The 143488-nt window shown below is 46.0% G+C and overlaps 1 protein-coding gene across 1 annotated transcript; it reads left to right on the top strand.

Annotated features, from left to right (window-relative positions):
- The first annotated feature begins 30120 nt into the window (after nt 1-30120).
- Nucleotides 30121-139227, top strand: GPC4 (glypican 4). The gene is made up of 9 exons (XM_019426960.2): nt 30121-30789; nt 102095-102253; nt 117375-117766; nt 129920-130085; nt 135025-135155; nt 135256-135402; nt 136179-136315; nt 136949-137124; nt 137225-139227. The coding sequence occupies exons 1-9, from the start codon at nt 30630-30632 to the stop codon at nt 137425-137427; spliced, it is 1671 nt and encodes a 556-aa protein (XP_019282505.1). The 5' UTR covers nt 30121-30629; the 3' UTR covers nt 137428-139227.
- Nucleotides 139228-143488: the final 4261 nt, after the last annotated feature.

Here is a 143488-nt window from a genome sequence, read left to right as displayed (position 1 = left end):
CCCTCCCCCGTTCATGCTCTGTCTCTGTCCCAAAAATAAATAAAAAACGTTGAAAAAAAAATTAAAAAAAAAAATACCTACCCCAAACGGTGGCTGACTTGCCTCCTTCGCTAGGATTATTGATAGTCTGGAGTCTTCAGTTTTGGGGTTTTGTTTTGTTTTCTACCTGGAGCTAGGAAGTGGCCATGCCGGCAGAACCCCTCAGATTTCCATGGGGCAACACTAGTTTCGTGGGTGGATTGGTGGCCCCACAAAAATTTATGCCCATGTCCTAACCTCCAAAAACTGTGATTATGACCTGATTGGGGGAAAAGGGTCTTTGCAGATGTAATTAAGCTAAGAATCTTGAAATGAGATCATCCTAGATTTAGGATGGGCCCTAAATCCAGTAACAGGTGGCCTTACAAGGGAAAGGCAGAGGAAGACTTGGGACAGGACACATAAGAAGAAAGCCGTGTGAAGACAGACTCAGAGACTGGAGTACTGCAGCCCCAAGATGAGGAATCCCGAAAGCCGCCAGGAGCCGGAAGTGGCAAGGAAGATACCACTTGATTAATTGTAAGTGTCGACTTGGCTGGACCACAGGACACCCAGATATTTGGCCAAACGTTATTCTCCCGGGTGTTTCTGTGAGGGTGTTTTAGATGACATTAACATTAAATCAGAGGGCTTTGGGTAAAGCAGATTGCCCTCCATAATGGAGGCAGGCTTCATTCCACGAGTTGAAAGCCAGAACAGAGCAAAAAAGATGACCCCACCCCCGCCCCCAGCAAAAGAGAAGTCTTCAGCAGATTGACTTCCAACTTGATCTGAGACGTTGGCTCTTCCTGGTCCTATAGCAGCCTGCCTTCAGCCTCAAACTGGAACGTTGGTTCTCCTGGGTCTCCAGCCTGCCAGACCACCCTGCAGATTTCAGACTTGCCAGTCTTCATGTTCCTTATGATAAATCTGTCTCTGTCTCTGTCTCTCTCTTCTATTGGTTCTGTTTCTCTGGAGAAACCTAACACCCAAGGGTACTCCTCTAGAGGCTTCAGAGAAAGATAGCTCTGCTGACACCTTGATTTCAGACTCCTGGCTTCCAGCACTGAGAGAACACATTAAAACACTTTTGAGCCTTCCACTTCGTAGTCGTTTCTCACGGTAGCCCTAAGAAACTACGACAGTCACCATGGCCTCTGACTTTTCCAGGATCTGGGCCAGGTGGCCTTTGGAACATTTTCAGAAACACGGACTTCCATGGGTATTTCGAAGCCCAATATAGGAGTCAGGGACACGTGCAGGATTAAGAAGTCGCAATGTCATGGAAACACCCACACGCCCCTGGATTCAAATTCTGATTCTAGCACTTACCACCTCGGGGGTACTTAAGAGCCTCACTTAACCTCTGTGAAGCTATTTCCTCATCTAAGCAATGAGGGGTCCTATGGCGAACAGAGAGAATGTAGGTAACATGCCTGGCCCATAGTAGTCATGATAAAATTGTGCCTCTTCTCCTCCCTAACCCCCTCCTTCTCTCATATGTGAGCTCCCTAGGCAACGTTTCTTCCCATCCCATCTGGCCTGACAGCCCTTGACTCCAGTCAGGATGCCGTAATCCATTTCTCCCAGCCTGTGTAGTCAGCACCCTGTTCCTGCCTTGGGGCTTTGCACCCCTTTACCCTGCCTACCAAAATCCTAGTCCTCCTGAGAGGCACAGCTCACGGTCCCCCCGTCCCAGGAGGTCTTGCAGTGGCCAGGCGAGGACCTCCCTCCCGCCTCTGCACTCCTGCAACACATTGTCTAAACAGTTCCTCTGGCTCTTAGTGAATACTACCTCACTTCTCTTCTCCTCCTGTCTGTGCAGCCGGTTCCCAGCATGCAATCAGGCAGTTTGGGAACTGGAAACCATTTCCCATAGAAACAATGTTATGGATGACTGTCAGACCAGCAAAAAGAGTACTCAATATTCTATTGGGCTTTGAGCTTCTGGAAAGCAGGCCTCACGTACATTCCAAGTATTATAATTATGATCTATTATGCATAAGGAGAAGCAGTATAGACGGTGTCCCTCTGTTCTGGCTGCATCATCTTGTGTAGCTGCCTCCTGGGCTAATAGCCATCCAGCCTCGGCTTCCCATTTGGTCCCAGCAAGGCGGCCTGCCTGTGGCCCTGGGCCACGGGGTCTCTGGCAGTCTGACTCACTGTGCTAGCAGGGGCTTCAGAGAGTCACCGGGGCCAGTCCTCCGCCGTCAGGCAGGTCCGGGACCAGACCACCCAGACGGGTGGCTGAAGATGTCAAGACAAAGGCCGCCAGCCCAGCTGGGCACCTGGCACAGAGCTGAGCCCGCCGGGCAGGCAGGAAGGGCTTCCCCAGGTCTGGGGAGGAGTGGGCCTCCTTGCCCTGGTTGGTGGCCCGGCGGTAGTGGCAGCAGGCTGCGGAGGGACCGGAGAGAGCAGGCCCGGCCCACGCGAAGGCCAACGCGAGCCTGGGCATCTTTCCTGGCCCAGGGCCGCCTTGTCAGCCCCAGCTTGAAGCTGGACAGCCACTTGCCCTTTTACTGGGAAGGGGCTCTGACAAGGGAAATCGTCCCTCTGCAGTCCGGGGCTGGGGGGGTGGGGTGTGCTCTTCCTCTGGCCCCCGGGGAGATAAAGACCAGCTCAGCACTCTGCCTGGGGCTCACAGATGGCATTGAGGTCTGGGTCTGGGGTAGTTCATTTAACTCCTTAGTGTCTGCTACCCAACCCTCCACTAGCGTATCAGCACCACCTGGGAGCTTATTAGAAATGCAGACTCCCAGGGGCACCTGACTGGTTCAGTTGGTAGAGCAAGTGACTCTTGATCTCGGGGTCTAGACTTCAAGCCCCAAATTGGGCATAGAGCTTACTTTTAAAAATAAGTAAGTTAAAACGAAAATGAAAAAGTCTTGCGAAAAAGAAATACAAAATCCCAGTCCCCGCTCCCACCCCCACACCTATTCTTCCAGAATCTGCATTTTAATAAGATCCCCAGGTGACTGGTATGTGCATTAAAGCTGGCGAGGCCCCGCCTTAATTGTTAAAGGCAGGCCAGAATAAAACCTAGATTTGCAATCTGATGACCTGGGACAGCAATGGCGGTTCCTGCCAGGGTCAAAACAAAAACCCGTCAGAGGCAAGGCTGGGGTGAATAGAAGGCAAGATCATCGCCGCCCAGCCCCGTCCAGCCTCCCCAAAACACTCAAGAGTGTCCCTAACCAGGGGACTGCTAGTATTGGTATTTGTATTTATCTTCTCAACTAGACTGTGAGGTTTGAAAGGCCAGGGATCGAATTGCATGAGTGTATATTATGGGAGAAAAATAGTCTATAATTAACGAGCACAAGCTTTGAAATAGGCGGACCTGCCTTCCAGGCCCGGAATTTCCACCAGCTTCCTGCATGGCCTTAGCCATTGGCACACGGTATTCGGTAGCCTCGGAATCCTCATCTGTATCACTAATAGTTGCGAAAATCTGCCTCCCAGGATGGGGGGAAGATGAAATGAGCAAATATCAGAAATGTACCTAGTAGGGGTACCTGGCTGGCTCAGTCACACGGCTCAGTAGAGCATGTGACTCGTTATCGGGTCGTAAATTCGAGCAGAGATTGCTTTACAAATGTACCTGGTGAATAACAGGTACTCAGTGAAGCAGTTCTCCCTTCCCCTATGATTCTCCCTGTCTCCAGTGCCTAGCTCCAGGCCGGCACGTTTTAAATGCTAAATAAAAATCTGCTAGGTGATGGATCCCTTAGATGGTCCTTAATAAACTGCATTTTTCAAACGTGCTGAAAATCTGAAGAAACACGACTTGCTGCTTTCTTAACTGTCTTTCCAAATATCAAAGCAAAATCATCCTTGTTACGGGAATGTTTGGAGAACACAGTACTGCACGATAAAAATCTAGCCGCAGCTCGGAGGCAGGGGTGCATCCGAGATTCAGCCCCAGCGCTTCGCCTTGGCGGAGGAAGGTGTCGCTGCTGGAGGTGTATGGGACAGTAATACTGCTTTACAAGAGGCGCTGAAGACCGCCCTCACCCACCGTGGCCAAGCACCGGGAACCCGGGAAGCCGCCAGAGCCTTCGACAATCGCCACCCCACCTTTGTATGCTTGCGCCCAACTGTGATGAGCCTGTGTATGTCAAGTTGGTGGAGGCCCTTTGTGCCCAACACCAAATGCACCTAATCGAGCTTGACGACAACAAGAAACTAGGGTAGGGAGGAGGTAGACCCACACAGAAGGAGAACCCCGCAAAGTGGTCGGCTGCGGCTGTGTAGTAGTTAAGGACTGTGGCAGAGTCTCAGACCAAGGATGCCATCGAGGAGTGCTGCAAATGCAAGAAAAAACAAGTTAAAGAGTTGGCTCTTGTTTCTCAAAAAAAAAAAAAAAAATCTAAAATTTGCTATAAGACCACCATCTGGCAACATACTACGTTGATGCGAATGTTTTGGAATATTTCCTTCCATTGCTTCTCTCTCTTTCTCTCTCTCTCTCTCTCTCTCTATTTATGTTATATAAACTCTCTCTATATATATATTTGTTTATATTATATAAATCGAAGAGAAGGAGAGAGATGGGGCGCCCAGCTGGCTTGGTCAGTGGAGCATGTGACTCTCCATCTCAGGGTTGTGGGTTTGTGCCCCATGTTGGGTAGAGAAGACTTAAAAAAATAAAATCTCCGGGGCGCCTGGGTGGCTCAGTCGGTTAAGCCTCCAACTTCGGCTCAGGTCATGATCTCAGGATTCGCAGGTTCGAGCCCCGTGTCGGGCTCTGTGCTGACAGCTCGGATGGAGCCTGGAGTCTGATTGGGATTCTGTCTCTCTCTCCAGACGATGTGTGCTACCTAACCACATTTTCGAAGACTGTGCCGAGTAGAAAAGTGGTTGAATAAGAACACATCGGTATTGGTGACCAAACATAATCCATGTTCCAAACCAGCGACGTTTTTTAGTGAAATAACGAGGAGTTGAAATAAGGGACTAGGAGACAAATGCCTTTGAAAATTTAACTGGGTGGGGGGCACCTGGCTGGCCCAGCCAATAGAGCGTGTGACTCTTGATCTCAGGATCGTGAGTTCAAGCCCCACGATGGGTGTAGAGCCTACGAAGGAGGAGAAGGAGAAGGAGAAGGAGAAGGAGAAGGAGAAGGAGAAGAAGAAAATACAATTTCTAAAAAGAAAAAAAAAGAAAACTTAACTCTGGCTTTGAATACCACAAACCCGCTAAGCCCACATAGTTTCTACTTTCATCGGCAGAGAAAGAGGAGGTACTTGAAACTGAGCAGGAGGCACATTCTTTCATTGATCGAGGGGAGAGTAAAGCATGTTTGGGTAAACAGAGATCCTTGCCGTCTCACAGTCACCACACGGGGCCTGAGAGGAGACGACACCCTCAATGAGGCAGCGGTAAAGCTCTGGGACACTGGGTCTTCAGAGAGCTGAGCAGTTAGGAGTCAGAATCCTTGCCAGGTCTTACCCAGCAGCCTTCAGGGACAACCTATTCGATTCAGGCTGGGATTCTGGCAGCCCTCAGTGCCCACTCCTAAAACAATTTGGGGATGCGGGCCATTATTCTCTCACCATTGGTCTTTCTCCACCCAGGCCTGACCTCAGCTTTCACGATCTGATCTGGATAAATGCTGTTTCTCTTGGGTTTGTTGTCCAAACCTCGTTCTTGATCCCGAAGGCCCTAGGTCTGAGGTAGAAAGGCATGGCTTCAAATCCTCAGTTCTGCTACTTGTGACATATGAGCAGCCTTGACTGTGACACTGAACTCCTCAGGCCCTCAGTTTCTACATCTGCAAAATGAGGATAATGATGTTACCTCTTTCCTTGGGTTATGGTGAAGATTCATCGAGATGGCCTCCAAAAAGCGGGCACGGAGAAAGCGTTCGATAAATGAGAGAGGGCAGGATTCCTTCCCCATTGTACCTGAGAGACTCTGGCATTTCTGTAGTCCAAAATTCACTTATCTTCCATCCCTTCAGAAAATCCTTGATGCTGAGTTCATGCCTGGAGCCCAGGTACTTTTGCTTTCCACCGGTCCAAACTGCTGCTTCTAAATCCATCTTCCTCACACCTGCGACTTGGGCCACATAGAGGGAGGTGGCCCCCCCATTGTCCCCTCTCAAACGCATCCCCCACTGGCCCGCCTCTCCCGCCCCACGAAGCACTTTCACCCATTTCTTCCACTCACCATGTCTCCCAGGAACATCACACCGACCGGGACAACTTCCCAGGTTCTACTCACCAAGCCATCTTTCTTCATTCAAATCCCACTCGCTTCAAAAGGCTTGCTTTAAAAACAAGTAATCAAACTCAAGGGAGATAAATGTGCGCCTCTCAAGGTAAATCACAGCACAGTTGCCCTGGGAGAAACAAACAAACAAACAAACAACCACCATTTTACAGAGGTGAGGGTGTATGTTGGCTCAACCGCTTGGAAAAGCATCTGGGCAAGACTGACGGAACCATGAACGTGTTCATACTCATTAACCTTATATTTTCATTTCTAGGAGATGACTTTAAGGAAATGGTAAGAAATTTGGGCGACAAGGCATTATGCTAATATATAGTCCAGGCAGTGTTAGTTACAATACAAGAGCATTGGAGCCCACCCAAAGGGCCAACAAGAAAGTTGTAAAATACATTCGTGGAGTCTGCAGCTACTAAAATAATGACTATGAAGGATCTACCTAGAAAAGTTCACAGCGCGAAAAGCGAGGTACGAAAAGTGTGTGTGTGTGTGTGTGTGTGTGTGTGTGTGTGTGTAAATAAATATAGAACTAACTAAATGAAAGCTTTGGGAAAGGACTCAAAGAACACGACTAAACTAACGCACAGCAAAATACTACCAGCCTCTGCGTTTGGGAGTTGTAATTATAAAGGGGGAGGGGCTTTTCTTTTGCTCTGCTTTTCAAAGGTTCTCTAATGTGGTTATATTACTGTTATAAATATATGTAAATTATATATGTTACTTTTATAAATATGTATCTGAAGCCTCGCTGGAATTAAGGAATTCCGAACAAGGAGTTCCCTTCCCAAAGAAGGACCACCACGCAGCAGCCCTCTACCCAGGCCACGTCAGTCAAACCACCAACAGACCAACCCCCCAAGGGACCCTATTTTGGGATCTGCGAATCCCAAGGCCAGCGGCCCGGAAGATGGGCCGGGTCGGGGCCCTTCCTTCGTGGGAAACACTTGCTGAATCTTGGGCCTGCAACGAAACACCTGGAGGGGCGGAAATGGGTGGCCGAGCTCTGTCCCCGGGCTGTCCCAGTCGCCCTCAGCTGCGCTCCGCCACCGCCTGGGGGAAGAGAAGTTGAAGCCGAGTCGAGGAAGCAGAAAGTGTGGCTAAGCGCTTTAAGAGATGCTGAAACGGGGCAAATACTTCGCGAGAAGCAAGTTTCAGTGGCAATTCGGAAAACTGAAAGAAGCAATTCAGGTGTGCGTGCCCCCGTAGCGACTGGGAACTAGGGCTCTTGGTAAACCGTGAACTGGATTTTGGAGACAAAGGAACCGGATCGGGGCCAGAGTGTTTTAGCGCTGAGAGGGACTTCCAGAGGAAGCCAGGAGGGAACTCGAGTTGCCAGAGTGCTGCCTACTATGTGCCAGATACTTTAAACACCCTATCCCTTTAATTCCCAGCGTAGCTCAGTCAGGGAAGTACTATGGTCCTTGATTTTACAGGGGAGGGAACTGAGGCTCGGAGACAGACCAACCGTCCAGGGCTCCACACAGGCCAGTGGTAGAGCCAGGGGGCAGGCCTCCAGCTGTCGGGCTCCAGAGCCCTTTCCTCCAGGTCCAGGCCAACCCCTTTCTTTTGAAGATGAGAAAACTGAAGGCCTTGGAGGGTAAGTGATTATACCTTGTTGCAGAGCTAGCTCCACAGGAAGAGGCCGGGACTTGAAGTCTGGTCCCTTCCCCTGATCCCTGGCCCAGCTCTCTTTCCACTACCCCCAGGGCTATCGTCCACCTTTGCGGGGAGGCCTCTGCCCCACCTGCTTCTCTCCAGCTCCCTTTTCCGGAGCGATTCATGGTTGACTGGGAAGCCCGGTTTGATCTCTCTCTGGGTTCTTTGCAATTTGGGATTCCTCGTTATTAACATCACTATTATTATTATTTCATTGGATTGTTCACTTCTGTATTTCCTCCCAGGCTGGGAGTCTTTGTGGAAAAACATTATCTGTAAAGTAAAGAACATGTAACTGAATACATAAAAGCTGTTTGCCCTGGGGCTTTATGTTTGAAACTGAAGTCGGCGCGACCATTGAGTGTATTATCTGGATGCTATCTAATACCACCACTTTAGAGTGTGAGAATGAACTCTTTTCTTAAAAGAAAAAAAATCAGAAAAGAATATTGACCTTCCTAATGTTTCCCAGCACAAAGAAATCCATCTACTGTAGATTCCAAGACAGACCAGACCAATATGTTGACATGCGGGGCTCAGATTTCATTCCTGAAAATCTGGAACCTTATGCTGTATAAATAACATGATCTTTTCGTTCGTTCGCATCGAGAGAGAAAACAATTGCTGGCAAATCTCAGAGTTTGCCCTCCCCCTAACTGTCCCACACGTCCTAACTTGCTACCCGCAAGTCATGACTCGCATATTTTCATTTGAGGAGTTTTGAAATGTTATGGAAATCATAGGGGGAGAGAGAACCAAATCCTCCCGAGAAATAGAGTAAGGCGGATTTTTTTTTTTTTTTTTTAAGAAAAAAGGAGCCTATGGGGCGCCTGGGTGGCTCAATTGGTTGAGCCTCCCACCTCGGCTCAGGTATTGATCTCACAGCTCATGGGTTTGAGCCCCGCATCGGGTTCTGTGCTGATGGCTCAGAGCCTGGAGCCTGCTTCGGATTCTGTGTCTGCCTCTCTCTCTCTGCCCCTAACCCACTTGCATTCTGTCTCTGTCTCTCTCGAAAATAAATAAACATTAAAAAAAATTTAAAAAAAGAAAAAAGGAGCATAAAAGGGAAATGTTCTGCATATATGAATGTATATGAAAATAGTTAATGGGACTTGACAGTAAACTTTCTAGCATAGCCTTGTCAGATAGAGAAGTGCTGTTAGATCCGTCCTCAATTTCAGAAGAACAAGCTCATGTGCAGAGATGAGATGTGCCCGAGGCCATAGAAGGGACTGGCTAACTTGGATTTCTGGTCATGTGCTCACTTCTCTGGGCCAGTCAGAAGATCTAAATACCACAGTTTAGTCCCAGTGGAACAAATTTCTACCTAAACTCATATCATTTCCTGCTAAAGGTGTTGGTATTACCAAAGCTATTATTAGAAGTCGTTATAATTCTAAACATGTTTGGATGTCTTAGAGTACTGTTACATTCACTGCTGTTTAAATTACAGCCAACCCCTCTGATACATATCTAGGTTATTTAAAAAGCAGGGGAGTTGAGGGCAGTGGCCATGCCTTATTCTTCTTTATATTTCTGTGCCTTGCACCGTGTGTCATTTTGTATAAACCAGTTAAATCAATGGAAATTAGTCTGTTGGCTAATTCCTAGGCTGTTACCTGTGGTATGTCCTCAGAGACAATGGAATGTAGTGCAGAGACAGAGAGAACTGGGTTGGAAGCTGAGTGACCTTGAGTGAATGATTCCAGTGTCTTGGGAGTAGAAGCAGGGCTTGACACACTCCACTGACTTTTTCTGTCCAGACTTAATCCCCTCTAGTCCATTCTTGCCAATATGCCTTCTAGGACTTTCCCATTGTCATCAAGGTCAAGTCCAGACTCCACATAGGGTCCTCCGTGGCCTGCCATGCCAACCCCATCGACCAGGCGTCCCCCTGCTCCTACCCACCTTCTCCCTGTGCCGGAGCCTTAGGTTTTTCAGTCTTTGCTCCCCGCCTCCCAAGGCCAGATGTTCCATGGCTCCATGCTTTTGCCTTGAAAACCCACCTCTCATCCCTTCTGGCCTAGGGAATTTATACTCATCCTTCTCTTGTGTCTGCACGCAGAGTGCAACATCCCCTCTCCTCTGCTCCTACAGCACCCTGTACGTGTCTGTAGGTAGCACCTAGCACCCTGGGTTGAGATACACTGCTTAGATGTCTGTGTCCCCTGCTCAAGCGTGATCTCCATGAGGTCAAGGACTGGGTTTTGCTCATTTCTGAGTCCCTGGTGCCCGGCACAGCACTTGGCCAGAATAGCCTTGCCCAGGTAATGATAGTTAAGCTACCACGAGGGGTTTTTATGGGTGAGACCACAGCAAGAGCCCATCCAGTAAGGGTGTTTTTTCTTAGTTGGGGGAGGAGTCAGAGGGAAAGACTAGGATATCCGGGGGCTCCCGAACTCTGTAGGAGGATTTTTTTCATTTTCTAGAAACATTAGGATAATAGTTAAAGGCCACTGTTACCTGGGCTTCTCCCCACATCCCACCCCTCCACTCTACCTCCCCTCTGCCCCCCACTCCCACACCCATGATAAGGCCTAGTTTTCTGTGAGTAAGATATGGGGGCAACAATTAGCTTTGGAATCCTATCAGGCATTACAAGATCTCTCAGGAGATCTCACCCATCCCACAAAATAGCAGCCTCTCAAATGGACTGATTGTCTTCTAGAAGGAGGACCAAAGCTGGGATCCAGAAGGAGGATGAGAGCTGGGATCCAGAAGGATGTGCCAAGGGCAGCTACTATCTTAAAAGCAGTAAGATCATGCTTTCAGGAATTATAGTTCTATTACTTTTAATCGTGCAATAACAGTAGCAACTAACAAAGCATTGCCCAAAGAGGTTGAGTTCACCTCTTTGAATAAATACAAGAAAATAAAGTGGAACAATCCATTACCATAAGCAAAGGGTTCCAAGTAGGTGCTTTATTTTTTTTAAGATTTTATTTTTAAGTAATCTCTATACCCAACGTGGGGCTCAGACTCACAATGCTGAGATCAAGTCGCATACTCCACCAACTGAGCCAGCCAGGCGCCCCTTAAGTAGATGCTTTAAAGATGTTTGGTCTCGGGGCACCTCGGTGGCTCAGTCGGTTGAGCGTCCGACTTCGGCTCAGGTCATGATCTCATGGTCTGAGTTCGAGCCCCGCGTCGGGCTCTGTGCTGACAGCTCAGAGCCTGGGGCCTGCTTCGGATTCTGTATCTCCCTGTCTCTCTCTCTCTGCTTTTTCCCCACTCACACTCTGTCTCTCAGTCTCTTAAAAATAAATAAATATTAAAAAAAATTTTTTTAAATGTTTGGTCTCTGTAGTAAGGCCAGTGCGTCATTAGCAGACATTTGATATGACCTTGACTTTCAAACCCATTTCCATGGATGTTCCAAAACAGCACTATGCAGAACTTTCTGAGATGCTGGAATATTCTATATTTGTGCTGTCCAATATGGTAGCCAGTAACACATATGGCTGCTAAGCACTTGAAATGTGGCTAGTGCAATGAAGGAGCTGAATTTTAAATTGCTCTTAATTTAAATTAATTGACATTTAAATAGCTGAATGTGGCTAGTGGTCAGCCTATTGGACAGTACAATTCCAAAGTAAATGGTCAGCCCAGTCAAGGCTCCAGTCACCTTGCCGCGTAGATCATGGCCTCTGACAAGCTTTCTTTTAGCAAAGCAAGTTTTAGAAAAATTAATACAGCTGCCTTCCTGAAACGTTGGAAAATAAGGAAAAGGGGAGAGCTTCATTATCCCCAGTCTCAAGATTGTCACAACCACTGATGCATTTTGGTGCATTTTTCCCCACTCTGCCCACCTTGCTCGTTAGGATCTGCCCCCACCCCCACCTTTTTAGTAATCTCTACACTCAACGTGGGGCTTGAACCCACTACCCCAGGCTCAAACCCACGACCTCAAGATCAAGAGTCCAGCGCTCTACCCACTGAGCCAGCCAGGTGCCCTGGGCCCTTTTGCTAGTCAGAAGGTCCTCACCATAGGCTCGTGTTCTTCAGTGGGCCCAGGGGCCGGTTATCTGCGACCTAACTTGAGTGCTTCGGTGGGGGTGGGGCTGCTCACCATGGCGGTTGCAACCACCATGGCATCCCGGGTTTGCCTTACTTGGGGGAAGAGTCCTCTGTGGGTTCTAGTGTCATGTCCTGTCCTGTTTTTTTAACTTCTAAAAACTCTCCTCGGGAGGTAAATTCTGGAATACTGGAGCTGCAGAGTTCCCTAGTAGAGGGCTAGGGAATGAAGGAGATGGGATCCCTGCCTCTTGACTCCCAGTCCAGTGCTCCTTCCCCTCAATCACTGGCTCTTTCGGCAGCTTTCTAGGTCCAGTGACCAGGGCTGCCTCCTCCTCCTCCGGTCCCCACTGCCAGAGGACAGCAGCTGAGGAGAAGCAGGAGAGGGGCAGAATGCCATACACTTTTCCTCTCCTGAATACTCTCCTCTGTTTCATCTGTTTGGCAAAGCGGGAGCAAGTGCCCGTAACTATGCCGGCTCTGAAGCCCCAGCCAGACAGTGAGGGAGGTCGCCATTGCCTCTCCTCAGTGCCCGCCATCACTAGGGAAGGCCTGGTTGCCTGTTCCCACCATTCCCTTCTTTCTAGGCCTTCTCAGAATGGTCTGGTTGAAACATGAGCCCAGTTCTTTCCCACACAGGAAAGAAAGGTTCCCACAACGGAGGCAACCTTTTTAAAGGCTCCCATGGCACACCAGGGGGAGGACCACATTCCTCCAGGAGGCCAGGCCAGTCCCGGTCCCAGCTAGGGGGTAGGGTAATTTGCCCACACCCTCCTGCCCCTTAAGGGGATCTTTCTGGCTAGGCCACACATGCACTATACTCTTCTGTGTCCTCTTAGTTTCCCTAAGAGCCTTGGCCATCTCGTGGCCTCCAGTAACTTAGCGGTCGGGACCCTATTGCCACCTTCCAAACCCCCTAGCCCTATTGGCTCCCGGTAAATTTAAACAACTGCATGAGTGGGTCTAAACTCCGCTTTGTGCTATAATTAGGCTGGAACAAGCCTCACCCCGGGACAGAAATACTGTATGGGGCGGGTTATAGACTGCTGCTGGTCCCCACAGTAGGGAAGTAGCAACCTTTTGAATAGGAGGATTAACACATTAGCACATAGATTCCTGCTTCCGGGGAGGGTTGAATTCTAGGATAAGAGCTCCAGCTTGTCCGACGTGGGGGAGGGGAGGGGGAGCCATGCCCACTGCAGACTGTGTGCTCCTGGGGTACCTGGGGGGGCGTCAACACAGGAAGAGGCCGACAGGCACCAGAGGAGCAGAGCAGCTCCAGACCCTCCCTGGCCCAGTGTTGTGTTTGGAAACTGCAGAAACTCAGCGGGGAGAAGCATCTCCTGTCATCTGCCTCCTCCTTCCTCCCTGTCAGGTAGTGTTGGGGCAGCTGGCGTGCTGCAGCCAAGCCCAGAGAACACCAGCACTCGAGTTAGATGCACTTGAGTTAGATGCACGGGAGTGTCCGGAAACCTGCCGTGTGACCTCGGGCAGATGCCTGCACCTCTCAGGCCTGGCCTGTTTCGTCCTTGTCCCATATAATAGGGGAGAGTGACGTCAATCTCAGGGAGTTGTTGGGACGATGAAAGATAACATAAGAAAGCACCTAGAAGCAAGTAACACCTAACAGGCCCTCCACAAATGGGAGTGCCTCACGCTCAAACACCCTGTCTGCCACCCACGTTGGCAAGAATTTCCTCATTAGATTCTTCCCGGATTCTCATCTTTGACTCTGTCTCCAGGTATGCTCTGAGACGCTTGTCCCACTTCTTTTTTAAGTTAAATTTCAGTTAGTTAACATCCAGCGCCATATTGGTTTCGGGGGCAGAATTCAGTGATTCATCACTTACATCCAACACCCGGGCCTCATCCCAACAAATGCCCTTGAATATCCGGGGCAGAGTAGGGGCGGTTGCGGCCCCTCCCAGCTCTCTGGCAAAGGGCTCCGTTGCCTTTGGCCCAGGTTGGCCAGCTTCACCCCACTACTCTCAGACGATCTCATGGAGAGGAAGCTCTTGGTGACCTCAAGGGCCAAAGGGGAGGTTGGTGGTGGCTGGGAGGGGACCCACAGGGTCTTTGTACCCATTCATGGGAGTGCTGGTCCCGAGCCAGCAAGAGAGGATGTAAACAATCAAGGGGCCTTGGTGAGTTTTCGGTTGAGGTCTTCACATTCATGGGGCACATATGTTTCAGTGGTGTCCTGGGCCTTTGCTCCTTTAATCTGGTAAGTCCAGGTTCTTGAAAATTCTCTGTAAATTGCAGATGGATACCCACCCCCCTCCCAAGAGTGAAGTATTATTACTGAAAGTACCACTCAAAAGTCTCTAATGCTCTCTTTAAAATGAGTATTCATTTAAGGGCTGAATACACTTAAAACTGAGACGTGACTCAAGACGTAGCCCCAAATCTGCCTCACAAAACACACGTCTCCAGGTTGAGTCTATCTGGCCCGAGTGACCGAATTCTGCTTTGTGAATAGCCACCCTTTCAGGGAATGATGATTTGTGTAGGGTCAAAGGTCAAGAATGCTAATTTCATGTCCTTTTCTCTCAGAGTACCTTTAGGGGACTGGCAAGCTAGTGAAAAATGGTTTGGAGTTTGTAAATGTCTTGTATTTACTTGCCAAGCTTGCTTGGTGGCAGCTCTTCCTGGGGACAGAAGAATGGACTTGCCTCCGAGAGGGGCCAAACAGGTGGGATGCTAGGGCTGTGCCTGGCCCAGCTGGCCCAGCCCCGGAGGGCCTGCCTGGTACCCGGAAAGTCCAACAACGGAAGGAAGGCCCAACACCTGGAGTGCCCAACTCCCCCAGGGTCAAAGCAGGAACATCCTAACTCACCCCAGGAAGTGCTGGGGCTGAGCCACGCCTCCTCCCAGAGAGAGACCCAACTTCAGTTTCCAGGGGAAGGAATCCCCATCTCATCGGCCAGGGCTGTTGGCAGTGGACCCAACAGCCACTGAGGTTAGGGTGCCAGGGTCTCATATTTAGTCACTTTGAATCATGGGTGGTTAGGGCTTCGGTTTTGCAAATTTGAGCAAAGAAGCAGGATATGTGGTCAGGAAGACGAAATCAGAAACTTCAACACTCACCCACATGAAGAACTCATTACCTTCGCAGGCAACCCATTTAGATTTTAACAGTTCTAGCGGGTTAGAAAGCTCTTCCTTATATAGAGTGGAAATCTGCTTCCTTGTAACATCTACCCTTGGTTCCTGTCCCTCCTTCAGGAACCACAGGGATTAAATCTGTTGTCTTCCTCCAACAGGCCTCCAGAACATTGTCCTCCGGCTCCGAAGAGAAGACAGGACAGTCCCTAAGTCACTAAGTGATAGCTCACTGCTTCCACTAGGAATCCTTCCTGACTCCTGGTGGGCTTTCCTGTACCCCAAGACAAAAAAGGCTGCCCTGAATTTCCATTATCAACCAGAATGTTGCGCTTTGGCTAATATGGTCAATGAAGCAGATGTCACACAAAGCCCCGCAGAGCCAGTGCCTTTGCTGTGGTGGTGATAGTGGCACTCCAAAGACCTCAGATGTTTACAGTATTAAACATATCTTAAAAGGTCAGGCTTTTAAAGTACCCACACACGTACGCCGCCCTCTCCTCCTTCCTGCTCCCTGTGGCTTCTGAGACTTTCAACAGGCAGTCTGCTGTCAAAGACTCAATTCCACAGAAGGTGATCTGGGCACATGTTGTAGAGGTAATTCTATCCAATCTACTGCGGGAGATGACGGAGCCACCCCCTTTACCACCTCCCCCACCCCCATCTGCTCACAGCCTGGCTTTCTCGACCGAACTGCCCTTGGCATGTTTGCACTTTGCGGTGCATTTTCCTCTGTCTGAGCCAGCCAGCCAACCAGCCAGCCAGTCACAGTCACCAGTGAATGCCACTTGACACAACTTAAGCTGAGGCTTCTAACTGGCCTGTTGACCAAGTCCCCAAGGTCAGACAGTCAGCAACTTCTATTGAGGCTATGCCCCGTGTGGAGTACCGTTCTAGTCTCTGTGAGAGGGACAGGAAACAAAAGAAATAAAAGCCAGGGGCCCTTGTCCCCAATGGGTTTACAGGCCTAATTAGTGATCTCCCAGTGACTCTCTTGAGAAAAGATTTAAGGACACTTACAAAACAACATACAAGTGGGTATAATAGGGAGAGAAGTGAGCCAAGGGGAGAGTCTAAGCTCCTTGAGGGGAGGGCCCTGCCTTTGTGTCCCTCCAGGAAGGGCCTCTCCACTTCCTTATTAACCTTTTGTTTGCAGCATTTAAAAAGAACTTTAGGCTGGCCAGCCTCTTCTTTCTCTCTGGTCTCAGGCTCAAGGATCAAGTTGACAACTATGGGGACTTCATTGACTTAAGATGGGGGTATTTCAATATCTTGCTGAGATGGCTGAATGGGCCTTTGATGTAATGTATATCCATTGGGAACTCAGCATTCCGGGCCAGGATAGGAATGATAAAGCTTTCCTCTTGAGTGTCTTCCCCTATCACTTCCTGCTTTATAATAATAATAATAATAAGTAATAATAATAACAGCAGCTGCTAATTACTGAGTACCTAGTCTATGCTGGACACTTTACATAGGTTATTTCATTTAATACAATGGAAAGGATTATTTAAAAAAATTTTTTTAATGTTTATTTATTTTTGAGAGAGAAAGAGACAGTGTGAGCCAGGGAGGGTCACAGAGAGAGGGAGGCCAGAATCTGAAGCAGGCTCCAGGCTCTGAGCTGTCAGCACAGAGCCAATGCAGGACTCAAACCACAAACTGGGAGATCATGACCTGAGCTGAAGTCAGCCGCCCAACCGACTGAGCCACTCAGGCTACCCTGGAAAGGATTATTATTAAGTTAAATGAAGACAGTTAGTACTATCAGTCTTTTATTTGTTCAGAAACCTCAATCTGCAAAAACAAGAAGGCATTCTTCCACTCCACTTGGCAGTGATGAAAACTTACCCAGAGGCCTGGATCCAGCTTGGAGTTCTGCAGGAATAGTGAAAAACAAATCTGAAGAGATCACAGGAAAAACAAACAAACAAACAAACAAACAAAAAAACACCATAGGAACAAGAAGTTCTGAATATACAGATGAGACCCTAATATAAATCATGGCTTCACAGGCGCATCTCCCTATAGCAAAATACTGGCTAAAATTCTAGGCAGTGGTACATTTATTGAAAGCAGTATTTAGATCAACAGAAATTGAGATCAATCCTTCATATTTTTTGAAATGCATTTTTTCAAGTCAGTATAGCACATCAAGGTAAAGAAGGAAGGGAGCTGGGGGCACCTGGCTGTCTCAGTCGGTAGAATATGCGACCCTTGATCACCCTGGGGTTGTGAGTTCGAGCTCCACATTGAGGGTAGAGTTTACTTTAAAAAAGTAAATAAATCCCCCCCCCCCCAAAATTGAAGGGAGCTAATATCTGTCATCTGTATTTTGTGTTCCAGATACTTTGAATCTGCAAAACCACCCACTGAGGAAGACACTATTTTTATTCCCATTTTCCAGGTGAGGAAACTGAAGATCACATATGAGCCAAGGGGCAGAGAAAAGATTCAAACACAAGTTTACCCAATTCCAAAATCTAGGATTCTTGCCGCTTCATCGTATTGCCCTCTAGCAATGAATGAGTTAAGCCACACCTTGGGCCAATAGATGACAACGCCCGGTTGTGTCCATCTAATTTTGGGCAGAGTGCTGAGCTGGTCTTTATCTCCCCGGGGGCCAGAGGAAGAGCCCCCCCCCCCCCCGGCCCCGGACTGCAGAGGGACGATTTCCCTTGTCAGAGCCCCTTCCCAGTAAAAGGGCAAGTGGCTGTCCAGCTTCAAGCTGGGGCTGACAAGGCAGCCCTGGGCCAGGAAAGATGCCCGGGCTCACGTTGGCCTTCGCGTGGGCCGGGCCTGCTCTCTCCGGTCCCTCCGCAGCCTGCTGCCACTACCGCCGGGCCACCAACCAGGGCAAGGAGGCCCACTCCTCCCCGTCAGACCTGGGGAAGCCCTTCCTGCCTGCCCGGCGGGCTCAGCTCTGTGCCAGGTGCCCAGCTGGGCTGGCGGCCTTTGTCTTGACATCTTCAGCCACCTGTCTGGGTGGTCTGGTCCCGGACCTGCCTGACGGCGGGGGACTGGCCCCGGTGACTCTCTGAAGCCCCTGCTAGCACAGTGAGTCAGACTGCCAGAGACCCCGTGGCCCAGGGCCACAGGCAGGCCGCCTTGCTGGGACCAAATGGGAAGTCGAGGCTGGATGGCTATTAGCCCAGGAGGCAGCTACACAAGATGATGCAGCCAGAACAGAGGGACACCGTCTATACTGCTTCTCCTTATGCATAACAGATCATAATTATAATACTTGGAATGTACGTGAGGCCTGCTTTCCAGAAGCTCAAAGCCCAATAAGAGTACTTTAGCTTCTCAGTCAGTCTCTCACACACAGAGGCACGCACACACACTTTAAAGAGCAGGCCAAAAAGTGTTATAAATAAAATTCTAGAACATGAGTGGGAGGAATAAACAGGAAAATTTCACTGTAAAAGATGAAAATGCACTAACTTCTTGCAGGATGGCTTCACTCAGACAACCCACAATTGTGCTATTAGGCAGAACCCAGGCCAGATATATTGTTGCTTTGCTCAGGCTTTCTCCATTCCCTGTCAATACATGACCCGCCCCCTAGGCTTGGCTCACTTGCCCTTCCCCCCTCTGCTTCCACTCTTCCCCAAGCTGACTGTCCCCCACTCTCCTCCCTCTGCCCATCTCCAAATGCTCCTCATCCCCTTGACCTCTGTTCAAGGCATCCTGTTTATCTCACATGCCCTCCTAGCCCTTGGAGGTCTTTGGTGTGGATATCTCCCCTTGCCTGGACCCAACCCCAGAAGGCCCAGGGACCTCACCCCTCCTCTGATGGTGAGGACCACTGGCTATCTGCCGCTAACACGCGCTGCCTGCCTTGTGAGTTAATGTCTCGGTGCCTGCTGACCGTGGATGCTTCTGCATTACAGGAGCAGGTCTGTGGCTCGTCCCCTGGTGTGCTTGACGCGTGACCTCTTCCAAAACTTTACAGGCCGGGGCGCCCGGGTGGCTCTGTCGGTTGAGCGTCCGACTCTTGATTTCGGCTGGGGTCACGATCTCATGGTTCATGAGTTTGAGCCATGCTTCGGGGTCTGTGCTGACAGTGTGGAGCCTACTTGAGATTCTCCGTCTCTGTCTCTGTCTCTCTCTCAAAAATAAATAAATAAACCTTAAAAAAAAGAATCGATTCCTTTTTTGAAAAAAGAAATGCACAGACAGAGGTTGCTAGGAAGTAGACTTTTCTTTTGGCCTCCACAAATCAGAAATAAAAGAGCCCATGGGAAAAGATTGGTTCTGGAAAGCTCAGAAGAACTCTTAGAGAATCTGCTAAATAATATTTTTGTCTGCTGTTTGTAAATGTGACTCGCTTTGAAACCATCTGTCATGCAGTCTTTTGGAGAGAGCTGAGAAGTATTTAAATCTGTGAAAATGAGTATATTTTTGTATATACCAAAGCAGTATTTTAATGGGTCCCTGCTGCATGCTGTCCAGTGCATTCTTTGAAACATGATTTTGTCCAATTGTCAAGTCACATTTAAAATGGAATTCAACAAAGCGATGTGGCAATGAATGGAGAGGCCGTGGGGCTCTTTGTAGCTGTGTTTCTTCCCAGAAGGCGTGGCGGGGGCTTCAATGCAGGTGGGAGAGCTGGGGTCCTTCCTGGATCCGGGGTGGGTTGGAGTTCTGGCCGCCTTTTCTTCCGCTTAGGGAAGCAGCTCCCCCCCCCCCCGGGTTGGGGGGCCCGCGGCCAGCTGCTCCTCATTTCTTAGTGAAGGACTAGCTCTGTGCAGCGAGAATCGGGCACTGCTGACTGTTCAGCGCTTCCACCTTTATAATATCGCTGTTTTCACTGCCACCCTCGGTCCCTATGGCTAGTAGCCCAGCCTCGCAGAACCCAAGACTTAGAAATTACTGGCGGCGGCAGCAGCTGTTGCAGCAAGAAATTGGAACGTCGTCGTTGAAAAGGCTTCCTCGTGTTGAACAGAGAAAATAGACTCAAAGAAAAACTTTCTCCAAACACCTGTGAGACTAATTATTGGTATTTCACACCTGCAGTTGTGGGTCATCGTTTGTCTCTTGGGGGACATGTCTCGTCTGCCCACCAAAATTGTAAGTTTCAGGGCACCTGGCTGGCTCAGGCAGTAGAGCACGTGACTCTTGATCTCGGGGTCGTGAGTTCAAACCCCGCATTGGCAGGTAGAGTTTACTTAATAAAAAAAATTTTTTTTTTTTAAATGGTAAGTTTCCTGAGGACCAGGATCTTGTCTAGGGCAGAGATGAGAAAATTGGAGTCGAGAATAGTGGCAAAGTTAGGACTCAGTTGGAGGCCTCTGATTCACAACCCAATGACTTCTCACCACACCATTCTCCAAGCTCTGCCAAAGACCGACTACTCAACCACTGCCCCACAGAGGGCAACAGGAAAGAACCTTCTCTTACAACACCCAGCCACAATCCATGATGAAAATTAATATGCTGGGGCACCTGGGTGGCTCAGTCTGTTAAGCGTCTGACTTTGGCTCAGGTCATGATCTCACGGTTCATGAGTTCAAAGCCCCTCATTGGGCTCTCTGCTGTCAGCACAGAGCCAGCTTCGGATCCTCTGTCCCTGCACTGGGCTCTGTGCGGATGGTGTGGTGCAGAGTTTGCTTGGGATCCTCTCTCCCTCTCTCCCTCTCTCTCTCTCTCAAAAATAAACTTAAAAAAAAATCACATTCAATTATTTAAAATCAGAAAATTGACTTAGGAAAACAAGTTTTTCTTTCTTTCTTTCTTTTTTTTGCTTTTCTAAAATGTAAGCTCTGCACCCAACATGGGGCTTGAACTCAAAACGACCCCAAGATTGAGAGTCTCATGCTCTACCAACTGATCCAGCCAGGCACCCCTACAAGTTTTTCTTGATACATCTTTTTTTTTTTAGCCACCTCCTTCTCTTGACCCTGAGAAGTCAAGGGAAGAAAGGCAGGGTTCTCTTGGAGGGGGTGGCAAGTGAGAAGGTATAAGCCCCTTCCTGGGTTCTGCCCAATTTTATGCATCCGCTCTCTTTCCCCCAAGCCTCCTGCATGCTGGAACAGGGCACTGGGTACTCTGAGAATGAAGAAAATGTCGGTTAGAATTATCCACAGTCAGTCTGGGTAAGAGAAGCTTGTCTACATGAGCAGGGAGGGACATGGGAAAGGCCATCCCCCTGTGCTGTGTGCACAGCCTAGATTCAGCTAGATGCTCGGAATGTCTGCAGGTTTATGGTTTCCTTGCTCATTTGAATTCGTTATTGTTACAGCAACAGCTCTGTAGACATCACCCATCAGTGGTTAGAAAATGACAAATGTCAAACTATGTCTGACCCTGACTCTCTTCAACTCTTTTTATCTGTGGTATCTCTTTGGAATAAAAATGCCTACTCCCCGCTGGGTCTTCTTAAAAATGCACATTGTCTCTTCACATAAAGGCAGGGATGATGGTGCTATGGAAAAAGAAGAAGAAAAAGAAGAGAAGAGGAGGAGGAGGAGGAGGGGAAAACAGAAAAGGAATTCAATCTGGCTTTTCAGGTTTAAAGTGCAAGTCTCACCACCTGTAGGGCTAAACTGGCACCGTACGGAGGACTTTCTTTCTTTCTTTTTTTAAAATTTTTTAAATGTTTGTTTATTTTTTTAGAGAGAGAAAGAGTGTGAGCGGGGGAGGGGTGCAGAGAGAGGGAGACCCAGAATCCGAAGCAGGCTCCAGGCTCTGAGCCGTCAGCACAGAGCCCGATGCGGGGCTCGAACTCACGAACTATGAGATAGATCATGACCTGAGCCGAAGTCGGACGCTTAACCGACTAAACCACCGAGGCGCCCCCCGAAGGACTTTCTTATGTCGTTTAAGACATTATGTGGCTTTCTCACTGGGCCTTGGCTTTGTAGCTGGGTTTCCTGATCCTCACAGTGTGGGGAGTCCGAGGTTTCATGATGTTCAGGGCCGGAGTTGGGGAGGGCGCCCTTCAGATCCTCGGAGCCCTGGGAGAGAGGCGGAGGCTGCCACCAGAGAGCTTATCTGTTTTTCCAAACAAGGTAGAGAATGGGTAGAAAATGCAGCACGCAGTACCACACGTCACTAGGTGTCCTTTGCAATCTTGAGCCACGGTGTGCCTGAAACCCAGGAACCTTTGTTCCCTCTGAAATCCTGAATAGAAGCTGCGAGGTGGGAAAACACCATTACCACTGCCACCGTCCTAGTCAGAACCTATGCGTTGCCTCTGACAGTCTTTCACAGGCTTGAAATTTCAAAAGCAAAAGGAAAGGTCAAGTTTGAGGTGGATTGACTAGACAAATGCCAAGGTCCCTTCCAGATCTCACAGTCTAGTAGCCTCTGCTTAGACAACGCTGGGCTGCCTGCCTCCGCCCTGTCTTTTTGCCTGTGCAGCGTTCTCAGAGGCTGGGCGAGTGGTGGAAGAGACAGACAATTTTGGAAAATGATCGTTTCAGAAGTACCTTCGCAATCTAATTGCCAAACACAAAGTATCAGTGTTTTTATTGAATCAAAAGGATATGAAGAGGGGCGCCTGGGTGGCTCAGTCGGTTGAGCGTCTGACTTCGGCTCAGGTCATGATCTCCCCATCTGTGGGTTCGAGCCCCGCGTCGGGCTCTGTGCTGACAGCTCAGAGCCTGGAGCCTGCCTCGGATCCTGTGTCTCCCCCTCTCTCTGCCCCTCCCCCACTCTCACTCTGTCTCACTCTGTCTCTCAAAAATAAATGAATATAAACAAAAATTTTTAAAAAAGGATGTGAAGAAATAATTTTCTTTCCATGAATGCGCCGTTTATGTCCAGTGGGCAAATTAGAGAAGGAACTCTCTCCCGATTATCTTGAAATGCGTGTTTTACATCTAAAGCTGTAGGTCAAATCATAGGCCACAAGCTGGGGGAATGAATTTCTAGGGCAACTGTTTTGCCATCACACGAAAATGCATCTACTGAAAAGTGGGTTCTTTTTTTTCCAGTAATTATAAATTTATAAATTATAAATATAAATTTTGAAAAAAAAAAAAGAAATGCCCTTATTTTATCATACTATAAATGAAAGCTTAGGTATAAAGAAGACTAACCAGCTTTCCATATAGATATTGGTCTTTGTTCTCTGATGAGCATGAGATGTGGGATACATCTTCATACATCGTGAAACCTTTGCCCCAGTAGTAAAGTACGAGAAAACACCAAAACCAGTGACATGTGATTATTACATAAGAATGTCTATTGTTACTCTTTGAGCCTCAGTTATCTTATTGGGAAAATGGGCATATGAAACACCTTTCCTATAGTGAGAGAACCATATTGGATAAAAATAACTCCGATGTCTCTGTGTTCTACAACTTGCATAATTCAATGCTAATTAGAGACCAATACAGATATAATTCATGTGTTTCAATACAAAATTATTAGACCAGGGGCACCTGAGTGGCTCAGTCGGTTGGGCATTGGACTCTTGGTTTTGGCTCAGGTCATGATCTCCCAGTTCATGGGTTTGACCCTGCATCGGGCTCTGTGCTGACAGCATGGAGCCTGCTTGAGATTCTCTCTCTCCCTCTCTCTCTCTCTGCACTGCTCTCCCCAACCCTCTCCTTAAATAAATAAATGAATTAAAAAAAAACAAAATTATTAGACCAATATTCTATCATATTAAATAGCATTTCAATGCTGGCAGAGCAGAGTTTGAGCAAATTATAAAGTGCATGGAATGTATAATAGCCATAACAAGAGTCTTAGCTAATATTTACTATATCGAGTCCCAACTTTTAGCCCCATGAGAGAAGGGATATTATTTTATACAGAACTATGTTCCCAAAGCCTTACAAAGTGTTGATCCCAATAAATGCTTGTTGAATGAAGGAATGAGTGAATGGATAGCAAATGAGCCCTTTGTACCAGGCAGTGTGATAAGTGCTTTCTGATTACTTCCATGTATATGTATTTTCTACTCTATCACTTGGGCTGAGGGTACCAAAAGGAATTCTATGTGCTCTGGGCCAAGAGGACTGCTTTTCATAGGTTTTCTCTTGTAAACCTCTAGGGGCAGGTGTGACACCCGAAAAAACCAAAACCAAAACAAACAAACAAAAAAAACCAAACAAAAAGAAATGCAGCTCTGGGAGGGTAAGTTACTTATCTAAGGACACACAGTTAGTGGGAGAGCCAGGACTCAACTCTCAGTCTGTCTGGCCCCACAGCTTAGCCTTTCCCTTTCTTTTTTAAAATCATTAAAAAAAAAATGTTCATTTATTTATTTTGAGAGAGAGACAGCGTAAGCGTGTGAGCAGGGGAGGGGCAGAGAGAGAGGGAGAGAGAGATTCCCAAGCAGGTCCGGGTGCTGTCTGCACAGAGCCCAAAGAGGGGCTGGATCATGAGATCATGACCCGAGCCGAAATCCAGAGCTGGACCCTTACCCGACTGAGCCACCCAGGTGTCCCTCCCTTTCTGTCATTTATGTATTTGTTTTCTACTCTTCATACAGAATCCCTGGATGAAGAAATGCTGGGCCCTCACTACTTTGTTGAGGAGATGGCCATGGCCTCACTTGCCTCTTTCAGTCCATCCCATGCCTCCTGGTCCCTCTCCCCACCAGATCATTCTAAGGCACCGCTTGTCTTTTCACTCTCTGCTTGGACATCGTCCCCATTATCCGGTACCTGATTTCATGACAGTCCCCCAGATGAGCCTGGACTCAGTCAAAATAGTGTCTTCACTGGCCTCCACTGGTCTCACACACCCCCAGCCCTCTGTGCCTGGCAATTCCTCCCTGTCCTTCACGGTCCGAAGGAAGTCCTACCTTCTCCAGTCTCTTCCCTATTAGCCTTGCACGGTGTTCGAAGTTTTCCCGGGGATGTTTTGGGCTTGGAGCATAGTGAGAAGTGACTGTAATTGAACTTGGACTCAGAGGGCCTCAATTTAAGACTCTGAACCAGCTTCCTCACCCATAAATTATGGAAAATAACACGTACTTCACAGATAGTACATGTGGAAGCAATTCCTAAACTCTGCAGTACTAAACAAATATCAGTTATTATTGTGAGATTGCCTTCCCATGGAAGAATTTTCAAGCAAGGAGTGGGAAGCTTGTAAATGATGCTACCCGAAGACTGACTCCGTGACAGTCCCTGGGTGGCTGGATGGAGAGGAAGAGTTTGGAGGCCGGAAGGCCTGTTAGGAGGCTGGCTCTACGGTTTAGACAAGAGGAAATGGAACGTGGACAAGGAACAGTTGACGGCCACAGCGTCGAAAGGAAGACCCAACCAGTCCAGGTGATTACGGAAGGGAAAGGGGGGCCAGTGGGGCAACACCGGTGCAAACGGGAAAGTACGGCGGCCAGGCATCTGCTGCTGGTGGTTAAGGTTGGAAACACAGATGAGCTCGCCGAGGGACAAGGAAAAGTGAGGCGAACTTCAGGCGTTACAGGAAGAGTACTGAAAGGGAGTAGGAAATTGGGAGACAGGAAAAGACTACACACGCCGGCTCCTGCCGGCCGACTGACCCTTCAGTTACTGGCACTTCTGTAAATCTCCAAAGGGACCAAGAGGAGACCGGCGGCCATGAAACAAAGAACAAATTGGGACGACTGTCCCAGGGGACAGGTGTTGCCTTATGGCATCCTCACCGGTGTCTTTCTCCATGCAGATATGGACCCCACCTCCCCCAAGCAGATCGTCAGCTCTCCAGATGCCTCCGGCCTTCCAAGTTTCTAGAGCCCCCCACAGAGCCAACCGTTGGTGAGAAGATGTTACTTGCTTGGTTGCTTGAACAGGAGAGGCACGGGGTGAGAGAGAACCGTCACTTGGTGAAAATGTCTGCTGAAGGCCGGGCCGAGTTTGGCTGGTAAGCTCTTAGGAGTTCTTAAGTAGTCACAAACGTTTACAAATCAGGAGATTTCAGATATAATTCTAGGTCTTTTATTCCAGTGGGAAACTGCCCCAGCAGGTGAACCTGTACTCTGGCAGGCAACAGGCATTCAAATAAAAATAAAGCCTGAAAGAGCTCTCGCAGGCTGGGGGTGGAGGACCCCTCAGAGAAAACATGACTAGTGCGTGGTCATGCCAGCGCAGGGGCAGGTGGAGTAGTTATTTTGTGCAGACGGTGCTTTGGAGGTCTCAGAGTGGGAGCCGTCAGTTCTGCTTGGGGAAATCCAGAAAGGTTTTCCAGACCAAGTGATATCTCAGCTGAGTCTCAATGGATGAGTGTGAAGGAGTTGTCCAATGAGTGGAGGGGAATGAAAAGGTATTCCCAGCAGGGGCAGGGGATGGGTGCAAGAAAGTCCACGGCAGGATGGAGAATGAAGACATGCTCTTGTGGGGCTAAGCCCAGGATACAGGGTGGGAAAGGGCCAGTGAAAAAGCTGGTAATATCCACAGTGGCCCGGTAGCAACGATCCAGATCTGCCGCACTACTTGGGAATTGATCTAGAAAGGGATGGAGTCGCGTAGCGGGGAGGAGCAGGGTTAAGCAGGGGAGGGACATTGTTCGGGTGGTGTTGTCGGAGGCTCACTCTGGTGGCTGTGGGAAGAATGGGCTGGGCAAGGGGAGAGGCTGGAGGGCTGTAGGACAACACCTACCCCAGGAAGGGAAGTCACATTCTACTCGCCAGCCATCCCCGCCTCTGGCAACCAAGCTAGCTCCCCGGCAGGCCAGGACAAGTGCCCCCCAGGGCTGAGAGAGTGGACGTGACTCAACTAGTTCTTGGCTTGGAGGACAGCAGCAGTGAGCGCATACCTTGTTCTCTCTGCCCACCATCGAAAGCCGGTCCACCGCACATTCAATCTAAGCAAGCCTTTGCATGTGTGTCGTACCCGGCGCATTCAACTCTAAACTTTTGGCTTCTGTCTTCCCTCCCTCTAGGGACGAGCAGCATCTGACGCACAGTAGGTGCTCAGTGAGCATTTAGTGATCTGAATCAGGGATGCTTCTACAGAATCTGGGCAGTGGCACATTCACAGCTGATCCTAAATGAGACCCAGAGTACTGTGTTTCCTTTTTTTTAAAAACATTTTTAAAATGTTTACTCTCTTATATTGAGAGATTGAGAGAGAGAGGGAACGGGGGAGGGGCAGAGAGAGAGGGAGACACAAAATCCGAAGCAGGCTCCAGGCTCTGAGCTGTCAGCACAGGGCCCGATGCCATGAACCTCAAGATCATGACCTGAGCCGAAGTCGGATGCTTAACCGACTGAGCCACCCAGGCACCCCAAGTACTGGGTTTTCTAACCAAAAAATCACATGGGATTTGGTCAGAGGCCTTACAATTTTCAGTCTTGGTTCAGCTACTCAGGAGCTCTGTGTCTGGGAACAAGCCACATAACCTCGCTGAGACCCAGTCTGCTCACCTATTTAAAAAAAAAACAAAAACACTGAAATTTTCCAGGAGTAGAAGAGCGCACCCGGAAGAACTTTGCAAACTGTAAAGTACGATATGACCCAACGTGGCATTTCCATAAAATGAAATAGTATTCAGCCATAGTAAGAAGTCCTAATATGTGCTCCCATATGGATGAATCTTGAAGACCTGATGTGAAAGACGCCAGACGCGGGTCACATGTGGCAGGATTCCCTCCATACCAAGAGGCCATAATAGGCAAATCTATAGATACATAGAGCAGATTAGTGGTTTCCAGGGGGCTAGGCGGGGAGAAGGGAATAGACTTTGCTTAATGGGTATGGGGTTTCCTTTTGGGATGATGAAAATATTCTGGAGCTAGATGTGTGATGGTTGCACACCTTTGTGGATGTACTGAAATGCCACTGGATCGTATACTTTAACACGGTGAAAACGGTAAATTTTATGTTGGTGTATCTTACCACAATTAAAAAAAAAAAAAGCTCTCCCCCGAAGTGCTACAGGGTTAATCGTCTTGAGAAGCTGTTGATTCTTACGTTCCACATGCAGTACCCAATCCACCTTTTGGCCCTTGGAGAACTTACAGAGTACGTGCATCTCCACTAAGGAGTGTCTTTCTAAGAGAAGAGCTGGAGTGGGGGTAGGGGAGGAAAGGAGGAGCCAAGGGGCATCTGAAAAGGGAAGCTGGATGGTATTTGTTCCGTAGATTGCCAGTTGTTCACCCTGTTTGTATTTAAATGAAAGGAGGCTTTGAAGTGGGAACCGCCTCTGAGCAGGGCTTGGGGTTCCTGTCTTGTGTGGTAAAAGTTCAGACTTGTCCAGATCCGTTTCTAGCCAGAGGTTACTATTTCTGGTGGAAAAGGCTCAAGTTTTGGTTAATAATACATGAAGTGGAAAAGCAGGAGTAAAGAGGGGGGCAAGGAATGAGTTCCCCCTGGCTTGTGAAATGAAGCTTTCGGATTTGGGCTCCATGGTTTGGGAGTATCTTCTTTTCACTAACGGTCACTGGATTTTATTTTAGTATTAATGTTGGTTGCATCTCACATCGTATTGTCTTTGGTAAAGAACCTCTTTAAGTAAATGCATCGATCAATGAAAGTTAAAAGTGCTTGGCTAAGCCCTAGCGATAACTTGAAGACCTGATGGTATCAGTTTGAGAAAAACCTGGACTATTTGACAGGCTGTTGAAAATGGCAGGAAATTCACTTGGAGTAGAGTTTGCATATTTAGAAAAACTTCTCTGCTAGTTGCAGGGTTAAGCGTTCTGCCAACCCACAGAAATTTTGTTAAGTTCCACCAATACACGGGTCACAATCTGTTTACCTTGATGATCTCCAAGAATAAAATGTCAGCGTCTGCAGTGGGCATTCAAGACAACAGCTAACCTAAGTTTCCACAACTCCACAGAGCCAACATGTCAACGTGGTTTACAAACAGCAGTGGACGGAGTCTCAACAAACCCTATGAGGGTGATAATTGTAATGATGGTTCATATCTTCACCCTATGTAATTTTATGGGAATTGAGAGTCTAGCCAAATAATAAGTTCCAGCCCCTTTTATCTGCCCAGTTCCCAGCACACTCCCGAGGTGTCTGAGGCACTTCTCACCCTAACCTCTTAAAGCAGATTGTAACAATAACAAGGGTAATGACAAGTTCCCAATCTGCACAGTTCCCTTCATTAAAGGAGCCCTGGGAGCTTCAAAAACACTCATTAATGGAATCTGACAAAGCTGGGAAGGTGGGAGACTCACCCATTTCCAGTTTTCTGGTGGCTGAGACTGGGTCCCAGAGAGGTGTGAGTCTGTCTCAAGAGGCTTGAGGGCAGAGGGGAATTGGGGGTCTTGGGCGACCTTTATTCCACGTGACCTGGGACCGTAGCCCAGGGTTTTGAACTCACAACCTGGCTGCACGCTATTAGCAAGTCGCTTCCCTTCTCTGGGCCTCAGTTTCCCTACTTGCACAAGGAGGGTTTGGGCCGGGTTTCCAAAGTCTCCGAGGTCATTCCTGACTGTCCCATCGCCTCACGCTGGCGGATTGAGGGGGGGTGGTTTCTCCCACTTCAGGGGGTAGCAGAACCAGGCGCGTCTGGGGGAAGGCGGGGGAGGAGAATGCCTGCTGGGTTCGGCTCCCGGAGCACCGTTGAATGGGAAGCAGGTCGGAAAGGGCCAGGTGAGGGTCTAGGGCCAGCTCTGAGTCCGAAGTCCCCTGGTGCCTTCAGCGAAACAATTCGAGTGACGCCAGCGCCTTCCCCTCCAGGCCCAGGAGCAGGGCGGTTAGGGGCGTCCTCGGGGCTACGGGGCGGCTGGCGGGGGGCGGGGGCAGGTATCGAGGTGGGAGGGCTCTGCCCGACTTTGGCCCACGGTCGGCGAGTCAGGTGGCCGAGCTCAGGAGGCCTGTGAGTCGGACGGGGGCTTCGTGACGAGTGCCCAGGGGCGCGGTCCCCTAGGACTCGGGTCCTGTACCCCCCCGAAGTTAGCCCTCCCTCTTTGGGTGGGGGGCGGCCGGCATTTCCCCGCCTCCCCGGAGGAGGGGGAGGAAGGGAGGAGGGCAGGAGGGAGGAGCCCCGCGGGGCGTGTCGCGCGAGGGAGCGCCGCACGCCCGGTGCGGCCCCCTAGGAAGTGGATTTGGCCGCTCCGGATCCCAGCCCGCTTCCAGGTTTTCTCCCGTCCCGGCCCTGCGTGCTCCCGCCCGTCTCCGGCCCCCCCCCCCCCCCCGTCGCCCGCCCCCTCCCCCTGAGTGCCGCCCGCTGGGCCAAGTTTGCCGAGCGTCGCCGCGCACGCCGGCCAGTCAATCAGCGGCGGAGCTGAGGAGGGCACAGCCGCGCGGCCGAGGGCAGAGCGAGCCGAGCCGAGCCGGGAGAGCGGACCGGCGCCGGGCAGCCCGAGCAGCGCGCAGCGAGCGCCCGCCGCCGCCCACGCCCTCCGCGGCCCCCGCGGCGCCTGCCACCTTCTCCTCCTTCCCCGCGCCCCTGTCCCGCCGCCGGCCAGCGCAACCCCGTCCGCCGCCCCGCGGAGCCCGGAGCCCACCGGCCCGCGCCTCCTCTCCCAAGCGCCGCGCCTCCTCTCCTCCACGCCCTCCGCCTCCTCCTCCTCCCCCGGCCGGGCGCCTGGCACCGGGGACCGTTGCCTGACGCGCGAGGCCCAGCTCCACTTTTCGCCCCGCGTCTCCTCCTCCCGCCGCTCTCCTCCAACTCCCTCGCCCTCTCGCTCCACTCGCGAGCCCCCGGCCCCGCGCCCGCCACTCTCCCCCGGTCCCAGAGGTGGGAGCGCGTCGGCCCCGGCCCGCGCCATGGCCCGGTTCGGCTTGCCCGCGCTTCTCTGCACCCTGGCCGTGCTCTGCGCCGCGCCGCTGGCTGCCGAGCCCAAGCCGAAAAGTTGCTCGGAAGTGCGACGGCTCTACGTGTCCAAAGGCTTCAACAAGAACGATGCCCCCACGCACGAGATCAACGGTAGGTGGGAGCCCCCGGGAGGCGAGCGCGGCGGCAGGCACCCAGGGGAAGGGGCCGCGGAGTGCCCCCCGCCCCCGCGCGGCCGCAGGTAGCCCGGGGCGAGCAACGGGCAGGCGGGAGAGGGCGTGAGAGCGAGTCGCCGCGCAGCGCGGCCCCCCGGGACTGCGAGTGGAGGGGCGCCGCGGACCGGCCGGTGCCACCCCGCGTCTCTTCCCGCCCCGCCGCGTCTTCCCGGTCCCAGGGAGCCCCGAGGACTCTGGCCCGCAGAGTGCGTGTCACCGGCTCCCTCGCCTTTTCCGGGTTGAACTCCTTGCTGGGCTCCCCGCTTTGTTGTGTGGGTGACGAGAGGCGGGGCGTGGGGTGAGGGTCGCTAGTGGGGTGCGTGGGGGCAACCTAGAGCTTGCCAGATTCCGGGGGACGCCAAACGTGGAACTTGACTGGAGGTTTCATTGATGTTCTTTAAAAACCCTCTCCCCGCCTCTCTTCCACGGCTGACGCGGATTAGGAGTTTTAGTAGGTCCAGCGGCTTTAGAAGTCGCCTTTAAAAAGCAAACGACTTTCCAACCCACCAAACCCTGACTTTTGGAAACTCTCCTGCTTTCCGGAAGGTATTGGACGGGAAGGGTACTTCCCCCACCCCCTTTCTTTTTTCTCACCTCATTTTCAGGGTTAATTGCACATTCAATTACAAACCTTTGAAAGGACTGACTACGGGAAACCTGAATCTCAGTTTGGAGATGGTTATGCAAATGGAGAAGCCTTAGCCTGTGAAAGAGTTCACCGGATTTCGGCGCTGGGGGGTGCGTGGGGTGTTGGTGGAAGCCCTTCTCGGGGCGCCGGGGAGGCAGCTTTTCGGCGGGTGCCCTTCGCCCCTCCTCGCGAGGCTGGCGGCGGCCGGCCGGCCGGTGCCCTCCGGGTCGCAGTCTCATTCGCGGAGGGCAACTGTTGCGCGCAGCCCCGCGGGCCGCGCCGGGGCCAGCGGCGGCGCAGGTAGCCGGTTCGCCCTGAGGCTTCAGAAAGAACCACGAATCTAGCTGGCTGCTGGCCAGCGTCACCTAACGGGGAAGGGAGCGATTCGAGCCCCCCGGGGGCCAAGCCTCCATTCCGAACCTTTCATGGAAGTGAGCGGAGCGCGCCTTTGCCTCGCGGTGCTGGTCACCCGGGTGGGGCGGGCAGGGGGCCGGCAGCCAGCAAAGGAAATACTGTAATTTCAACCAGGCGCTTCTAGAGGCTTAGGAAGACGTGGGGGTCATTTTTTGGAAGGGCTATTAATAACCTTGGAGATTAAGTGCAGTCATCAATTACATATAAATTACAAAGGTAATTGAGGGAAGTCGCCGGGCACTTTCCGAGTGTATTCGGCATCTGTCTAGAAATAGAACTCAAGAAATTGTTGGAGCAGCCTAGGAGCTCACTGCACCTTGGCAGTTACCAAATAATTCGCACGCCACTGATTAGAGACTGTTTGCCCTTGAGCTGCCTGTCTTTTTGGGAACTCAAGTATGTCCTCAGAGCGGCACGATTTTATTGGTTGTAGAGCCCTGAAAAGCCCTCTTTCTTTCCCCTCTCCCTCCCGCGCCGCCAGAAAAAGTGAAGTGAACCAGCAGCCACTGAAGCTTGGGGGCTCCACAGGTCAGACCTGGGGTCTTTGTGCCCTGCTCGGTTTGGGCCTGGGCCCAGCAGAGATGATTGGCGTGAAGGTTACAGTTGTCATTCCCACATTTTGCAGGGATAGATGCGGCGATGCACTTAATGGGAATGTGACAAGTTTTCATCTTCTGCTCCTGCAAACAATATGTGCCTTTGAGACGGACCGGAGGCATTCAGGGAGTGGGTTGTGAAATTGCCCTCCCCACTTTCTCCCACTTGGCTCCGTGTAGGCGCCTAATGGCAGGACATCTTCCCCAGGCAGCATCTCAGGAAGACGGAAGTTTGAAGGGTCCTCAAGGACTGTGCTAGGTGTTCCCTTTGATTGTCCTGGTCCCGGGCAAACACCTGAGCGATGTTTTTGCATAAATGTCTATCTGGACACCCCCCCCCCCCCCAAACATAGGAGAGTTATTAGCGACCAGCAGCAGGAAATGGAAGCTAATGTGCTCACACCCAAAACATTTTATTCTTTTTGTCTTGTCCTTCATCTCCCTCCCAGGGCTGCTGCTTTTATTTCCCCTTTTGAATGACCTACTGGACTGCATTCTCCTGAGGAACAAAGGAAGTGCCTTTTTAGCTGGAATCCTTGGAAGACCACCAAGGACTTTAGCTCATGCAGTGCAATTTCGCACCACTTTCAACAATAACAAAAATGCATGACTGAATGGCTCAAAAATGTGGAGTGTTAGAGGCATTCATTTGAGCCTAGGACACTGTCACAACACAGACAGACCCAAGTAAATACCTTTAGACGGCCAGTATAGAAACAGGGGGTAATCTTTACCATCACCCTGGCCTGTCCAGATGCATACATTAGCCTTGTCTTCCCCTGGGCTACACTCGGATAGTTTTGGTCATTTTGGGGAGCATAGTCAATATAGTGACTTGTATTCAGATTCAGCCCATGTCTGAATGAATGGCCAGGCACTTTCTCTGGCCAGAGGTGTGTGTGTGTGGGGGGGGGGGGGGGTAGGGGTGGAGATGATCTATTTTTTTTAGGTGCAAAAAGCCCAGGATTGTTTTCCAGGCAAAGGGTCACAATGTCTGGGTGCCTAGCTCCAGGCTTAGCCCAAGTTTAAGGTTTTATTCCTGATGGCCTTGTACTTGCTTTCTAGAGGTTTGAACAAGCTTTAGAATACTGTGTTCTTAAGGAGTCTCAGTCTTTTTAGATCATAATTAAGATAATCTGATGTGCTCTCAAGGGTATCCGGGAGTACATCATGCTGACAGGGCTTCCTCCTGCATTGTCTATCCTCTTGACCCCCGTTCTTATCAAATAATGGGTAGATCAAAAGGGATCTTTAACAGAAAGGATAGGTTTTTGTTCAGCTTTCAATGGGCATATCTTTTTGGAGCACCCTACTATGTGCAGTATTCTGTACTCGGTCATCGAGGCAGCGAGAAGGGTCAGAGGGTCCTCTGTCACCAGGACCTTTCCAGGTAGCAGGGAGATAAGCCACGCACACGTAATCGGAATGCAGTGTGGTGTGAGAGAAGTGCCATCTCAGTGGTGCAGGTGAGCAAGGGGTGCCCCCAGAGTTCCAAGGGAGAAGGGATTTGGGACCAGATTATTAACTAGGTAATGCTAGTTTGCTAGTAAAAAATGATAATAGGAAGTTTAACAATCTGTTTTCATTGTGCCTCCCCTCCAAAAGACAGGGTTACAGAGATGCAATGATCGGCATTTGATTTTATTTTTTTATTTCTTTAAAGTTTTTATTTTCAGGAATTTCTGCACCTGACATGGGGCTCGAACTCATGACCATGAGATCAAGAGTCACACGTCCACCCCCTGAGCCAGCCAGGTGCCTCAACATTTGGCACTTTATTCCCTAATCTAATTTTTGCTGAAATTGCCTTTAAGAGTGAGGCAGTTGGTTAGAGATCTTTATTTTTACTCTTCGTTTATTTTTGAGAGAGAGAGAGAGAGAGAGAGCACGAGTGGGGTTGGGGCAGAGAGAGAGCATTGGAAACGGGCTCCACACTGTCAGCACAGAGCCCTATGCAGGGCTCGAACTCACAAGCCGTGGTATCACAACCTGAGCTGAAGTCAGATGTTTGACTGAACCTGAGCCACCCAGGTGCTCCTAGAGATATTCTTAAGCTTGCCATAGGTCTCTTTCATAGGGACATTGAAGGATAAAGAAGTGTGTCATAGTTGTGATTTTGGAGTTTTTGTTTCCAGTTCCCATTTATGTTTATGAGCAATGCACTTGCAGGCACATACACATGCATATGCACATGTATGCCTCAAAGGATTCTGGGAACGACATAAGCTAGGTTAGGATTACGTGGCAAAAGCTGTACATGTGCATTGGAGAGGTAGGCATACTTTTTTAAAAAAATTTTATTTTAGAGCATGCATGAGTGGGGGAAAGGGACAGAGAGAGAGAGAGAGAGAGAGAGAGAGAGAGAGAGAATTCCAAGCAGCCTCCATGCTCAGCGCGAGGGCTCGACCTCACGATCCTGGGATCATGACTCGAGTCAGATGCTCAACCAGCTGAGCCACCCAGGCACCCTGGTTGGTAGGCATATTTTCTGATACTGAGGTGATTATCGTATGTAAGACAGCATATGTCCTCAAGATTTACATTTCCTCTTTCCCACTTAAGTAGGTGGGTTGGATTTTGCAGAGAACTTGTGATCTTCTATTCTGTTGGAATCCTCAGTTTGGCTCCCTGCGTTTCCCTTAAGAAAGAGGGTCTAATTGAGCCACAGGGCCTGTCAGTATAGAGATCGTCCCAGGTAGTATAGGAACTATTTCCTGGACGTGCTCAAAAAAACAAAACAAAACAATAAAAGTTCTGGCTTATGCAGCTCAATCTCTAGTTAGAACATACAAATATAAGATGTTTGATTCAGTATAATTACTATTTTCCTTTTTGATTGGACTCACACTGGGTTCCATGCAATTTCAGGATTAGCTGGAGACTAGACTGAGGAATGAAAAGGAAGTTTCTTGTTGTCTCTACCAGGGAAACAACATCAGTGTTAAGTCTGAATCAGTTGGAAAGGAATCTGGCTCCCCAGTAACATTGACTGTTTTAGTACTGAGGTGGTTCCCACATGCGTTCACAAAAAATGCATTTTGGCCTCATGAAAAGAGCTTGAAGCTATTGACTGCTTTCTCTGGACCTGGTCCCCAGCTAAGGGCTTTACATAGTATCTCATTTGAAATCCACAACAACCATATGAAGGCAGAAGTATTATGATCTTCATCATCCTCCCCGTTTTATAAGACAAGAAAACAGATTCAGAGCGGTCTGGAAATAGATTCACAGTCTCCCAGCTAGTGAATGGTAGAGGTGGAATCTGAACCCAGGTCTTCCCTGGCCCAAAATAACAGTCTGTGCTGTGTGGTACAGATCGAAAGACAAAGTACCTTCCCGGCTCCCATGGAGGGCTGGTTTCAGAAATGGAACCTATAAGACGGCCATCAACTAGCAAAAGACCATCACAGCACTGTTTTGATGCTATAGTAGGTAGAGGATCCAGTCATGTCCCTTGTGGGCCAAGTGTTCATACCCGGACACAGACAACCTAGTGTTAACAGCTGAAGGAATATAAATTGTATTCCTTGGGCCACGGGGAGCTGGTGATGGTTACTGAGTTGGGGAATGTTATTAGTCGACGGTTTTAGGAAGCTAACTAGTGCCACTGGGAGTTAAGGGTCGGTGAGGCAAGGGAAATAACAGCAGTGAGAGCTGTCAGGAGGCTGTTTTAAGTATGCAGTTCTCTTGAAAAAATTTTTTTTTATTTTCAGGGCACCTGGGTGGCTCGGTTAAGCGTTCAACTTCGGCTCAGGGCATGATCTTGCAGTTCATGAGTTTGAGCCCCGCGTCGGGCTCTCCGCTGTCGGCGCATAGCTGCTTGGGATTCTCTCTCCCTCTTGGGAGCACACTTTCAAAAATAAAAACGCTAAAAAAAAAAAGACAAAAACAAAAATTCATTCCAGTATAGCTAACATACAGTGTTACGTGAGTTTCAGGTGCATGAGACAGTGACTCCACATACATGCAGTTCTTTGAACCAGTCTGCCTTCCTCTTGTCTGTTACCTTCTCATTCCATGCTGAACATCACCAGCTTCGTTTCCTTGCTGCAGTGCTTTGAATGGAGTCATTCCTCCACTTTGAGCTTCCGTGGCATCAAGTATCACAAATGATACTTTCATTAAGTCATTTATGAACTCCCCAGGGGTGCATGCCGTCTTCCTCCTAATTCTTTGCTTGAGTCAGATCGATGGTCTTTGCACATAACTGTCTCATGGGGTTTATACTGCTTTGATGATAGATTGTCATCCCATGGTCTCTTACTCTCCTCGGAATCTTTTGGAGCTAAACATTGTGAAGTAAAATAAATTTAAATCTCCATATGTTGGTATAACATATAATAAATATTTTTATTATTTTTTTTTTGGGGGGAGTACCTAACCACTTTATTAATAACTGAGTGGCATAGGATTTTTCAGAAAGATTCAAAATTATTTTTCTTTTCGCTCTGAGATCATCTTTAAGGGATAAATAATGGAGGCTTTCGTGTTAGGCAATTTGGAGTAAATTTAGATGAGTGATTTAGCACATCAGATTCAGTATGTAAAGCTGTTCAGGGCACATTGGTTACCTTTCACAAAGTAAAATCTGAAGTTTATTGTCTTTACCAAGCAGAAGAACACAGGCTTCTTAAAGATATTAGGATATTTATATAAGCAGACCCGCTAAAACACGCACAGGTAAGAATTAGCATTTTCAATTCCACTTGGCCAAGCATCTGTTGCTTACTACAGAGAACATGAAAGTGCAGAAAATTCATGAAGCAATTCCATCCTGGAGGTAATTTGAAATGTTATATTTAAGTTCTGATGCATTTAATTCAGCAATCTGGTGGGGGAGAGAAATCAAAGAGATCCATCAGCCAGGTATTCAACTTTTGAAAAAGAAACTCTAACAAATGTTAGAAATTAGGAAAAAAATTGAATGGAAGAGTTACCCCCCCCCCCCCCCCAAAAAAGTCAATAACCTCCAGGAAGCCTGGAAACTATGTAAAAACATCTTATTGGAAGCCCAGATAAATGTGTGCCAGACATCAAAAAGACCAGCTGCTTGGGGGAAGAAAAAAAGAACCCGGCATGACTAACTGGCAGAGTAAAAGAGGCTGCTTCAGGGGAAAAGGAATCTTTCACCAAATGGAAAGAGCTTAGGCCAGGAGAAGAGGGAAGGCCGCGAGGTGCGGCGGGGCAGGTACAAACTAGAAAGGGAGTGAGCTCAAAGAATCGGAGGTGCACCTTGCAAAGGATTCAAAACACGAGGCCCGCGTGAGGATAATGGGGAAAAGGCTGGGCCCAGTGAGTCCAGCCTATCAGAGCAAAAGCGGTCTGGCTTCTTTAAGGGGAAACCATGCCTGATTAACCTCCCAGAGTTCATCACAAGTTAAAATGAAGCAAGTGCATGGAGGAAAACAGACGCACATAGTTTAGGTTTTTAAGAATTATGCAATGGGATTCCAAGGCAAAGAACATTCAGAAAATGCATTTGCTGTGGGATAGGTGGGGGGATGTTGGTTTACTGAGGAGGGAAAAGGGGACCAACTCCACTGTCCTAGATGGAGTAGTTTTTCCACGGGGAGGACGTGGTTTCTTGGAAGGAGCAGTTCCAGCTGAGCTCTGACCGATTAGTTGTCTGGTACCTTTGGTCAGCTTCTTTCTCTTTTGTCTGAAAAATGGGAGTGGGGACGTTAGAATGCTGAATGAAATCAGGAATTGTCAAGCCTGGCCACACATTAGAATCACCTGGAGAGCCTTTAAAACCTACTAATGCCTGGGCACCACCCCAGACCAGTTAAATCGCACTTTCGGGCAGTGGGGCTAGGTCATGATGATTTTTTAAAGGCTCCGCAGTGGTCCCAGTGAGCAGCCATGGTTGACAACCACGGCCCTGGATGATCTCCGAGTCCCTTTCATCTCTGAGACTCCATGATTCTAAGTTTTCTAATGAAATTCCTCATGAGGTATTGTCTCAGAAGAGGGCTTTAATTTCGACTCCATGCATGCTCATTTTAATTTTGGCTGACTTGGATTTAAGAGGAAGGTGTGCTGAACGCGGAAAAAAATTTTTTGTTTCATCAAGAGGCAATTGCTGCATAGCCTGTGATGCTTTGCTGAGGGGAGAGAAGTAAGCCTAGGCCATTGAGAGTACTTTGGAGAGAATTAGAAAGGCATCCAGTCTTGCTTGTCATTTATTAAGTGTCCGCGTGCTAGGTGATATTTCTTCCCTTTCTCTTTATTGGTAAAATAAAAAAGATCTCTTTATCCCTTACTTTAATGTCCTCTTTGCCATGTGTTTATTCTCTTCAAGTATCTTATCAAGAAATAGAAGTACAGTAAATCCCTAGGCTTCTGGCCGGCACAGCCATCCAGAACACAGCTGGGAATGTGGAAGTAAGCAGAAAAGCCACATGATGGAAACAGCTGTCATAAAGCCCATGCATTCTACTTGGAGACGAGGCCTTCGGAAATTTATCATCAGCCATCACTGATTGAATGGCTCTTCTATCAAGAGCAAAATGCTAGGTGCTGGGGATTCAAAGAGGTCTCAGACAGGAGTTCAAGCTTTTGAGGTGCTTGGATTCAAATTGGGTAAACAGAAGGCTTGGGTCGTCTGGCTTCCTAGTCCATGGCTGAATAGAAGTCAAGTAGTGCTGGCCTGGGGGAGTGGAGAGGTCAGAGGAGGGATGGTTTTAGAGGCGGGCAAAACTTGACATCTGGGAGAAGTGCGAGAGAGAAACAGGGTGGGGAGGCCAGAAGCTAAGCAGCAGACCCAGAGCTTGGCTGATCTTGGCAGATCCGTTTAGTTCCTTGAGCCCCTTTATGATGGGCCGAAAGCTCAGAGGTGGCTCCCTAACCCTTGAGGGCACTACGATGTTTCAGGGCACTATTAAGTAATGGTGTTTGGTATAATTCAAATATATAGAGAGTATACTTTAGAAAGAATAGGACCTTTTTGAAATTCAGAATTGCTCTTGAAAGAAAGGAAAGTTAGTTCACTCACACATTCCCCTTTTTATGGCACCTGGTTTCCCAGTGATGAAACGTTAGACTTCAGCTCAGGTCATGATCTCACGGTTCGTGAGTTCGACTCCCGCGTTGGGCTCTGTGCTGACAGCTTGGAACCTGGAGCCTGCTTCGGACTCTGGGTCTCCCTCTACTCTCTCTGCCCCTCCCTCACTCATGTGCACATGCTCGCTCGCTCTCTCAAAATAAAAAAAAACAAAACTTAAAAAAATGAGTTAAAGGCTGTATAGTATTAATTCAGTGGTTTAGTCACTTCAGAGCTTTTGGTTGGTGATTTTGTCCTTCCACACCTTCTCTAAGCCCTCTAGAACATTCAAGTTCATTTAGTTCCTTACTAATGTTACTGCCTACTATGCTCTGCTTGGGAAACTGACATTCTGACCTGAAGTAACAAGAGGCAAGAGTTGGTTTTTAGAGGGGACAGGTTTAAATATTTGAATATTGATTTCCTTTTTAAACATTTACCAAACTGAGTAAACGTATAATCATAATTAAAGAAGCGCTAGAAGTTAAGGATAGGAGTACACACATTTGATGGTCCTTGTCTTTGACCATGTGCCTCATTTGAACCTTACAAAAAAGAAAGCCCTTCTTTGCCCAGTCATGTCTGATCTGAGACCATGTATCTCCAGTTTCTGTCACATTGCATGGCACATGGCTGGTGTTTGAGCAATGTCTATGGTTCAAAAATAAGTTCAAGCATGATTTTTGATTTTTGTATTCTAGGAATGGATATTTCTATTTATCCCTTTTAAATGAATTCATATGAAGCTATTTATCAAAATTTTTAACATTTATTCATTTCTGAGGCTCTAAGTTGTCAGCACAGAAGCCCGATGCGGGCTCGAACTCATGGACCGCGGGATCATGACCTGAGCTGAAGTCAGACGCTTAACCAACTGAGCCCCCCAGGAGTCCCTGAAGCTATTTATTTTTTAAAGTTAATTAAAACATTTTTTTCAAATATTTATTTATTTTTGAGAGAGAGAGGGAGAGACAGAGTGTGATCAGGGGAGGGGCAGAGAGAGAGGGAGACACAGAATCTGAAGCAGGCTCCAGTCTCTGAGCTGTCAGCACAGAGCCTGGTGTGGGACTCGAACTCATGAGCTATGAGATCATGACCTGAGCTGAAGTCAATGCTTAACCAACTGAGCCACTCAGGAGCCCCTTAAAGTTTATTTGTTTAGAGAGAGAAAGAGAGAGAGAACACACACGAGAGGGCATGTAGCCAAGAGGCAGAGAGAGAATCCCAAGCAGGTTCCACACTGTCAGCGCAGAACCCGATTCAGGGCTGGAACTCATGAACTGTGAGATCATGACCTGAGCCGAAATCAAGAGTCAGATACTTAACCGACTGAGCCACCCAGGCGCCCCCCATGTGAAACTATTTATTTGAAATTTCTGCATTCAGCGGCACCTGGGTGGCTTAGTCGATTAAGCGTCCAACTTCGGCTCAGGTCATGATTTCACGGTTCATGGGTTCGAACCGCACGATGGGCTCTGTGCTGACAGCTCAGAGCCTGGAGCCTGCTTCAGATTCTTTGTCTCCCTCTCTCTCTGTCCCTTCTCAGCTCACACTCTGTCTTTCTCTCTCTCTGTCTCTCAGAAATAAACATTAAAAAATTAAAAAAAAAAGCTTTAAACATTTCTGCATTCAGTCCTAGATGCCTAAATAAGAAAGGGCAAGAGAATCCTCTTTTTTTTTTTTTTTTAATTTTAGAGTGATTGCAAGTCGGGTGAAGGGGCAGCCAGAGAGGGAAAGAGTCCACCACCCAGGTGCCCCAGAATCCTCTTTTCAAACCTAGATCGTAGTGTTATTTATCGACTTGCTTGGGAGCTGAGTGTTTCACATGGTTTGTTTGAAGCTTGGTGGACAAATGGTTGCCTCTTACGTTGTCCATTCCAGACACAGGAAGTCAGCTGTACCTGCAGAGGTGCTTTTAGAAGAGAGAGGCCAGGCCGCCTTTGCCCCTGTTCCTTGCTTCCACCTTTCTACCAGGTGCTCACTTCCCTTTTCTTCCCCAGGAGGCTGGGGGGCAGGCCCCAGGCAGGATTGCTGCCTTTGTCTGGTCTACTTCAAGGTCACCTGGTCCTGCTTCATCCCAGCCATTCCTTTCATTCTAGTCCTTTCTTCTCACAGCTACTTTGTCAGTTGGCTTTCAGAAGCCTCTTTAAGCCTGGCTCCTCTCCTATAGGCCGGGCTTCTGGTCTACAGGAGCGGACTGGAAAGTGGTTTCTTTTTAAAAAAGAAATTTTTTTTTTTTATGTTTTTATTTGAGAGAGAGCGAGGGGAGGGGAGGGGCAGACAGAAGGGGAGACAGAATCCGAAGCAGGCTCCAGGCTCCAAGCTGTCAGCACAGAGCCTATTGCGGGGCTCGAACTGACAAACCGTGAGATCATGGCCTGAGCCGAAGTTGGACGCCTAAGCAACTGAGCCACCCAGGCGCCCTGGAAAGTGGTTTCTTTTGGACCGCCAAGCTTTCCTTCATTCTGCAAAGCCCTGACGTCGGTGTCCCAGCAAGCATTAAGCCACAGAACTTTTTCTTCCCTTCAGTTATTGTTTCTCTTCCTCCACGGAGTTTGTCTCCATTTGCGTTTTCAGCCTGGTGTTTGGTTAGAGATGAAAACAAAGCACTATGCCTTTGCAAACAGCATGTGGTTAACAGTTACTACTTGCAATGGTCCGGTCTGAGTGGGAGTATCCTTTTTCTTGGCAGTCACTTCACAGAAAGTCCTGTTTCTTTGGTGCCAGAATAAGCAGTCATTACATTCCTTCCAATTTATAGTCAAATTATTATCTGCTATTGTTAAAATTGCCTTAATTATGGAATATTTCCCCATGCTAAGATTCGAAATTGCAAAACAAGACAACTTTTCACTGGTGTACTTTTAGAAGCAGTCCTTGAACAATCCCTCCCCGACCACGATGTTGGAGGCTCTGCGGAGGAATCGTGTTTTGTGTTCGCGGGGAGAATTTTTTTAAGGGGGGGGCATGCAGTGGGTCCGCTTTGGCCTGGATTTGAAGTGAATGCCCCTGGCTGGCTGCTTGGTTAATGTTCTGCCTTGTTTTCCCCCAGTTTGGAACTCACTTGTTCTTTTTCCTGCCCCTTCGGGTCTGATGGGCCTAGACAGTCTGGGAAGAAGGCTCTGTTGGCAGGAGGCTGATTGATCATTAAGCAGTGTGGCAGTCTTACAGGAGGGCCTGGTATCTCACGAGGGGGAGGGCAGATGAGGAAATCACGGCCTTCCAAAATAAGGGACTGTCAGTTTTCTTGTGATCTGAACACAGATTCCGGACACCGGGTGGCAGGTGGCTTCTGTGGAGATGCTCTTTCGTAAGCTCTGCCTTTAGGCTCTGCTTTCAAGGTGTATCCAGAATCTGTCGACCTCTTCCCACCTGGGCAGCTCCTGTGCTGGTCTCCTCTCCCATCCCCTCTTACTCTGGATTATTGTACTTTCCCCTAACTGGTCACTTGGCTCTGGCTATCATCCTTCTCACCAGCCCCCGCCACCCGGGTGTCTCCGCACATCAGCCATTGCGATCCTTTTCTGTGAACTCTGACTGAGACTATATCATTTCTCTGCTCAGAATGCTCCAGTCCCCCCCCCCTTGCCCCCCCCCGCCACTCAGAGTGAAAGCCAAAGCTTATGAGGCCTTATGGGGTCTGCCCATTGCCCTCTCCCATGCCAGCCCACACCTTCTCCTCTGTTATTCCTCTCCTCCCCCCACCCCCAGTCTACCCCACGCCGTCGGTCTCTCTGTTCCTCAGGGCACAGTCAAGGGCGGGTCCCTTTGCCCTTATCCTCAGCACCTAGAACACTGCTAGCTCCCTCAAATGTTTTGAGGCGTCGCTTACCTAGTCCCTTCACGAGAAGCCACGCGTTGTCCCTCTCCCTCTCTGCTTTATTCTTCTGCCGCGACAGTTGTGGTTACTATTTCCAAGGAGAAGCCCTTGCTCTTGGGTGAATGATGATCAGGGCAAAGCAGAGTTTTCTTCAGCGTGTAGACTGTGCACTTAGGAGTGCTTAGGAGACTCTCCCTGAGGAGTGCTTTTTCACACCATCACGGGGTCCCCCCTAGATACTTGAATGGCCAGGGTCTGTTTGTGTCATTGGGTCCTGAGGTGAATTCTGGAGTACTTGGTGGAGCAGTGCGGGCGAGACGGGCTGAGTTAGTGAGGCTCTCACATAGAGTGCCCTTCTCTGGTAATAGACTTTAGCCGTCATGTTGGGGATTGGGATCACGTGGGACCCCAGAATGCAGACTGAACTCTTGTGTCTGCAGAGGAGCCAGCCCAGTGCTGGGAATACTAAAGCCGTCAGGTTTCTGGGAAAGTTTGGTGTCCACTTTTATTCCCATAGAGACCACAGAAATAACTCGTTGTTTTTGAACGATGAGTGGCTCAAAACAAAACCCTCTGGCCCAGCAGTGATTGTTACAGTAGAACTCAGCTTCTGCAAAATATGGACCAGATGGACTTGTCACTGGGTAGCAAAATGCCTGTCCTCCCCAAGACTGTATTAATGGTGACGGAGTATGCGGAGGTAACCCAGGGGAGAGGAAGGGGCTGGCCTGTGGAGCGAGTGTCCCTGGAGATAGGAGGCAAATTTGGGAAGGAGCTTCCCTGCCATGTGCCCCGGCTCTGAGAACAGGGATTGTTTTTCAGATTACTTCCTTAAAGTTTGTCGTTTAGAGATAGACAGGGAGGGGCAGGGAGAGGGTCCCAAGCAGGCTCCACACTGTCCGCGGAGCCTGATGCGGGGCTCGAGCTCACAAACCATGAGATCGTGACCTGAGCCGAAAGCAAGAGTCAGATGCTTAACCGACTGAGCCACCCAGGCGTCCCAGATTACTTATTTTTAAAATCGAAATATAATTGATATTCTTGAGAATTCTATATCAAAAAAATTTTTTTTCATGTTTGTTTTTGAGACAGAGTGTAAGCGGGGGAGGGGCAGAGAGAGAGGGAGACCCAGAATCTGAAGTGGTTTCCAGGCTCGGAGCTGTCAGCACAGAGCCCGACGAGGGGCTGGAACCCACGAACCGTGAGATCATGACCTGAGCTGAAGTCGGATGCTTAACCAACCGAGCCACCCAGGTGTCCCGAGAATTGTATTTTTTAAGTCATCTCTATGCCCAGCGTGGGGCTTGAACTCATGAGTCCGAGATGCTCTCCTGAGAGAGTCTCATGCTCTCCTGACTGGCTCTCCTGAGCCAGCCTGGTGCCCCTGAAAGGTTTTACTTTTAAAAGTAATTAATTACTGGAAAGCATACAAGCTGAACAGTGAAGAGAGAAAAGAATTTTTAAAATGAGGATAGGGTTGTGAGTTCGAGCCCCATGTTGGGTGTAGAGTTTAAAAAAAAAAAAGTAAAAAAATAAATTAAGTTGCCCTATTTTAAATGTGAATTTAAATATAACAATTATGCAAGTGCCCTAGTTTGAATACTGTGGCTTGCTATTATTATAAGGATAAGTTGCCTGATGAACAATAGAAATAAACAGGGGCGCCTGGGTGATTCAGTCAGTTAAGTGTCCAACTTCGGCTCAGGTCATGATCTCAGGGTTCGTGGGTTCGAGCCTCGTGTCGGGCTCTGTGCTGACAAGCTTGGAGCCTGGAGTCTGCTTCCGATTCTGTGTCTGTCTGTCTGTCTGTCTCTCTCTCTGCCCCTCCCCCACTCATTCTCTCTCTCTCTCTCTCTCTCTCTCTCTCTCTGTCAAAAATAAACATTAAAAAAATTTAAAAAATAGAATAGAAATAAGCAGTTCCTTTCTTGTGAAAGCGATCAAATCGTCTATATGCTATGAAGTACCTGGTATGGGCTAAGAGTTTATGATAGGGCAAACCAATCCTTAGCCATCTAAACCATAGCTTTAAGTTTAGGGAGGAGTGATCGTCGCTGCTTTTATTTTGAAAGCAGACACAACATGTACTGTTTTCACCAATAACCTCTTAGCATTTCTCTTGGAGCCCTGAGATTTTCTCGGTTGCTTCTAAGCTCAAGAATGAAGTAAACACACCATGAGGTTCTGGGATTCTTGTTTGTCTCAGCTGGGTCTGTAATAAAAGGGTTGGCTAGAAGCAAATGAATGGCCTAAATACAGTATTAGGAGATGTTTAACACCTATAGAGGGGAAGAGCAGGTTTCCAGTTGAAACCATTGTGTTATTTATAACTGTCTATTAAAGTAGTCTCTAAGTTGCTTCGGTTGCCTGTACTTCTGGGGAGGGGTCACTTTGTGCTTGAAAGTGACAAGGGTGTATTTCTTTGTAGAGAGATTGTAAAATATGGTATAATTCAGCCCATATTCCCTTTAATTAGTCACATTTATAGAAGGCATTGCTGTAATTGACCATATTAACATGAGAGACTCGTGGCGCCTCCGCTGTTAGGACAGAGTATTTGTTTTCTTTCTCAAAGCTCCAGCAGCTGTTCCATCCCCATATTTTGCAGAAAGGAAAAACAGCCCCCAGAATTGAGAAGTGTTTTTCATGTGAGAGGGATGCAGGCTGGACACCAACAATAAGGGGAAATGATTGCATTTGGCGCAGTTTTAATTTCAGAACTGTCTTTGAATCTGCACTATAAGCTTGAGTGGTATGCCAATGCTTTGTGGCTTCCTGGGGTGACATTTAAGAAATGTAGATTCAGAGCCTACGTTTTGCCAAAGATAAATTGCCTTGAGTATTAAGTATTTTTCCTAACGAAAATTGGCCGTAAAGGGGTTTTTCACCTTTTGCAACAGTTACTTGATGTGTGATCAGAGAGTTGTGTCAGACCTTAAATTTGTATAATACTGTGTATTTAGTAGCGTTATGCTCTTGTGGAAGAAAGCCCGGCCCCCAACTGCAGACAGTTTCCAAGGGACCATTAAAATGTACTTCAAGTATTTCAATTGTGATTATAATTCTTTGAAATGAAGGCAGATTTTGATCAATTTAAATAAGGAAGCAGAGCAAAAGGCATTTTATTCCAGGTAGATGTAAAGTGTCGGAAATTTCTTCAAGTACCACGTCACATAAGTGTGTTTTTCAGCTGTATTGAATTTTGTCCACTGAATCATTTGACTTTGTGCTCATGTTCCTTTTTAAACAATTTATTGTAACCTCGACCGGGCCTTTCTCCTCTGCCTCTTCTCTTCCTTTTCCTCATATTTGTTTTGTTTAATCAGTCAGTATTGGTCATTTTTTTTCCCCACTTAACAAAAACAACCAGGAAGAGATTGACATGATTTCATCAGCCCTTCTAATTGCTTTACTAATGGAAATCTGTTGGTCCTTAAACATCAAGGGTGCAGTTTTAAAAGGAACTAGTGACCCATCCTTCAACCATATGTCTTTAATTTTTAAAAATCTGGCAGGGCCTGAAACTTTAAGAAGTCATATCATCTTCTTCCAAGGTTTTAAAATTTTAATTGTAATATAAACCCTACCTACTTAAAATTATTTAATCCATATTCAACAAGATTCCTACAATCATAGTGGTAATTGTCGTTAATTATTAGCCTAGTTAACAGTAGATAGCGTTTGCCGGAGCACTCACTATGGGCCTTTTCTGAATGCATTATGTAGATGAACCTATTTTATGTAAACAGAAAATAAAAAGACACGCATGGAAAGGATGGAAGAGAGCAAGGCTATTTATTATAGCGAATGAGCCCTCCACACGTGACCGGTAGTAGGCTTTGCAGTTGGCTGGGGTAAAACAGGACGCCAAACTGGTTATATGCATTTTTTGCTTATCTGATCAAAAGAAACCTAACATTTCCTTAGGTGAGACATTTTCTTCTTTTTGCTAAATCTGGAAAGTATTTGTTACATAGATTCTTAGGTGAAACAGTGAACAGTGTAGTAATCAGTGTTGTCAGGGATTTCATTTCTTGTACTTATCTGCCATAAAATCCGAAGAAACCACACTTGAGAAATCTGGTCAGACTTTTGGGCCCGTGGTGTTGTGTTCAGTCTAATGAATCAGATTTCTTTTCTTTTCTTTTCTTTTCTTTTCTTTTCTTTTCTTTTCTTTTCTTTCTTTTTCTTAGAATCAAGCTCTTCTTATCTTTATTGGTAACTGCTTCCTTTTTTGTGCCTGAATTCATATCTCTTGGTCTCGGAGTCTGAGCTGCCTGCTAACAACACCACGATAACAGCGAACACAGACAGCCGCCTGCGATGGCCAGAACCACCAGACGGTTGCACACCAGGGGAAATGGGAACCTGTGGGCTGAAGCCACTTCAGATCTAGGAATTCACATGGTCTTGGGGATCTGGAAAGCACCTTCTCTGCTTTTTCAGCCATTTTTCTTCTCCCTGCCCTCACTCTGCTCTCAGGACTTTGTACCTGGCACTGACTTGTCACAGTGTCATTTGGCCTCCAGAGATTATGGTTTATGGTAGGTTAAATTTTTTCCAATTGAATAGATGGTATGACAACAATTGTAAGGAAGAACTTCTATATCCTTCGCATACTGCGGTCCCTTCCCTACTCACGTATATACAATTGTACTTCATTTAAATTGTACATACTACTTGGTATGTCTCTAATTTTTTTAAATCCATTACCTTTATTTTTATTTTTTATTTATTTAAAAAAATTTTTTTTAATATTCTTGAGAGAGAGCGTGAGTGAGAGAGCACAAGTGGGGGAGGGGCAGAGAGAGAGGGAGACACAGAATCCGAAGCAGGCTCCAGGCTCTGAGCTGTCAGCACGGAGCCCGACGCTGGGCTCAAACTCATGAACCGAGAGATCATGACCTGAGCCGAAGTCAGACGCTCAACCGACTGAGCCACCCAGGCGCCCCCCTTTCTTTTTTAAAAATATTTATTTGTTTTTGCGAGAGAGCGTGAGCGGTGAAGAATCGAGTGAGAGGCCGACAGAGGATCCAAAGCAGGCTCTGTGCTGACAGCAGAGAGCCCGATGTGGGGCTCGAACTCAAAAACCGTGAGATCATGACCTGAGCCAAAAAGTCAGATGCTTCACTGACTGAGCCACTCAGGCGCCCCAGGTTGTCTTATTTTTAAGATAACGCTGAAAATGCTTCTGTAGGTACACACAGTTCTGTACAGTTACAGTTGAAATGGCTGTAGAATATTCCCCAGGGTAAATGCGACCATAATGGATTTCTGGTACCCCGTATGGACATTGAGATGATTTCTGGTGGTTTGTAGGTGTGCATGTTTGTGTGTGTTTGCTTTTATATTGAGCACAACGGTGATCATCTCTCCATTCCTATGTGTTTGGCTTCTGTTGAATGACTGCCTTAAGTTCAATTTCATGAGGAGTTCTTGGGCTTTTTTTTTTTTTTTAAACTTTTAGAAGGTGTAAAAGCCTGAAACTTCCACTCGTGTCTAAGGCCTAGCGGAACCGCAGGCCACGCTTCTCTGCTCCAGGTGTGCAGGGGAGGCCTAGGCGAGGAAATCTGAGGTTAAACTCAGGTGGTTGGTCAGCTGTAAGTGTTCACTTTTTCCCTAGCATGTCTCGGATGCACCCTCTCGCGGCACTTGCAAGGAACCTGCATCACCTTTGGTTCCTAAAAACTTGGTTCAGCAGTATTCCCAGAAACAGCTAAAATGTTGTCCTGTGGGAGGGGATTAAACCCAAAGGTGAGTACAAGTTAGTTGCTTGAAGGGCAGGGCCTTTTTCTGTGGTTCTTCTGCCCTTTGATTGGAGCAGTTTCCCACATGTCTGTGTGTCTGACTTCAAAAAACAAAACAAAACAAAGGGAGAAAAAAACCCCAAACAAAACCCTTCCTAAAACATTTGTCATCTAAACAGGACTTCCTAGAAAGCGGTGTCATTGTTTCTAAAAGGAGGAGCTCGTAATAACCCTCCATTCTCCCTCCTCTCCCACTTTTTTACAATGAAGAGATTTTATGACTATTAGTTGTGAAATGGCTTAATTCAGCTTCTTATTCTTTATGGAAAATAACTTTGCTATGCCTAATGTCTGTCTCTGGTCAAAGGGCGTTTCCTGTGTCATTGGCTTCCACGGTTTGTCTGCTTTCAGCTTTCAGCTTTGTGATCGGGAGGGTACAGTCTCGCCTTTTAAATTGTCTGCTTCATCTTTTATCTTTCAACAGGTCCTGGAAAGAAATCGTCCAACGGCTTCTTTCCAGTGTCAGTTTTTGAAAGATCCGCGGCTTGCTTTATTTTGACAGGTGGCTGGTGAAAGAGGTGCTTTTAAAGGGCGGGGTGGGTGGGGGGATGCAGGGGGAGAGGAGAGAGGTTAGCTGCTGCTTTGGGGGCTGTCTGACAAATGGCTGGTGATTATTATGCTCTTTTTTCCTCAATGGAGCCTTGAAAGAGGAGTTTGCCCATAAGGCCTGAAGTTGGAAGACAGATGTACCCTCTTTAGGACCATTTCTGCCTTTTTTTTGCCTTTTACTGGGGCACCCTCTATGGGAACAGAATGAGGATCCAGAAAATGCAACTGGGTAGATTAATTTCTTATAAGGAACAGGAGTGATAAATCATTCACAAGCTAGGTATCCTTAGCAGGAGAAGCTGTCCCTTTGAGAGTCCAGGCCAGCGTGGTGTCCCACATGGCCCCCAGGGACCCTGGTGTTCGTGGCTGTCTCCCAGTAGCCCTGAAGTGCTTCAGCCATTCTTTCTTTAGTTCATACCAGCTACCGGGCATAGCAGGTTGACTGGTGAATGGCTCCTGGGTGAGTTACTGCTTCTCTGTTGTAAGTGAAAGAACTCCACACCTCTTGTAACCTTTGGTCGGTGATAGCCTCCTGAGATCGTCACTTCTAGGGTTCATGGGACTTGACGATGTAGGAATTAGATCTGTGTGGGTATCCCTTTAAATCTTTTCTCCTGTACCAGACTACCGCCCCCCCGCCCCCAGCCTTTATGTCTTGTTTCATGTGCACAGCGCAGAATGATACAATAATATTCCAGGTGGTTTGATGGAAGGTAGCATTTTTCTGATTCCCATGTCCTCCCTCTCTGTACATGAACAATTTTTTTTTTCTTGGTATTGTTGACTACAGTACATTTAACCGATTAAAACCTGGTAATAATTCAGAACAAGATGTAAGGTTTGAACCGATGTAAAGAGCTAACCAGTAGAAACCACCCAAGCTGTGCTGGTGTGTAATAGCTAAAAGGATCTGGGATCCGGGCAGTTCTTTTCCAGGCCCCCTTTTCTTGCTCTCTCCCAAGCCTGGCTTACAAGTGGCCTCTTGGGAAGAAGCTGAATGATCAGGAGGGTGAATGCGGGGACCAAAAGCAGTCCACGTTGCCTTTTTGTGCTAGAACTCTGTTGTAACAATGAGTGGAAAGGGGGCCATCTGCTGAGGCCGAGAAAGCTTTCTGTCCTTGAAGGGAGGCTTGCTGCATGGTGTTTTAGGAACTCACTGTAACTTCTAGAGCCCTGATGCTGCAGATGTCTCGTAAGTGAAGGCTGCTGATAGCAATAACAACGATAAAAATGTAATTAGAAAGGAATTTCTAGGAATTTCATATCTCTATGTCTATATCTTTGAATTTCTTTTACTGACCTTTTCAGAAGTTCTAAGCTACTGTTCTTTCCAGTTTGATGTTACATTTCAGTATTCAGTACACTCTAAGCAAGTTGAGTTTTGTTTTGTTTTACTATAACGTAAGCATGTAAGTGTATCCCAAAGTGTATCCCTGCCAGGCAGGAGAAAGCCTCGGGCGGGGAGCCAGAGACCCGGGTGCTGTGCCCTGCTCTGCCACTGACCGGCTGGGTGATGGACGTTCAGGAAGTGAGCGTGTCAGGGCCTCATTCCAGGAGTTCAGAAAATGAGGGCTTTGAACTTAGCTGGTCACTAAGATCCTGGCCGGCTCTGATATTCTGTGTTTCACTGCAAATGCGCTGAGAGCTGATGAGATGATCTGGAAAGCTAAGAGGAATAGGAGGAAAGCCCTTTCCTCATTGCATATGTATTCTCGAATACAATAAAACCTTGAAATGAGCAGTTCTGGGTAACTGAGCTTTCTGAATGGTTTTTGTCTCCTTCCTTGCCGTCAGCTGTCATTCTGTACTGCTGTCAGCATGCCTGCTTTTAGCCACTTCTGTCCCTCCTTCTTGGCTGCTTCCCTTGTGGTCTTAGAAACCGTAGCATTAAGCTCATCAGAGCTCTATGCCAAGTAAGTGCACAGAAGTTGGGAAGAAGGGCCTCTCCTGTGACTCCAGTCCTTGGACTTGGGCTGATCGGAGGCTTTGGGAGGGGCTTGTATTTAGGCTCCTCCCCAGCCCTCCCCCCCGCCCCCCCCCCCCCCCCCCCGCCCGTCCCCTCCCCAGGCCTAGCCACATGGCTAGACGTGCATCAGAGGAGACCTCCTTAAAGGTAAAAAAGTTTGAGGTAAAAAGCTAGGCTGAAGGGCCGTTTGAGAAAGCCGGAGGCACACTTTTGAAGCTTGGATTCTAAAGAGAAAGCTGGCTTGAGTGTGCCTGTCTGCTTAAAGTAGGGTGCTGGGCGGTACAACGTTGTACCCAAACTTCTGAAAGGCCACAGAGACCCCACTCCTTGTCTCGGGGCACGGTCCAGAGTGGGAATTTGAACCAAGCTCCTCTTCCTTCAGCAAGTTATAAACAGCAAGGCGTTAACATCCAGATATGCATCCTTATTCCAGATTTTCTTTAAAGTGCTCCTGCATGAAACAGAAGTCAAATGGTCAGTCATTATGTTCAGAATAGTCTCTCTGGCCATCAGACCAAGAGTGGTACGAACCCACGATCTGTGGTGCTGGCCACATGTGTGTTTTGTGGTCAGAACAGTTAATCTGGGGGTAGAGGCCCTTTACGCCGCCCCATCTTTCTACCTCCCCAGTTTTACGCTCCCCTTCCTACACCCTGTACTCTGTCTACACACGGCCCAATCGGAGTCCTCGTTCCCCAGGAATAGCTGCGACTGTCGCGTCTTCCTGCTTCTGTCAGTGAAGCATTCTGCTCATCTCGCCTAGATCTTTGTATCCATTTTCTCTGATACTCATGGTTGGGCATCCCCCTTTCTTCCCCATAGCATTTTGCTATGAATGAATGAGTGGAGAAATGAATGGACACCAGGATGGTGAGTTGTTCATCTATTCTGTAAACATTTATTAAACCTCTCCTGTGTGCCCAACCAAGCGTCAGGTACTAGGGATATAAAAATGAATAAGACACAGTCTCGGTCCTCAAGGAAATAATACTTCACATTAAAATCAGCTATTGGTTTTATTGCCGCTATGGGGTCGTAAGCCTTCCCAAAGCCCGGCATTGTGTTTTGCTCAGCTTTGTAATCCCATCGTGCCTTGCATGCCGTACAGAGGGGCTCAGTAAATGTATATTAGCTTGATTGGAAGAATACCCCACTCCTTTCCCATGAAGAAAGGGGCATACGTTCCCAGAAGCCCTTTCCAAGGCAGCATCTTTGGCTGAGTGCTTCGATCTAACAGTGGCGATGTTAGGTTTTGAGGCACATTTCTTCCCTCGACGTCAAGTGGGCCAAAAACACCAAGGGTTAAGACGGGTCCCTGCCGGGTACAGGCAAGGTCTTCTTTCCAGTGTGAAGCCTCGAAAATAAGGACTTTTGCCCGTATGTGCTCCTGGATGAGTACACGTTCCAGCCTGCCACCTGACTTGTTAGGTCCAGAGTTGCTACAGTGCCTTTAGCTGCAAACCTGTGTATCTTGTTGAAAGGATTTGATGCCACCTCCTCAGCTAGAGGAGGGCCCAGCAGGATTGTCCCAGGAAGAAAATGGCTTGTAGACCACACATGGGTGTTGGGGGGGGGGAAGCTTCTGATCATCTGGTTTTTGAGCTTTTGAGGCTAACGCGAAGACAGGATCGGGGATCATTTATACTGAGTGTAAATGGATGTTCAGAGTTGCAAACTGGCGAGCTTATGGGGCGGGGAGGGGGGAAGCCGAGTTCACGCATTTGAGCCCTCACGTATCAGGAAAATGAAGGGTTGCAGCCTCAGAAGTCCGACATACCGTGTGATTAATAACCAATAAACATTTTAAAGTACAAATGATAAAATTAAATCCAGCTCGCCTGTACAGGAAACCCTGCTTCTAGTACAAATTATAGACTTAATAGATTTATCTGGCCATGCCTGTCCTTTAAGTGGTGTATAATTATTCCTAAATGCTTCGGGAAAGAATTTGAGAATAACATATTAAATTCGTGAGCCCTAATTCACTAACAAGGTGGAAATCTCATTTAGTCTTCTGTGCACTTTTATTTTATCTATCTATCTATCTATCTATCTATTTGCTTGATGTTCAGATATTAACCTTTATTCACCAGAATTGCTTCCAATGCTCTGCTCTTTCCACTCTGGCAGTGATAAACAACAAGGAATTAATATCACTACAGAATGCTTCAGGGAAATTATTTGCCGCATATAATTGAAACCTACTGCTGTCCTTCATGCAGCATTACTACAATAACAGGAAGTACTGGGAGACCAAAGGAGAGACTTTCGGCGCACCCCCGGGATAACTGTAGGCCTTCGTCCATGAAGCCACTTTGCTCTTGTGAACTGAGGCTGATGCGTTATGGCCAAGTAAGATTTAGCAGACCCATGTGAAACCAGGGTCATGTCAGGATCCGGCTGATCAGAAGCGCGTGCGGAGTTAAGCGGCCTGTTCACCAGAGGCGCGGGGACCCCTTTATGTACTGCAGATTCCAACTTCTGCCACCACTACCATGGCGGGTTGCATGAGGATTCCCTGATTAAAGGGACTGGGGGCTTCTGGCTGCTGCCCCCCCCCCCCAACCCACCTCAAGTATTAAGATAGAATCTGGTCTCTAATAGCCATGAGAATTAGCTTGGGGTCCCGAAGCACTGGGTGGATTAACATGGGAGTTATTTTTTTTTTTGTCTAAAATCTAATTCTGCATAAAATTAGCTCTGGTCTCAAAAACAAACTAAACAGACTAGAAATTGGAGGAGGGGGGGAGTCCTTTGTACTCACAGAATAGGTACTTTTCCTTCAAGTGTGTCAGAGCGAATTAGGACTATTAATGCTTTAACAACTCTGCTAGTTATTGAGCTGGTCCTTAAAACAAGGGAGGCAAGGGGGGGGGGATCTGAATAGACAGATCTCTGACTTAATAGCCACTTCTCAGGTTGTTCTTTAGTCTCTGAGTATATGCACCTGCCTCCCATTTCCATTAATGGCATTAAGAGCTGCATATCGTGTGTAATACAGGATCATCAGGGTCTTTATTGCTGCTCTTTGAAAGGGAATAAAATCATGTCCCTTTCATTCTCTCTGAAACACTACGTGTTAAAATTAAGAGCCCTTGTGCTTTGCCCAATTACTTTCCAGATAAAGTTTCTCGATAATGTGCCTAGAAGTAATTTTAATTTGAACAAGCAAATATGTATTCTTTGTTTAAACATTTTTCAATTCCATTTGTGTCCCTGCTAGAATCCTCTGAAAGAACTGCTTAGATTAAAAAAAGAAAGAAAGAAAGAAAACAACAAAAAACCCCAAGTAAAATGGACTCCAGTGTCCTCACTGCTATTTAACAGCGTCCCCTCCTCCTGCAAGGCCCTCCCTCCCATAGGAGAGCTGCTGTACAAAGAACTCGTATCCGAGCCCTCCAAGAAGTCGAAATCCCAGTCCTAACCCTCTGCCAAACTGGTATTATTTTAGGAATGTTCTTTAATTTTAGCATTAGCTTAATTATACATACACATCTATAATCCATCCACAAATCAAACGTTAGTTTTGGCCGGGATGTAGACGTGTAGGGCAGGAGCGCTTGCATTTTAGCTAGTCCTCGAGTGCCTGTCTTGGTTAAGCTGGGGGCCAGGCACTTCCCAGCATTTAGGTCAGTGCATCTTCTCTCAATTTCACAAGCCTCTCAGAAGAGGATTTGTATCTTTATTTTTCTGCTCGGAAACTGAGCCTCAGTTTCTGTAACTGTAAAATAGGATCACAGCTTCAGAGCTGATGGTGAGGACGAAATAACATATATGTGAAGATGATTTCAGCACCATGTGAGTGTGAGGCATTGCCATTATTTAAAACAGTTACTTCTGGGGGCGCCTGGCTGGCTCAGTTGGTAGAGCATGCGACTCTTTGATCTCAGGTTCCTGAGTTCTAGCCTCACATTGGGGGTAGAGCCTACTTAAAAAAAAAAAAAAAACAACACCACAAAACTAGTTACTTCTGTTCTGATTATAAATACTTTTAAGTAAAATTCAGAACCAAATAAGCCCACTGATTTGGAATGTCCCTGATGTTTAACAACTGAATTCTTTAGTGTTTCCTAAGACCATCGCAGTTACATTTTTATGCTCTCTACCCCTGCCACCTGCCACCCCATAAAAATTGATTCACAAACATTACTGCAGGCCCCCCAGTTTGCAAGCAGTACTGAGTCCTTGAACTAGATGCTGTACTACAAAGTCAAAAAGGACATGTTCCTGTGAGATAGAGGCTGTGTTGCCCATAAATCCATTTACTTTATTCACCCACAAGTTGGAAGGGTGCAGGATATCGGTAGGGGAAGTAATACTAGGCTCTTGGAGGTATCGATTACCTGCATCAAGATATGTTTTAATATTTTTATGCAAGCACATGCACATTCATTATGAGTCCTGGCATAGGGTTCTAGGTCCTGAGGTGAGGCCTCTGTCTTCAAAAGGGCTTTGGGGGGAGCCTGAAGGTCAGTGCTTCCCAGCGGGATTGGGGACTGTAGTGGGTGGTGGTTGGACAGGGGAATGCTGGCCAGTGACAGGTTTGCAGGAGGGACCGGGGATGGGGGTGCTTGAGATCTGACATCTGTGCTGGTAGATTCTTAAGGCCCTTGGTTCCTCTCAAGGTCTTTGATGACCTGGGATGTTTCAGGGTCCCTGCTTGTACACGTAGTTCAACAGCCCAAGGTCTGAAGCCTTCTGAACGCTTCCAGAAACGTTTTACATGTGCCAAAGATAATGCCCAGGGTCTGCTTTTGGCTTGGGCTCTCCCTCCTACTTAGGTAATTGTGCATCCTTACATAACCTTTCAAACCGAAGACGGAGACATTTATAGCAACCCTAAAGTTCTTCTCATCTCTCTTTCCTCTTTCAAAGTTTGGACTTTGAGATACTCAGGAAAAAAACAACTTTTATTTGAAAAGAAGTGACTTTAACTCACTGCAGATTTAACAACAGGGTATGGCCCTTCTCCTGTCTTCAGCTGAAGGACATGACTTTGTGTGACGGGGATCCCTGAGACCGAACTAACTTTTAAAAACTGGATAGCACTGTTCTTTTCACGAAAAAGAAAAAAAAAAAAAAAAGATTGCCTGGCTCCTTTTTATACGGGAGTCAAAATTGTCACAGTTTGTTAGGCCTTTTACATTGTATTGTGTGCACGGCCCTTTCTCTGGAGAGTGGGTTCATTTGGACACATTACAGTGCATTGTCACAATAATAAGCGTACATGTTTTTGAAAGGGCTTTAAACTTTGATTTAAGAGCTACTCTTAATATTTTTAATGGACTTTATTTTTTAGAGCAATCTTAGGTTCATAGCAAATTTGAGCAGAAAGGACAGAGTCTCCCCCTGGACCCCCTGCCTCCCCCCACGCACAGCCTCCCCCTTACCAACATCATGCGCCAGAGTGGTACATTTGTTACAAGTTGATGAACCTACGGGAAGCTGTCATCATCACCCAAAGTCCATCCTTTTTGCATTAGGGACCACTCTTGGCGATGTACGTTCTGTGGGTTTGGACAGATGTATAATGACATGTATGTATCATTATAGTGTCATCCGGCAGAGTTTCACTGCCCTAACCATCACCTGTGCTCGGCCTGTTCATTCCTCCCTCTCTACAACCTCTGGTAACCACTCATCTTTTTTACTGTCTTTGTAGTTTTGCCTTCTCCAGAGTGCCATATCATGGGAATCATCCAGTAGGTAACCTTTTCAGCTTGGCTTGTTTCATTTAGCAATATGCATGTAAGCTTCCTCCGTGTCTTTTCACGGCTTGATAGCTCACTTCTGTTTAGCACTGAATAAGACTTCATTGTCAGGATTGTCACAGTTTATTTCTCCGTTTACCCACCGAAGGCTATGTTGGCTGCTTCCGGGTTTTGGTAATTATGTTCACAGCTTCTGTAAACATCTGTGTGCAGGTTTTTGCGCGGACGTAAGTTTTCAGCTCATTTGGATAAGTACCAAGGCGCACGGGTGTCTTCAGTTTTGTGGGAAACTTCTACACCGTCTTCCAAGGTGGCTGTGGCATTTTCCACCCCACCCCCCAAGGGATGAACGAGTTCCTGTTGCCCCGCGTCCTCAGCAGCATTTGGTGTTGTCAGTGTTTTGGATTCTGGCCATCCTAATAGGTGTGCATTAGAATAGCTATCTAATAGGTATCTCTTTAATTTGCAATTCCCCAGTGACGTATGATATGTGGAGCATTTTTTCATATCATTATTTGCCGTCTGTAGATCTTTGGTAAGATATCTGCTCAGGTCGTTGCCCCATTTTCTAAATCGGGTTGTTTGTGTTCTTCTCACTCTTAATATCGTTCCATCCTGTGACAGATGTTAATTTGGTCCCTTCTCACTGGCAGCTGGAAAGTTTGACTTGGGTTATGTCTCCCACTTAGATATGTGGGGTCTCAGGCAGACCGTGCCTGGTACAGAGATCCCTGGGCTTGCCGAAGGAGTCACTGTAATTAACGTGCTTCCCGCGAAAGGGCAGGTAAAAAGTTAGCGATCCACTGTGTAGCTTCCGCTTAACCTGTCGACGCTACAAACTTGGCAGTCTTGTCCTGCCGTCGCACAACATGTTCATCCCTAAAGATCACTGTGCTCTGCAAAATCGTGCAGTAAAACCACAGGCCTTATGGGAAGATTGGGGTTAGGGCACGGCACTAAAAAAACTTAACTAGCGGCACATTTAAAAAGTAATAACCTAATAAAAACAATAGTATAGTTTTGCACATGCTGAATGATTAAGAAGTGCATAACTACTATGGCAAATATGGCACGAGAAAGCCAATGTGAAATTCACATGCTCAAATGGTCGCCTCGGATATCACATTGGAACAAATTCTCATGTTCGAAATCAGTGTTCTAGCATAGCAGATTCTAGTGAATACCCTTCGTTGCATTCTTTTTTTTAAAGTTTACCTATTAGAGAGCCAACGAGCATGTATATGTGTGTGTGTGTGTGTGCGCGCGCTCAAGCGGGGAGGGGCAGAGAGAGGGGGAGAGAATCCCAAGCAGGCTCCACACTGTCAGCACAGAGCCCAAAGTGGGGCTCAAACTCACAAACAGATCACGACCTGAACCAGAATCAAGAGTCGGTCGTTTATCCACACTGAACCGACTGAGCCACCCCGGCAGCCCTCTTTGTTGTAGTCTTAAGCGTAGAAAGTTCCTTTCCTTCTCTTAATAGCTGCTCACATAGGACCTCCTTTGTATGTGCTGCCCAGAAGTGCTGCCATTGAGGGCCCGCTAGTCAGGACTCATCACCAGTCTGTCCTTTCCCCAGGGGGCCTCTTGTGCTGCTTGGGAGGGCCAGGTAGCATGCAGAGAGCTGACCTCTGGTTTTATGTAGAGGGGGACGCTATGTTGTTTGACCTCCTGCTTACTCAGAATCACTGGTGTCGATGAAGCACTGGTCAGCGCTCCATGGCGAGGAGGCTTTAACTAGGGCTGGCTGCATATTTGAGCCCTCTGATGAACTGTCTTCATAGAGTCATTGAAAGCATATCAGAACCAGGTCTTTCCAGAGTCTGGCATGGATCGTAACAGGACCGTATTGAGCGGTGTCTGCGTCTCTTTTCTGTGCAGTTTTCCCCTTATGGATTATAGAAACCATTTCTTCCTAGGGAAGCTCTCGATCATGTTAAAGACTCATTTTCAAAGGGAAAACAACGCCTTAGAGAGGAATTTGTTTTCAAAAATAGACATTCACATCGCATATAAATATACAGACAAGTGCTTCAGCAACAACAACAACAAAACGCTGCCCTTCTGTTCTAGGAAAGAAATACTTTATTTTCTCTTTGCAGGGAAGGATTCTTCACAAAATACAAATGCTCTACTCTGTGTGTATCATCTCCTATAATCCCCCTCACTCGAGATGCTTTGGACTCAGAGTGTCTCTATTATTTTTGAAAAGCTTTGGGTTTTTCTGTGGATTGGCTGAGATAGATTCTTAGCCTTAAAACTTCTTGCCATCCAGGAGCTACATCAAATTTGTAAGGCTGCTCTGCTTGGTTGGGAATGGGTCCCTGGGAGTCGAGAAGTGACATTTTAAAAAGGTTTTGTAAAGAGAATTCTGGATTCTCCTATCGTCGGGTCAAAGCAGTCCAGTTTCCATGGAGCCTCTGATTTCTCTGTTATTATTTGCTATTGAGGACCACTCTGTTGTCTCCAGAAATGTTGATAGAAATGTCAGTGTTTCAGATGGAGAATGGAAATCGGTATCTTTGCCCAGAGAGTGAGGGCAGTGGTTTTGATCCTTGGCTCACCAATTGATTCTTTTACTCGAGACCTTCGTGTATATCAGCACTAATTTCCATGTGTTCCCTCCTTTAAAAACATTGTAAAATGTATTTTGCCCTACAGGGAACTGTGACTTCTTCCACTTGCAAAGTATCTGAATACAGGATTTAAAAAAAAGATTTTTTTTATGTAATGTCTATATCCAACACGGGGTGTGAACTTCCAACCCCGGGATGGAGTTGCACGCTCTTCTGACTGAGCCAGCCAGGCACCCCAGGATTTCCTTTCTTAACTCTTATTTTTTTTTTTTTATTGAAGTAAGTTTCACATAACAGAAAATTTGCCATTTCAACTATTTTAAAGTGTACAATCCAATGGCATTCAGTATATTCACATTATTGTGCAACCATCAACCATCACTAATTGTAGAACATTTTCATCCTCTCAGAAGTAATATTCTGGGGGCTCCTGAGTGGCTCAGTTGGTTGAGTGTCCAACTTCGGCTCAGGTCATGATCTTATGGTTTGTAAGTTTGAGCCCCGCGTCGGGCTCGCTGCTGTCAGTGCAGAGCCCGCTTCCGATCCTCTGTCCCTTCCTCTCTCTGCCCCTCCCGGGCTTGCGTGCTCTCTCACACACAAAAAAAAAGCATTTAAAAAAAGTAAAATTCGAGGCGCCTGGGTGGCTCAGTCGGTTAAGCGGCCGACTTCGGCTCAGGTCATGATCTCGCGGTCCGTGAGTTCGAGCCCCGCGTCGGGCTCTGTGCTGACAGCTCAGAGCCTGGAGCCTGTTTCAGATTCTGTGTCTCCCTCTCTCTGACCCTCCCCCGTTCGTGCTCTCTCTGTCTCAAAAATGAATAAACGTTAAAAAAAAAAAAAGTAAAAAAAAAAAAAAAGTAAAATCCTGCACCCAATTAAGTCACCACTCCTTACCGCCCCCCCCCCACCACTGGCAGTTATTAAACTCTTCTCTGTCTGTATGGATTTTTGCCTATTGTGGACATTTCATGTAAATGGAATCATGCAATATCTGACCTTTTGTGCCTGGCTTCTTTCACTTAGCATCCTGTCTTCAGGGTTTATCCCCAGTTGTATCTTTTGGCACTTGCTTTATTTTTATGGGTGTATAATATTCCATTGTTTTCTTGTACCTCATTTTTTTATGTACTTGGTGGACATTGGGTTTCCACTTTTTGACTATTGCGAATAGTGCTGCTATGGACATTCATGCCCAAATTTTTGTCTGAACCCCTGTTTTCAATTTTCTTGAATACAGTTGATCCCTTTACAACACCGGTTTGAACTGTGGGGGCTCACTTTTATGTAGATTTTTTAAGTACATTACTGCAAATGTGTCTGCTCTTCCTTATGATTTTCTTTTCTTTTTAAAGATTTTCTTTTATTTTTTAAGTACACTGTACACCCAGTGTGGGGCTTGAACTCACGATCCCGAGATCAAGAGTCACATGCTCTTCTGGCTGAGCCAGCCAGGTGCCCCGTCTTCCTTATGATTTTCTTAATAACACTTTCTTTTCTCTAGCCGACTTTATTGTCAGAATACAGTATATAATACACACGACATGCAAAATACAGGCAAACGACTGTTTATGCCATTAGCGAGGTTTCCGGTCAGTAGTAGGCTATTTAGTAATTAAGTTTTCAGGGTAAGCAGTTTTAAGCAGATTTTTGACTGTGCCGGGGGGAGGGTCGGTGTCCCTGACCCCTAGTTGTTCAAGGGTCCACTGTATAATTGTAGGAGTGGAGTTGCCAGGTCATATGGTAATTCTACGTTTAACTTTTTGAGGGACTGCCCAACCATTTTCCATGGTGGCTGTGCTCCGTTTTACATAACTGTCAGCAGCATGTGACGTGAACACAGGTCTTTCTGACTCCAGAGGCTGTGCCCATTTTCTTGGGCCATGCTGTCTCCTAATAACTCCCCAAGGGATCCAACCCGCCCCCGCCCCCCGACCGAATCTCGCCTCCAGCCAACAACAGAAGCACGTTGCGTGGGGTTTCATGTTGTCAGAGGAAGTTGTTGGTAATGTGGATTTGGCTTGGGGGAAGGAACAAGGGTTTGAGATTGGTCAGTGGACATCCTCCTCTTCCTCAGTGTCAGGTAATGGTTAAGAGTGTACGTTCTGGGACCCGCGTATCGTATGATTCCAATTCTAAGAAACGTCCACAGCGGGCAAATCTGTAGAGTATAGGATCGGTGGCTGCTGGCTGCTTAGGGCTTGGGAACTGATGTGAGGACTATGGTATGGGATTTCTTTTTGGGGGGTAATGAAAACGTTCTCGTATTGACTGTGGTGATGGTCGCATGAGCCTGAATACACTAAGGGCCATTGTGTAGCACAGTTTAAGTGGTGAATTTTATGGCATGTGAGTTATATCTCACGCAAACATTAAAAAACAGCATAGGCTCTGGAGCTCGTTAGTGACTCTGCTCCAGTGTTCATACGTGTAGAAGGAGGTAAAATAATAGTTATGTACCTACCTCCTAGAATTGTGATGATCCAAGGAGCTACCATGGATGATATAGTGCCTGGCATGGTGCCTGACACATAACAAGTGCTCAATGTACGTTGCTAACTATTGGTATTAGCATCATAAAGCATTTTTTGAAGATCCAACTGATAGATGTTGTTCATGAGAAGGCAACAAAGACAGGAAATAGGTAGAATTCCACTCAGAATTTAAGTTCTTAGTTCAACCCTGCTGCCCAGGGAAATGAACAGTACAGGACAACGTAATGAGGCAATAATTCGGATAGTAATGAGAGATGAGGTCATGTGGCAGGGGGTGCTGGGTAGACCTAGGGGCTAGAAAAAAACATTGGTGGTGATGTGGGAGAGGAAATTGTATTAAAAAGGCTGTTCTGCCCTCACTGGCAACAGATGTTGGGAGGTCCTGGGCCCTGGGCTCCAGGGCCTCTGACCTCCTTGAAATTCTCTCCGGTTCCTTTGGAGGTCATGATCCCCCAGTTGGAGGAGTCCTGGTGTAGATTAGCTTCCTTCGGTATGTTTTCCTCTCTCTTTCCCTGATGCCTCCCTTCCCCAGGCTTTTGAGGAACTTGGAGGTAGGAGCTCCTGCTAGTAAAGAAACCCGCGGCCTCTCAAGGGAAGCAGAGGAAAAATCCGGGATGGGACGCACAGCAGGAGTCGAAGCCACACGGATCTGTGAGTGAAAGAAAGGGAAGCAGAACAAAGCTGCCGCTTGCCCAGTCACTCTCAGGTTGAAGGCCCTCCAGAAAAAGCGTGCCCACCGTTGTCTGTGCTCACGCTTGCAGGCTCCAGGCATTGAGCCTCTGCCCGGCACCTCCCAGGCAGGGTCCCCTGTGAGGGGCAGACAAAGGCAGAGAGATAGTCAGCCTCCCTCCCCCCAGCCCCTCGAGGAGACAGGCCCAGAGCAAACACGCGGAGGGCCTGGGGAACACTTGCAGAGAACAGGCTGCAAGTGCAAGCCGACAGCCGCCCGCCCCCCCCCCCCCGGCCCCCCGGGTGTGGGCAGCGTAGGTCGTGGCTTCCTTTCACCGAGGGCATTTCGGCCGTCTCTGGGTCTCCTTTCTGCAGCCCAGGGCGGCCTGCAGACCGATTCTGTTACCGCCGGGAGAGCCCCGAGCTCCCAGCGTGTTCGGGAATCTGTCACCGAGCGAGCAGTCAGCACGGCTGGCTGCTCCTGCAAGGGTATCTGTGTTGGATTCCATCATGGAGGCAGGAATGCTCTGTCAGCTGGGGCCGCACACGCGCACACCGTGCCCAGACACATGCCTGGGCCGTCATGTCAGATACGGGGATTTCGTTGCCAGAAGTCGGCGAGTGTGAAATGCCGTTGGCAAGGCCCGGGGCGGGGGGCAGCCCTGTTACCCTGGGGAGGTTTTTCTGGGCGGCAGGAGGGGGCCCCCGGGGTCAGATGGGTGGCTTCTCCCTGTCTGCCCGGCCCTCCCCGGCCTGCTGTCTGTCCATCAGCTGCAGGGCCACTGGCCCTGAGCACGCGGGCTGCTCCTTGGCTTTGAGCCAGTGGCGAGCTGGGAGCCTGTGACTTTGAGACTTGGCCCTTTTCAGTTCTCTTTGTTCAGAAAAAAGTTTCATCCTGGCTCTCTTCAGTGGCTGCCGAGGATTAGGAGAACCCCGGGGAGACTTGGCTATAGGACAGCTCTCAAAGCTGTACTGGGAAATTTGAAGAGGGGCCATTTCTGTCTGTCTTATTCCAAGTTACATTCTTCTCTCCCTTCCTAAACGAGTTTTTACTGTTGCAAACCCTACGGTGTAATCCCCTGCAGCTATGGAGCGGATTAGACCAGTATCTGGACCGGTAAAATATTTTAAGGACCATCGCGGTGGACAATATGAAGCAAAGTTCACATCCAGGCACTTGTGTTTAATAGTCGCAGCGGTTAGAGCCACTACTTGCTTTCCCTGGGTTAGCATTTCTCATCCTTTTGGAGTGTGTGGGGGGAGGAAGTGTGCTTTTCAGCGACTGGAAAGGAAGAGAAAGAAGGGAGGCTTTGCTCTCCCTAACAGCGAGAATCGGATTGCTAAATGGCCAAGGGCTGTGATATTCCCAAGTACAAGTGGGCCATTTTCAAGAATGTGTAACTACTTGTAGTTTCTCCAGTTAATATTCTTAAGAAATGGAAATTGCCTCAGCTGTAAAGTGGTTTCCTATTAAGCTTTCTTTTTTTAGTGTCAGTGGCTTTTACCTTTAAAGAATGCTATTTATTCTATGATTATGAAGAAATTGTTTTTGAGAATCTGGTTACCGCAATAGGTGGACAGATTTTTGCATTTTCCAGAAGCTGCCCTTTGTTGTAAATCTGCAAAAATGCCTCTATCCATCTTATTAGCGTGTTTCTTTCAGTACTTGGGGAGAACTTTACTGTGAATTGCTTCCATTAGAATTATTTCCTTGAGGACACATTAACAAATCAGAAAGCTGTGGACTACTACATACACATGCCAGGGGTGGGTAGTTCAGTTTCTGTAATCCCACAATACACAAATGTTGGCAGGATTTCAATGATCGTATTAATCCTGTGAGATACTTTGTCATGCATGATAGATGATATTTACAAATTGAGGTCTGAAATGGTCAGACGCTTTGAAGATACTTTATTATGCAGTATGTGCAAGTGTTTATATTACTTGTTTTAGACTATATTGGCCAACCAGGCAGCAAAAAATATACAGTGTCCTAATAGGCTGCCACAGCTTCCTAACAAACCTGCAGGTTCCTGGGGAGTTTTGACAGCCTAAACCAACAAGGTTTGTCAAAGGTTTTGCCAAGGTCTTAAAACCCTATGGATACTCGGAAGGTTTTGATCTCTCATGTGAAAGCTAGTCCGTTTAGATGCCGTCCATATACCTCTTGAATGACTTGCTTAGTAAATTTCTGTGTTGTGAACTCAGAGTGCAATACGATAGTCCTGTTCTGAAGAGCTCCTGGTTCTTTAAGGGCTCTGCTTGATTAATGAGAGAGGATTTGAGCATAATTAGGAATCACAGTGCTTTTGAAGACTGGAAGTGGAAGCCCAAGAAGGGTCACTGATTTGTTCTCAAGGTTCTAGAAGCAGATTGACTCACTGGGCCTTGTTTCCTCTCAACATGTGTAACCAACTGTAGGTTGCTTTCGTTCCCCCTCCCCCTCCCCCCCCCCTCCCAATTTTGGAGACTTTTAAGCTTTTAAAGGTTTCTGTGATCAAAGAAGCTCGGTTCACCCTGGCCGTATTCCACGTGACTTTGCACATTTTATTTCCTTTTTCTTTTCCCAGCTACCTTCCCACCTTTAGGCTTGTTTCTCCCACTGAGCGTCTCTCTTCCTGTGACGTTCTTCTCCTTTTTCTTTTAGTTGTCTCCCCCCCCCCCCCCCCCGCCACCGCCCTACTCCAGAAAGTCTATTCCCTAGTGTTCCCGAGTTTTACAATAGCATGGTACTCGAGGCACAACCGAATTACTATTTTGTACAAAGAGTAAGGCTTTTCGCCCTAGATGGCTGCGGAGGGCTTTGATTTCAGCCCTTTCCCATGGTGCCGGGCACCTCCAGGCACAAAAGTGTGCTGGGTTGGTGTCTTCTTTCCCTCCAGCTTTATTGAAGTAGAAGTCCTCTACTGTAAAACTCACTCAAAGCGTACAGTTCAGTGATGTTAGTATGTTCCCAGAGTCACGTGGCCACCACCACAGTCTGTTCACAACATTTTTGTCACCCCTGGAAGAAACCCTGTACCTTTTTAGCGATCAGTCTCCTTTCATACCACCTGTCTCAGGCCTAGGCAGCCACTAACCTGCTTTCTGTGCACAGACTCCTGTCTTGAGGGCCCTGTCTACAGTCATGTCCCTGTGATAAGAGGCATCGTCGGGTTGCCCACCCACCCACCCACCCTGACGGCGGCCTTCCTGATTTTTGTCCATTCTCCCTCATTAGCTGGACCTATCACTGAGTACTTTAGAGGCAGGTCAACTTGAAGATGAGTGTATTCTGCACTGCCATTCCCATGCAAGAGCCTCCAGAATGGGGCCTTGGAGAACCTTTATGTGAACTTTGTCTCTGATGTCTGACTTCCTTCCTGACTTCGTTTTTGTCAGATGACTGCTTACTCTTTGCCCCTAAGCCCTGGTGATGGCAAACCCTAAGAGTGGAAGCTTCCTCAAGGCAGGGACTTTGTAACCCGAGTCTAATGCCTGCCTGCCACATAATACACACTCCTTGTTCTCTGAATGAGGGAGCTTACGCACTGATATTAACGAAGAGTAAATTACCCTAGCTTTTTGACACCTACACATCACTGTTAGCTAATTGAGCCCATTTGTGCTGTTGTGCTTTTCTTTTACTAACCCACCTGTAAAATCATTAAAGAAAAAAAAAGCATGTAGGGTGCCTGGGTGGCTCAGTCAATTAAGCATCTGACGTCAGCTCAGTCATGATCTCACAGTTCGTGAGTTCGAGCCCCACATTGGGCTCCATGCTGACAGATCAGAGCCTGGAGCCTGCTTCGGATTCTGTGTCTCTCTCTCTGCCACTCCCCCGCTCACAGGCTTTCTCTCTCTCTCTCTCTCTCTCAAAAATAAATAAACATTAAAAAAATGAAATAGCATATAAAACGGAGATCAATACATTCTGGTGCTATCCCCTTTGGGGTACTGATCAGACGCGTGCTCTTTTCTCAGCACCGCTTGTTCCTGGTGAGTCTGGTTCCTATCCAGGAGCAAACAACGTGATGCTCCATGAAGTCTTAAGGGGAAAAAAAAAAGTAGAAGGTGTAGGGGACCAGTTATGTCTGCTCTTTCCTACTAATGCTGTAGAAATCCAGGCAGCTGCCTGGATTCTTTGTAGCTCTTCTTTATCTGAGGATGAGCATCTGGTAAGGAATGCTTTTGCTTGCAATCCACTACATGCCCGTGGAGCAGTCAGAAAAGAAGTGGGAGTGACGAGATCCTATCGCAGATTCCTCGGATTGCCGGAACCATGGACCTGGTGGCGAAGTTGAGAAAGTGTCGGTGAAACGTTAATGGGGCTGCCCCAGGGAGCACGGCACACGCAGCCCTCAGGCATCGGCAAAAATTCAAAAGTGAAACCTGTAGGGTCATTTGGGTTTAAGGTTGTCCACCAATAGGATGTTAAAAGCCACACACTGAGGAGCAGAATGTTGGAAATTAGCTTTGAACTTTCAAAGCTTGCTATCCAAAATATCCCGGCAACTCTCAAAAAGCCACAAGCAGGCAGTGCAGCGCTCCCGAAGACATGTGCTTGCTCTTAAGCAAACGCCTAAAATGTTCCTAATTTGTACCAGAGACCTTATCGAAGGGCTTTGCAAAACTTCCAGTTCAGCAATTACGAGTATTAGTTGAGCTTAACCTCTGAGTCATGGGGTGGGGAGGAGGGAATTATCATTTTATTCTACTTTTCAGCTCTCAAGGCAGGTGGACCTTTCTAAGAGTAGACAGTGGCCTAGCGGAAAGGGATTTGATGAGAAAAGTGAAGGAATTTGAGCACGTTCTGTTTTAGAACTCGGCACTGCTTTCCTTCGAGAACGCTGTCCCTACCGTGCGCTGTAGACATGAAAACGCCGAACAGAAGTGTTAAAACCCCATCCGTGCAGACTGCTTCATGTTAAGCTTTGGAGTTTCACCGCTCCCACCCTCCGGCCCCATTTTAGCTATGATACGACTAGGAAGCGAGCCTTTCTGAAAGTGGCTTTCACTGTTACTTCCTAGCAAAGCATTTTTGACAGTCCAGAAGACAAAGCTGCATGTTAGGAAAACAAGTGACACATATCTTGGGGTCGGTGACCTTTAAGTAATCATAAACTCATTGGCCTGGAATTAGGATCTGGGTTTCTTCAGGGGAGAGCTTTATAAGTAGATTGTAAAAGAGAGGGTCAGAGAAGTACATTCCCCATTACGTCCTGTGTCTTGATTTCTAATTTTCAGAAAATGTTAGAAACGGGGAGAATTCTGATCCAGCGAGTAAGGAGATGTTCTTACTGAGCCAGAAACTGCATTTTTCTGGTGTTTTCTCTGTGAACGTGTCAGACTTGTGCTTGCCAGGAGCTGCCCTGAAGCTGATTGTCTGCAGGGGGTGGGCTTGGTCACAAGTAGGTGTAGATGATTGGAGAGAGGACTCTAAGTGTTACACTTTAGACTGGAAAGGAGAGGTCTTTCTAGAAAATGAACACCAGCATTTTATGACTACCCTTAACATATATACCCTTGGGTATATATTACAACACAAAAAGACTTTCTGAAATTTAAAAGCAAAATTCGGGTTCCATGTAACCTCTTTCAAGCTGTGGAGCCTGGGTCTGGGCGGGGAAGTTTGGTGTTTGGGCTCAGCGATGAAGGACTGAATGTGCTCATTTAGGGTAGGAGCAGCAGTCATTTCTATGAAATCACCTGCAGCCCCCTTGGCTCAATTTTAGAATGACTTTCAGACTGTCCAGGAAAGCAAATTGCTTGTCTTGGGGCCTCAGTTTCTGTTGGCTAAGTTAATTGCCTCCCTCTGTGAGAAACATTGCAACTGGTCTAGTGGCCAAAGGTGCCTTATGTTAACCAATTTGGAAAAAGAGAAATCAACTCAAGCATATTTTTTTTTCTCTCCAAGAATTGATACACCCATTAAGGACAAGCTTTGTGTATAAAGATGGCTTTATTTATATTTAGAAGTCACGGCCGCAGGCTTTTATTTGATAAGTTTGAGATGATAAAATCTGAGCGTATCTCAGCATTGGGACAGGGCAGGCTGCTGACTTTTCCCCAGAGAGAACTGTGATTTGGGTAAAGCAAAAGAAATGGTAGGGATGTGGGGGGGGGTGGGGGTGGGCGGGGGGCATCTTGGCAATTTGCACTTATGTCAAGACCCTGAGAAGAAGAGCTAGTGAGGCTAGTCTAGGCCTAAAAATCAAGAATTAAAGTAGGCTTTTAATTAACAGTTTTTAAATTTGCCATAGTTTCCAATTATGTTTGTATTTGAACAAGAAGGCAGCTTAGGACTTCTCTTCATTTCCTAACGTGCTCACGAAACACTGAATGGGAACTTGCTTTTAAAGACCAATTTCCACACACATCCAGACACGGCAACTACATTGGGATGCCGGAGCGTGATGAATTTTTCAAACATTCCAGCAAAGGTTTCAGAGAACTCATGAAACAAAAGCATTAAGGATTGCGTGTCATAGCTAATAAAGTTTGCTTGGATCTCACTTAATTTTTCTGCTTCACTTCACAAAGTAATTGAAACTTCCTTTTTGCTTCGAGTCTCTCCTCCCCACTCCCCCCCACCCCCCAAGAGCTACAGTCTTAAAAGAACATCTCTTTTGGTTAGCAGTTCTGTGGAATTTCTCTGAATGTAGACCTAGGTCCTCAAATAGTTATTGAGCTAGTGGTCATTCAGTCCTTGGAAGGGAAATTAGTTAAGTCTGCAAGTGGCTTCTGGAGGCCAAAGAACATCCAAGGAGAAAGGGGGCTTATCACAACCGGAGCATTTGAGAGCATCTCTCGGATAAGCCCGGAAACATGGTCCAGGATAGAAAGCAGAGATGATGGAACTGTCCCCCTGGAACAATGAAGGTATGAAGAAATAAGCGCCAACTGACAACAAAACTGAGGAACTTTCCAGGAGCTATCAATTGATGCAGGTTAGCTAAGATAATGAACTTCCCAATGCCCCACGTCTAGCTGTTTGCTGCTTTATTTCAAGTGGTTCTCCAGAAAGTTGCGTTTTCCGACAAATAAAAACAACCCCGGAAGTCTTAACCACCTCTTGCAAAACAGCTCACTCCTCCCTCCCTTCCAACCATGTTTTGTTTTGGGTTAACAGTAAAAGACAAAACAGAATGACTTTACCAGAAAATTTGGGGGACAGATTTTGCTGCTGTGGCTGGGGAGGTGAACAAAAACCTCAGATTACATAGCCTCTGTTCTCAGGGCAAAAGCTTATTTCTGGAGCGATGTGGGTGGGTTTTGAGGAGCTCTTCTGTTTTTGTTTTAAAGCATTTGGTAAGAAGACACTTGACTTTGAAATTTGATTTTCATATGTACTGGCTTGAGAGACCTGATCTCCCACCTCCACTCAATCTACCTTGTCAGCTTTCATTTTTAACTAAGTAATCAACTAGTTGACATACCTTGCTTATTTTAAAAGCAATCATATGGGAGTAATTTGGCCTTTTTTTTTTTTTATCAAGTTGAGTGTTAATTATTTGGTCTCCCTCTTGAATGGTGGGTTGTTAATAGTAATATTAGTCGCAGCTGGGCTGCGAGACCTTGACTCCAGAGTCCTTGGTTGAATGTTTTATAGGTCACTAAACAATTTTCTGATGAAAATGATTTATTTAAGCCCTAATTCTCAACCTCTGTCTTTCCCCAATCCCTTAGGATAATTAAATGCCCGGCGCTGTACGTCTCACTAGTTACTTGCTGTTTGAGAATCCTCATTTACATGTTCATATCCTGTGCAGAAAGAATGATTTATCCTGGGAAGAAAGCTTTGTAAATACTAGGGTGTTTAATTCAATTCAAATTCATTTTGAAGAGAATAGTACTGTGGATTGAGTGTGGTACTTTTATCATCTAAGAAAATATTGAGAAAATTGCTTCAGTATAAAGTAATAGGATATTGGGCGAGCGACACATTTTTTTTTAATACTTTGATGTGGCTTCTTGATTTTGTTTGTATATCCAAGTGCAGATCCTACCTTATACATAGGTGTATATGTGGAAGATGTCCTAAATTACAGCACCTTACCGTATGCCAAACCAGGGAATCGGGTGAGATTGAGTCACTGTGCAAGTGAAGCATTTGAAAAATATTTTGACAGCCTTGACTAGGGTTTCATGTCATTTTTAATCAACCGCATCCTAAATATTGTATTAGGTTTCGTCGCTTAGCTCACACTAACGGTTACAAGTTCAATATCACTTAAGACAGACTTGAATTATCTCATGGAAATGACAGTGGTTCTGTGAGGACTACAATCTAACAGGAATATAACAAAACCAGGAACTGGGGTCAGAAGCCCCACAGGGTATATAAAAGGGTCATATAACCTTTCTCAGAGGAGGCAAACGTAATTGACGTAATAGTTTTTCGGGAGCTCTTGATTGCACGAAGGGAGGCAGTAACAGGATGGAAAGCAAACATAGAGCACATAATAAGGGTTAAATTAATTGTACATCCTACTTCTTGGGAGAATTAAGGATGTGGTTTTCTATGAAATCATTTGATGGCAAGCAGAATAAAATTAATTCCCTGGTTTTGCATATCATAACGCACTCTAACTTGGCATCGCCCATGTATACATCTGTGGTATAAGGTGGGATCTGCATGCAAGAAGCCACGTCAGAGTACTAAACAAATGTGTCGCTCGCCCAATATCCTGTTACTTTATACTGAAGTAATTTTCTCAATATTTCCTTAGATGAGAAAATTACTGTGCTCTTCAAAATCTTAGAGAAACTGTAATTGAACAAAATCTTACAGATGATAAGGAGTATAAAACATGTTGAAAGATGACAGATTTTATTAGCAGTCCTTTTATGAATTGAAAACCTCCTTTTAGAATTTGGTGTGGAGGACAGAAGGAATGAAGTCTGTAGTCCGTGTGGACGTTTGGAGTACTGGAAAACGTGCCACGTTGCTGTCTCCCGAGTGTCTCATTCAGGGAGACCTGTGTCCTCATTGAAGGGCCTCCATTGGCCATCCAGATCATTGTGATTACATTAAGGCTTCATACCCTGGCAAGAAAAAACCAAGCAGGTCCAACTAGTTTCCGGCACTGTTTTTGAGGTGGTTAACAGTTGGAAGAGAGATGGCATGGAGTGGGACAGTTGTGTAGTTTTTTTTTTTTTGACCCTGTTTATTTGAAAGAAGCAAAGGATACTTTACTTGAGAGATTATAGGTGAGAGAAGGGCTTCTTGTTCTGATTTGCCCGGTACAGTTCAGGTTCACACGTGTTGTCCCTGCATGATTGTTTTTTTATTTACATTTTTTTAATGTTTATTTCTGAGACAGAGACAGAGCATGAGTGGGGGAGGGGCAGAGAGAGAGAAGGAGACCCAGAATCGGAAGCAGGCTCCAGGCTCTGAGCCGTCAGCACGGAGCCCGATGTGGGGCTTGAACTCCCAAACCGTGAGATCACGACCTGAGCTGAAGTCGCTCGCTCAACTGACTGAGCCACCCAGGCACCCCCTTGCATGATTGTTAATAGGGTCTTCTTTCCCTGTCAAATGTGTCCTGGTGGGCTATAATTTATGGTCAGCCTCAGGACAGGAAATGGTATATTCGTGAAGAGAACTTGGTAATTAAACCTGATTTCAAAAAGTTTGCCTTCAAAAAAAGGCTAAGCGAACTTTCCAGTTCTTCGCTAGGGGTGAGTTAGCCTAAGGTTGCGGAACGAAGCTCCACCAGATCAGTCTCCTGGCCAAGCGGGTTCTGGATTCATTGGGAGTGCTTTTTAAAGAGGCAGGAAAGCCATATATACCGATGGCATAGAAAGAATCTTACAGAATAGAATCGAGCCTGACTGATAGCACCTGTGGGCCATCATTATGAAGATCGCTTCTCATAACCTTGGCTACACGTCTGGATGCAGTAAGAGTCGGGGAGGGTTTTGGGGAGCAGCTCGCAAATATCTGCCTCCCTCCATGTAGCTTGTGTGTGAACGTTGAATGCAGGATACACAACTGCGTTCCTCCAGGGCCTGCCAGTGTCTTTGTTTTTGACCGATAAAGTGAATCTTTTATTCTCTACGAACCTCCTCCCAGGGAGTAAGAAAGAGTAGCAGACAAGCGCTCTTTACTGTTTTATTTGTGTATTTTGTTTTTTGTTTTTTTTTAAATTGGTTACAGCACTGTAGGCCAAAGTATGAATTATGGTTTTGTGCCCAGTGATCAAATATCATCAGCCTAGGGAACACCATAATACCCAAGTTGTACAGAAATGTCCAAATAGTGTGGAATAGGTGTTTTGGAATCAGATTTATGTGTTTATTATTGTGGCGTGTGGTTTAGTGGGCTTGGAGCTAGGAGACGGATTCCTGTGCTGTGTTAGATGACCTTGGATAAGTCACTTAATCCCTCCGTGCCTTCGGTCCCTTTTCTACTTTCTGAAGCTTAACAAGGATACAGAAATCTTCTGGGGTTAAAGAAGTGAATTGCTTCCTTCTGAGAGATGAAGTCCCTCGCTCACCTTGTGTCTCTCTTGCTAAAATGGGGGAGGTCGTGGAGGACTTTCTGAATGTCTTCAGCTTCAGCCCTTGCCCCAAGCAGGCAGAACGCGCGTTAGGATGTGGAGGGTCCCTGGACAAGAATGCATACCCTAAGTGTAGTGGGAGGTGGGAAGGCCTGCAGAATTATTTCTAGCTCTGGGGGCACTGGGGTGGGTCAGTTCCCTTCCCAGGGCAATAACAGGTGTCAGCAAGGGCAGCAGGGCAGTGTTTAAAAATTTATTTTTTTATTTTTTTATTTTTTTTAATGTTTTTTATTTATTTTTGAGACAGAGACAGAGCATGAACGGGGAAGGGGCAGAGAGAGAGGGAGACACAGAATCGGAAGCAGGCTCCAGGCTCTGAGCCATCAGCCCAGAGCCCGACGCGGGGCTCGAACTCACGGACCGCGAGATCGTGACCTGAGCCGAAGTCGGACGCTTAACCGACTGAGCCACCCAGGCGCCCCTAAAAAATTTTTTTTTAACGTTTATTTATTTTTGAGACAGAGAGAGAGCATGAATGGGGGACTGTCAGAGAGAGAGAGGGAGACACAGAATCTGAAACAGGCTCCAGGCTCTGAGCTGTCAGCACAGAGCCCGACGTGGGGCTTGAACTTACGAACTGCGAGATCATGACCTGAGCCGAAGTCGGACGCTTAACCGACTGAGCCACCCAGACGCCCCAGCAGGGCAGTGTTTTAAACTGGAGCCTTGAGTGGAAGGCCCCTGTGGTGAAGCTGTAAGTCGGGCCAGGATAGGGTCCCAGTCCAGCCCTTGCCAGTTATAGGAAAACTTAGTTAATCCAGCAGCAGCGGGCTAAGACAGTTAAGGTCCTTAACCAGCGAATGTCACATGAAGACACCTGGATTACCTTGTGGCAGTTGGTAAGTGCCTCTTAAGCAACTTGGTTCAGAGAGGCCATGATCGAGAGGAGAGTGGGGACAAGCAGCGAGGATGGAAACGCGAATCTCCAGGTTTTGAAGGCACCTTAGCTCCTCAAGTCCAGGTTCATTACCTGAAGGTTTCGAGACCACCTCAGCATGTTGTCCATGGGGCCCTGTGCCCTTGAGGTTCACGTAGAGGACTTCAAATGTGGACCTTTATGGTAGTGTGAACAGGTTATATTATTAGTCTTGTTGACTTTCGGTTTCAGTGGCTCTTAGAACGCTTATTCCTGGGGCGCCTGGGTGGCTCAGTCGGTTAAGCATTCGACTCTCGATTTTGGCTCAGGTCATGATCTCCCGGTTCGTGAGTTTGAGCCCTGCATCAGGCTCTGTGCTGATGGCATGGAGCCTGCTTGGGATTCTGTCTCTCCCCCTCTCTCTGCCCTTCTCCTGCTTGCACTCTTTGTCTCAAAATAAAAAAAAATAAACATTAAAAAAATTTTAGCACACGTATTCCTTAGGATTTTATCTCGATCAATTGCAAGTGATTGCCCCTGCATTCCTTTCTATTGATGTGTAGTTGACATGCAGTGCTGTGTTAGTATCAGGCGTGCGACGTAGTGAATCGACAACCGTATGTATACATTACACAGTGCTCATCGTAGTAGGTGTAGTTACCATCTGTCATCAGACAACATTATTACAATATTATTGACTATGTTCCCTCGACTTTTCATCCCAGTGACTCATTTGTTTATTTTGTAACTGGAACTTTGTGCCTCTTAGTCCCCTTCACCTATTTTGCCCATCCCTGCTGCACCATGCCTCCCACAACCACCAGTTTGTCTTCTGGACTTCTGACCCTGTCTTTGTTTACTTTGTTCTTGAGGTTCCACATTTAAGAGAAATCCTTTGGTATTTGTCTTTCTCTGTCTGACTTATTTCAGTTAGTACAGTGTCTTCTAGGTCCATCCGTATGATTGTGAACTGGCACGATTCCATTCCTTTTTTTTTTTTTTTTATGGGTGAATAATACCCCATTGTGTGTGTGTATACACCACAGCTTCTTAATCCATTCATCTAGTGATGGGTACTTAGGTTGCTTCCACATCTTGGCTATTGTAAATAATGCTGCAGTAAACATTGGGGTGCGTATATCTTTTCCAATTCATTGTTTTCAGTTTCTTTGGCCAAATACCCAGTATTGGAATTACTGGATTACACGGTATTTCTATTTTTTTTTTAAATTTTTAAAGGAACCTCCATACTTTTGCCACAGTAGCTGTACCGATTTAAATTCCAACAGTACACAGTGGTTCCCTACTCTTTACATCCTTGCCAACACCTGTTATTTCTTGCCTTTTTTATACTAGCCATCCTGACAGGTGTGAGGTGATACTTCATTGTCGTCTTGATTTGCATTTCACCGATGATTAGTGATGTTTTGCATCTTTTCATGTCTGTTGGCAATCTGCATGTCTTCTTTGAAAATATGTCTGTTCAGGTCCCCTGACTATTTTAATCAATTATTATGTTTTCTTTGGGTGCTCAGTTTTATGAGGTCCTTCTGTATTTTGGATTTTAACCCCCTATATCGGATATATCATTTGCAAATCTGTTCTCCTGTTCAGTGGGTTGGGTTTTCCTTTTGTTGATGGTTTCCTTGGCTGTGCAAAAAGCTTCTTCGCTTGATGTAATCCCACTACTTTATTTTTTCCTGGATTCTTTTAATTGAAAATGAAATCAAGAAAGACCAGAGTATCCTAGAGATTCGAAGTAGCCTATAGGGCATCCAGTTTGAAAGGGGAAACTGAGACCCAAAACAATAAATGCTGTGCTCGGATACAATTTATGAAATTGGTCCTATAGCCTTATGTCCATCCTGCCAGGCTTGTACTGCGGGTAGGTTAGTCTGCCAGTGGCCATGGGAAGAATGTTTTGCTTTAGTTCGTTACTGCTTTTTAGTCCTCCACCCTTTGATAGAATGGGAATCATATTCCGTTTGTCAGTGGTGTTAAGTTTAAATTGGCTTCCAAAGCAAAAGTCTGCAAAGGGGCCCGTTTATTATCTCTAGAAATGTCCCCCCATTAGCCTTGGCAAGCCTCCAGCCCTGCAGACGTAATGGACTGAAAACTCTGTCCGTTCCCAGCTTTTGGCATTCATAGATTGGAATGTATAAACTGAACCACCCCGCAGAGGTATACACAGCTTTCGCCTCATAATTTATTAAAATACAGCTACCCTATTTGGCCTGTTACTAAATGCAGAAGGTAGAAATTGCCATTGAACTTGGAGAGGCAGGGTTAGGGAAGACAAAGTACACTCACTACGGAAGGGGTCAGAAATTATCAGAAGATCTCCCTAAGGATCTCTAAGGACCTCCGGTGACTAAGAAATGAGAGGTTTGGTCTGTATCTGTTGGCTCTGAAGCCCTTTCCAGCCCTCACATCCATCCAAAACAAGTATTTATTGAGAGAAACTCAACCAGGTACTGTGGCTCAGGATGTTCAAGTGAATAAAATAAACCCTTGGTTACTGGAGAGGCACTCCGTGTAGGAGCTCACTGGGGGGCTGATGTTCATCAGCTCTTCCCCCCACAGGAGGCCCTGGGAGCCCCTGGAAACAGAATCACGGGGAACATAAGATCTTAGAGGTCCTATGAATGTTCGAGCCAGATGGGAGTACAGAAGTCATCGTACAGAATGAAGTCTTTGAGATCCAGACGAGGGCATACTTGCCCCCACGTCACCCAGCCACTCTGTGGCAGTCGGTTTGAGGACCACGGTGTCTGACTTCTTCATCATTGCCCCTTAAATGAGACCATGCAGGGTCTTACTCTCTCTTTTGGGCTCCAACAGAATATGGTTTGGTGTCATCTGTGGCGATCCCATTTGCTGCACATATGAAGCGTTCTCGTGAACTGGCTATGTTCTCTTCCCCTGATTTCTTTCCCTGCACGGGAGCGCTGAGTGCCGGCTGCACTGGATCTCAACCTTGTGTAGTCTGAGAAAACCATAGTGTGTTCTATAAGTGAAATAGTATTCAGTGTGCAGACCATACTTGGCAGACCTATAGATATTTTGAAAATACCTCAAAGACCCACAGGATGGGAACCACTGAACGGAACCATTGAAAACACATGTGTAGCTTTTATGTAATGATAATCATCTCTCTGTGCATACCTGATTCGTGCCTTCATTGTATTTGACCTGAAATCCATGAAGCTGATAAGGACTTGAGAAGGCTGCTCTGATAGCATGTAAACACTTGGAGAACTGATGAATGTCCTGCTACAGCGTTCTCTCCTTTCTGTACAGCTCTCAAGGGATTGCTTATGAACATTTCACTCTCCAGCCATTTGCCATTTCTGATCTTACTGTCTAAAGCATGTGCCCTCTAACCTAACATCCAGTATAGGATGTTGCTTCATCTTTTTGCAGAAAACATGCAAAACAGCTGCAACTATTTAGGAAAGATGAGTAATGCAGAAAACAGTGCATATTTGCAGGTTTTAACAGGCTTGTTTCCTTTTTCTACCAAAAAAAAAAAAACCCCTACAGACTGATTTTTTAAAGATCTTTGAAAGTAAAATCATTCTAACTTTGGTTTATTAAATAAGGTTGGAGATTCTTGAGATTCTCGTGTTCTGAAGAGATGGCCCTATCAGTGCTGGTATCCATGGAGTGGCAGAGGGTCTCCTGGGAACAGGGAAAGTCAAGAAAGTCAAGATAGGCTCTCAAATAGATACTTTTGGTAAGATGTTGTCCTAACTGGGGTGGAAAGAAATGGGAAGGGAATGGGCTGCTGGAATAATCTGTATTAGACTCTGAGCTCCTTTAGGGCGGAGACCAGGCTCATTTCTTACCCTCCGCATTTGGCATCATGCCTGACACATACGAGGTAGCCAGTAAATGTTCATTGACTAGAGAAAGAAAGGATGGTTCATGGGAATATAGGTAGAGCAAGGACGCGTGAGAGTGGCGAAAGGTTAATGAAATATTGGGATGAAAAGGTGAAGTTTAAAAAATTAGCTGGAAAGCTTGGGGGGTGTGCCTCACAGGCAGGCACCAAAACCAAAGTTGAAATAGAATAAAACATTAAGAGACAAGACACTGGGGAAGTTGTAAAAAAAAAAAAAATGACTTATTTGGCTTCAGGGCTACAATTCTGCAGCTGTGATCAGGGAAAATGCTCTGCCCAGCAGCCTGAGTAATGAATAAGAAGAATTTTCAGAATGAAAAGAAATCAACAAGCTCTGTGAGTCTCCATAAACAATCCATTGCAGCCCGCCCCCATCTTTGACAAGAATGACCTTTTACCTGCCCAAGCTGTCTTCCTAAGATGAGTTGATAACATTTGCATTAGTAGGGTCTCTTTTTAAAAAAAAAATTTTTTTAATGTTTATTTGTTTATTTTTAAATGTTTTTAATTTATTTTTAAGAGAGAGCGAGAGCACGTGCGAGCAGGGGAGGGGCAGAGAGGGAGACACAGAATCTGATGCAGGCTCCAGGCTCTGGGCTGTCAGTACAGAGCCTTATGTGGGGCTCGAACTCACGCACTGTGAGATCATGACCTGAGCCGAAGTCAGAAGCTTAACTGACTGAGCCACCCAGGCGCCCTAATGTTTATTTTTGAGAGAGAGAGAGAGAGAGAGAGAGCGAGAGAGAGAGAGCAAGCGACAGAGAGAGGGAGACACAGAATCCGAAGCAGCTCCAGGTTCTGAGCTGTCAGCACAGAGCCCGACATGGGGCTTGAACCCAGGAACCGTGAGATCATGACGTGAGCTGAAGTCGGACACTTAACTGACTGAGCCACCCAGGTGCCCCTAGGGTCTCTTAATCAGTGGAGAATGAGACTGTCTTAAACATCTTAGTTACTCTAGAAAGCACAGTTTTTAGCTGCATTAGGAACAGTGGATATTCTTAGATTTGCAACAGCGTTCATCTCTAGATCTCTTTGAGATCATTTGTTGTGTTCTGATCCAGACAGTGAGGTATTCCTTTCACAATTTCTGAAAGATGTAATTCATATGGGAGTTATTAAAAGTGGTGTATATGATTCTTACTGTTTCGTGCTACTTTTACAATTGTGCGTGTGTATTTGAAGTTCAGAATGCCTTGTCTAAGTTTTTGGATGAAAACAGGAAGTAGTGACTAAATTTAAGTGTGTTTTCTTATTTGAGGGATTAAAACCCATGTTTTGGAGTCTGTTTTGTTTTGGTCATCACTCCCAATTTAAATGTCATTGTTGTTTCTGGTGGCCAGAGCAGCCAGCTTGTGGAGACCAATAACTTGTGTTAAGCTTCTATCTGAGGCCAGTCCAGATGGAATACTTAACTCCAAAATGTCTATGGGTGGCAGATTCTCGAAAAGTGCAGCGTAGACTTTTTGGCCTACGTGACCCAGCATTTCCACTCCTAGGTATGTACATGCCTAAGAGAATTTGAAACCCTTTGAGCAAAACAAAACAAGAAAAGGAAAAAAAAAAAGACGAGAAAAGAAAAAAAGACAGACAAAACTGTAAGTTTGGAGATTACGAAGATTTTAGTGTTGCCAGGAGGGTTTCCTGTCAATGTCTATATCCAATATCAAAATAAAAGGCAAATAACGTAATTAAAGTATGTTGGTAGGGGTATTATTCACAGTTGGCAAAAGGTGAAAACAACCTAAGTGTTCATCAACTGATAAATGGAGAAAGTTCTGGAGTTAGATGGTAGTGATTGCACAACTCTGCAAATAAACTAAAACCGAATGAACTGTACACTTTAAATGCGTGAATTGCATGGTATGTGAATTCCATCGTGATTAAAGAATAGTTGGGGGAAGATACTAAAAACCAGTTGGCGGCGGGGGGTGGGGGCAAGCAATGTGTCTAGCACCATGTTGGACTCGTGAATTTCCCATTTGCTTTTCCCTAACTGCTAATATCTGGGTTCACCTGACTGATAAGGGACACAAAAATCCCAAACTGGATGGCAGGAGCCCAAATGATTTAGTACTGTGCCGCCTTGGACAATTCCACCCACATTTGCAGGGAACTTCATCTCCTCCTCCGTAGACTGAGGGAATCAGATCTCAAGGTCATGGGTTCCTTCCAGTTCTCAGTGGTTGGAAACTCTGATAGCCTTTGCTTAACATGTGGCCTCATTTCACTGTTTTCCATCCTCCAGAGAGTGCGGGCAATGTTGGGAGGTGAGGAGTGGGTAAGTGGCATATGTTTATAATAAAAGGCTTGAGGATATTTGGGGAAGTGGGAGAGAAAAAGCTAGCTTGTCCTAGTCCATTTGTGCCGCTATAACAAAATTCCAGAGACCGTGTGGCTTAAACAACGGAAGTGTTACTTCTCACGGTCCCAGCGGCTGCGAAGTCCAAGATTAAGGTGCCTGTTGATTGTCCGCTGTGAGGGCCCCTGGGGTTCCTTTTATAAGGGCACTAATCTCATTCATGGGGGCTCCACCCTCGTGACCTAATTATACCACCTCCAAATACCATCCCGTGTTAGGTTTCAGCATCTCAAAGTGGGAGTGACAGAAACATTCAGTCTGTAGCGATGCTGTGCGTTTAGAAAGAAACATCATTTCTCTGCTCGCCGGAGGAGGGCGCGCTCCTATGGTTGATTCCTATTACTGAACCGGTAGTGTTGACCACGCTCACCCAGGCACCTCTTGACCTCTCGGCCATGGCCTTCCCGGCTCTCCGTCAGAAAAGCAAACCGTCATCACCGTTTGTCTTAGCAAAAGGAACATCATCGCCTCCCCCTTCCTGCCCTTCGCCCAGGCTATCCTGACTTGACTTACCTGTTTTTTTGTAGTGGGAGACAGCTGGGCGGTGGCAGGAGCTTGAGGGGGTCTGGGGGCCACAGCAGCACCCGCTCAGCTCTCCCGAGAGGAAAGAAGGAGTTGACAAGCTTTTGCTGAAAAGTCATCATTGTGTAGGTTTTCATGAAATAAAGATTGTGTGAGCCATCACAGAGGGCTGTTTTCAGGACAGCCCTCACAGAGGAGGTTTGTTTCTCTCAGAAATGCTGGCAATATTGTAAGCTTTTCATCCCTTCTTTAGCAAGGCAGGACTCTGGCGCTTTTAGCGTCCGTCCGTTCCTGCTAAGAAGTAGGAAATGTTAAGAGGCCATTGTTCTAAAGAAATGATCCCCAAATATCAGCGCTGAGTGCCATCTATGACCACACACATGTTCATTTATAAAATGCCCTGCGAGAGGCTGGGAGCAACGAGGGGCTTATAGCAAAGTTCAGTCTCCGGACCAGGGCTATTTAAAATTGTAGAACCATTCTTCGTTTTGTTCCTTCGAATGTAGAACATTTGTACTGTGTTCTATGTAGGGTACAGATCCGGCATGTGATATTTGGTACACTGGCATTTTCAGGATGACAAAGAGCCAGCCACCGTTTGCCCCTGCCCTTTCTCTGTCCGATTTTTTCCCCCAGTGTCTTTGTTTCCATTATTGCATTTGATTTGTGTGGGAGTCTTTTCCTTACTCAGAATCCTGCCTTGTCCCTTTTTCTTTGCCATGAGAGATGAGTAACTTTTGCATTTGGGTACTCTGATAGAAAGGAGAAGGAACGAGAGAACTTCTGCAATTTTGTTTTCCAGAAAGCATTCTTATGTTGGCCTTCCGTGTTGTTACACAGGGTTTGTTACGTTTCATTTCCCTGGAGCACTTAATACATTCTGGTTTTTTTTTTTTTTTTTAAGTTAAATGTTTATTTACTTTTGAGAGAGAGACAGAGACAGAGAAAGAGAGAGTGCCCGCACGCGAGTCGGGGACAGGCAGAGAGAGGGGGAGAACGAATCCCAAATGTCAGCGCAGAGCCCAGTGCGGGGCTCAGACTCACTGCGAGATCATGACCTGAGCCGAAGTTGTACGCTCGACCCAGTGAGCCGCCCAGGCGCCCCACACTTCATACATTCTCTTAACAAAGACCAGAAATGGTGCTTTTCTGGTGTGCACAGTGACTGGTCCTAAGGCACGTGGTTTGAGAGTTGGCTTTACGTAAGCATCTTATTTCTGTTTGTTTGCTCCTTGGATATTTTGGATCTTTTTCCTTCACTAAGCCCAAGCTGTCTTGAGAGGAATAAAGAATGGCGTGGAGTGCAATGAGCAGAGGCTCTCTTCCCAAATGGGAACGGACATGTTTGAAGAATTAAATAAGCCCATTCGAAGAAATCAACCTTATTTTCATATTGACTTAAGTCCTCTCTTCTGAGTCTTCTGGGATTAACGTTTTTGGTAACATGAATCTGTTGCTGGATGTCTTTTGAAAGGAAAAATAGCCTTGCCGCCATGGGTCAGTTCTCTGGTCAAGTTGTGTCTCTGGCAAGGACACCACAGTCAGGTGGAAAGGAAATGAATGTTCTTTTTTGGAACACAAATTCAAAGTATCTAAATATATACAAAAACAAGCGAATTTTCCTTAATAAGTCACCCTGTTGATCTGCTCTCTGAATACACGTAGAACTTTTGTGAAGCTCTTGAGTTGGGTCCTGTACCGACTGTTGACCTTACCGCTTGTGGCTTTAAAATAATAGCTTCGCTATCTTGCTTCATCTGAAAAGGAAATATTTTGAGTAAGAGATTTTTCCAGATAATTACCCTTTCACATATCAACGTTCTTAGAAAAATGTTCTAAACATTTCGGTGAAAATATTTCTGGAATATTTATTCCCTTGCCTTATGAAACAGAAGATTAAAAACCGTAATCAATTAAGGCAGACCCAGGGTCATCATTGTGAAAATCATTTAAGAAATGGTGGGCTAATGCGGTCCTCAGGGCCCTTTTTAACCCAGGCCAGAACTGACTGTCTAGAAATTAGACAGCAGAGTTGGTTAAATAGGCAGCTGGGATATTTGTGTGCAAAATGTGTCTCAGAGGATGGCTCCAATATTTTACAGTAAATTTCACTTACTTTGAATGTTTTTTTTTTCGTATCCCCCCCCCCCCCCCCTTTTTTTTCTTTTTGTTAGACCAAGGCTTCCCTTGCTTATTGGGTTGTTCCAAAAGTTGAAGCAATGTGTAAGTGATCCATTGCTATACTTCTAGGATTGCTTATCGAATAAATTCAGTATATCAGGAGACTATAAAAAGAACACTTTTAAAGCCTCGCCATATGCTTGATTGAAAGAAATAGCATTCCCATCTTTCCACATTGAACCTTTATTTTCTGTTGTCTCTCCCACATCCCTTAAATAATTGCCCCAATCTTTTTATCTAACTTCTGAATTTTGCTTATCTCCTTTGTATCTTTGAAGAGTCAATGCCAGTACATAGCTGCATAGATACAGGGTAATGTTTTCTGTTGTGTTTTTAGCACGCCTATACGTTTGATCTTCGGGGTCCCCTTTATTGAACCGCGTATTTTTCTGTGAGCTCTGGTTTCTTAGATGAACATGATCTGTCTCCTTTGCCAAAATATTTGATTTTCTCTTCCCTCATAGGCTTTCTTTTTGTAAACGTGCCACGATACCACCTTTATTGTAAAGTTCGCCAGCCCACTTGATATGGAAATGAGTCTTACAGGTTTCTACTTCACAGGGTCCCTTCTGGAGCCCTTCCCCTGAATAGGAATCACATTGACAAGCACCAGTCTCTCGGGCCCAGTCGCTGTTTGTAAAGATGGCCTACACATGTTGGCCAAAACAGTTTCACAACTGGCTGGTGGGTACCATCTGGTCACAGTGGTTTATCGATTCCTGGTTTGTTGATTGCATGCAGACCACCATGTTTACCGCTGTTTGATCTAGTACCTCTGACCTGCCCCGTTCAGCATTCGGGTTCGGGAATGCGAATCTCTTTAGAAGACAAAGAGTTCATTCAGTCCATCAACCATCTCCCTTTTCAGTCCTGTGACTGCGATTAAGTGGGCCTGTGGATGCCCTACATGGCTTCCTCCCTTTGATAGAACGAAAAGAGTCTCTTACTCGGTTGGCTTTGCAGTCTCTCGCAAGTTGCTCCTGCCTGGTTGTTATTTTGTGTCCAGCCTGCAGTGCCTTATGGGCTTTTCTCTATTCTATGTCTCGACTAGCTCTTTATCTCATCAAAGATACCTTCACTTCTTTTCAGTCTGCTTTTTATCCACACTAAAGGTTCTCTTCTCTCTGCAGCCCTCTCGAAATCATAAGTACTTGGGAGCATTTACTCTGAAGTAACAATAGGTAAGGTTTGTTTTTCTGTCTATTTTTAAACCAGTCTCCAGGCGTCTTGCATGTTGTTTACTTTTCAAACTCTTTCTTTCTCCCTCCAAATGCCTGGTTTTGCCATAGCTTCTTAGCCAAAAATAGGAAAAACACATTTAATGGGTTTGGAACTTTTCTTTTCCTCTCTTATCACGCTGTGGCATTTAATAGTGCTGTGATCACCGTTACATGTTTAACCAGTTACTTGGTGCCCTGAGTCCTATATACTACTCAGGACCAAGGCCAGGGAGCACCTGTTCCTCCCTCCCTCCCTCCCTCCCTGCACACTCCTCCCACACACTCTTCTAGAAACACTTGTTCAGGAAGCCCTCATTTTTCATCTCCAAACCTTGCCTACACATCTTGGCAGGTTAAGCGTTATGTTGGTGAATTTTCTTTTTCTTATTCATGTCTGTGAATCTTCTGCATAATTGTAAGGGGATAATGGAGGGAAATCTATGGTACCCGTCTAAAACCTAGTAGGGGAAGATGTATTTGACAGAAATATTTAAGAAATAGATCATAAGGAGGTGATCAGGTGCTAAAGTGACAGACGATCGGAGGTCAATATACTCTCATCAGAAACATCAAAAAAATCAGCACTTGAATGCATCACAATTGCGCAGGGAGCTGTCATTTCCATCTTTGTTCTCCCTTCCTTTGATGTGACAGGGAACAAACTCCCTTCATCTCAGGGTGGGTTCGCTGGGTTTTTTTTTTTTCTCTCCTTTTTTCTTTTCTTTTTTGGTTTTTCTTTGACATATGTTTATCCTTCGACATTCTAAATTTCTGAATCATCCACCTTTCTGTGGTAGAGCACAGTGTTGTCTCAGCAAAATGATTGGCCACGAGGGAGGAAATGATCGTTTTGTCAGGGCAGTGCAGCGACATACTGCACACTCCAGGCACATACATTTTTTTTAAAAAGTAAGATGCATATTTAAGTAAGTAAATAGGAGTATCTTATGTCACTCTTCCGAATTGTATTCACGAGTGCAGCAGTTCTAGAACGCGAACGATCTTTGTTTGTATGTAGAAATATTTGGATGTTGATAGAAAGTTGATGCCTCAAAATAATTAGGACGGGCTATATAAACGTTGCTGGTATTTGATCCTTTTGACCTAGAACAATGGAAGCTTCATACGACTCAACCTTTATTTTGCTACCTGAGATGAGTAGCAGCAGTAGTGACAGTAACCAACAAACAACACCCTTCCATCGATTAAAGGAAGTTTCCAGCTGATCCCCTTCTGAGGAATATATAGTATCTTCTTCTTTTTTTTTTTTAATGTTTTATTTATTATTGAGAGAGAGAGAGAGAGAGAGAGAGAGAGAGAGAGAGATGAGTGGGGGAGGGGCAGGAAGAGAGGGGGACAGAGGATCTGCAGTAGGCTCTGTGCTAACAGCAGTGAGCCCCATGTGAGGCTTGAACTCACGAACACTGAGATCATGACCTGAGCCAAAGTCGGACGCTCAACCAGCAGGAGCCACCCAGGTGCCCCCTGTATAGTATCTTCCGATGTCAGTATTTATCATGGTAGCTACTCTTCTGTGAAGCACCATATACATTTCATGCTTCCAGTGATTCTGTTAGGTAGGTTCTGGTTTTGCCCCTCATTTCGAGAAGGTGAAGTCGTTTCTGAAGTGAAGAGACTGACCCAGAGTTGCACAGAGTTCAAATTCAGGCCCGTTGAACTCAAAAGTCCTTACGCTTTCCTCGTCACATGGAGCCTGCCTGCCTGCCTCAAAGACTCAGAGCAAGTGATGTGTGTGGTAAGCTTTTCTTTTCCCTTTGTTTGTTCAGTGGCCTCCTTGTTGTGACTTTCTTCATTTGGTGTGTAGTGAAAAAGAAGCTTGGCTTCTGTCTGCTCTCCCAGGGCTGTCAGATTTGTGTTTCTGTTTGCTCAGATCATGAAATCATGAAAGCTCATCTCGCGATAATGAAAGCATGCCTTTTTGTGAATATGCCCCACACTTAACCCATACCTACCTGGTCATTAGGCCAAATGAACGCCCAGGCTTGTGCCGCCAAACACCTCCTCAAACATGTGTATGAAACTTGAGATTGAACTGTGGTTCTTCTCCAAGTTTATTTCATTGTGGTAGTATCATTGTTATAGGATTGAATTTGTCACAGTGGAAACACTTGAGTTAGGTTAGTTGGTGTCTTTATATTGGGCTGGGATCATATGTTAGAAATACCCATGAACAAAAGCAAGAGTATTTTTCCCTGTTAGCCTGGTCGGAGGCATTATAATTTAGGCCTCTCATTTGCAAAAAGAAGGGCTTATGGGGCGCCTGGGTGGCTCAGTCGGTTGAGCGACCGACTTCGGCTCAGGTCATGATCTCACGGTCTGTGAGTTTGAGCCCCGCGTCGGGCTCTGTGCTGACAGCTCGGAGCCTGGAGCCTGCTTAGGGTTCTGTGTGTGTGTGTCTCTCTCTCTCTCTGTCTCTCTCTCTCTCTGTCTCTCTCTGTTCCTCCCCCGCTCATGCTCTGTCTCAGAAATAAATAAACATTAAAAAAATATATTAAAAAAAGACGGGCTTATGATGCTGGACATTTACTCACTTAAGCTTTTGAAATGGCCCCATTCCCCCCACATTGAAGCTCATTTCCAGAATATGATTTAAAATCGTGCGCTGTGGTCATGGATGTGCCCCTGTAACATTGGATATACTTGGGATTATGCTGTCTCGACTCAGTTTAAACCTAAGATTAGGTGGATTAAGAAAAGAAAATGTGACCTTGCACGGTTTGTGATCCTATGAGAGACCGAGAACAAAGTGAGCTCTTCTCTTTTCTTTCATGTTTCTGGTTACCGATACCCATTTAAGTACATTACAGTGTTTACTAATTCCAGCAGATAAGTACAGCACTGCCACATGTTCTCTTTAAACCAAGACCGACATTTAATGTGTGTTATCATTTGTTCTCATCCTCGAAGACCGTTTCTATTTATTTATTTATTTATTTATTTTTATTTTAATGTTTATTATTTATTTTTGAGAGAGGGAGACACAGAATCCGAAGCAGCTCCAGGCTCCGAGCTGTCAGCACAGAGCCCGATGCGGGGCTTGAACTCGCGAACTGTGAGATCATGACCCGAGCTGGAGTTGGAAGCTTAACCGACTGAGCCCCCCAGGCACCTCCCGTTCTTTGTTTTATTTGTTTTATTTTCTTAAGTAATCTCTACACCCATCGTGGGGCTCAAACCCACAACTCCGAGATCGAGAATCATATGCTTCACTGAGCCAGCCAGGCACCACGTGGCCGTTTTCAAAATGATCTGTTCTTTAAGTTTATTTGTTAGAGAGAGCGAGCGAGCATGATGGGGGAGAGGGGCAGAGGGAAAGAGAATCCCAAGCAGGCTCCACACTCAGCACAGAGCCCCATCCAGGGCTTGATCCCATGACTGTGAGCTCATGACCTGAGCTGAAATCGAGAGTTGGACGCTCGACCGACGGAGCCACCCAGGCACCCCTGATAATGATCTCTTGTTGGTTACTGTGGGGTGAGGAAAAACTGGGAGCTTGTGCAAATACACGTGTGTCCACGAGGAGAAGTTTACTTTTGTATTTTCCTTTGAGGTACCTGTCAGTATACTCTTAAGATAGATCATGAACCACATACCATTATTTGTTCTCCACGTGGGAGAAGACATCTTGAAGGGGAGAAGCTGGAAACAGGTATATTACACGGACAACCTCTTTTCTGGCGCAAAGTCCTGGTATGAAACTGGTCCTAGGATTTTACAAAGGAGGCTACGTTTATCGCCCTTCTTTTTCTAAGAAGGGCCATTTTAATAATTTTTGCTGTCACATCAAAGACTTTTCATAATGGCAGCCAGTAATTGCAGTGGTAATGGTGTGCCATCTGCAGGCTCCGTGTAACGGAAACGAGAGAGGAAAACGCGTCCCTCTGCCCGCTGAGAGTTACCAACGGAGCCTGAGGCCCTCGCGCCAGATCGCCTCTACTCTGCCTTGGGTTCCGCGCTATCTTCCTGGTCTTTCTTCCTCACCCAATGCTCTTCCGGTTTTTCTCTCTCACTCCTGTGGCCGTGATGGTGGGTCACATTCTGGGACCGAAGGAGTGATTGGAACTTCCTCGGGAGCTGAGATTTGACTACAGTAATTGCTTTACAAGCGAGCAGTTGACCCATGGTCCGAAAGATGTGTGGAAGGCAAGTCGGATATTGAAATGAGGAAACAGGCACCCACTTGGCGAGTTGCTCTGGCCCAGAGCCAGCTGACGCATACGTCTCAAGCTTGACTCTCGGCCAGGTTTCCAGAGCCCTGCTGCGTCCCTTACTTAGGTCCTGTGACAGCACCCTTCCGCGGTGACTCCAGTGCCAGCCCTGTGACAGCAACTTGCATTTCTTAGAGGCTCAAACTAGAATGGCCTCTTTCCTTTCATCCCCACCCAAAGAAAAAATGGTAACGGGCAGCCCTTCATTCTTGGTTATCTGATAGTTCTGCAGTAATGAGGTCCAGGCCGCCTCCAGTGCGCTAGTTTTTTTTTCTGGAACATTCACATCTACGTGGCCCCGGGGTAACTCTGAGTGAGGCCTCTTATCTGGCAGGCCTGTATCTGAGGATGGTCAGGAATTGAAAATTGAATAGGGCCTGTGGAGACTTGAATGCAGAGCAAATGACTGGTTTCTTTCTTTCCCTTGTCACCTGCCGGCAAAGCAGCGGTCACTCTTCCATCTTCTTCCGCAAGGAAGTAAATCTTTTCGTGTCATAAATAAATAGTCCCATTAATACTTCAGTGTAGCGCCCAGGATCTGCCTTTACTTTTCCCTCCGTGTGATCCTTAAGGAATGAGAGTAACGTGGAACGCAGTCGGCATGGCACCTCACATTTCGCTTCAAGCACCTTTTTATCAGAGTTTCTGAGCCCAGAACAAACAGGGATTATTCCTAGTGGGGCAGAGAGGAGCTCTGTAGTACCTCAACTCCTTGGCGGCTTGTCGTTACGGTCACTCGAAGGCACAAAAACTCCTCTCCTGGGACCTCAGTTGCAAAAAGTGGTATGGAGCCATGCCAGGGAGTGATTGTCTGTTGCAACATAAGTTCAGGGCAGCTCATCCTCAAGTGACCGGAGTTTAATACTCTATTTATTTAGTTTTTTCAGTGTTTGTTTATTTTTGAGGGAGATCATGAGCAGGGGAGGGGCAGAGAGAGAGGGAGACACAGACTCTGAAGCAGGCTCCGGGCTCTGTCAGCGCAGAGACCGACGCGGGGCTCGAACTCCCGAACGGTGAGATCGCGACCTGAGCTGAAGTCGGACGCCCAACCGACTGAGCCACCCAGGTGCCCCCAGAGTTCGACACTTTAAAAAATCAAAACCCTGACATCGTCTGAGAGGTGCAGGTTTTTAAAATAAATGGGAATGTTCAGTGGCCCGATGTGTCAAGCCAGATTAACTCAGAAGCATCTGTGCGAGACGTTTTTGCTCTGTGGATTTTGCTTTGTTGACCAAGACAGGCAGCAGAAGTAGGTCCCCAAGGAGTTTGCTTATCTCCTTCGTTACGAGATTCTGCTTTGAGTCCAAACTCATATCTTCCGTAGTTTTGGATGACTCAAAAAATGAACCCAGTGTATCTGGCAGCACATAAATGATATTTGAGGGTGTGACTCTTTCCCCCAGTTTGTCCAGAGGCACCTCCAAAAGCCTATCTGTTGAAGCCCCAATGTGAGAAGCTCTCCTGTCTTTTGAACTCGAGTTGTTCCAGGAGAAGATCAGAGGACCTCGGAGATTTGAGGGGATAGAGGCTGGAGGAATTCAGATTACAGAGTAAGAGGGAGAAAGAAAAAGCGTGTAGAGCAACAATAAAATCCGTGTCTGGGCCTCTTGTAATTTTCGAGAGTAGAGACCAAGCCTTTTGTATTTTCTGCACTGATGGATGACATCTGGCACATAAGACGCGCTTGGTAAATACTGCATTAGTGTTTTTGTGTTGCTGAATCAGGTCCAAGGTTAGTTTAGGTAACGTGAACGGTTCTTTGATTTAGGCTTGGGGAAAATTTGGGGGCAGCGTTCTCTTCCCAGATGATCTCTTGAGGTGGACCGATCGAAGTAACTAGTTCAAGTGATCAATACACTGGATTTTCTAATCCTAATGAAGAAATCAAATGTAATTAATCAACCGGTCTGATCGTAAAGGAAAGATTCTGAAAGGTGAGATTGGGGGATCAAGTGGTGCCAAGGAGCTAATAGATTGCCATCAGGATAAATCCCAATCAGACGCGGGGTGCGTCACCTATAATGGTAAGCCGAGAGGACCTGTAATGAAGAGTGGGAACGCTGAAGACTTCAGCAAACTCCATCTTCTGGGAAAGGCAACATCATTTCTATAAGAGTAATTCTGTGCTTGGTGAGTGACTGACCTTGTGCTTTTCAAGCAACTAAAGATGTATGTGGACAAAGGGAAACCAGTGCAGGTGATCTGCTTCCCAAAAGCTGTTTGTGAGTTTGCTCACCGAGCCCCAGAACCTTGGAATAATTGGCATCACCACAGAATTGTGGGACTGTTCGTTCCAGTTGACTTCGAGGAAGGAAGCAAAGGGTACAGATAGATAATCCTCTGGATAGCGACATGAACAGTGGCATTCTGTGCAAAATTAGGGCCGAGACAGATTCCACTTCAAGCTCCATTACATGACCTAGAACTGGAAGTATACGTTGAAAACTTGACCGTTAACAAAAGTTTTCTAAATAGCAGAGAGCCCACTAAAAAGGAATCCGTTCTAGGGTGTATGCCCCAAAGGTGGCAGGCCCGGGTGTTAGGGGGCTTGATAACGGTGAGGAGAAGAGCTGGTTTTGAGGGTCGGAGAGACTCAGCCTTGCCACAGGGGGACCCTGCCCCTTCTCCATATGCCTGTGCTAAGGTGCAGGAGTTTTCCTCTCGTGTTAGAGAAATTAACCCCTGTTCAGCTGTGGCTCCTGTCCATGGAGCTTAGTCTCCGTGGAATGGACTCTAATTAAGAGGCCTTCAATGCAGATCTGTATTAGAGTAAGCTGTAACTCACTGAGACCTTGAACAAGAGTCGTGTGGAAGTGGATTTTAAGGGACGTCATTAAGTACAAACATTGAAAATGCAAATGTTTCTTTCTTCTTTGCCGTTTCGTTGATGCCTGGCTAGAGTTTTAAAGAATGGTTCGGGTGGCTTGAAATCTGATGTGAGAGTATCATTTGTTTTATGTGAAGCAGCCGACTTTGCTATCACTTAGTGTAAATGCTTTCTAGATAGCCATTTGGAAAAAATATCTTTGGGAGGATTCATGATTAATGAGTATGTTGTTCTTGGGGTATGCTTTTCCTAGAAAGCAGATTTACTGAAAACCTCGTCTCACACGGTATTTTGGAGAGGAATTTTGGGTGTATCCTGCGAGACAGAGTAAAAAGAAGTTCAGGAGGAGTTTTGGGTTCCTAGGTACCGCAGCTGAAAGCAATTAGGAAAAAAGCGAAGATAATTTTTAAAACGTTCACGACCCCCTCGACCCATGAAATGTATCTGAAGTGAAAGGCATTGATGTTTGTCTTAGAGCAAGTGTCTGTGAGCTTCCCCACCCACCAACTGCATTTTCTTCTACGCCTGTGATAAACTCGGGACTTCACCGCTCACCCTTTCTGATCTTGCTGTGAAACCTAAGTGGCTTTGGTTCAGAGATTATTTAGAAGTAATAAGGAAAGTCACGCCCTGTTTTCCTGAGGATACTTTCCTTCATTCACTTGTTCTCTAGTTTTTTTTATTTTTTTATTTTTTTAAAAAAAAAAAATTTTTTTTCAACATTTATTTATTTTTGGGACAGAGAGAGACAGAGCATGAACGGGGGAGGGACAGAGAAAGAGGGAGACACAGAATCGGAAACAGGCTCCAGGCTCTGAGCCATCAGCCCAGAGCCCGACGCGGGGCTCGAACTCACGGACCGTGAGATCGTGACCTGGCTGAAGTCGGACGCTCAACCGACTGCGCCACCCAGGCACCCCACTTGTTCTCTAGTTTTAAGCGACTGCCCGCCGGAGGCTGCTCACAGGGGCAACCCTTAAGACTTGGTGCACGCTAGGTGTGTGCAGAGAAAAAGCAAGGTGCTGGCGGCCAGCGTCTCCCCACCCTGAGAATCCCTGTGGCCCTCCAAGCCTGGCCCGATGAGCTGTCTTAGAGATGACCCCACCAGGGTCTTCCTCTACCACAAGCCTCTAACCAGGCTTGTGATGCGTGGTATGAGTTCACAGGTGCCAGAAGTAACTGTTGGGCACCAGAGACAAAAGTGTCCCAGCCAATAGACGGTATTCCTCTCTAGGCTATTTTGTTGCTTGTAGCTGAATATATAACGTAGGCATTTGGAATCCCGTATCTCCAGGCATTCGGTTAAATTATGAGCCCAATGAAGATTAGAAATTGGGATTCGAGAGAAACTCTGAAATGATGCTGCCCAGGTACACGCCCGGGAAGCCTGCCCCTCGCCGACCCCCCAAAAGGTCTCCACCACAGTCCTGTGAACCTTTATCTGCACCGATTGCTTAGGTACTCTTTGTTGGATCCTCCGAATTGTTGAAGGGTTTTGGGTTATACCCACCAGCAGTAGTATTCCTGCTGGGTCCTAGACCTTGGACAAAGTGGTTGTAAATGTGCAAAATAGAGGCAGGTGCCCTGGCTGCTCTAACGTGACGGTGACACGGGTCGGAGTGTGCGTTTCACACCGCTCGCTCATTTTGGCTGATATGCCTTCCTTTAGTAAACCTTTGGTGCAGTTAAAAGCGGGTTCTGAGGTTGCCAGGCATAAACTTTGGTTCATAATTCGCTTATCATTTAAAGAGCAATGAAAACCCTGTTGATTTCTCTCTGGAGTGGATTTGAAAGCTGTTGCAAGCTCATGGGAATGAAGCCTGGAGCTTTAAAGCAGCGACCCTAACTCTTCCCACTACACTCACAGGAAGGTATTCTTAGAAAGACCTAATACAACTGATTTTCAACACGTCTGTGTTTCTGATTGGCCTTCTCTGGCCTACCTTGCAGGATTAGTGGACCTAAAAATAATTGGCAGTCTTAAGCCCTCCAGAGCAGTGTTTCGGCACGGGTGTGCAAAATACTAACTAGCTGCATTTCTCCTACTGATTGGTAGGTGATCTCAAATCCCACATCTGCATAATGACTATAATTGATGTGCTTTATTATTAAGGCTTAGGTCAAGTGACTTAAGGCTTTCCATGTGCACTGCATATCCTATGCCGTAGTTCCATTCCTTTTCGCAAAGGGAGGTTGGATTAATGTATATGTTCCCTCTCCCTCCTGGGATTAGTAAAAACCTTTAGAGATTTTCTGTCTTTGTTCCCAAGAAGCAGAACGTTGCATATTCCTCCTGGGGTTCTCAGGTAGCGTGGAGGCCCCGGGGTTATCCAGCAACCTGCTTTTTAGCTCACTTTGTGGCTACGTGAATTTAGCTCTAGAAAGTAGGTGGAAACTGTTTTGGTAACTCTTAAGACCAATGGCAAGGAATTGTTTTTACTTTTGGGACAAATCAAAATTAGAAAAAGAGTAAAGTAGCAATTGAGGGATTAGGAAAATTACTTAGAGCAAATAACAGCTTAATGTAGCTCCCATTAGTAAAGTTATACCAAGTATTTATATATTTTTTAAAAACCTGATGAAAGCCCCTCCATACGTATACACACCCTTTGAGAACTGAAGCTTGCTTTTAAAAGAAGCAACACACTTGTTTATCCTAGAAGAGTTTCAGATTCACACAAGTTGGGAGGATAGTGGTAGCACAGGAAATTTACATCTTACATTAGGGTGGTAAATTGTCACAATTGATAAGCCAATGTTGATGTATTATTATCTGTAGTCCCTATCTGATTTCTGATTTCCTTAGTTTTTTTAACTAACCCTTTTATTGAGATATAGTTCATATCCTAAATGATCCGCCCATTTAAAGTGTACAACGGCTTTTCATACCCTCACAAAATTGTGGATTCTTCACCAAAATCAATTTTAGAACATTTTCATCATCCCAGAAAGAAATCCCCTGCCTTTTAGCTGTAACCTCCTCTTACTTCCCCATTCCTCTAGACAACCACGAATCCACTTTCTGTCTCTGTAAATTGGCCTATGCTGGACATTTCACATAAATGGGATCCTGCGGTATGTGGATGTTGGTGACTGGCTCTTTCATTTAGCGTTTGTTTTATTTTATTTTATTTTATTTTATTTTATTTTATTTTATTTTATTTTATTTTATTTTATTTTATTTTATTTTATTTTATTTTATTTTATTTTATTTCATTTCATTTCATTTCATTTCATTTCATTTTTTTATTTTATTTTCTTTAGATTCAGCCATGCAGTAACACATACCTTTCCTTCTTATGGCTGAATGATCCATCATATGGATATACCACATTTTGTTTGTCCACCCGTCAATGGATATTTGGTTACTATGAATAATACTGCTATAAGCCTGGGGCGCCTGGGTGGCTCAGTCAGTTGGGCGACTGACTTTCGGCTCAGGTCATGATCTCACGGTTCGTGAGTTTGAGCCCCGCATCGGGCTCTGTGCTGACAGCTCAGAGCCTGGAGCCTGGTTCGGATTCTGTGTCTGCTCTCTCTGCCCTGCCCCCACTTGTGCTCTGTCTCTGTCTGTCTCTCAAAAATAAATAAATAAATAATTATTATTATTTAATAATAATATTAATATTATTTAATAATAAATAATAATAAATGTTAAAAAAATAATAAAATAGGGGCGCCTGGGTGGCTCAGTGGGTTGAGCGTCCGACTTCGGCTTAGGTCAGGATCTCACAATTTGTGAGTTCGAGGCCGACGTCGGGCTCTGTGCTGACAGCTCAGAGCCTGGAGCCTGTTTCAGATTCTGTGTCTCCCTCTCTCTGCCCCTTCCCTGCTCATGCTCTTTTTCTCTCAAAAATGAATAAATGTTAAAAATTAATAAATAAAAATAAAATAAAACAAAATAAAATAAAATCACTACTGCTCTAAACCTTCACCTGCAAGTTTTTGTGTGATTTCCTTAGTTCTCCCCCAGGATCGTTTTCTTTTCTTCCGGGATCCCATCCGGGATACATTTTATTTCATCATCAGGCCTCCTTTAGCTCCCAGGACTTTGCTTTTGATGGCCCTTAGGAGGTCTGTGCTTCGTTGTCATCACTAAACCGTCACTTATGCATGCCATTCAATACCTCCTTTCTGGCCATCTTTACTCCCCTAAAATCCAGGCTGGAATAAGAAATTTTCCTGAACTAGCCAGAGGAGACAGGGTGCTTGCCCTCCTGGCCCCTGTCCCTCAGCTAGTACAAGTGGTCAGAAAAGTCTCTTCATGGAGAACTTCGGTGGCTTATCAGGGCATAAATGATGTTCTTCCTTTCTGTTTCATGGTTGCACTTAAAAAAAAAGTTTAGTTTTGAAAGAGAACGCAAGCAGGGGAGGGGCAGAAAGAGAGGGGGACGGAGGCTCCGAAGTGGGCTCCACGCTGACAGCAGAGAGCCCAGTGTGGGGCTCAAACTCAAGAACCGCGAGATCATGACCTGAGCAGAAGTCGGATGCTCAACCCACTGAGCCACCCAGGTCCCGCGATCATGGCACTTTTTACATTGACATAATGCTTCCTTGTTTACAAAGGGCTTTTTAAGGCTCAAGAGCCTTCCCAAGAGCCTACAGTGGATCATGTCAGCTGAGACTCAAACCCAGTTCCTGAAATCCCCACATCAGTCTTCTTATCCCTAGACTGCCATTAGCCTTGCAGAATGAAAGGTGCAAATAGTGTTAAATATTTGGAACCTTTTACACTCACTTCCTAAAAACCCCTACTTGTAAAGCGCTAAGTTTTCATCAAAACCCAAGCGAGACACTCGGTTTCTGCAGGAAAGACCAATGTAAGATTATCTAGTCTCTTACATTTGCAGTTTGCAAAGGGCCTTCCAGTCTGTTCTTCTCAAGGCAGCCAGCCCTTCCCCTTAGGGTGCAGTTTGTGTGTCTATTATTTACCGAGAGCATTTGGTTTTTTTATTGGTAAAATCCATTGGGGTGCAGAGGATGTCTGCCCTACAAATCATGCCGGTGTAGGCAAGCCTGGGTTCTCTGCCACTGTGTCCCTTAAAGGTTTCTGGCTGCTGTTCCCTCCTTTTCGAACTCTGGGGGACTAATTACGAGAGACTTACTTTATCTCCTACAGGTGCAGAAAGCTAACACCTTAGCGGTGACTACAGATATTCTTTATCACCGTTCCACCCGGATATGTGAGCACTGGAGAGACATTTTCTTGGCATCTAGTTGGACTTCAAAAGGCATTTTCCGAGAAAGACCTAGAAAGTGGTTGTAAGATATAGCTAAAAATAGTCAAGTTGATAGTAAATAAGCAGAGAGCTGGCCTGAGAACTAACCGCCACGTGTAACATTTTCTACGGGAAGGTGGGTAGGAGCAGCCGAAATCCACTGACACGAGCCGCACCCCGTTTGTACATCAGAGCCAGCCTTTGGTGAGGGGAAGGTCGATGAGGGAAAACGAGAAAGCACACTTCCACAGATTGTTCGCCACAGAGTCCCGTTAAAGCACGGGCTAGATGCCTCACGTGCAGTGCCTACTTCTTTAACCGTTGATTTGAAGCGCTTCCAAAAAGGAGCCAATACTTGCTCGGCAGGACTGAGCAGTAATTTATTGTGATTGTCTTTGTTCAGCTTCGAAAACTAAGGCATTGATATCAAGACTAAAGAGAAATTACATAGAGCTGGTGTGATTGAAAAACGTTTGGCTCTTTTGAGTGATTTTTTTGTTTTGTTTTGTTTTTAATGACATAGAGTTAAGCTTTAAAAAGCACGCTTCGTTGAATCTCATCCGAGCCTCCAAGGACAGGGCTAGGGGACCTGTTTTCTTTAGAAGGCCACTGACCCACAAAGAAAAAAGCTAATCAAGGGCCGTGTACAAAAAGCAACTTAATTTAGGTGCTTCCTTAGAAAAGCATAAAGCATTCAACTCACCTGCTTTTTAAATGAAGAACAGGGAAAACGAAACAAGTACAACAAATATAACAAAAACCCTCTTCAGGTTCATATTCTGCGCAGTCAGAAGATACGGGGTAGAGCAACAAAGAACAGTATGGGGAGAGGAAAGGAGCGAAAGCCGCCAGGGGAGTTTTAAGGGACCAGAAGAGATACATGGAGAAAACCCTACCTGCAGCAAGGGTCATGGACGGAGGAAGCTGAGTTAGGGAAAGAGAGGAAACTACAACTAACTGGTTCACAGCTATTCATAGCTCATCTGTAGTTCTACTGCTTAAGCCTTTCACGTAATAATTCTTTTTTTAATGCATTCTTTTTTTAAGATGTTTATCCCTTTTTCAGAGAGAGAGAGAGAGCGTGAGAGAGCATGAGCTGGGGAGGGGTAGAGAGGAGGGAGACAGAGGATCCAAAGCAGGCTCTGTACTGACAGGACTCGAACTCACAAACTGCAAGATCATGACCTGAGCCGAAATCAGATGTTGAACCGACTGGGCCACTCAGGAGCCCCTCAAGTAAAAATTCTTATGGAATTGTATGTATCAGAAATACCCAGGGCCCTTTGAAAAAAAGGCACGTGCTCAGCACTCCCCCCTCCCTGCAGTGGCTGTCTGCCTGCCCCATACTGGATCCTGTTGTCCCTGTGCTCAGCTCTCTCAGCCCAAGGAGAGCGTTGCTCCGTCTTTCTTAAATGAGAAAGGGATCACCAGGTTTAGAAAGGAGATCTCCAGAAAGAAAAGGCGTTTCTCATCCAGACACAGCATTTTAGGAATGTCTCAGACAAACAACGTCTCTGAAATAATACGTGTGCTCTGGTTTTTAATAGGAACCATTTTGGGCACTTAAAGTAGAAATATGCACGTTTTTTTTTTAAGTATTTATTTAAGCAATCTCCCCGCCCAACATGGGGCCCAGACTGAGGACCCAGAGATCAAGAGTCGCATGCTCTTCCGACTAAGCTGACCAGGCGCCCCCAGAAGTACGCAGGTTTTAAAAATCAAATGCATCGGTCAAGTTCTGACCAGAATGTCGAGCTCTGATTCCGTTTTCAAATGCACCCAGACTGCCCCCACCTTTTCCTCCTCGTACTTCTCATCAGCAGGAACTGGTCATGGCGCTGAGCTTGGGATTTAATTCACCAGGTATGGGTTGGACTGCGTGTGTCTCAGGCAGGGCTTTGGGCGAGAACGTCATGTTACATTTTCAAGCAATGCTGTTTAGAAATGCCGACAGAATAAGCGGCCCGTTGGAGGGGCTGCTTTGCAACAGAGGGCAAGACCACTTTGCCAGCAGGAGCATTAGCCAAGTATCCATCCTGTTGTCATCCTTGACACAAGGCAAGCCTTTTACTGTTAGACCAAGTCTTCCTGGAAAGACCTCTCTAAAATGAAAGCGGACTCCTTATTAGGTATTGCCAGAACAAATATGTATTCCAGTGTTCTGTTGTAGACAGGTCTCCGCAAAGTCCTGCTGAGGGCCCCTGGTGGCTGTGAAATGGGCAGAGTACATGGGCCACTCTGGGCCTTTTAGGTTGCTGGTAACTTTCATTGCTGTTACCCGTTTTTGAAAGGTGTCTCCTCAATGCAAAATTCCTGTGGGTCAGTTGAAACCCCTCAATGTCTAGCACCTTCCTAAATGTAGAAAATTATTCTTTCCTGCTGTCTCTTTGAATTTTCTGGCTTCGGGTGTGTGTGTGTGTGTGTGTGTGTGTGTGTGTGTGTGTGTGTTTGCCTGCCTGCTTGCATTGGGGCTGGGAAAAAGGAGTAGTTTTCCTTGGACTTAGAAGCTTATTTTGATAGCCTCCAATAAGTGGCCCCTTTGTTTATTATATATGTGAACCCTGTTAAGATCCGGTGAACATAGATTGTTTTCCAAACTCATGAATTGTTTTGCCTCGGAAATGCAGTGCATACCCCAATGGACTCTTTGCATGCATTCGAAAACCAGCGTGTGATGAATTTTAGCCTGTGACAGTCTTAAAGAGTAGCTGCTCCCTTATTATAATTCATTTATATAGCCCTGCGTGTCTTAAGTTCTCATTCTGAGCATTCCAATTAATTTTCTATGTGGGGTGTAAGTGTGATGGATTATTTAATGCAACCACAGCAAGTACTGTACTAGTTGGGGTTCTTCATATTATTTCACACGTTGGGACTATATTGGGGGGAAATCCTCAACCCTGAAACCTGGAGACCACTGGGTATCTCTCTGTTAATTATGTGTCTCAGCACCAAAGGCCTGCTGTGAACTTGTTAAGCCAGCAAAGAGGGAGTTTTGTTTTTGGTTGTAACAAAGGTGTTTGCAGAAAACTGAGCCTTAGCAACCTTCTTCTTCGACTAATGAGATCTAAGCTTCTAAACCCTTATACACAACCCCCCCCACCCCCGCAACACACACATTTTTTGTTAGATTTGTCTGTTGACCAAGGGTTTCAAAAATGCCAAAAGGAACTTTTAGCAGTTTCTGGATGAGGAAGCTGTTTGAAGATTGTTTCCCTTCCGCCTTCTCTATTAAATAGTCTTTTAATACCGCACACCCCTTTTTGTGTGGCAGTAACATTCTCCCTGCTTGTTAATTGCCAGGAAGGAAGAATGATCAGGAATATATATGATCATGTAATTGTTTGCATACGTGCAGTTGACAGTCCTAGTTTAGCCAAATTAAGTTCCTTAACTCCATTTTATCTGAAATCCCCCACCTCCCCGAGGCCACATTGGCATCTGTCTTAGGTGAAGACTTAACTTCTAAGCACACGCAGCCAAGAAGCAGCAATGGCCAGCGCACGGTCCGGTTCATTTCCCGTTGCTTGTTTGATCTGCTCATCATTCTACGGCCCTTTATTTATTGTACACACTTACCATTGACAAGTGCGCGTGTCTTCAATATACTCAGTTCCTGAGTTCCTGAGATCTTGATTTTTTTTCCAGACCCCTCATCTTACATGGAACATGGACAGCAATAGCAGAAGGAACAGTGGCAGTGAATGCTTGTAAACCTCTGTAAAAATTCGGTCACACCGATTTGTGGAGCAACTCCAGGGGTGGTACCTGTTTGGGTTTAGTTTTCAATGACACCGCATCTCTTGGTCATTAGGAGGAAGAGCTATGGTCTCTGCAAAGCACATTTTTGTTCTGTGGCCGAAGGAACAAGGTGTGGGTGAACTTTGGGGTCTATTTAAAAAAAAAAAAAAAAAGCCCTCCAGGGGTACCTGGGTGGCTCATTCAGTTAAGCGTCCAACTCTTGATTTTTGACTGAGGTCGTGATCTCAGAGTTACAAACGGTCCCTACATCGGGCTCCACACTGATGATGCAGAGCCTGCTTGGGCTTCTCTCTCTCCCCATCTCTCTCTGCTCCTCGCCTGCGCGTGTGCTCTCTCCCTCTCTCATAAAATAAATAAACATAAAAAAAAAGCCCTCCACACCGTCCAGTCCGAACCACAAGCAGAACCTAGTTGGTATAGGGGAGGGAGATACTCTGTGTGTCTGAGCTGCTGTGGAGTGATGGCGTCTTTGACATTTCTCTTGACTCTCAGGGCTATATCACTACATAAAGATTATATTTATCAGATGCCATTAGTCTATATTGGGATGAGTGGCTACACATCCCAGTATCATAAGGTCACACAGTGTCTAACAACTGCATAGAGGGTGCCGGACAAGAAAACCTGAAGTTTGAAGATCACCTGCCATTACCCTTTGTGACTTATCATAGCCTGAAATTATCCAGTGTGAACTCGCATTATTTCCTCTTGGTCGACAACCCCTTGAAATCCACTTATCCCTTTGCTTCTCCTCAGTATAACTACCGCTGGTTTATTTGCTCAGTTTTCGGCTGTCATGTATTTTAGAAATCATTCTTCCTTAAGGTACCCCCTCTTGGAATGTAAACTCAGAAAAGCTAGAAAAACTTATGCCTCATAGAATCTTGAATAGTTTATATATAAAAAAAAAAAAAAGACTTTGGTTGATATTGAACGATAATGTTTATTGGCAGCACCGATTTTCCTGTAGTGTAGCAATGTTCCTGAATCAAAAGTTTTTGTCTTTTGTAGGTGGCTTTATTATTTTCGCTTTCCCATAACAGAACGGATGTTTTTAGTTTTTTTTTTTTTTCTTTAAGTAAACTCTACCCCCAACGTGGGGCTTGAACTCAACCCTGAGATCAAGAGTCGCGTGCTCTACCCATTGAGCCAGCCAGCCCCCGCCCCCCCCCCCCCCCCGCTATGTTTTTAGTTTAGTAAAACTTTTCAGATACACATGATGCCTAGGCCTTTGCAGGAACCTCACAGGTGGAAACGAAGCAGAGAGTGTGCACTTGAGCCAAACTCTTCCCTCTTGGCCTTGATGAATGATAATGGAGCTTGATTGTCTTCCGTTTTATCTTCTAGGTGATCATTTGAAGATCTGTCCTCAGGGTTATACCTGCTGCTCTCAGGAGATGGAGGAGAAATACAGCCTGCAAAGTAAAGATGATTTCAAAAGTGTGGTCAGCGAACAGTGCGATCGTTTGCAAGCCATCTTTGCTTCCCGTTACAAGAAGTTTGATGGTAGGTTTTGGAAGTCTGGTCCAAGTAAGCATCGACGTGCTTTGCTCTTGGATTGGTCTTTCCCTTTTATTCGAGTCACATTTTAGAGGTGACAGTTCAGTTTGTCCAATTGCTTTTTCAGAGCTCCCCTGCCTTCTCCGAAGACACTCTCCTTGTTGGGTCCTAGGGGCGAGTTAGTCCTCCAGTGTCATTGCTAGCGCCCTTCTGGATGCTCTAGAATCGGTATGGTAGGCATTATGGAAATATGGTCACAAGGAGACAAAAAAAGAGATTAGCGTAGTTTAATTGAAAGGCTTTCATTTATTTTCTTGGGTGAGCGCAAAATAGCGTCGTTGACGCAAGTTACTTTAAAAAAAAAACAAAACAAAAAAACCTCCCTAATAAAAAGCAGGCGTCTGAAAACTTACCATAACCAGAGAGATTCTGCAGATGCTGGATTTCCAATTAGATTTCAAACTGGATTCCTCCGAGACCACTAGAATTCCTAGAAGCCCTGTGGTACACAGATAGGATTAAAACTCAGCTCTTGGGTTTCCATGCAGCGATGACCCAGAAGTAGCTACTATATTTATAATTGCTGTTAAGCTGGGCCTCGTCTCTCAGCTGGCACTTTGGTGTGGTCTGTCCATGTAAAGTCATGACCAAACCCATTTCGGTCCCCTGTGCCAAACATAAACTCATAGGCGCACTTTCTTTTAATAGTGAACAACTAGCCAATAGGGTCCAAATGAGAGACGCTTCAATCATATCGGAGGCAACGCTACCGATAACAGACTTTAAAACCCAGGGAGTGTGGGATCCCAAACCCCTCAGGATTCTTTTCTCTGGTGCTCTGTACACAGTCTGAAGATTATTATGAAGTAGGTTTAAGTTTCATAGGAATGGTTGTCTTTGTGCCTGTTTTAAAGGCCATTCTAATTACATAGTACCTTTGAAGCATGCTTTTCTTGACATTATGTGTGGTGAAGAACTACAAGGCAAATTTTCGAGATGTGAAATGTCTTTGAGTATTTCTGCAAAGGGCTTGTTACCATGGTGAGAAGTTGGATGAAATTAGATTTATATAGCTGATAAGGCAGTCCCTAGCTAAAGAACAGGTTGTATTTCAAATGTTGGCTTCGAGATTTGTTATTTGAAACTTATAACCGATTTAATAAGTGTTGGGTTCTCAGGCTAGACCATGAGAGCATATTTAATTTGTAATGTAGTTGAACTGAAGTTTTCCCTACATAGCATACCATTTTTCGTACCCATTTTACCAACAGTTGCTGTGCAAAATTGGGTTCAGTCTTAATTTTATGTCCTCCATTTTCCTGGATGGATAGAAATGTTTTCTTTTTTAATTTTTTTTTTACATTTGTTTATTTTTTGAGAGACAGAGAGAGCACAAGTTAGGGAGGGGCAGGGAGCGAAGGAGACACAGGATCCAAAGCAGGCTCCAGGCTCCGAACTGTCAGCACAGAGCCCGACGCGGGGCTCGAACTCACAAACCGTGAGATCATGACCTGAGCCGAAGTCGGACGCTTAACTGACTGAGCCACCCAGGTGCCCCTGGATGCAAATGTTTTTATATCTCTTTCCTGTTTATTAGTCAGTACCCCACTCACCGCACATGTTGTAACTATAAAGAGTACTTAACAACATGCTAATACCACGCAGAGATGGGTGTTGATATCAAAAGACATCATTAGACCACCTCTGTCTATATTGGTGGTCTAATTATTATTATTATACAAATTATTTATATTATATTATAATTATTATATTTATTTTTATATAAATTGTTATTATAATTATTAGAAAGACTGGTATTTGCTTGACTATGGCATTTCTCATTCAGCACAGTAACCCAAGCATTTTCTTTAACGTTGAGGACAATACCTAGAAAGATAATCAGATAGCCATCTTTGAAAACTTGAGCTGCTGATACCAAAAAAAAATGACCCCTTGGGGTTTTATCATGTCATTTAGAAGGAAAAAGTCCTGCTCTTTACAAACGACTAACCTGTTGGCAGCATGATGGAGTTGGAGATAAAGCGGTTTTCAAGTTCCGCCACCTCCAAGTTGCCCCATTTCCTGTTAGACCTGTCTCTTCCTGGTATGAGGCCACAGACGTTAGTGACCTCTCTCGCCTCCAGGCCTGCTGGTTTAGCTATTCTTTCCCCTTCTCGATCCTCATGGTTTTGTGGCATTACTCATATGATTCCAACGTGTAGTTTTGAAGAAGCCACACAGAGAAACACCACCAGTAAGTGTTAATAGAAGTTTTTTCAAAAATTACAGAGAAGAAAACAGGGGCGCCTGGGTGGCTCAGTCGGTTAAGTGTCCGACTTCAGCTCAGGTCGTGATCTCACAGTCTGTGAGTTCGAGAGCCCCGCGTCGGGCTCTGTGCCGACAGCTCAGAGACTGGAGCCTGCTTCAGAGTCTGTGTCTCCCTCTCTCTCTGCCCCTCCCCTGCTCATGCTCTGTCTCTCTCTGTCTCAAAAATAAATAAAAACATTAAAAAAAATTACAGAGAAACGTTTCTCTTGCCCTTCCCTACCAGGTTTCACATTCAATAAATGTTTTAATAATACTGTATCAGTTTCAAAACTGGTCATGAAAATGATTATGAAACTCTAGTTTGTTTCTTCTAACTTCAACTATGGCATAGACAATAAAGGTAGTGAGAACAGAGTAAATTTCTTTTGAGGGAATAGTAGTTGAAATGTGTTTGGTCTGGCGATCAGAACAGGTCTGGGATATGTTGCCTGTTTCCTCTAATTTGGGTTTTCTGAGATAATGAAATGCTTTTTTATGGTAAAACGTCAGTTCACTGCTATCCAAGAAACCGTAAGCCTCACGTGGGTGTGCTGTGTTTGTTGACTGATTTTTAAGGATGGCCGTTAGGAACTGCTAACACTCCTCAGGCCTAAAGATGATGGTGAGTAAAATCGTATAGAGGTTGTCTTGATGCTCAGAAATCCTAGGGCAGGGTGCTTTGCTCAAAGAATTGTCCACGCCGTTGTAAAGGACAAGCCCGAGGTTCTTGGGGTGAATGGAAGAGAGAAGGTTGGACCGAGGAGCAGGATGGCAGCTGGAGAACCATGATGGGGCTGCAAGGTGGTATAAAGAAGGCTGAGGGTGAGTCCTGAGGAAATAGGAAAGGGACACATGGGAACGTACAAGGTCAAGCAACTTCAAAGGAGCATCTTTTGCTATTTCCAAGCTTATGGTATTAAATTTAGGGGCGCCTGGGTGGCTCAGTTGGTTAAGTGTCCGACTTCGGCTCAGGCCATGATCTCGTGGTTCAGGAGTTCGAGCCCCACATCGGGCCCTGTGCTGACCGCTCAGAGCCTGGAGCCTGCTTCGGATTCTGTGCCTCCCTCCCTCTCTCTCTCTCTCTGCCCCTGCCCCGCTCTCTCTCTCCCTCTGTCTCTGAAAAATAAACAAACATAAACAAAATTAAAGTGGTGACCCCGAGCACAGGCAACTTAAAACCTTTAGTCTTGTTTATGAGATACCCACTTCTTTCTAAGACAGGAACAATTGCTTGTTATAAACTTTTCAACAAAAACAAGATTTGTAGGCTTTTTAGGGGATTAGCCTTCATTAACCAGAGACCATCCCATTATCCCAAGTTTCCATCATTCCGCCTTGAGAAGCTCCGGAGTTCAGGTGCCAAATGTGGTGTTTCGAAGCCAGTTCCCTCATCCCTAAAGGCTTTTTTTTTTTTGTTCTACACGTTTAGTTTTCTGTTGTTTGCCCATCTGAAGAGATTATACAGTCTGTAAATTCATTTTTTAGAGTTTAGAGAATTTAGTGTGTGTGTGTGTGTGTGTGTGTGTGTGAGAGAGAGAGAGAGAGAGAGAGAGAGAGAGAGAGAAGATCTGAAGCAGGCACCACGCTGTCAGTGCACAGCCCAACATGGGGCTCGATCCCAAGGACCGTGACATGACCTGAGCCAAAATCAAGAGTCGGTCGCTTAACAGACCGAGCCACCCAGGCCCCCCTGTAAATCCTATTTTAAGTTGTCAACTGTGTGCAGGTATGTGTTCTCAGGCTCGAGTGAGGTACAGAGGTACACGTTCAGGCAGCGCATCTCCCCCACAGAATTCTCGGGTTTCTCACATTTTAAACCTGCACATCTGAGTCTAAGGTCCCACCTCTTTATTTTTCCACACTGTAATCTTCTCTGTCCACTCTTTAACTTATGATGTTCGGTGCCAGAAATCCAGACACCCAGAGCCGGGAAGCGATAGTGACAGAGCTGGCTGCTCCCCCTCTTGGCGAGTTCTGGGATTTTTTTTCTTTTTCTTTCTTTTTTTTTTTTTTAAGGAGAACTGCTAATTAACATAGCTGAATCGGTTGTCTCATGAATATGCTAATCACATGCGCAGTTCAGGGGGCTTTGAAAGAATTGCCAGGCAGAGGAATAGAAATAATAGGAGTGGGGCGTAATCCGTGTTTTGGGACCACAACATAAAGGCCCACCCCAAAATGTCGCGTTTTGTGAGAGACTAGTTGTTTTTAAAAGAAGCATGGTTCAAACAACCCAAATAGATTAAGAAGATTACAGCTGCCGTGTTCAGTATATCTCTGAATCACGTAGTAAAACTGATGTTAACAAGTATGCGAGTGTATTTTTGCCTAACTTCCCGAATCAAACGGTTTGGTTTGCATGTTGAAGAAATCTTAAGGAGATAGGTTGTCTGATGCTAGCCCATCGCGAAAACTCTGTTGATTCATCATTTTAGGGAGCAAATGGAGTAACTTTGGGAGACAGCACACTGAATTGTCAGCCTGGTTCTGACATTTGCTGGGTCTCAGTTTTCCCATCCATAAAATGAGGGGGTTGAGCTGGATGCTCTCTAAAGACCCTTTCAATTCTAAAAATTCTGTGCATCTTCTAAACATGTGACTAGACCAGCTGCTTTAGTGAAAGGTCTTACAAGATGTTAATTAGCCGCCTGTCTGGTACCCTCTATTTTCCCGCTATGATTTCTTAACTCCACTACTCTCCGCAGGTCTTTGAAAACCCTCCCTTGAGCCTGAAGCTTGTTAACTCGAATAATAGTAGAAATTTTCTGAATTAGCTTAAAACGCACATAAAAGAAATAATTGTCTGTCCCATCTATCTGCATGGGCCAAGTGCAAATCAAAGTGGCCACCCTTTCCTTAAGCCCTCACGCCCCCTTGTTTTCTATCATTTCACAAAGGCAGGACGTGTCGCACTCTGCAGATTTAGCCAAATCTGTGTTTTAATCACTGACTGGAAATTTCCCAGACTTCATACTGGCCATCCACTTCATTAGGCCAGTCGGATAACCAGCGTGGAGGTGCAGGGAGTTGATGGCATTAGAATGCACATGCCCACGAAAGCGGTGACCTCGGTGGGAGGAAGCCGGCCGCTCACCTTAAAAGGCAGATACGTCCAACCCAGCTTCATGGCCATTAGCCAAACTGAAATTTCCGGAATTGCCATGACCTCTGACTTTATTTTTTCAGCTGCATGGTTTTATTATTTTCCTTTGCACATCCATATTGACTTTAACCAAAGGCCCCCTGGGAGGTTTTTAGGTTAAAAAAAAAAAAAAAGTCTTGGGCACCTGGGTGGCTCAGTCAGTTGGGCATCCGACTTCAGCTCAGGTCATGGTCTCGCTGTCCGTGGCTTCAAGCCCCGCATCGGGTTCTGTGCTGACAGCTCAGAGCCTGGAGCCTGGTTCGGAGGCTGTGTCTCCCTCTGTCTTGGCCCCTCCCCCACGTTCTCTGTCTCTCTCTCCCTCTCAAATAAATAGTAACATTTGTTTAAAGTCTTAAATATCCTCAAAATAATGTGTCAAAGAAATGTCTAACGTACATACAACCTAGGGTCGCTTTTTCATCCTCACCTCAGATTTCATCCGTTAAGGCCTTTTTAAGAAATGTGTTGCCTTTTCAAACTTCTGCCACAGTGCAGTGGACAGCATTTCACAGCCACAAAACTACAGAGAAAGACCCGAGGCCTTCTGGCCATCCTGCAAATGTAGCGCTCTTTTCCAGCTCATAATAGTAATGGTCTTTGATTTCGTTGGGAAGCCCCACTCCCCTTTCCTTTACGATTCTATCTTCTTTTCCTTCCATGCGAAGGAGACTAAAATGCCCGGCATTTTTGCTAACTCTTTTATAATCTCTCTGTGAAACTTGATGAAAAAGAGCCACTGCCAGCCTTACTGTAATCAAATCAAGAGCTCAGACAAAACACACACATTTCTGTATTGACAAAGGTTTTCTGCCTTTTGAGTTGTTATCTGAAGTGTGACCAATTGTGGCCGGAGCATTGGCGCTCTGGGCGGGTTGCAAATACTTGTGCAGCTTCCAAGGATCCCTCCGCCCCGGGCGCTTTCGCCAGGGGGGGGGGGGGGTTGGGGGGGGGCCTCTGCTGTTAGCTTTGACTTCTTTAGAAGTCACGGCAGCAGCAAGAAGCGGCTGATCTGTTTGGAGGCAAGTAAATAAATGGAAGAGCTTCAGCTGAACTGCTTTTATCTACTTTGTTGGTTCATTGCACTCTGAGCCTGGGAGTTTAGAACGCTGTTGTTCCTCTCTGCCCACCCTCTTGCGGGCGGCTGTCTGTCCTGGCAAAGAAAGGGGCGTATTTGATCTAGCACTGACTCCCAACTGATTGACTGGGAGAATTCTCAAGCCCGTCAGGCCTTTCTTGTTTATTGTCCCTTCCCGTCTCCGTCCCCCCTTCGCTTGAAAGAACTAGCAAAGCCATCGAAACTCCCGGAATAAATATGACTCAGACATGTGACTCAGGTGGAGTGCCACGTGGGCACACCTTTTCTGGAGGTCAGTCTGTCAGAAGTTTCGAATGCATTCCCAGCCTTTGATTTACTAATTCCACGTGTAGGTATTTATCTCAGGGACAGAAAGGTCTGCGTGCAGATTGATGTACAAGGGCGTTCATCACAGCATTACCTATAATAATGAAAAACAGGAAATCGGTCTAAGTGTCCCATAACGATTGTGACCTGTCCGTACGGCGTCATGTATACGCAGTTGTTACAAAGCGATGTTTCTTTTTTTAAAAAAAATTTTAATATTTATTTTTGAGAGAAAGAGAGCACATGCGAGCGTGAGTGGGGGGGTGGGCAGAGAGAGACAGCGACAACCGAATGCAAAGCAGGCTCCAGGCTCTGAGCCATGAGCACAGAGCCGGATGTGGGGCTTGAACTCATGAACTGCACGATCATTACCGGAGCCAAAGGTGGATGCTTAACCGACTGAGCCACCCAGGTGCCCCACAGGTGATGTTTCTGAAGAATCTTTAATCACATAGGAAACGTTAACCATACGGTGTTACCTGAGAACAGGGTACAAATACGGTGTGATCTCAAGCATGTGATGCATATCTTCATGGGGAAAAAGAGGTAATTTGATAAACCATTGTTGCTCTCTTTTAGTGGTGGGATTGTGGGCAATTTATTTATATTTTTTTCATACCTCTCCATACCTTTCAAATTGCAATAATTTGAAAGGGATACTTGATAGGAAAAAAAAATTATTTTTATGAAAAATACAAGAAGTGCTTTGGTGGTGTTTGAAGAAAATGTTTTTTTTTTCTCCTGAAGTATCAGTGCTCACTGTAGACCATTTGTAGACCGCAGAAAAATGCATGGAAACTTCCAGCAATTAAGTTAAATGAATAGAATAAAGGGAAATAAAGTAATGTTTGGATACAAGAAGGTATAGTATTTTTCTGGCTATAAAATGTCACTGAATGATTTGGGTGCTCAAAATTGAGCAGTGTCTGTTGAAAAAAATTACCCCAGGTCCCTAACACTCATTGTGTCTAGTCAACGTTGGCCCTACCTCATCGTGTTTTGTGCAGGTAGAGGCAAATTGGCATCATAACTGATTATGCTGCGTTTTGTCCTGACTTTTCTCTTGATATTAGGTCATGAGCACCTAGACTGTATGATGAGGTTTGTATATGAGGCCATACAGTAGATCCACATAGAGGTTAGTATATGGAAGTTACCCTCCTGGGGTAGCTTCAGCATCCCCTCTGCCTTCTCTGGGCACTTGAATGAGCAGAAACATGGGTGTTAAAGGAAACTGGCTAGTGTTGGGTAGACCCTTAGTATGGATGGGACGAGGTCCAGTACAAGGGGCCTTACAGTATTTGTCCCATGTCTCTGGCTACAGTAGCATGAGACAGGGGCCATGAGAGATCAACATAAGGAGCTTTAGCGTTCGAAATGCATTAATTAAGAAGATCAACCTACTTTGGCAGGATCCCTAGCACCTTTTCATATGTTCACAGCCCCTAGTAAGGGCTGCACTTGGCAATTGTCTTGTCATCAACCTAGGAGAGGTCTATCGAGATGCCACCGGTTGATGAGTGTTAGTCAAATACATGTCCTTTTATTTAAAAAAACTTTGGTTAAAGTTTATTTATTTTGAGATAGGACGGCAAGGGAGGAGCAGAGATGGGGGGAGAGAGAGAGGGGGGGAGGGAGGGAGGGAGGGAGGGAGAATCCCAAGCGGGCCCTGCGCTGTCAGCGCAGAGCCTGATGCAGGGCTTGAACTCACAAACCATGAGATCATGACCTGAGCCAAAATCAAGAGTTGGATGTGAGCCACCCAGGTGCCCCATGTATATGTCCTTTTTGTACACCATGCCCTCACAGGCACTTCTGGAGTGTAAGATTATGCCAGGATAGAGAGGAAAGTCCCTGCTGAAAACTTAAAATACAGAGGCTACTGAAAACGCAAGACAGGAGGAGATGGTCAAAGACCAAAGTTTCAGTTTGGTTTCAGTCCGTAAGATGCTTTTTTAATTTCCGTTTTCTCTGACGTTTATAGATGCTTATGTTAACCGTTCTTTATTAATGCGTGATCTCAGGTGAGGGGGTGAATAGAACTCTCGGAGTTTTCTTAACAGTGCAAAAGGTATGATTTGTAGCACTCACAGGCTTCTTTTCTCAGGAATTTCGTCGAGGTGGTAACTTAATGTTTGCACACCATACCAGGGCTGTGAAATACAGTCTTTACAGTAAAGAGGAAATTAATCCATCTGTGTAAAAAGCAGCTTCATAATAATATAAATACAAGGTGGTAATTTATAGCACCACGCCAAACGGATTGAATAGAAAGGGCTTCCAGTCTCTGTAGGTCATGGGTTAGTTCTAGAATGTTTTCTAGCTCATTAATCAATGGCCAGTCGATTGTTTATAATGGAGTAACTAATGGCATTTAACAGCAGAAGCGGGGGCCTTTTGACCTGTTTCAAGAACTTTGAATGTTTATTTGATGCAAGACAAGTGGCTGTACATGATGTTCTTTTTCGTTCTTTTAAAAGACAGGATATTTATGGAGGAAACTCGTATATGGAAAAGTTGCCCTCCCATTCTAGTTTTTCCCATGTTAAAGTGATACTCCTGACATTGAGGATAATCGCATTTTAGAGCTGGAAAATACTTATAGTCCCCCAGCTCAATGTCCCGGGCAGACTCCAGGAAAAGAAGGCGGTGTGCAAAAGACATACATGGGGAGGCTTGGGGACCAACCTGCCGCTTATTTCTTAATTTTCCTTTCCCCAGTTCTTGGCTTAATCTAATGCCCTGAACTGTGTTTATCTACGTGCGGTGTGTGTGATACTCCCTCCTAATATAATACAAAACCTGTTCGATGGGTTGAGGTTTCTCTCTTTGCTGTGTTTCAGTGGCAGCTGCCACCATCGTAGATGTCTGAGATGTTTCACGGCATTGGAAGCCAGAGCCGTTAAGCATTTCCCTTGACTAAATTGTTCCCAGTTGTGTAAGGCCTTGGGTCTTCCTAATCCATCTCCAGCAGCTTTGGCTTCATTTACGTACCCGGAGCTGGATACTATTTGACTCTGCCAGGAAAGATAAAAACCAGCTTCAAAAGAAAGATTTAAGTGATTGTAGACAGGAAGACACTCTAAAGGTGACAAAATAGCCCCGCACAGTTGACAGAAAGTGTCCATTTCTTGAACATCTCCTACGTGCTGGCCATCATCCATGTGAGATGAGTAGTGACCGCCTCATGTGATGGATGAGGCAACAGAAGATCAGAGAGGTTAGCTCCTCTGTCCATTCCACAGCTCATCAATGAGAGGTCCCATGCTTTTCCCCCTGAGTCACGCCGGGTTGGATATGTATAGCATGTTGCAGTGTTTATTTCCACCCCCATGTCAGGTGCACCTTCATGAGACCTGGGAGTAGCTTGGTCCTTAGAACGTAAACACTTAAGCCTCCAAACTGGAAGCTAAAGGAGAAATAAACCCTGGTCACAGATACCATATTTTCAATGCTTATACACAGTCTTCTCTCTGACTGTCTCTCAGCCACTGGTAGCATCAGTTGAAACACACTCCCTGCCCGGCATTTTTCATGAAAACAAGCAGTTGCCACAGGGGAGACCTAATGCCAGTTAACTAAGCTTCTGGTCGTTGTGGAATTCTGGTTTACACTGCTCTAGCTGGTTCTCTCTGAGCCACTAAGTGTCTTACACTTGGCTTCAGACACAATGATTAAGAAGGAATGACTGTGAGGTGTCTTCACGCCTACGCGGTTCTTCTTTAGCAGTTAAGCTCTGACCCTGATCCTGATTTCTGAATAATGGGGAAAAGTGGAGATGAACGTTACAACCATTTATGAGGTTGCTGTTGATGGCTAATGGACCGGGACCTGAATGTCTAATTCACGTTCTAGTCCTCATTGTAGAAGGAAGTGTCCTAGGAAGGAAAGGGGGAGAGGGGATGTGAAAGAATTCTATAACAACCTACGAAAGCTGCTAGTTTGATAGGAGTAGCAGATGTAAAAGCTTTTTCTCCCGTTTTCTCTTTTTTTCTCCTTAGAGCAAATTATTATGCTTTGATATTGTACCTGATTGGTATGGATTTTAATGCTTATTTATTTGAGAGGGGGGGAGGGGCAGAAAGGGGGAGAGAGAGAGAGAGAGAGAGAGAGAGAGAGGGAGGGAGGGAGGGAGAGAGAAAATCCCAATCAGGCTCCACACTGTCAGTACAGAGCCCAACCTGGGGCTCAAACTCACGAACAGTGAGATCGTGACCTGACCTGAAATCAAGAGTCAGATGCTAACCGACTGACCCACCCAGGTGCCTAGTAATTGGTATGGATCTTGTTTTATTTATTTTTTAATGTTTTTTTTTTTAATTTTGGGGGGGGGGGGGGCAGAGAGAGAGAGCAGAGGATCCGAAGCAGGCTCTGAGAGCAGAGAGCATGATGTGGGGCTTGAACTCATGAACCGTGAGATCATGACCCGAGCCAAAGTTGGGTACTTAACTGCCTGAGCCACCCAGGTGCCCCTTAGTATGGATTTTAGAATTTAAACTATGCCTGCCATCCTTGCAAGGTGTCCGAGGCAAATGGCATGGGCCACATAGTCCAACCGAACAGGACCATAAGAAGTCCAAAGAGAAATTAGTTTGGGTTCCTGGGATCCCTTCACTTTTGTTCTGTTAACTTCCATAGGTGAAAGAGACGAATATTTTAAAACTTGCTATATGAAACGAAGGATTAAGGATTTTATAGATGCTTTAAAAATCTCTGGGGCACGTAAAACCACGTGTGGAGGGTTGGCGGTATAGTGAAGGTGAATTGGACGAAGGAAATTTGTCTTTCTGGAAATGCTGATCGGAGTCTGATTCGGCAAGAAGGTTAAAATGCATGGTAAAACAGTGTGCTTTGATTTGAGCCCCTAATTGCCACTCAGTAAATACTTGTCAAATTGCATAGCCATTAGGAGGGATTAAATTATCAGATTTTAACTTGTTATATCAGTTTTATAGAATTTCTATATATAGCCCCCTCAAACGATCTTTATATTTGCAACTTATATAGCCACACTAAAGAGTCTTTAAAGTGTGAAGGAAAGGAAATGAATTTTCTGAACAATCAAAGGAATTAGAATTTAATATGTATGTAGCGCCAAGCTAATCTCTTAAAGTTTAAATTAACATAACACACAGCGCATGTACTTCACACACACACACACACACACACACACACACACACACCCTTTCTAGACCGGATTTGAGTCATGGGAAACAAAGTAAGGTCCATGATGGTGTTAGACAGAGGGCATGCCGGTTTGAAATCGGTTCTCCTCTTAATTAGATCATTTCTCTTATACTCCAAAGCTGTGTTATACAGAGCTACACCAACCCATAGGTTTTTGATCTGAATGACAAACTCTAAGACTTTTATTTTTGTCCATAAAATGGTTAGTGTCTGAGCATTTCATTGACCTGGAGCCCTTTGAAGCCTAAACAACGAACTCTGACATTTTATAGATGTTTTAAATTAAAATACCTTTGAAATGCCACTCTGCCCCTACCCTTAAAACCTGTGGATGCCATTCACTAGAAATGCGAGTATTCAGAGTTACTTATTAAGTGAGTCATCAAACACAAGTCAAATAATTTTCAACATCCTACTTCTACGCTAAATGATGTGTGCCAATTTTATGAGCACTATAATAAAAATCCGATATTAAGGAAGGTCCTGTGGTTACCTTTGGAATCTTCTCTTTTGGATCGTGAAATATTAATAGCACTGGATTGACCGAAGGCTTGCATTTTGATCTCAATGACCAGGCTTTGTTTTTCCAGTATGTGGGAGCTATGTGTGCAACTCATCGGACATGTACTAAGGTCTCTTCTTACCGCAAGACTCCCCAGTTTTGAATTCTAGAAAAGTGCTACCTGCTTCTGCACACTTACTAGAGACTTCCACACAGGAACATTTGTCCCCCCGAAAACATCATAAATCATACCCGAGAATGCAAGAGAAAAAATTTTAAAAACCCAATTCATTGGAAAGACCTTTTCCTCTAATTAAAACGCTTCACCCACATGCTTCATATTAGCACAGCCCTGAGCTGGTGTTGATCCCTATTGAGAGGTGAGTGGTTCTCACATGTTAGGGGAAGCAGAGTTGTAGATGGTTGGGCTCCATCCCCAGGGCCTCGGATCCAGTGGGTTTAGGGTGGGGCCCAAGAACTTGGCATTTCCAACAAGTATCCTGGTGATGTGGTGTTGATGCTTGCCTGTCTTGGGGCCACATTTGAGAATCACTTAGGATTTTGGAGAGAATCAGAGGCCTCTCAGATACCTGATTTGAATAATGCTTTTCATATAGTTCCCCTATCTCCTTGTGTTCTTTCTGGTCTAATTCCAGGGAGAGAACGTTGGTAAAAATGCCAGACTGTGCAGTTGTAATGGAGGTGAGGAGTTGACTTGGCCTCCCAACCCCCCCCCCCTTTTTTTTTTTTAAACCTCTTCGGAGAGAATCCATTTTCCTTTCTCTCCTTGAAGAAAGCCCAGAAAATACAAGATAAATGGTAGTAGAAAGAAAAACTCAACCAAAGGAAAAGGAAAGAGCCGTTCTCTGTACAAAACTACCCCCACAAACAAAACACACATAGTTTGTAAAGCTGGAATGCAGAAGACTGTGGACTTCAGCCTCAAGCATCAAGCAACTATGCGTGGTGACGAGTTAGGGACATAGGTATGGAATCTCTTGGAAGTAAGCAAAGGCACACATCCCCTCCAAAAGGCTTCTGTGTTTCCAGTACAGGTTTTGAGAAACTATTTGAAAACAGCTTTCAGCCTATGATTTGCCTGCCATTATGCTTTCCCATTATGAGAAGATAATGGCTTTGTCACCCTATTGCATTTTGATAAGATTGTTAATGTTCTTCTGGCTTTGAAAGAGGCACCATATTTTCTTTGCTGCTCCATGTTTGGTCGGAGGCACTTTTTTTGGTTAAGTTTATTTATTTATTTTTGACACAGAGAGAGAGAGAGAGAGAGAGAGAGGGAGGGAGAGAGAGAGGGAGGGAGGGAGGCAGGGAGGAGCACGGGGCGGGGGTGGAGAGAGAGAGAGAGAGAGAGAGACAGAATATGAATGAATGAATGAATGAATGAATGAATGAATGAATATCCCAAGCAAGCAGAGCCCGATGTGGGGCCTGCACTCACAAACTGTGAGAGCATGACCGGAACCCAAACCAAGAGTCAGATGCTTAACCAACTGAGCCACCCAGGCACCCCTGGAGGCACTTTCTTAATTGATGTCCTTATATTTTGCTTCGGTATTTATTACATTTCCTGCTTATAAACTTGATGTCATGAAGTGTTTATTTTTATACCAACCATAGATTCTTGAAGAATTATTGATACAGATGCACCGTTAGCTCTTCTCTTCTCTGAGCTGCCTAAGAAAAGCTTCAGGAGAAACTAATTTGCCATGTGTACTTAAGAGATTACTATCTTTAACACTCAGGCCAAAAAAGTAAATCCAAAATAACCAGGAATTCTTATTTATTTTAGTTTTCCCTGTTGTCCTATAAATATACCAGATCTGTGGTTGAGTCTGTTAGACATTTCCCTCTCTCTCCTCCCCACTTCCCGCCAAGAATCTCATGATGTTACCATATGAATCCTTTAAGAACCCAAGGTCAGCTTGGATACCCCAATTTGTACTAATGTCCCAGGGAACACCTGTGAACTTAGTTGCGGAAAATCTCAGTGCTAGCTTTTAGGGTGTTTCATATGTTTCTTGTCCGCTAGCATTTCCTGGGTAGCGTTCTTACATGTCATGTAGATGTAAGGAGAAAAAGAAAAAAAAAATGTGTCCAAGTAAAACAACATGTTTTGAAAATACCTGTCCACTGGTGTTAGGTTTCAATTCGGAGGCATCATTGGCTTTGGTTTAGAGTCTTCTGGTAAGAAAGTTCTGGCAGATCTCATGTTTTAGACTTCATGTACCCATTTTTATCTGGTTCTTTCTTTACCTTGTGACTGAATGAGAGAAATGTCTGGCTGTGTGTTTTATATTGACTTCCGAGAAGTTCTTGGTCTAAAATATTCTTTTTTTCCCCCTGAGACTTTGTGACTTGTGACCTAGGTTTCCTTTCATTGACAAACGACCGGCAATGCCACATCCCCCCGAAAGAAATCCACCTATGTGAGCATGTTTTCCAGTTTAATTCTCTGATTTTTTTTTTCAGTCTTCAAATGGACCCGAAGAGCCCTCCGTTATTCAGTTACTGAAAACCCTTTCTTTCTTTTTCTTCTTCTTCTTTTTTTTTTTTGTTTGGTTTTTAGAATTCTTCAAAGAACTGCTGGAAAATGCAGAGAAATCCCTCAATGACATGTTCGTGAAGACATATGGCCGCTTATACATGCAGAATTCTGAGCTATTTCAAGATCTCTTCGGAGAGCTGAAGCGCTACTATGTGGCAGGAAGCGTCAACCTGGAAGAGATGCTAAGTGACTTCTGGGCTCGCCTTCTGGAGCGGATGTTCCGCCTGGTGAACTCCCAGTACCACTTTACAGACGAGTACCTGGAATGTGTGAGCAAGTACACGGAGCAGCTGAAGCCCTTTGGAGATGTCCCTCGGAAGCTGAAGCTGCAGGTCACCCGCGCGTTTGTAGCAGCCCGTACTTTTGCTCAGGGCTTGGCAGTTGCGAGGGACGTAGTGAGCAAAGTGTCCGTGGTAAGCACTGGCTGCAGCCTGTGTTTTTTTGTGTGTGTTGTTTCATTTTATCTATCTATCTATCTATCTATCTATCTATCTATCTATCTAATGTTTATTTGTTTTGAGAGAGAGAGTGTGGGCAGAGGAGGGGCACAGAGAGAGAGAGAGAGAGAGAGAGAGAGAGAGAGAGAGAGAGAGAATATCCCAAGTAGTCTGCACGCGGTCAGCTCAGCGCCCTGTGTGGGGCTCGATCTCACGAACTTGAGATCATGACCTAAGCCGAAATCGAGAGTCTGATGCTTAACCGGCTGAGCCACCTGGGCGCCCCTGTGTTGTTGCATTTTAAAAGGAAGTTTGGGAGGTAGACAAATACGCGGGCTCGAGAACGGTTTTCTTCTGTTCTGCTCTCTTCTCTCTCTTGCCTTTTTCCCTCGCACACATTGGCCCGATCCGCGTACGCCGTATAGTTAGAAACCAATGCTGTGAGGAACATCATCATTCTTTTCAGTGGTTTCCTTGGTAGCTATTCTTAGAAGCAGATTGTATGTTCACTTTGGAACGTTCATTTTCAAACTGAGTTTAATATCGCCATACTCTTTTTGCCTCCTATTCTACTTCCCCTCCAGAGGAAGAAGCAGACAGGTTCCATATTTAGTTGCTTTGAGTGACTGGCTTTGGGCCTGCCGGTTGCAGTCTGCAACAGTATTTAACATCCATTACTGCGTGTTTCCTTGTTCTATGTTTTAAGGTGTACTCCATGCTCTTGAGAAGGCAGAGCTTTTTATGACAATCAGTGTGGGCCACCTGCTCTTGACTTGTGGCTTTGTTTATGGGAGTACCAATAGACAGAATGAATATATTACAGTTTCCTCATTTGTAAATTGAAGGAATTGGACTGTGTTCTTTGAAGCCCCTTAAGAAGGTGTCTCAGGGGCCTCCTTGAGGAGAGGAAGAGAGACACGGGGACTTCACCTCCTGGCTGCAGCGGAGAAGCTTTGCTTTCCCCTTTGCCAAGTCGAGTATTGAGTCAGATTTTGAGGGAGAAATGGTTCTATGGCTCCTTTACTCCCCCTTCCCCCGAAAAAAAGACGAAACTTGAAGGCCTTTCCACCTCTACCCTTCCATGACTTAATACCAGTGAAGGAACAGAATAACCTGGGGCACATTACCTTCTGGAGGACTGATCTTGGTGCCATTACATTCCGGCCTCCAAAGGAAAAAAACTAAATTGTAGTCCATTTGCTAAAAAAAATTGCAGTCATAAGGTCAGCAGCTTTTACTTACGCCATTTGGTTGTTTTGGGGACTGAAGGAGAGGTCAGAATAAAAACTGAACAGCAACACAACTGGAATATCAATCTGATTGTCTACCAGTTCATCTGGAGTTCAAGTGACCATTCAATTTATCGTCCAAACCAGGATGCTTATCGTCGAAACCTAGAGGTGCTTATTCCTACCCAGACCACATGTGCCACTAATTTGAAATAAGCAATAGGATTGTCCCTAGCGGACCGGGATTCATGGTTACCCTAGTTAGAGACGAAACTTGCGTTAACCCAGCAAAGAGAAGATTCTGATGAATTGTGTGCCGTAAAAGATTAGATGCTTATGGGATATTTCGTACTAGGATTGGGTGATACGAGGATTCGTTGATTGGTTGCATTCATTATTTCAGTTTTGTTTGTTCTCTCTCATCTCCAGGCCATAAATTTGCAGGAAACAATTCTTTCCAGCATGTTTCTGTTCACTCCTTTTTCTCCTGATATTTTCCTTACAAATTGCAACAATTTGTTCACGCATAGGAGGGTGGATGTGTGCATGTGGGGGGATAGTGGTTATAATTAAAGGAATAATCTGATTGCTGAACTTCTGCCAACCCCAGCATCCATTATGAATCCTGCAGGTGCTCGTGTCAGAGTCCCGAAACAAGGCACAGTGACTCCAGATCAGAGTCATTTACATTTTAGCTCACCTCACACACCTGCCCTTCTTCAGCAAGTCCTTGGCTTCACCCTAATCTGGATAGGCAGACAGGCGCTGCTATGTGACTTGAATGAGTGTGTGTGCCTGCTTGTGTATGTGTGTGCATGTGTGCAGACTTCGCGCTGAAGAGAAAGACGAGGAGTAGAAAGCCCTTTTTGTAAGCGTCTGAAAAGTGGTTGCTTTTAAATTAACCATCCCCCTTTCGATTCTTGGGTAAAGGGACAGGCCAGCACAAGTCTGGTTAGCCTAACTTTGCTAAGTCGGAGACCCCCTAGAGAACTGAGATTCCAGAACCTCCCACTTGGGGTAGAAGGCTGTAGATAAAACAAGAAGTGATTTCGAGACCCTTCGTTACCGATGAGAAGGTTGAGGGCCAGAAGGCTTGCCATTGTCCACACCAGCCCACTTCCCAGGGTAGGGACAAGGAAGCAGTTGTGGTTTCCCGGTGTCCCATTCTTCTTGACCTGCTTCTCAGAATTCATGGTGGGAAATCAGCAAGATCGGCTTTTGTATGTAAGATCCAAACGCCCTTAGCCTGTGCCGTAAGGAGCATGTGACTCAAAGTAAGAGTCACGATCCGTTTCTGATGTTTCTTTTGGTATAAATTTTTTTTAAGCAAGAGATTTCCTGGGTACCTTAGTACTGTTAAGTTGTTGGAGAACGTTCCTTTCTAAATATAACCCTAAATTTGTTTCAGAGTTAATGTGTATTCTACAGTCACTGTATTCTCGTATCTGCCTAAGAGATATTTGCGTAGTTTTGGGAGAATACAGTGAACACAAGCTGTAGGGCTTGATTTACTTTGAGTAAACATCACTTGCCACTTGTTTAGTTGAAAATACTCTTTCATGTCTGCTTTAAAGTTTGTATTTGCAATTGGAAACTTTTTTTTAAGATCTTTTTTTTAATGTTTGTTTATTTTTGAGAGAGAGAGTGAGAGAGAGCGACAGAGCACAAGTGGGGGAGGGGCAGAGAAGGAGGGAGACACAGAACCTGAAGCAGGCTCCAGGCTCTGAGCTGTCGGCACAGAGCCCGATGCGGGGCTCGAACCCACGAACCACGACATCATGACCTGAGCCGAAGTCAGATGCTTAACCGACTAAGCCACCCGGGAGCCCCGTAAACTTTTTAAATAATGTTGTGCTTCCCTGCTGAGCTTCTTGTAGGCTAAGGACTAACTTAAAAGCAAACCCTTCAGCTACGTTGGGTTATGTTATTTAAACCACACAATAATAAGACACTCGGGCATCAAATCAGTTTCTAAAGGAGTTAAAACACAATATATGTAAAAAAAAATCTCTCATCTCTGTAATGTTGTTGCTTAGAAGCCTGCAAGGAATACTTAGGTATTTGAGAAAATATTTATTACACTAATTTCTAGAGTATGACTATGAAATAGAAAATTTTAATATACAGTGGTATAGGGAAGACAGTAAATGATCTATCAAAACCTTATTCCAAATTGAACATGCTGGAAAAAAGCCCCTATATTTGGTTAATAAGATAAGCTTCTTGACCAGTTTGGGGACCCAAGCACTGGTTTTTCATATGGGCTCCCACCACTGCCAGTTGCTGTCAAAGGGCAGTCTGCAGGTGTAACTCGAGCAACCCAAGAAATAGACATTCCTTCTTTTGGTGTCCGGTAGAATTAATTATTCTTGGGCGTGGAAAAGAAAGGCCTCTCAGAGTGGAGGATATATTTCCTAATTCCGGCCCGCCACCTTACCCACCCGCTCTACAAAGGTGTCTTTCAAAGTCAAATATGGAAAAGCACTGTGGTCTTGGGGACTAGTTACTGTATACCTAACTCAAACATGTTCCCACTTTCTGTTTGTAAGCGGATGCCCTGTTTTTCCAGCTAACTTTTGCAACACAAGAGTTGTAGTTACACGTTTAGCAATGATTTGATGATCACTGAAACCTTTTAAAGGCCATTAGCACCAGCAGGCTTAACTGACTCCAGGAGAAAGTCACTTCTTAGTTGAAGGACACTTGCCTCGCAGCTCACTCCACCGAGATTTACAGTCCCGACATCGGAAGAGTCCCCTTAATTAGTAACAAATGGCTCAAGAGTACTCTGGCGTTACACATCTCCGTATTCCTTACTCCGTCGTACTTGTCATGGTTCGTGATGCGTTTCGTATTTACCTGCCATGGCAGCAGTTTTGCCTGGAAGGGGGAAGTCTGTTGCGGCCTTTCAAGAACGCACAAGTGGTTGCATGCACCATGAAAATTAATAGCTCCTATGCCAAAGACAGTTGCGTTCTCATGGTTTTAATTAACACTGACATAATGGGACTGTGTCTACACCCCCACCCCAACTACAGGGGCTATAATTAGAAATCAGTGCTTTACATTGTGATGTCTAAATGATTGTCCTGCCTTGGAAACGATTTCCGTTGCTCCCCCCCTTCAGTTTTCTGTGTCCACAGTGCCCCAGCACATACAGGAGTGCTGCCCAAATTATTCTGCCATTTCCCGAATCACGATAAATGTAAATTTTATAAATCTATACAAAAAGCTTTTTTTTTTAAAAAAAGTTTATCTATTTTGAAAGCGCACATGCATACACACGAGAGAGAGAGAGAGCGCGCGCATGAGGGGGTGAGCACGTGGGGGGGGGGGGTAGGGGCAGAGACGGAGGCAGAGAATCCCAAGCAGGCTCTGTGCTATCCGCGCAGAGCCCGACGCAGGGCTCCAGTCCACAAACTGTGAGATCATGACCTGAGTTGAAATCAAGAGTCAAACGCTTAACCACATAAGCCACCCCGGTGCCCCCTATACAAAAAGCTTTTAAGAAGCAGGGTGTAGACATTTTTTCAACACTTAATATTTGTTTTCACTCACAACCTTTATAAACAGTAGGATTGCAAAGAGGAAGGTAGGACTTGAGCTAATAGGGAAGGGAGTGGGATGGGAGGAGTGTGAAGGACTGAGGAAACTGAGCGGCATACTCTCAGGACAAAAATAGAGCCCTCTGTAAGCAGGTCAATACAACTGATGCTTCAGTCTTACCTACAGTGTGTCTATAAATATTCCTGAGTGGGTCCTGGTTAATTCCATGTATTTTGTTATGTCTTTAAAATCCTGTTCTCGGGGCGCCTGGGTGGCTCAGTCAGTTAAGCGTCCGACTTCAGCTCAGGTCACGATCTCACGGTCCGCGAGTTCGAGCCCCGCGTCGGGCTCTGGGCTGACGGCTCAGAGCCTGGAGCCTGCTTCCGATTCTGTGTCTCCCTCTCTCTCTGCCCCTCCCCCTTTCATGCTCTGTCTCTCTCTGTCTCAAAAATAAATAAACGTTAAAAAAAAATTTAAAATCCTGTTCTCAAGGAAATGGGAGCCTCTCATCGTCCTTTCTTCATGAGTGTTCAGTGAATTCAAAAACTAGGAAGTTGTTGAATAAACTCGTCACGTCTCACAGCGTGTTTGGGGTTCCCTGTCTTTTTTTTTTTAACCATAATTTGGGAAAGATTTTCCCCTTATTTTTATTGGGTGCTTATGTTACCAAGCAACCGATAAAATCTAGATCTTTTTTTGTTTGTTCAGTACTATTGGCTTTGCAGACCCAAAAAAAACGTTGCAGCAAATGTATGTCAGGGACTGGAATAAACTAAAAGGAAATGTGTTTTTAACTTCAGTGCAGCTTGTTGACCGCCATCACTGTGTAATGTGGCTTAAGGCTCGCTCTGAATTACTGAAACGAAGATCCAGGCTGCGTGAAGAGTTCCTCTCCAGCATTTTTCTTTTCGTCAGGCTGCTTGCAGTAGTTTTTAAGGTGGTGCTTGGAAAATGGAGGTTATTTAGTAGAAAGTCGCAATCTATATTAGAAAAGTCTTTGCAGAGAAGGGGACTTTTCTGCAAAGCCTTTTAATAGCAGAAATGGTGTGCGGATATCAGCGTCAAATGTATATCTTGAGGATGGCAGGAATGAGTATCTTATGAAAGGGAAATGAGGGTTCTTCCTCCCTCCCATTGACTTTTACCATGAAACACAGACTGCCTCCTAACATCCTAAGACACTTTAGCCTTTAGAAAGACCTTGGTCAGTCTTGAAGGATTTTCTAAGACTTGGAAATTGGCTATTAATATATTGTCATGGGTCACTAACTCAGATTTTGATTTGAGTTCATATAGAAGTGTTGAGTCCTGATGATGTCCCTTTTCTACCATGCTGCCCCCCCCCCCCGCCAAAGTAAACAAGTCAAAGCACCTCATTCTTTTTTTTCAAGTTTATTTATTTTTGAGAGAGTGAGAAGGAGCAGGGGTGGGGCAGAGACAGAGGGGCACAGAGGATCCAAAGCGGGCTCTGTGCTGACAGCAGAGAGCCCGACACGGGGCTCGAACTCAAAAACTTGTGAGATCATGACCCGAGCTGAAGTCAGACTCTTAACCGACTGAGCCACCCAGGCACCCACACCACCTCATTCTTACATAAATAATGTCAAACCTTTTTCATATGTGATGCCCCACTTCCTAGTAGAAGTTGATCATCGCTGCCACATAGCTACAGTTCTTTCAAAATGTTAGAACTTTGGTAAAATATGTGTATTGTTTTCTGGAGTTGTTGTTGAAGTAGCTCTTTTTTTCTCCATGTGCAGCAGTGTTTGCTTGAGCTGTTGAACTCTTGGTGAGCAGGGGCCGGTGAGTGGCATATATATTTTTTTCTTCGCCCCTGTGGCTTCTTAAACCATTGTGATGTTATAGCATTGGCTGAATAAGTCCTTGTCGTTTATTAAGTAGTATGTCCTCTCATCCAAGGATCTAGTCAAGTACTGATCCATGTGGATAAACATCCCTCCCCATCCCTGTGTGTGGATACCCTGTGCTGGGTCTGGGGAGCTGTGGAAAAGGCCCAGCCTCACGTGCTGCCCTCACGTTTCCTTCACTGTTCTCTGTTACTCAAAAGAAGCCATTCCGATACTCAAGGAAGTTGAGAGTACCTATTCTAGAACCAAAAATGCCTGCATGCAAATCTTGGCCGTTTACTGGACGATCATGTGTGAATCCCTTCAACTCTTTGGACCTCGGCTTTCTCATCTGTGAAATGAAATGATAATACTCCTCTCATACGATTATTTTGAGGCGTGAATGAGTTAATAGACACGTAAAGTACTCAGAACAGAGCCTGGCACCTAGTAAGTACTCTGTAACTGTATCTTACGTACTAATAAAATCCAATAAAAGCTATCAGTAGACAGGTAATTCTGACATAGAGCAGAATATTTTACTCTTCAGCCTTGACATCAGGACCTTCATGATCATGAAACCATAAATGCTAAATAAGCTTTTTTCTCCTGAGCCCATTGATCCATTCTCTTAGTGGTTCAAAGGGAAAGGGAAGAATGTATAATTTTCCCTTCTCTGTTTCTAAATACCATTTTGAGAAGTAACTCTCTAAGAGAGGTCTGAGAAAACGTGCCTTTTATCAAAGTAATCATAACCCCTACTCCCACTCCTACCCCAGCCCCTAGGATTCTGAAATTACTGGCATCAGAGTTCAACAGACCCTTCTAAACCAAAGGAAAACCTCAAATGTTGGTCAAGAGTTGTAACCCAAAGGAACCATGGTGTTGAACATTTTTTTTTTGATTTTTAAACATTTATTCATTTTTGAGAGACAGAGACAGCGGAAGCAGGGGAGGGGCAGAGAGAGAGGGAGACACAAAATCCAAAGCAGGCTCCAGGCTCCTTGCTGTCAGCACAGAGCCCGACGTGGGGCTCAAGCCCACAAACGTGAGATCATGACCTGAGCTGAAGTCGGACACTTAACCGACTGAGCTCCCCAGACCCTTGGTGCTGAACACAGGGATCAAAGGAAGCCCTTGGAGTATAGTTTACCCCTTTTATCACTCTGCATGCGGCCCAATCTACCACTTGGACTTGGGTCTCAACGTAAATGTACTTTACTAAGTACTTACTTTAGTAAGTTATTTGGGGACTCAAGTCATTGATTTTGAGGGTTACAAGGGAGTAGAATGTGAATGAACTTGAATTTCCGTTGAAAATAAATAAAGTCCCAGAATGAAGCTCTTGAGGATTCTAAAAGATAGGTATCCATTTTGTTTCTTTTTTTAAAAAAAATTTACATCCAAGTTAGTTAGCATATAGCGCAACAATGATGGAGTATTACTCGGCAATCAAAAAGAATGAAATCTTGCCATTTGCAACTATATGGATGGAACTAGAGGGTATTATGCTAAGTGAAATTAGAGAAAGACAAATATCATATGACTTCACTCATATGAGGACTTTAAGACACCGAACAGATGAACACAAGGGAAGGGAAGCAAAAATAATATAAAAACAGGGAGGGGGACAAAACATAAGAGAATCTTAAATATGGAGAGCAAACAGGGTTACTGGAGGGGTTATGGGAGGGGGGATGAGCTAAATGGGTGAGGGGCGTTAAGGAATCTACTCCATTTTGTTTCTCCCCTGTGTACTCCAGAGTCCAAAGGGAGAGCTGCTCCTTGGCACTCTGGGTTCACCATCCTGAGCTTGGCTGGGTGGGTGAGAGGGGGACCCAAGGCCTGGGGAGTGGTCACATTGTTGCTATTACCTCTGGGGGTGGGGATGAGCATTACAGGGGACCCCTGTTTCTTTCTGTTTCCTGACTGTGTTACAACCCTCCTCTATACCGGGGCCTCATTCTCACACAAGGGTTTTGTTTTCCCAGGGTCTGAATTCCCTTCATGTGAAGTTCCTCACAGTGGTCTGGGTCATGGTTGTGAGACAAAAGATTCCATTCGATTTGCCCCAACATGGCTGTTGTGCGTGTGCTTCCCCATCGCAGTTTTCTTAGAACTTTGCCACCTCTCCTCGGTCCTGGTATTTAGTATTTCCAGAGCATGTTATAGCTCAGTTCCTTGTGATCGTTTTTAGTGGTTAGACCGCCAGTCCTGTGTGGAGCATGAGCCAGTGCTTAGCCAGAGAATGAAATGGAAAAAGTCGGCCAAACCCAGCTTCATAATCTTCCTTTAATAAAACTCTACTGTGTCATTTCCTTCAGTTTCTGTTTTTCAAACTCGAGCCAACGTGTCCCTGTGTTAGGGAACTGTACTACAAGATGTACTACATCCCAGATCTGACTTACAGTGGAACTAAGAATACAGCGGACCACGTCCTAGAGTTTAAAAAAAAAAAAAAGGAGAAAAAGGTCTCTCTGGAAAAAACTGTTTCTCGAGTATAACTCTTGGGCTTTTCAATTTTGCTTATTTCCTAAAGGCCCATACCATTTTGGAATGTCTGTGTGCCTTCTAGAGCAAGTTCCATATTCCAACACAGATTCCTACCTGCCTCGCGACCTTATCGCAAATACATTCCAGAGTAATCCCCACCGCTGAGATAAGTGCTCAGTAACTATTTGTTGGCACTTTAGCTTTCTACGTGTTTTTGTACTGAGACATTGTTTCCTCTTTTTTTTTTTTTTTTTTTGGAGAGAGCTGGCACCAGCAGGGGAGGGGCAGAGAGAGAGAATCTTAAGCAGGCTCGAGGCTCAGTGCGCAGCCCAACTCAGGGCTCGATGCCACGAACTGTGAGGTCACGATGGAGCCACCCAGGCGCCCCAACGTTGTTAACTCTTAAGCATAATATTCAACAAACGCCATAGGCTATTCTGTGATTTCTCGTAGAGATTTACATTCTGACTCTTTACGTCTCTCAAGTACAGGCGTTTAGCAGTATCATTAAAGAGGAAAGCAACCGATGCCCCAGCTGAGAGTTTCATGTCTGGTGTGTAGTAAGAAGACAGGGAAGCACGATCCGTCTGGGAAATGTTTGATCAGGTGCAGTTCTAGAATCAGATGTACAGGGTGACTGTCAGCAAGTCAGTTGATCTGCTTGGCTTTGGTTTTCTTATCTCTTAAATGTGAGAGCCTGACTATGTGATCTCTAAGGCCCCTTCCAGCTCTGACTTCTGTGACGCCAGGATTGTCCAGCCACCTCCTCTCTCCAGGCCTGTTTGCTCATCCACAAAATGAGGGGGTGGGGAGGACAGGCGTTAACCGCCTGTGACTTTCAAAGGAATGAACTTTTAGTCATCCAGACTGGTTGGGGAGCCAAGATTACGCTGGACGTTAAAACATAATTAAAAGGACTAACATGGGCCTGGTTAAGACTTTGGAAAAGTCCTAATTCTTTATAGGGAATGTTGACTTTAACATAAACGGGTACCACCTTGTTTTTGGATGTTCCCGCCCCGCCCCTTTTAGGCTAGAGGTCTGGTGAAGATAAGAGGGTGTGTGTGTGTATACATCAGGTAGGAGCCCAAAGGTGTTAAGGTTTTCTCCTGCTAGTTCCAGCCCCCCCGCCCCCCGACCTCTGCCCCGGTTCCTGTTCCTAAGGGTACTGTTGATAAGCGGCATCCGAAGTCACGCGGAGGAGGTGAAGTGCGCGGCCAGACTGCCCTGGGTCTGGGCAGTCCCAGACCCTGGGACTGCCCTGGGTCCCAGCATGTGCTCCCTGCGCTGGTGTAAAGTTCACGTGTGCAGACCGAGAAGGATGCACTAATCCTCTCCTAGTGACCCCGAAAAGCCGAGGCTGGGGAGAGAGAGAATGGAAGACGGGAACCTTTGGGCAGCTGCCAGCGAGTGATGCCTCGCCACGCTTTCTAAGCATCGATGAAAACGTATGGCCCGTGGAACCAGCTCTTGCGGGCCTCAGACAGCATCACCGTATAGAAGTAGAAAGAGGAGGGGCTCCCGGGTGGCTCGGTCAGTTGAGCGTCTGACTTCGGCTCACGTCATGATCTCACAGTTTGTGGGTTCGAACCCCACATCCGGTTCTCTGCTGTCAGCGCAAAGCCCACTTCAGATCCTCTGTCTCCCTCTCTCTGCCCCTCCCCCACTCACACACACCCTCTCTCTCTCTCTCTCTCTCTCTCTCTCTCACTCACTCTCTCTCTCTCTCTCTCACTCTCTCTCTCTCTCTCTCTCTCTCTCAGAAATGAATAAACATTAAAAAAAAAGAAGTTGGGGCGCCTGGGTGGTTGTCGGTTAGGCGTCCGACTTTAGTGGCTCAGGTCATGATCTCACAGTTGGTGAGTTCGAGTTCTGTGTCTCCCTCTCTCTCTGCCTCCGCCCCGCGCCCCACCCCCCACACACTCTTCAAAAACAAACAAACATTAAAAAATTTTTAAAGAAAATAAATTAAAAACAATAAGTATAAAGCAGACACTAAGTGGACGGCCAGCCCAGTCTGACCTGGGTACCGTTTTTCATCCTTGCTACTTCCCTTCGTCGTGAACTTTAGTCGCCTCCTGTGTCGTGCCACATGGAATCTCCGTGTCTGCCTGGTCTTCATGTGCCTTCAGGCCCTGGCCACACGCACCCTCCTTCCTTGGCATTCAGTCTTAGTCCCCGCACCTGCTCAGCCCCACCCGCTCGGTACGCCCTCTTACAGCCCGTGTTCATTTCCCTCTCCCCGGCTTGGACGGTCTCCCTTCATTTGGCCAGTTAAATCCAACCCTTTCTTCAAAATGTAACTGAAGCCTCCTCTCTTCCATCAGGTTTCCCCCTGAACACTGTGTTGTACTGCTCCCGGGCCTCGGAAGGCCTCCGCCTCACCCCACGTTTACATTTACTCAGATTCACGTCTGTAGAGTATTTGTTGTTTTTTCCCTTCTGCATAGCTACTGGCACAGAATGGAGTACAGACTGGGTACCCTTCTAAACCTTGATTGGGGGATTAAGGTTCAAAGGACAGTCTTGTGGTCTGTGTGTTTGAGAAGAAGATACGCTTGGGTCCCAGTCTGGCAAGGCAGAGGCCACCCCAGGCCAGGCATGGCGGGCAGGAGGAGGTCACCTCTGCTGTGTCTCGTGGCCGATCCCGGAGATTTACTTGTAAGAGGACTTTGAAACAATTGAGCCATGGAAAATGAGAGTGAGTGAGTGTGTGCAAGACAGAGAAGGACTGGGAGGGAGGAAGAATGGGAGTCTACAGGGTGGGAAATCCATGCACCTTGATGATTTAAGGTTAAGCCCTGTTCCTCCCTCCCTCCACCCTTGTTCCCAGCCTCCCTCCTTCCTTTTATCTAATCTTCCTCTAGAAGAAGCAGGCCGGGCCCGCTCAGCATGGTCTGTCACAACTCATCCTCAAGTTGAATTTGTGGCCCAACCTTCAGGGTCAGCTTGATGGACTTGGAATTTCTGTGTTATCTTGGCCCCACCATTGTCTTTCTCTTCTCCCAAACCAGGTGAACCCCACTGCCCAGTGTACCCACGCCTTGTTGAGGATGGTCTACTGCTCCCACTGCCAGGGGCTCGTGACCGTGAAGCCATGTTACAACTACTGCTCAAACATTATGAGAGGCTGTTTGGCCCACCAAGGGGATCTGGATTTTGAGTGGAACAATTTCATAGGTGAGTAAGCGAGGGAAGTGTTTGTGTCATTGGAGGTAGCTCAACGCCAGCCATAAGGAATGTTGTAATTGTCATCTGTGAAAGTTCTGTTCAGTATTTATTGTCTGCCAGGGTTCTGACTGTACTCAGAGTTCATACCGTTCTACAAGTTCATTTACTTGTAGAAGACATTAGACACGGTGAGTAGCAAGTTTTAATAATGAGAATGGGATTTTTTGACATTTTCCTCCTAAAGGTCAGTTTTCGTTAAACACGATAGGTTTGTGTCCATGTAGATGCTGGAGTACAGCCATCACTGAGTGAGCTTTTTGTTTTTTCTTTTATGCTTATTTATTTATTTTGAGAGACAGAGAGAGACAGAGAATTGAGTGGGAAAGGGGGAGAGAGAGAATCCCAAGCAGGCTCCGTGCCGTCAGCATAGAGCCCAACTCGAGGCTTGATCTCACGACCCATGAGCTCATGTCCTGAGCCGAAATCCACCCCCTGAGCCACCCAGGCACCCCACTGGCTGAGCTTTTGAATCATTACACCTGTCACACTGTGACCAAATCTTCTGCATACTGGACGGATACCCCTTGGGTATTTGAAGTGCAATCCAGTTGTAAGAATTTAGGAGTTCTGTTTCTGTAGAGGATTTGATAGAAGTAGACCGCTCTGGTGGGGACGGAGGGGCTCTTGATCTAGTCATTTTAGAGGTAAACACTCTGAACGTGCACCTGAAGCCCGGCATCCAGACCGCCATGTAAGCGAAGGACCCAATTTCCGAGAGGGTTAATCGACATCTGTGGGAAAGGACAAGTGAAGGCTAATTTAAATGTCCAGTCATCGACTCCCTTGACGTGCTTTTCATGCATAGCTTAGTCCTAAAACATCAGTATGGACGTTCCTGTGATAGTGGCACCGAATACACATACTAACAGCTCACAAAAGCAAACTTCGTTTCTTGCCCCAGCCCCCAGTCACATTTGTGTAATTGCAGAACTTAAGTGCATACAATTTGCTGGCACTTTTGGGGGGGGGATTGGAGTGGGAGAGAATGCTTTCTAGTCTGCATGAGAGCTAATTACCATATTAAGTCTGTTTGAAAATGCATCAATAAATTGGCTCCAGCAGATTCTTGAGCACACTGACACAGGGGAAAAAAAAAGACGTGAATATTAAGCACTTCGGCACAATTGTAGCCTAAATAGCTCAAAGCTAGAAGACCTGAGGAAAAAAAATCTACGTGCAGAAAAGCCGAATCCCATGAAAGGGAAGGCCTAAGACCAGCGAAGGCAACACGCGGACAAATGGCGCCTCATGCCCAGAATGAAGCCAGGGGGGAGATCGTTGTTTTCGACTGTTTCCCATGGCAAGGAAAGCTCGTGGCATTTCCAGATCTAAAGTTGATGCTTTTGCTCTCTCTCTCTCTCTTTTTTTAATCCCACCCTCACCCCCACACCCGAATGCCACATTTGCAGTTCAATTTTGCTAACTTCATTCTTGTAATGTTGGTTAGCCTTTTTACTTTATAACACCTCACGTACTAGTTCTCGGGGCAAAGGAGTAGAATTCGCCATACGGTACCAACGACGTACGGTGACGGTTACCCAGTTTTGCCAACTTGTGTCCGGATCCGTTAGGAGTAAGGTGCAGAGGGGGGCGTGTCCCTTGCACTATTCCTTTGTTCGAACACGTCTGGCAGAAACTGTAACTCGTGGCATTAAAACACAAATTCCCCCGTTTTTAACAAAATATTTTTCCAAGGGCCCACATCAAATCAAAACCGTGCTCTGGCTTGGCTTAATTAATGTTTTCAACCAGGTACTGTGAGGCTGAGGTGCTGCTGTTATTCTTGTTGAGAGTCTTAAAAATTACATCTGTTCCCTTTCAAGAAACCAAATTAAACCCAAGTGGAAATCGATAGGATTTCTGAATCAATTTTCCTCAGTTATTTGGAATGATCCTTTTTTGGAGGGATGAGGTGTATAATGGTATCTAAACCTAATTTTTAATGGGTATTTTATTCTTTCTGTCTAAAAGGCCGGGAATAATAGACATTGTTCATCCCCTGTGCTTTTTGTATGAATTTTCACCAGGGTTTAATTTGCTCTGTGGTTGTGGAATTCACTCCCAATTTACATGCCTCAGCTATAAGTTCTTTTTTTTCCTTTCTTTGCAAAGAATTTTGCTTTCCCCTTTAAACGGCTGCAGTTAATGAATGGTCAAGGGCTTCCCCCCACCCCCACTTCTTTAAATCAGATCTTGGGGTTAAGTCGGGGAAACTGCCTTTTGTTCTCCCAGTCAGTCATGAGGCCGAAGGTGTGGGTTTCTGATCATTGGCGGCACAGTGTGAAAGGAATCGCTTTGCCTAGCGCGAAGGGGACACTTTGTTGATGGGGCGGGGCCGACCCAGTGCCAAATAACCTGAGCACTGAAGTCCCGCAGTTGGTCTAGACCCTTGGAGACACTAAGCATAGGTTTTCCACATCTGCCTTCTGGCCGCCACGTCCTCCTTTTCCTTCTGAGTTGCATCTACAGTGTGGTCAGCCTTTATCCAGATGGATCCAAGCAGTTTGAAGCGCCCTGGACTTGGTTTTGGAAGAGGTTGGTTCAAGAGGTCAGCCAAATACTACCCCCCACCGCCGCCCCCCTGCACCCCCCCCCCCCCACCGAAACAAAGCCAGTTTCTGGAAAAGCATAAGTGATGCTTGGTTGCGCCTCGTTTTCCATCACCTACTGTAGCTGCGTTAACAGTCATCTGACTCCTAGCCAGCCTTATTCATGTCACACGTTGCTGCCAGGATGAATTTTGTATTGGGGTCTTAAGGTTGCTGGCAGGAGGCAGGAACCAGTCAGACACCCCGCAAATAAGAGGCCGGCAGCCTAGACCAGCCGGAAGAAAAAACACCAAACCAACCATCTTTGGATGTCTCTTGGGGCTTCGACATCAGGGCTCCTACGGAAGAGCCTCCCTGACGGCCGACCGTGACTCCCCCGGGGGTGGGAGGCAGCTCGCGCATTCTTCAGCCGCGCAGCGCCCAGCGCCATGGCACCGGCCCCAACAAAGGCCCGGCTTCCCTCCATTCCCAGAGTTTACAAAGACGCCAAACAGCCAGAAGAATCGGGTTTATGTTTCCTTTCAGTCTTTCACAAACACATTAGCGATCTGGCCTTTCCTCGCCACTAGGGGAATAAGTAGTTTCAAAACGCGCTGGTTTTTTTTTTCTTGTTTAAAGCTCTGCATTTTGGATGTTTATTATCTGTCTATTCATAATATTTTTATTTGGAGCAAGCGACTTCTTCGGCGAAGAATGTGCTTTCTGTACGTGCCAGCCCTGATGCTTTGACAATGATGAACACATTTAAGTTGTGCTCCACTTGTTTACAAAAGTCTCCTTTTGCTAGCACATCAAAAGCATTTTTCCTCCTCTAGGACAATGGTATATTCATGCCGGCAGCCTTTGCTTAGAGGTTGGAAGCGTCACTTTATTGGCGCTTACCACAATGCAACCTGAAACTTCATTTGTTATTACTTAAAAAAAAAAAAAAGCGCATTTCACGGAAATCTGTTTGTGGTTTGTGACATCGCCATTGCAGTTGAGAGCAATGATCCCCGTGCCTTAAAATGGTGTGTTGTATTTGTCCTAGGTTCAAGGTGAAAGGTTGATGGCCAAATTTGGTGTCATTGATATGCTGATGCTAAAACTCCTTTGCACTGGAAAGTTTAGGTAGGAGATCCACGTGGTGGCCTGCGGCCTTCTTTGAAAAGGGCACATAATAATCTTCTGGAAACTAGCCCTCCTTTCTAGGAGCTGTCCTTGGCCTACCTGAAGGCTGTGGATAACATGGGCCTACCTACCCTTCTGCCGTGCTTTCGGCACTAGAGTGGAAAGGGGAGAGAACAAGTTGAAAAGTCCAGTGCTTGTCAGGAGTGTCCTTTTCCCATTCGGACATCCAATTTGCCTGACATTTCTTGGTGAAAATTAGAGGACACTGAAAACACCAAGCCTCATAATCCCAACGAGCGCATACGGCAGACAAACAAGTACAGCGTATTTTAAGAGAGTCCGTGTGTGCCGAAGCCTTCTAGACTCCTCCAGAATGTGAAAGTAACTCGCAGACTGATCCGTGAAGACTCACGCTGTGAGCACGTGGCTTTCTGTGTACTGTGGCCTTGTGTTGTCTTTTCACCAGAACAAAAAGGAGGTACATCTTTTTGCGTTACTACTCGAGGCCCTTGTGTTTGAAATGGGAAGTTTATCTTAACACAAAATTGCATTTTTCAAAATGTCATTATTTGAAAAGTCATTAGAATTCCTAGGAACACTGTCATTTGTACTTTGCAGGTGTGCACTCAGGGATCTGAAAGGGTTTCATTTCAAAAATGAAAGCAAGAAAGGGATATGCCAGGATTTTAACAGATTTGCGTTTTTGAGTCGGACAGCCTTACAGTGATAGCCACTGACACACGAAGGAATGAATAATCAGTATAATAGAACATTCCTGATTGGGTTTCCTTGCTGTGGAATAGAGCATTCACCTGGCCACTTCACACTTTAGAGAGCTAGCAATGCATAGTGACTAAAAGCAGTTCGGTGTAATAGAAAAAGCTGTAAAGGGCGCCTGGGCGGCTCAGTCTGTTGAGCGACTGACTTCGGCTCAGGTCATGATCTTGCAGTTTGTGAATTCCGGCCCCACGTCGGGCTCACTGGCCTCAGCCTGTCAGCACAGAGCCCGCTTCAGATCCTCTGTCCCCCTCTCTGCCCCTCCCCTGCTCATGCTGTCTCTCAAAAAAATAAACATTTTTAAAAAAGAAAAACATGAATTATGATGCATGCCTCCTCCCACCCCCCCCCCCCCGAAACGAGAGACAATAAAATAACCACACTGATGACCCAAGGCCAGACTGACGATTTACTGTTTATGCTGTATTGTTCTTCCCCAAACGTCATGTTAGACGCGATGCTGATGGTGGCGGAGAGGCTCGAGGGCCCTTTCAACATCGAATCGGTCATGGACCCCATCGATGTGAAGATTTCCGATGCTATTATGAATATGCAAGAGAACAGTGTGCAAGTGTCCCAGAAGGTAATGAAGGCAGGACACTGGAAAGGACGGGCAGAGCCCCTCCCCTGCTCCAGCTTGGGACACGACTCCCCTAATGTGACTCGTGCTTGCCTCAATGCAGGTTTTCCAGGGATGTGGACCTCCCAAGCCCCTCCCGGCCGGCCGGATTTCCCGTTCCATCTCTGAAGGTGCCTTCAGCGCTCGCTTCAGACCATATCACCCTGAGGAACGCCCAACCACAGCAGCCGGCACTAGTTTGGACCGCCTGGTGAGCAGTTTGGCAGGAACGGCCGCGTTTAATGGCAAAGAACTGAAAACATTTGCTCCGAATGCATTTTTAGTTGGAAGGCTTTCAAGTGCGGGTCTTTCAGGTGAAACTTCTCAAGCAACTTGCATGCGGATGTCAATAAATCTGCCTCTGATTTTCTAGCTCATAAAGTCGGTACGTAGTTAGGAAACGTGATGCATGTACTGTGCGCCCATCGCTGTGCATGTTATAGGGACGCAGTAAGACTCATCCTCGTTCTCAGCCCCAGCAAAGAGGGAGAAGCCGACATCCCAGGCTTAAGTGACAAAGAGGGTGTGTAGTAAGCGCTGGGACGGTCGGAAAGTACGAGCACGTGGCAGCAGGCTGTGCATACAGTAGGAGGAGGGAGCGCGATGACAGGCACTCACTTTCACAGAGGGGTTGCTCTAGATGCTTGAGCCAGAGTGTAAAAGCCTGGTGGGAAGAGAGGGTGTCTTCTCATTGTATCTACAGGGCACGGAGGCTGGCAGGCGGCAGATGGTGGTTGTAATAAAGAGGTAGAGTGGGCAGCGGATCCGGGCAACTCGTTCAGAGCTTGCATTTCGACTCTTAGTTCATGGGCGTGATTTTGCTCTTTTCTGTGTACATTTGATCTGCATTTCTCTCTTGTGACTCAAGTTGAAAATGAATTACATAGCACTCTGGAGCTACTTTAGAAATGATCAGAAGACACACGTTTAGGTGGCCGTGAGTTTTTTACAGAGCGCTTGCTTCCCCCCCCCCCCCCCCCTCATTAGGTTACCGATGTCAAGGAGAAGCTGAAAGAGGCCAAAAAGTTCTGGTCCTCTCTGCCCAGCACCGTTTGCAATGACGAGAGGATGGCCGCTGGGAATGGCAACGAGGATGGCTGCTGGAACGGGAGAGGCAAGAGCAGGTCAGCCCCGGGAGCGCTCCAGAGGGGGCCGTGTCTGTTGTCAGTTGAGGGAGGCATCCTGGAGCATCTCACAGTAGGTGGCAGTGACGTGGAAGGCTTCTGGGCGTTCTGAGGAATGGGCTTTACCCCGTAGGCATTGGGAAGGCACCCGGCTACTTACAAAGAGTACTGGGCCCAAAGTTTGTGACGGCAGTTCCAACCCCGCGTGAGGGCTGCAGCCAGGGCTCAGGCCGTTCCAGCAGTTTCGTCTTTATGGTACTCGGCCCCTCCCTGTGGGTCTTTGCCCACCAGCTTCGCCTCCTAAAGCACCAGTTCTCCAAAGGTCTCGTGCTCTTCTCGGGTGACGTCTTGCGTCCCTCCCCCTAGACACTTAGCAACTTTGCTCCGTAGCCTCCGTATCGGCACTTGACTCTGAGCCACCAACCTCCATGGCTTTCCAAAAAAGGTTCCCATCAAATTGGAGAAACAAGATGCCTGCCCGGGAAAAGGAGAAATCCAAGCTCTTTAGAAGCGGAAGAACTTCCGGGGCATCGCCCTCCGCGGAAATAACTAGACTCCAAGCAGGATCCTCTGGTGATCTTTGGCGACCTTCTGTTTTACTGATCATCTTCACAGGGTCGTTTCTCATTTCAGATACCTGTTCGCAGTGACGGGGAACGGGTTAGCCAACCAGGGCAATAACCCAGAGGTCCAGGTCGACACCAGCAAAACGGACATGTTGATCCTTCGTCAGATCATGGCCCTTCGGGTCATGACCAGCAAAATGAAGAACGCGTACAACGGGAATGACGTGGACTTCTTTGATATCAGTAAGCGTCTGTCGCGGTTTGAGATTTACACCCCGTCCTTGGGCGCCTTGTGACGAGAACAAACAGAATGAAACCTCTGTTCCGTTTTTTTAACCACTAGGCGATGAGAGCAGCGGAGAGGGAAGCGGCAGTGGTTGTGAGTATCAGCAGTGCCCTTCGGAGTTGGAGTACAACGCGACTGACCACTCGGGGAAGAGCGCCAGTGATAAAACCGGCGGCACCGGCACCCGCGTTGGGGCGCAGCCCTACCTCCTCGCTGTCTCCTGCATCTTGTTCCTGGTTATGCAGAGAGAGTGGAGATAATTCTTGATTGTCGAGAAAAAGTTTCCGTCAAAAAGTTAAGGAGGCAACCGGTTATCACTTTTATACCATCCTAGTGACTTTGCTTTTTAAATGAATGGACAACGATGTACAGTTTTTACTATGTGGCCACTGGTTTCAAAAAGGCTGACTTTGTGTTTTCATTCAGTTTTGCGGGGAAAAGGGACTTGGATGTCAAGTCACTTCCTGCTCCCCTGGAATCCTGTTAAACGTGGCTAACAGTGTAGGTACAGAACTGTAGTTAGTTGTGCATTTGTGATTTTATCACTCTTGTTTGTTTGTTGTTGTTTTTTTTTTCTTTTTGTTTGTGGGTTTTTTTTTGTTTTCCTTCAATTATGATCTCACCTTGTTTCTTACAAGAAAACCAGGGTCCTTTCTTGGCATGTAACATGTACGTATTTCTGAAATATTAAATAGCTGTACATGTTATCTTATTAAAAGGAAAAGCCCAACAAGCAGTGAAATTTCCATTTATCCCTGTTGTTTTAGTTGCCTTATCTGGAGACGAGTGGATGTGATTTTGTTTTTTACTAAGTTAGGGCAGATCGCGAAGGCCGTACAGGGGGCTTCTGAAACACTCGTTCGCTGTGTTCGAGTATCAGTGCAAGAAGAAGGCTATGCCTCGTTTATGGCCAGGGACCGGAAGAGACTGCAGACTATCCCCATCTTGGTTGAATTGAGTTACACAAACTAAGATCACAGATCGGTCCTTTCCTTAAACCCGTTTATACTTAAAGTGTAGCCCATTTAGAAGAAGATTTCTTTTGAATACACTCTCCCTGGAAATATAGAAGGCATTCAGGATGTCCCCGTTACCACATGTTCACACCTAGCTCGGGGGTGGGTTTTTGTCTTTTTGTGTTTTATCCAGGCGAGTTTAGCAAGCCGCTGTATGCTGGTCTTCACGTCCACGCCGACCTGCTTTGAATTGGTACCCCGATGGCCGAAATAAGTGACCGATAAGCTCATTTGGTCCCCCCTGTTATGGTGTACCGGATCTCAAACCCAGCCATATAGTGGAGGGAGCTGTCTGGGGGCTAGTCAGAACCAGGGTACAGCCTGGGCTCACGGGATAGCTGTCAACATTCAAAAAGTCTGTGTCTGTGCATTTGCATTTGGTTTTGGATTCCAGTTTGTGTAAAAAAGATTTCTAAGGTGTCCTGCTTGAGTCTTCTTGCCCAGGCCTCTCTGATGAAAAAGACAAAGGACTGGCAGTGGTTCACGGCGCTGTGCCACCCTAACGGCCAAGACGTCCACCGGGGGCGGGGGGAGGGGTGATCTGCGTGTCCGGAATCTTTTCATGTGATGTTGTTTTTGGAGGGGGATGGGAGAGAGGAGATAGATCTGAGAAGACGGTATCTTAGCGGTGACCCTTAGGAACCCGTTGCTTGTATCCTCACAAACGACGGCTCATAAAACTATGAGAATGTAACAAATCACTTTAAGAAGGAGTTCCCGAAAGTCTTCAGAAAGAAAATTCTGCACGTCTCTTCCTGCTCTAGACAGCCATTAAGATCCCAACCGATTCCACAGAAGCTAAAACCCACAGAGAGGTGGTTTGTGTTCTTGTTCAATCTTCAGTTGTAAGAGTAATTCTCTATTTTTATATTGAAACATAATTACTTGATAGCTCAGGGTCTACATTTCATTCAACTTTTTACACCAAATTCTGCAGAATGGTCAAATGGAATATTGGGGGCTGTTGTAAACAGAGGCTTAATTTTATTAGAAGTAGCCAGTTATTTATTAAAGCATGATGTTAATAAAATAGGCATATTCTGGCTGGTGTGTATAAGTGTTTTTTTTTAAAACAAATCACAGAAGACAAAATTGAAAAGGTGCTCCATTTATGTATGAGGAAAATGGATTGTAAATAGCTCAGCCGCCTTGTGAGAACTTGGAAAGTGTGCTGATACTTAGTAACTACCTCAGTTGTGAGGAATTTCCTTTTTAGCTTAGACTGCTATTACTTTTACTTGGTAGAAATGAATCTGGTCTCCAAACTGTGGCTCAAAGAGTTATCCCCGTAGACCTTGTTAGATTGTTTTTAATTTAAAACCTTGAACTCTGCCCAGCTGTTTTCTTTCAGTCAAGTTCTCTACACCAATAACATTTTCCGAATTAAATATTCTTGAAGGTTCTTCTGGACTCTGACGGATTTGTTTTCTTTCTTTGCATTTTTCCCTGTTACCCTTTTATTATTTAAATTGTCTCTTGCTTTTGAACTTGAACTATGGAATAAACAAATCATAGATTTTTCCATTCAGATCTGACTGGATAACTCTTGGCTTCTAACCAGCTGGCAGGCTCACCGTTGCACCCCACTCTTCCCCCCCCCCCCAAAAAAAGAATAAAGGCAAGTTGAATATTTTAAAATCTTAAGAGTTCAGAGTATGAGGTAGAATAAAAGCTTTGTTAGTAGACCTGACTTTTCCAGAGTCTCCGTTCATAGCATGTGACTTTGTGTTTTACAAAGTCATTTGGAAGTTCTTTTTCTTTCCCAGTACTTCACCACTCTTGTACCTTAAGAAAAAAACATTTTAACGACTCTTAGATGTACATTTCATTTCAGAAAAGAGTCTGTAATCAGCACCTATTATTTGATAAAAGGCAAAGGACAGAGAATCGATGTGCGCGTTAAAACTTTCCTCCCTCGGTGTTAGAAACCTAACAGTTCACATGAAGTAGAATTTGCCACCTGTGATTCTAGAACCAGCATAAAAATAGATGTAGGTGATGCCACACAAAATCCGGCTTGGCCTTCTGCGTCTGCAGAATGTGTCCACTTGCAGAGCTGAACGGTGCAGTACGTTCATAACCGGATCTGCTCCAGGAGGCCTGCGTGTGCTTTCTCACCCTCGAGCAAATGCCAAACTACCAAGTACAACTTTCCTGCCTTTTTCGAGACCAGGAAAAAAGAAGCACTGGGAACATTTTTTCCAACTCAGCACTTCGTTTTGGGGGGGTGGGGAACGACGTAGCTCTGCATTCTGGGATACACTTTATTGTACAAGCTCAGTTTCCACTTTTAACCTCCTCCGGTTACTTTCTCCCGGAAGTCCTTACAGATGTGAAAACTCTCTGGGAGATAACATATGGTAATCTAGGAATTCCAGGCCATCCGTCAGGCAAATCCCTATAATATTTAAGTTATCTAGTTTAGCTTTTCATTAGGTAATTAATACCTTGACAGGGTTTAAAAACCAAAACCTACATAAAGGTATACAGGGGAAGTTTCCCTTCCGTTCCAGCATCCATCCGATCTGTCCAGTTACCCCCAGACTCTAAACTTACTATTTGGTTTATAAATATATCTCCCAAAGTTTCGTGATGTGCAAGCAAGTATGAATAGAGGTTTTTCCCTCCTTGTTGTTGTTTTTTCTTTTTTACATGGAAGGTAGCATATAGTGTCCTAATTTTTTTTTAGTTCATTGCCTTTGAGAGGAGGGATCCCTAAAGATACAGATTCCTATTCTAAAGGCATGGCTTCTCAGTGGTACCCCATTTGGGATTTTGACTATTTTGGCCCAGATGGATCTACGTGATTTTTTTTTTCAAGAAACAAATGTCGAATTGAACGAGGAACAGTCATGATAGTGCTACAATCCTGGAGTGCATCACTAGGATGCTGTCTGTTCACGTTAAGTTCGTTCCTGGTAGTTTGTTAACATATCGTCACCAGTGAAGAAGGTACTGACTGGCCAAAGCAATCGGGAAGATCCTCTTAGAACACCGCACATGAACACCACTGTTAATGTGTGAGAATGGTTCAAAGGAAATGTACCCTGGGAATGATTCCTACTCTATTAGAATACTGTACTTTTTAAAATTATTTTTATTTTTTAAGTTTGTTTTTGAGAGAGCAGGCGTGGGGCAGAGGGAGAGGGAGAGACAGAATCTCAGGCAGGCTCATGCACCGCCAGCGCAGAGCCCGATGTGAGGCTCGAACCCACGAACTGTGAGATCGTGACCTGAGCCGAAACCAAGAGTCCCAACACTTCACCAGCTGAGCCACCCAGGGGCCCCTAGGATTCCGTGCTCTTAAAAGTTTCCTCGAGCCCAGAGGCCTCGAAGCAGCGGCCGCCGTCATGCAAAGATGGAGAGGAGAGCGTTCCGGAAACGCGTACCTGGGTTTTCCCGGTCAGCCTTAAGTTGTCTGTCCGATTGCCAAGGAGTCATTCGAATACGCAAACGATGGTCAGGGTTCAGTCTTCGTGTGAAGTTGAACTTTTATCCATCAGCGTTTGGAGAGACTCGAGCATTGGTCCGTAGACTCTACAGGACTCCGTTTCGCAGCAGGAGTGTCCACACGTGGCAGTAAGTGCACATCTCACTCTCCTTGGGACGCTTCTTAAACATTGGCGAGGCATCCTGAAAAAATAAGCACCGGATTGTTGGAAAGAACAGGCCGCCGCGCCTCAGGCATACCCGGTGAGCGCTGATGAAAGGCGACCGGTAGGCTCAAGGCCAAGATGCTTTTCTGAAGGTTTTACGCTTTTGTTCTCCGGTGGCTGGGGAAGTTTTGCAGCACCTTCCTTGCCACTCCGTGGACCGTGTTTCTCCCGCGGCACAGCTGGAAATCCTGTGCGCGCACACAGACACGTACGTACTGCCGCGCACATTTGTGTCTTTTCGAACCCTTGGTCCCAGGCCGACCTTACCCCCGTCGCTTGCGGGCTGCCTTCCCCCTGCTGTCGGCGGTGTGTGCTTGGGGAGCGTGGGCTAACTTTAATGATAGCCTAAGGGGAACATCATTAGGAAGGTAAGTCTCCGGCCAAGAAAAAAATACACGCGTGCACATATAAAATGCATTCCAGATAGAATTGCTTAGGTTTACCACAGCCCGGGACTTGCTTTTCTGCGCCGACATTGATAACCTAGAACTGACTGTAGCCCACTGTTCTCGGTGACTCACCACGCTGGGCACTTGGTGCCGGGTTAGCCACAAAGAAGGAACTCCGGTCGGTGAGTCATTTTCTGAACCCTGGCATCAGGATCTGAACCCGTTCACTGTACGTGCCTTTATAGGTCTTGAGTGCCCCCGCCCTCACCTCGCTTGTAAAATGCAATGAAAAGCTCGTTTCGGTGCGGAATAATTTGCAACCAGCTCCGGCCGCAGCAGCCGAAAGTTATTTGAACGTATTTGCTGTGAAAAGAAAGTTCCTGGCTGCTTGGGCACCCGTAAACATCCCGACTGAGCAGGGAGCCAGGACAAACCTGTGCGCGGGGCACGAAGGCCAAGGCGCAGCCATGGTCCCACACGTAGAAGTCGCTCCATTTTGCACCTGCGTGTAAGGACTCGGGTTACTTTTCCAAGGGTGACGTACAGTAAGAGATGCAAGAACCAGGTTTGGAACAGAGGTTGGTTGGCCACCAGAGCCTGGTGTTTTGTTTCTGTTTTTGTTTCTGTTTTTTCCCCAAATGCTAGTTTTCCCTCCGTGACTCCTTTCTCCTTACTTTGTTGTGTCAGTCATCAGGAAGGGACACGTTTGTCACGCTTGCCGCTATTAGAACCGTACTGGCCATGACCTTTAACCTGGCCTTCTGCAGGACCGGTACGGTATTTTTCTTTTCTTTTCTTTTCTTTTCTTTTCTTTTCTTTTCTTTTCTTTTCTTTTCTTTTCTTTTCTTCTTTTCTTTTCTTTTCTTTCTTTTCTTTTCTCTTTCCTTTCTCTTCTCTTCTCTTCTCTTCTTTTCCCTTCTTTTTGGAAACAAATGTTGATAAAAAGGTTTTGTAACCTCACGTGGTGGCTCCTTGCTCAGTGAACTTCGAAGCAGGAAGAGCTCAGTTGATAGTGCATAGGGACCGTGTGGCCTTTGTGCTGGTTTTGGAAGAACAGGCATTAAGTGATTCTGTCCGCCCTCTCCAGGACAGCCTCCTGTGACCCTGTGTGGAAGGGCTTTGGGGTGGCCCTGGCAGCGGCATCGTTGGAAAGGGTAAACTTGCTGAACATTTACACGAACACAGTCTGTTAAGAAAAACACCATGTTTACATACGGAAAATTCATAACCTGCCTAATCATCTAGACTTTGCAAGGAGGT

This window comes from Panthera pardus, unplaced genomic scaffold (genome assembly GCF_024362965.1).
Source record: "Panthera pardus isolate Hobbes unplaced genomic scaffold, ASM2436296v1 HiC_scaffold_27, whole genome shotgun sequence".
Classification (NCBI taxonomy): domain Eukaryota; kingdom Metazoa; phylum Chordata; class Mammalia; order Carnivora; family Felidae; genus Panthera; species Panthera pardus.
Note: the sequence above shows the minus strand (reverse complement) of the source record. Positions and strands in the feature narration are given on the sequence as shown.

Bases quoted from the DNA above. Each gene is read 5' to 3' on its own strand.
- GPC4 (XM_019426960.2), top strand. From the start codon at position 30,630: ATGGCCCGGTTCGGCTTGCCCGCGCTTCTCTGCACCCTGGCCGTGCTC. The intron at 135,156-135,255 runs GTAATGAAGGCA...GCCTCAATGCAG, and splicing joins GTGTGCAAGTGTCCCAGAAG to GTTTTCCAGGGATGTGGACC. The intron at 137,125-137,224 runs GTAAGCGTCTGT...TTTAACCACTAG, and splicing joins CGTGGACTTCTTTGATATCA to GCGATGAGAGCAGCGGAGAG.